Consider the following 144,179-nt stretch of genomic DNA (forward strand, 5'->3'; position numbering starts at 1 on the left):
CCAGGTATGATGTCATGTCTCACGCCGAAGATCCTCCTTTGACCTTTGTCTTAGTGAGAATGAAGTACGCTGCCTGAAGTGGAAACTTTTGATGTCTCTCAAATATTTGTATCTTCCTACATAGTACACTATCAGTAACAGGCTTGCTGACCTTGGTTACTACGGAAACTGTTGATAGTGGAGCTTAACTGTACACTCACAAGGCTAGAAATAAACAATGGGCTATGATTGATTGTGTGTGATTGACCTCAAATTCAGAACTTGAGCAATTTCCTTCAGTCTGCAACTCCACATTTCTTTTTTTTTATTAGGAGACTAATTCAAATCCACAGTGCAACAGTTTCAAAACAGTGTGTTCATATTTTGTACCATAAACAGCATATTAATTGTAGTATGGAGTATACTTTCTTTCTTGCCAATGTGACACAACTGTCTTGGCTTAGAAGTATACAAACAATTCCTACTTTGTGTATTATACATACAGCCAAAGGGTAAATGAGGTACAGATAATTGTAAGTTTTTGCTATTGCTACATAGCTAGAATTAGCATTTACTTGATGTCTCTGGTGGTGGAAACCAACACCTTTTTGCCGTCTTGTGTTCTAGTCAATTTTTTTTTATTGATTCTCATGTTCCATTACCTATTATTTTATTGTTTTGGTTTTTTCTTGACTACTTTCAGTTTCTGACCCTGTGACTGGGCCTCATGAGGGATGCTGTACTAAATAACCTTTAAGCAAGTCTCTGTGCACTGGTTTTAACAAATTACTGATGATTAACCCATTATTATACTTTGGAAATGCCTCCAGGAACAGTCTTCCCACATATTTAATTAAATGATGCAAAACTATCCCCCAATCTCTTTCCTAAAAGAGCCTGCCTTAATTCCACAGCCAGAGGAAATTCTTGTTATGTCCATTTCCTCTCTCTCTCTCCATCTCTTTGGATTTCCCTCTCACTGTAACATGTGGAGTTCTTCCCTGGACCAAACCGGACTGACTTCCATCAAACAGCTATAAATCCCTTGGTGGAAAGGGATGTGTGTTACAGCCCAAATAAACCCATTTAAAGCTTCAACATGTCTATCTATCCCAATCTGTCGCACTTTTATTGCTTCGTGCTCTACCAACTCACACAAACCGATTACACACACTCAGAGAGTAAATGAGAGTTTTGAGTTCTGCTCCACATGCAGTGGTCCTCTGACGGTTTCATGTTTATTCCCAGTCTAACAATTCAAAGTATGGCCAACAAAGATGTCTTCACCATCAAATACTCAAGTATAAAGACACACATACACACAATATTCCATAGGCGCCAATCTCCCATTGAACAAGTGAAGCACCCACTAGGGCAGGGCTTAATTTGACCCGCCGATTCGGAACCAGTAGGCTACCTATTTGATTGTATGTGGGCCCTCCTTTGTCATTCAAAATCTATAAATAAACAAATATGAAGTCACATTTTAATTGTGCTCTATCAGGTGTATTATTCTCATAGATTGCCTGTTTCGGAGGCTTTTTAACCTGAGGAAAAAGAAACGAGGGTGAAAAAAGCGATTGACGGACGTAAATCATCATGTTACGCAATGACGCAACCAGTGAGTTTTGGGCTCATAAGGAGGAAAGCAGGAAAAAAAGGGCACTAGTAAAGTAAGAATATAGGAATAAGGAGGCTGACAAACGTAAGCACACATTTTAAAAAATATATATTTTCAGTTGTGCAGTATTAATCAGGAGCGATGAGAGCCATTGCTGTGTGTAGGCCATAGAAGAGCTCTTATATATCTGTCAGAAAAAATAATGACATTATAAGGAAACTCTATATTCTTAGAATAGAAATCCAGTCTTTAATTTATATCATTAAAGAATTAAATATATGTTATAAAACAACGTACATACAACCTCACTTGAAGGTTAGAAGTAGCAGGGCTTAATGATCATCCAATGCACCCTTAACAGTCAGGGATGCTGAGCTTTTAATGTTTTTTTTTAATGACTCCACACAGCCCCTGCTGTGTTCATACTGTAATTACAGTCATACAGTACGGTCTTGAACATCAACCTGTACTGTACCTCGAAGTGGAAGAGGCAGGAAAAGAACAGGTCATACAAGACGCAGGAGAGGAAGAAGAGGACTGCAGCCATACCCACAAATACATTTTTGGTGTTCCTTTTCAGCTTTTGGGCTTCTTCCGTCTTTGGTGAAATAATGACTGTTATTATTTCTTGTATTTCTCACCAGCATCTGGTGAAATGACACATGACACATGAAATGGCACATCATGAGGCCTGTTGAGAGCTGGCTAGGTTTGTTCACACTTGAATGCAGAGAAAAAAACAGCAGAATTACTCACAAGCCCACAGCTCAAAGAGCAAAAGTTCAAAGATTAAAGTAAGATTATTGTTCTCCTCCAAACTGATGAGAAATGAGAAGCATGGTAAATAAGTTTAGAGTTGGCATTGAGGAAAATGGTGGTGGTTAATTAGGCAAGGCAAGGAAAGGCAATTTTATTTGTATACAGTAGCCCATTTTTACTAACAGTTTGCCTCAAAGGGCTTTATCCTCTGCCCGGAAACCCTTTTAACAGGGACAAATTGGAGAAACCTCAGGGTGAGCAAAAGAGGAGGGATCCCTCACCCAGGACGGGCAGACGTGCGATAGATGTTGTATACAGACAAGAAGACAGTTTTATATGGAATATGCAAAACATGGAAATGTTAAAGAAGAGTTGACGAAGGCAGCTTCTGGTGGGAGGGGAGGCAGGGAGAGCAGGCCAGTTTAATGGGAGGACTGGATGGCAGACCGGTTTAACAGCAGGGGAAAAGGGGGGAAGGGGGCGATGCAGTGCGACAGTTTTGATCATCGCGAGGTCATTGTGCAGCATTTTTTTTTTACTGCTCTTCTTGTTATTGTTGTTTTCTGTCGTCTATTGTTGTTGTTTTTTTCTTTTCTGCCGTCTCGATTGTCCTGTAATCATATTTTTCACACTTTTTTTTTTTTACCACCACTACTGCTATTCTCTTCTGAGTTATTCTCTCTTTTTCCGGCCGTTTTTCCATTCTTAGTAACGTTGGGGTTTAAAAATGCCGCTTATTTCAGGGCTTTCTCTTAGCGTCACATCCTGCTTTGAGTCTGACCAATCAGCACAGAGTAAATCTCAAGCCCCACCGGGACTTTTTCAGGGCCGGTCTGAGTACCTACCCCCAGGCAGGGACTCCGTTCGGCCCTGTAAAAGTTCCTGTAAGCGGCCCTGTGGGGGAGGTTCCTGCAGTGGAGACACGCACCAACAGGGCTGGCCCCGTAAAATTACCCCGAAGTTGAAACGCGCCTTTAAATAAATGTATTATTATTATTATTATTATTATTATTATTAAATGTAGTTAGAGTGTCTGCCTCTCTGACCCATGGAGAGAGCTTGTTCCAAAGTAAAGGAGTCTGGTAACTGAAGGCTCTACCTCCCAGTCTGTTTTTAGAAATACTGGGAGTCACTAACTGGGAGTGGAGTGCTCTGGTAGGACAGTAGGGGATAATGAGGTCTTTCAGATATGATGGAGCTTTATCATTAAGAGCCTTATAGGTTAGCAGAAGGATTTTGAATTCTGTTCTAAATCCTACAGGGAGCCAGTGAAGAGAAGCTAAAGTGGGAGAGATGTGTTATACCCTCTCTGCAGCATTCTGGACCAGCTGGAGACTCTTTAGATAGTTTTTTGGACATCCTGACAAGAGAGAGTTACAGTAGTCCAGCCTAGAAGTAATAAATGCATGGACCAGTTTCTCAGCATCACTCTGAGGGAGGATATTCCTAATCTTGGCTATAGCTACTGCGCAGGTGGAAGAAGGCGTGTTTTATGTGGGAGCTGAAGGAAAGGTCCTAGTCAAAAATGACTCCAAGGTTCCTTGCAGTTGTTTTTTATTAGGCCTTTCTTCATTTTTTCATTTCTTGCTCCTTCCTTCTATATCTCCTGCAGTAGCAGCGTGACCCACAAGGCTCTCACGGAGGAGCTCACTGTAAACTAAGAAAATCCCTGCATGGACAAAAAATGGTGTTTATGTGACAGGTCCAGGCCGGGGCCATTACATTATTATGTTTGCATTTTAAAACACTGTGCAGTATTACTTAAGTTCCAGAAATATGTCAAGCCCTGTGAGCAGGGTTAAACAGGAAACAGATTGTCTGCAGTTGATTCACCAAATGCTACCAAAGAGGAAGAGCAAGGTTGATCATTAAAATTCAAGAGTTCAGTGCACAACAGCTGCTTGCAAAGACAACAAGATCAGCAGCGCTCGTAATTTGCTATTGATGTTGCTCTCACCACTGGTCGTTGTGGCTGATAAGAGCCAATCAGGGAGCGACCACAGGTGTCCATGTCACAGTTTGCATTCATGGTTGTGAATGTAAGTGTTTTCCAGGGTGTTAGAGTGGACAAAGCTTGTTTCTCTAAGTATGTTTTAAAATGAAAATGTATTTATATGGACTTGGTTTTAAAAGTGACTGACGTGCCACAGAATTTAGAGGATTTGATTTAAAAATATATTGCATGAATAGGGGGATAAAGAGCAGAACACAGAGAAGTGGTTTAATGTCCTTCTTTCTTCTTTTTCTTTTTGCATTGCAGTGAAATTACACAGCTCTGCAGAAATAGGCATGCTGCACTAAACCTCATAAAAAAGGCAAATGAAACGAAACGAAAAAAACAAACAAAATTGTCCGCCACCACATTTTTATATGTGTACATAGTTTTATGTCAGTTATGATAACAAGCACTAATGTTTCCTTATACTGCTGACGCTGAACCAGCATATGAAGGCTTCAGAGATGAGACAACACACATACGTATAACAGTGACTAACAGCTAATTCCAACTGTCACAATGAAGTACCCACCATGATACTTCCATCCAGCTCCAAATGAAAACAACACTCCACTGTAAAAACCCATTCACACTAATTATATTGGCCCGGTTGTACTACATATTTTACTGTACAAACAAATCCCATGCGAGTTTACCTGGGCATCCTGCCTAAGAAGCTCTTTTGTTGACATGTTCATTTTGACATGAAAAGGGATTATCCTTTTTATGAACATAATCGGAAAACATTTTTAGCTCATCTATCTGCCAGTGTACTTGCGCAGGATATGCAAAGTGTTCACCGACAGGGTACCACATTTCATTTTATCCGCTCTTGCAATACAATATCCACTCGTTGCATTTAAAGCAGCTGTGTTTATATAAAAGTCATGTCCAGGAACTCACATCACTTGGGATCATGACAAGTTGAAATGTATGCGACTTTGAAAAGATAGGATGTGTTAACTGACCTTGACAGCCCTGACACTGTCTGAATATCGCCTGAGGCCAGAAGACGTATAAATAACAGTCAGGAAACAACAAAGAGGTGTTTTGTCATCTCTGATTATGGTTTTTTTTTATAATTTTATAAAAAAAACATTTTCCGCATTGTTTCCGCATGTTCTCCCTGAGCCTGTGTGGGTTCTCTCTGGGTTCCCTTTCACAGTCCAAAGACATGTGCATAAGGTTAATTGGTGACTCTAAATTGTCCATATAGGCGTGAATGTGAGAGTGTGAGAGGCTGTTCATCTCTACAGTATATGTCATATATGTAATGGACTGGTGACTCGTCCAGAGTGTACCCCGCCTTCGCACTATGCCAGTAACACTCACCAAAAATCATATGCGTAAAATTAACATTTTTAAATATTTCCAAATCAACTTGAACTTAACAATTTCTGAAGGGGACTCGACCGGGATGGTATTGGAGGCATCATTTCATTTTCTTTCATTCGGGGAAAAACCTGTACAAAATCAAAGGCTGTGTGTAGTTTCACCTGAGACAAATAGAATATGAGGCGAGGTGGCTGTTGCAGCTGTTTTCAGTAACTGCCTCTTTAAAAGAAGTTTTCAAATCCTATGAAAGGATGTTGTTGTAGAGGAGTGAGTGAAGAGATGAGAGGCCCTGCAGGAGGTGGGATGACCGCTGCATCACTACAGGAGGGGGAGAAGAGGGGTCTTGATGATTTCACTTAAATCAAACATCGGGGAAACTAACGTTTAGGGCACCCCAATCCCTCCTGGCACACACACACTGTGTATTTACCTGAACGTGAGAGGAGGCTGCACAGCTAATTAACTTTACAAGGATTGTATTAATAATTTATATTACTCTGGGATAGGGATGCAGTCACAAAGTAGTCTGAATATAGGAGGCATGCAACCACAAGACTGTGGTTTTAGGCTACGACTTATTAACAGACTAAATGACCCCTTTTCTGTCCTTTCTTTTTTCTGATGGTTTAGGTAATTCTATTTGATTTTTTTGATTTTCTGTTCCAAGGTCTCATTTATTTTCCTTTCCCTGACCAATATTTTTCAATGTTACATGCTGAGGGGTTAATTATGAATAGTTACTGTTCATTGGGCATTGATCTGAGCTATGCTGTGTGAACGGTCTCCTAATTTGTAAAAAGAAAGAGCCAATTTGTCGTCTTTATTGTGTAGGCCTGGCCCCACTTGGTGAAATGATCAACCATGACACATACTAAATATGCTGGGTGGCACCATCTGTTTCGGTGAACGCAGAACCCTCTAACACAACGGCCTTTAAGACCCGACACCTCATGTGATCATCTGCGTTGTCAAATTGAGCCGTTTTCCGGCAAACTGGGTGACTTTTGCTGAAATTGGACTAGTAGAAAGGATTTGTGCGCATATAATTTGGGCCAATTTTTTGCACCATTACAGTGATTTTCAGCTAAGTTTGACTCCAAAGGATTTCAAAGTATAAGACAGCACAGAGATAAGTGGGGATCAGGAATACTGTCTGTGCTGAAGGGGGCAGGATGTACTCTAAAATCAACCAGCTAAAAGTTTATTATTGTAGTGGCTCACACACCAACATGATAAACAGTTGCACATGGAGATGACACAATCAGTGTTTTTTTTTTTTTGACAGTGCACATTAATGAACATAAAGTTGCCAGTGTTAGCCTCCTGGCAAGGTGTTAAAAGCCATTAAAAAGTGTTGAACATTATTATTTTATTTTTTATTAATTCACGTTTACATACTATATATGTCTATCCTCAGCTCCCATCACTTCACTTCTCTAACTAAACAAAATGCTACTAAACACCAATGTGATTAAGTGTCTATGCCACTGTGCTGGACAAAGTTAGTTAAAATTAGTCCAATGCTTATTCCTTCTTAAGAATAAAAGACAGTGACAGAGGAAGGCCATGGATCAATGGGGAACTATGCTCCTCTACAATATAACTGGAAAGAGATGTGAACCACACCCAAGGTTCCTCATGAGAGCTACAGTAATGTCTAATTGAGTCTTTAAAAGTGAAGTGTTACTTCAGCATCTCAGTCCACTCTCTCTGATAACACTCTGAGCCATCCACATATCCTCCCATATTCATTTGTTATTGTCACCGTGTCCTGTCATTTCTATCTTTACTTTTTACCTATTGGTGCATGGACGAAATCTAGCAAATTTGCCTTGAGGGAAATAAAAGGCTGCACACACACTGATAGTTGATGCCATGCACCAAATCTAACAAAATTTGAAGCATGAAATTGAATGATCATGGTCAGGTTAAGTTCTCGCTCTTGCGTTGCATTAATCAGTGTACCTGCTGTTCAAGTCAGCCTGCACTTCAGCTTTCATGTGAATGCCACAGAAGCTTTTCAGGCTTTCCGACCAAATGTCACAGTGTTGTTTGTATTCCTGTAAGCGGTGGATGCAGCATCAGGTAGGACTCAGGGGGGAGATGACGAATCAAGATCTTTGAAGAGAAACCTGCTCATTAAACAGCCGGTCTTTACCATTACCGACCACCCTGCTGTTCACCTTAGGAATCATTGTAAGCATCAGGACAACATTGATGTACAATCAAAGGCAGAAAATAGATAAACAGACAAAAACAACAAGGTGACCTTTTTGAGGCTGCAGAGAGACTTTAAATTTAACTGTGTGGCTACTCACACTCTTCCTTTAGTTGGTGCCATCGATTGTAGCACTATGACCATTACTGCATTACTTTTACTTCTTCTATTACCTCCACAATTTCCTCTCTTGACCTTTGCCTTGCACAGCCTGTCGACCGCTAATAATCAACTTGCTACCAGTTTGATGTTTGCCTTTTTATTCTAGGGCCAATTCACCCAGGCTGAGAGAGGCAGAACAGGGAATGCTTGAGGTTATTAAAAAATAAAAGTACCACAAAAGGACAAGGTATGAATAAAAAGAAGAGGAGAAATGGGAGTGAATGTCAAGAGATTTGTTGGGGGTTGGAGGGACAGGAGTAAGGGTGGTTGAGCTGCTGAGAGATTGTCCTGGAGAAACTTATCATATCACTTCCAACAATGGACCTGAAGTGTGACAGGGACCATTTCTCTGGACATTTATGGTGAGGAAGGACAGTTTATCACGAAAACTAAAGTGTGTCCTCAGACCTTTGAGTTTTTCCTAGAGAACTGCAATTTGTCAATGGGTACTGTATAGAGGTGACCACAATATCTGTAATTCCTTGAGATGGCAGTGGGAAAATGGAGACAGCAGAAATGTATTATGCCGTGTTGCACATTCAGTGTGTGGATGTGAGGAGGTAGGGGAGTTCAAGGAGTCTAGGTTGACTGATTCACAGTAAACATTCATATCACAGCTCATTATTTTAAAAGTAAAATGAGCAACAATTTTTCAAAAAATGCTTCAAGTAGTGTGAGATCTGATTAATAAACAGCATCAGCTGGATGCAAAGACCAGAGGCAAGGCAACAAGCTTTTGACATCTGCAGAAGATTTGCAAGAGAACAAAGACAACACATGCAAGCTTCAGGAAACAACATAGCACAGCGGTTGTGTTGTTTCCTGAAAGGCCTCCCCCACCTCCCCACCCACCCCCAACTCATGTACTCAGCACATGGAAGACTCAAACTGAAAGTGAAAACTTCAAAGATCAGGAGAACTTCAAAGTAAAAGAGGCGTTCTGTCATGCCGCTCAAGTCCATGCTAAATTGTGCCTCCTCATATCCAATTCCTTTTTAGGGTTTTAAGTATTATAGTTACTGTTGTCTTCTGCTGCATTAGCCAGATCAAACAACGCTGTGTTGTTGTGGTTGTGTACTGACGTCAACATGGCAATTAACAGGCTGCAGCACAGTAAGATGAAGCACAGCGTCCGGAGAGAAACGACAGGGCTTGCGTGAGGTGAAGTTCTGTGGTTCAGGTCTACTGTAAGGGCAGCAGGGAAGAGGTGCTGTCTGAGGAGATGTGAGATCGACACTGGAGGAAGAGGATGACCGAAGGGACTGGACAATGAGGAAGGCATTGTTGAAAGAAACATCAGCATGGTGGACATGTGGAAGATCCCCCCGGACAGAGCAACATGCAACAGCTGTGTTGTACTGTATGAGGATGTTTGGTAGAATATTAGGGCTGGGACGATACGCTTTTCTCCCGATTCGATTTTTCTACGATTTTTTGGATGGCGATTCGATTTAAATTGTGATTCTACGATATTGCCGATTCCCTCGATTTTTTGTCTGCATTTTTAACATTTATCTGCACACAAATACGTACTGTAGGCGCCTATAAATTAACATACTCCATTATAAAGTGAACTTAAACCCTTTTCAAAACATGTACTCTCTGTATGTAAAAAAGGCTAACTATTGCACACATTGCAATTTTTAAAAATTTAAAAAATCTTTTTTTTTTAATTTAAAATTTTCACAAAAAAAAAATCGATTTTTGAAAAAAAAAATCGATTTAAAAATCGTCAAAAAGATATCGCGATATTTATGTGAATCAATTTTTTCTCCCACCCCTATAGAATATGTCTGTGTTATTGTCGATTTGCAAAGGTTCTCCTAAGTTGCGCGATGTTGAGCTCTCAGGGCCACCGTAGGATTATTGTTTGTGCACTAAACTACATCTGTGATTGTCATAGCAACAAAAGAAGTGACAGCAGACCCATTACTAGAAACAGATGTCACGTTAGATAACAGTTGAGAGGAAAAAGCATCTTTAACTTGTTTCTGTCCCTGTGCCTTCAGTGGGGTGATGGGTAAGATACAATTAAGGGCTGCAGAGAGTGATGACCAACTGACCTATATTTGCTCCTGGTTGCCATATCCCCGGTTACTATTTTGAACTTGACAGCAAGAGCAATAGTGGCTATTTTATGATACTTTATGGAAGGTGCTACTTTATCATAAGCTGTCACTGGTGTTTGTGTTGTCACTGTGATATTACCATTCAGTTCAACCCTGAGCATTACAGAGCCACTAGCAAGACTGTAAACTCTACAAAGTCTACAGTAGATGTTTGCTTGGGCAATGGACATATGGTGTGGTGCTTTTCTACATAAAATCAAGATAATGGTGATAGGATGTCTTTACTGAGTATTACATAATAGTTTCAACAATACATTACAGTGTTTTTGTGGTTATTAAAAGATTATACGTACGCTTAAGACAAGTGTTTTATTCTCTTACGGTTTATGAAGCATCTTTAAATGAGGAAAATAATGGCAATTAGTGCAATGATTATTTTTTATCTTATATGTGTTCAAGGGATATTGGTGCTTAACTATTCTAAAATCTAAAACATAATTAAAACAATGCCAAAGTGGAAGAGATATCTCTACTTACAACTGATCTCAACATAGTTTTTAATCCATAAAGGATCTAGTGTTTTGCATCCATTATGTTCCATTGACAAACACTGGGGCTTATTAAGAACAGGGGCTGCAATATTTTTTTGTGGATAACTTTGGATAAAACAAGTGTGCTTATACAGACATCCCAAAAATGTTGCTCCCCCTCCATATCTGTAGAATTAAACCAATAATTGGAAACTGAATACAACAGAACATTTATCATCCAGTTTTTATGCTCATTTTCATTTGTGTTCTCACAGTAGACCTGTTCTGTATGGTGAACTAAGAAATAAACCCTCGGTCTAAAACCAAAGAACAGCTGAGTTCGTAGTTCCTGGAGGGAGCTACATTGCAGATATATATAAAGTTATATAAAATTTCATTCTGTGAGAACTTCTGTTTTGAAAGTTTTTAGTTAACGCAGGCTTTTTCCTTTCACTCTCTGAGAAGCAATATACTGTGCATGTCAGCTGCTGAGCTACAGGCAAATTTGTGCCTCTGAATTTCTTTAAATCAAAAGGTGGCTTGACAGCTGGATAGCACATCCCTTATGGACCATTTCCTTTGTTTTGTACTTTGGAGAGGGAGGATGTAGTGTATCTGGAGGACAACAAATCACAATCCGACACACATGCACAAAGGGAAAGATAAGCGACAAAAACAAAACTGATAAAAAGAGAAAATTGGATATTCGCCACAATCAACCACCATATTTGTATTTTCCACTCATACAGTAAGTAGTCCTTGATAAGGAATACATTGATTTTTAAAGATAAAATAAATATACTGATGTATTATTCCCAGAAGCTTTGATTTGTATAATTACCATTGGCTTTGTTCAGTGTGCTAATGCAAATCATTTCTGATGCAGTGGATAAGAGAATGAATAATGCTGACTGAGCCCAGATCAGTGACTGATCACAGAATGAAGAATTGACAGATTTCCAGTGGGCGTATTGTACTGTGTTCTCTAGAACCATTGTCAACTTCTGTCTGTTTTTAAAAGACAGGAAAGAAAAGAAATATGATAGTGTATGTGAGGTTAGGATAAATATGTACATTTGTGGGGCAGGGCCGGTTCTAGACAGGTATATGTCAGGGGGCAGACAGAAATGTGAAGGGGGCACATGGTGGCGACCCAGGCAGTTAAGGGGGGGGGGGGGGGTATAAAGAAATTATTTAGGCCAAAGTCTGGAAATTTGATGTCTAGGCTACTTTTTTTTTTTTAATTTTCAAATCCCTTGTGAACACACCTTCAGTCACGAGTAGCCTAAGGACTTTTTTGTGCTTGAAATAGGTTTACCAAAGTATAGCTTCACAAAAGCAGTGGAATATATGAATAAAGTAATAGATATGTGTAGAAAACAAGAGTCTAAAATTACATTTTGAAAAATCGTTTTTTGAGCATAGGCTACATGTTGCATTCATTCTATTTTCACCAAATGTCTCAAATGTGAGATAAAAGAGGCTGAATTTAAGATTACATATCAAGCTTTATGAGATGTGTGTAAATGAGAAATGAGCATTTTTTTCTCCAAACAAAATATTTACTAAATACAGGATACACAAAATTTACAATATAATGTTCAATGTGTCTGTGCTGTTTAGTAAAGAAAGTGTGAGGAGCTCAATGGGTCTGTATACAGAGCTGGGGCTGAGCTGAAGTCTGAACTCTCGTCTTTTTTTTTTCATAATCCTCCTCATCAGATGAGATGAGTCAAAACTTTCAGGCTCTGAAGCACCGTCATCACTGCTTCTCTCCCTCTCTCCTAACGATTCTGCGGTTTTCAAGCTTCGCCGTTGTTTTGATTGACAGTTCGGTCTCCTCTCCCGTGTCTCGTTATGCTAAAACTGTGATAGGAAGGACCTTAGTGATCCCTGAGCGCCAATTGGTTGGCAGAAGTTGACTGACAAGTAATGAGACCAATCACGTATGCTCAAGTTGACGGACAGCGGATTCAACCAAATTTCGCACAGTGAGAGGTGATGATGTGTGTGTTATTGGCTCAGCTCGTTGAGGCCGGGTGTATTGAAAGAGAGAGCCGTCTCTCAGTCACAGGAGCAGATGAACCGCGTTTCTAAGGCGTAAAATGACCGAAAGATAAACAAAAACATATGGAGGCCATCGCGTAAACGCGCAAGTATGTGCACCAACCTCAGAGTGTTTAAATGACTTGAATTGAACCCCGGTTGGTACCTTTCTGATCATGTGGCCCCCCCTAACGATTGTGCCCATAAACAACCGCATAGTGCATGTCTGTGCCTGCACTAGACGCGCTGAGGAAAAGGGCAAAGAAGAGATTAAATCTATCATCTCATTTGTGCCTTTTCCAGCGGCTTTTTCAACTACTGTAGTAAATCTTGTCTATATTCAGTTCGTGGGTAAAATATTATTTACTTTCTCAACTTCTAAAAGTTTGATTTAAGGGGGCAGGACGGTTGTTTAAGGGGGCTTTGCCCCCTCTTGCCCCAGCGTAGAGCCGGCCTCGTTGTGGGGTCTGAAATTCCACTATACTTTAGGGGACTGACAGTTTTGTGGGGACCAAAATGTTGGGTTGGAATCAGGTCAAAGTTAGGGTAAGGGATAGAGAAAGGGTAAATTATCATGAAGGTTCTGCATGGAGTTTGATAGGGGTAAGCAGTTAGGGTTAGTGGTGAAGTTCAGGTAAAGGGCTAGATAATCTTTTCCATCTCAGTGCTCAAAAACAGCACTTGAACCAACAATTCATTTTGTACACACGGGGCACATTTGCTAAACCCACGCACATGCAAAACAATTGAGAATATTACAATCAATAATCTCTTACTGAGTAGATAGGCAGGCTGGTCCACAGGTCCCGGGCTTATTTGTCATGAAATGATGCAATGAATACAAATGGAGTCCATAGTTGTAATGCATAGAAGCTATTTGGTATTCAGTAGCTCCAGTGCTGCCTCGCATTTTCATTTTTTTAATATCTATTTTTCATATGAAGGACAAACATCTTTATACTTTAGGGTACATATTATTTGCATACAGTCTACTTCCTGTATATGGAAATGAACGAATTGGTGCACTAGAACCCATGGATGGATGGATGGACGGATGGATGGATGGATGGAAATCATTGCACTGCTACAGTATACTGTGTTGTGTCATACATATATAATTTACATAATTGAAAATCTTGTTTCAGCATCATTTTATTTATTTAATCATACCTTTGAGGTTTATGTAAATACTTTTTAATTCAATTTCAAGAAACAAAGAGATCTAGCACATATTACAAACTTTTGCTGCTTTTTAAAATATGATTACTCTGGACAAAAAAATGAAAAAGACAGACAGACAGACAGACAGACAGATAGACAGATAGATAGATAGATAGATAGATAGATAGATAGATAGATAGATAGATAGATAGATAGATAGATAGATAGATAGATAGATAGACAGATAGATAGATAGATAGATAGATAGATAGATAGATAGATAGATAGATAGATAGATAGATAGATAGATAGCCTTTATGGGGTGCAGAGATTGCAGAGGGGGCGAAGCGCTTACTGAACTGAGTCCTGTATCTGTGTCCTGATGGCAGCAGTGTGAAGTTTGGGTTGATGGGGTTAGCCTGAAGTTATTACAAAAAGTTAAACTTTTATTACTTCCAGCCCTCAAAGTAAGTAAATCACACTTTTCGCAGAAGTGCTTAACAGTAAAATCAGAAAATAGCTGAATACATAGTATGAAACAAAGACACACAGTTAAAACAGGTACATAAGAACATAAAAACATAAAACAGGTTGTCATAAGTGTCTCTCACCAAAGTTGATGACGTATATAGATACAACAACAATAAATTCTAAACAGGTAATAAATACCTAAGTGTCTTACTAACCTAAAGGTCAGCAGTTACCTCAAATAGACACCGTTACAGAACAGTTTACAGTAAGACCTTACAGATTATTTAACTCCAATTTACTTTCTTAAAGCAGAAGTGAGTGATATATTTGTGTTAATATAAGTCTTAAATAGTTATATCTTCCGACAGCAATCACTTACATAGAGTGTTTGGACTGAAACACGGGTCTCTCAGTCCCTCTGCTCTGCTCTGAGCCGAAGAGAAAACATTTATCGTATCCTACAGTTTTTATCCAATGAGGAGAGAGAACGGCATGCAGGGCTGTGTGTGCAGCCAAGGAACGCCGTGAATGTGGTGACGTAGCGACGAGGACTGTTATGGTGCGTTCAAGGAAACTCGTATTTTTCCGACCGTGAAGTGGTACCAGTTCGATCTGGTACGAGTTCACCGGTCGGAAGTTACGAGTGGCCGTTATAGTGACTTTCACCGGTAAAACAGGTCGGAAAAACACGAGTGGGTTGCCTGAAACGCTACAAAGTCGTAAGTTGTGACTTGAAGCTGTAATTTACGATTTCAAAAGCCTGCCTGGAACGCAGCATTAGCGAAAACGACCGGATCACTCACTTCTGCTTTAACTCCCTTAAATGCTATAACATTTCATATGTTTTAAAATTAATAATTGTAACAGGAAGTTTGTTTTAATTTGTTCTTGTACAGCTTAATGTCATTTGGAAATGTCCTGCAAATTGTGTATCTAGATTTACATCACAGAGATCAGAAATTTGTGAACACAAACAATTAATTAGTGACTTTCAGTTGTATTAGAGACAATAAGCCTCCTTGTAGCCTTTGAAGCAGGACTCTCAAGAATGAGGACTTCCGAGGATCACTTTAAGTCACTGTTGGTAAACCCACACATTTCTCAAAAAAAGAAGAAAGTAAAAAATAACTTATTCAGTTTTTTTTCAATGAACACGAGCAGCTAAAGCTTCTTGGAGATTTAGCATGTCTTTTTGGGTTGCCCTGAATCTTTCTGATGGAGGAAAAAAATCTATAATCATCACAAAATTTGAATAATTTAATTTCCGACCACCCCTGCCCTCACTGCTGCCTGTTTATCTTACGCAGCCAAACTATGGTAATGGGCAGGCCTAGGTAATGTTGTCTTTTATACGACCTCAGTCCTCTACAGCCCTCTCATGACTGGGATGATGTTCACTCTAGTGACAGATTGTGAAATCAATCAATACCACTTGCATTTGAGACATTTTAGATATGCATTAGCATATCATTGCTAGGTGTGCTAGTGCAGACTCTATCTCTGTACTGACAAGGCACAGCAGGGCTTATCCATATAGTTAGCAGAGGAAACATCAGAGAGACCCAGCCTTGTGTTTGAGCCTACTGACAAGACTTAGGTTTATTTTGCCCACGGCCTGTCAGTTGACAGGATTGATTCCTTAGGTTATGTGACATCCTGAATCCCAATTCTGTCTTTGGTTCAGTCACAGAGATCCAAGGTGGAAATACTCAATCATGGGATTGAGTTCACATCCTAATCATGTATTATATAAAACTATCATACAGACAAAACAAAGTTAAAAAACTTTACCAAAAAAACTGGATGGGGCTAAAAACAAAAATCATAAAACAGCTTTCCTTGCTGGTTACAAGCTTTCATTCCTTCACCAACACTGGGTCGTTATAGTTATTGATAGCAACTATCAAAGACACACTGTGTAGGGTTGCCAGTAAAATTGTTGCAGTCATCAGGCTGGTGGTGTATGGGAGCTGCAGCAGTTTGTAGATACAATCATCACACAGAGGAGGTTTGCCAGTGTGGCCACAGTGACCTGGATTTGAGAACTACTGGTTTATTGACTAATGTTTACTGAGCAAACCTTAACGACTGAGGTATTCTGCTTTATTTGAATAACGACTTCTCCAGCAACAAGAGCCACCCTCAGTGGTATCAGCAACACCTGTGTTCATAATTATGGTTATCAGTAACACCTGTGCTCTTCCTGTCATTACAAGTTGACGTGTCTGCTGTGAAACGGAATAAAAACATCACATTTTACAGGATGCACAGATGATAGATTTACAAATGTGCAACATTACAGCTGTCTGTTATTGTGAAGAGGATAAATGCCTGAAATCACAACTTATTGTTCACTTCAAGGCACACTTTTCATCAAACTATTTACTGTTTAATGTAGTCACACACACACACCGTACTGGCAAACTAAACCTTGAAGACTCTGAAGTAGTGCACAGACGTGCAGAGGGGTGAGGGAGGGGCAGATGGCAGTTAAGCATCATGATCCAAAGACTTTGTGGCGTTCAAAATGATTGGATGGTGTTTTTACAGGATTGTCGGTTCCACACGGGACTGACATTTTTTTTTTTTGTGAAAGATAATTTGTTGATATCGGGATGTGAAGAGGATTTTACAGCAATACAGTAAAAAAAAAAAACCGCTCCTGAAAAAGATCCCTGTAAACTACTGTCTGACTGTGACATACATAGGGAGTGGTAATCAGTAAATTGGTCAGTTAATTCACACACGGCTTAGGCTTCTTATATGAAAGGCAAGACAGAGAGTGACTGCTGCCTTTTGATTTTTAATTTATATAAAGAAAACCTACCTTGACACATGAATTGTAAGCTTGCAGATGTACTGTAACACAGCTGCCAGTAAAGACAAGAAAAAACATCCTCTCTAAAGGAATTACCGTAAGTTTTGCTACTCCACAGGCTGTATATGAAAGTCCAGAAGTTGGCCAAAAAGTATCCTATCACTGACCCGCTGTGCTGGTTTCATAAATGTAGAGATAGAGTGGAAAAACAGGGTCTGGCTCTGTGGTCTGGTGCTCAGGAGTCAGGTCAGGTGTTGGTTTTTCAAAATCCGACAACAGGAACAAAGCAACATTTTCCTCCTCAGCTGGAAAATGCGCTCCAGGGCCGTCATATTTCACATGTAGTGTGAAGGGCCTGAATTCTAAAGTCTTTCTCTCTCAGTTTTACTGTTTATTTTTTGTCCTTGAACATCTTTTGTTACAGGTTTAAGCTGAAGTGCAGTGTTTAACTCTTGATTGAATATCACCTTTAGAGAGTTTAGACAGATTTGACCTAACAAAGGAAGGCAGAAGTCTGTTAGTTTTGATTTGAATAGCTGTGATTTTCTATTGTATGGATGGGTAAGGGTTACAGTCAGATCGTTGCAGTTAGACTTTAGGGTAATAATCTTAGTAGCCCTCTAAACCAAGGGCTATTTTGTGATTTAGAAATGGGACACCCCTTAAATGCAGATACGTTTGTGTAGCCTATAAATTAGTTGAGTTAGTTATAAATTGATATTCAAACAAATAACCTGTATAAATACCACAACCACGGACATATTCAGCTGTAAGTCACTGCATACCACAGTTTATTGAAAGGTAAACACCAACTGTAACTATCGTGAGATAGCTCTGTGGCTAAGGGGGATGACATTAGCCTGGTCATCTCATAACATTATTGGTGTAAACATTTTACGTAGGCTGTATTTTGATATAACAACTTAACAACAACATTACCACCGAGAAAAATGACCATTTTGTAACTAAACGATAGCAACATGGCTTGTCCGCACCGGCCGGCTATTGATAAAAGATCGTAAAATAAAAAATGTTATGCAACAGTGAGGTAAATAATCCATAAAATTGTTTAAAACTAAGATGATACAATGGTTTTTGTAATATTAAAGCAGAAGTAAGCGGAATATTTGTGTTAATATAAGTCTTAAATAGTTATATCTTCCGACGGCAATCACTTACATAGAGTGTTTGGTCTGAAACACGGGTCTGTCAGTCACTCTGCTCTGCTGTAAGCTGAGGAGAAAACGTCTTGTATACTTCCTTGTATCCTACAAGCTTTATCCAATGAGGAGAGAGAACAGCATGTGTGCAGCCAAGAGATGCGTGTGAATGTGGTGACGTAGGGACGAGGACCAATTAGATCCATGACGAGGGCGGGGGCTGCTAACTCCATCGGCTGACAAAAAGTTAGCCAAAACGACCGGATTGCTTACTTCTGCTTTAACAAAGAAAATACTTACATTTGTAGCTTGCTTTCTTTGCAGCTTTCAGCCCCATCTTTGTTTGGTGAAAATACATAATGCATTCTGGGTAGCCCTTGCTCCCAAGGGTGGTGTCGAAGAATCTCAATATTGAGGGTTACACAGCCCTTGAACTTGTCCCTCAACTTAACATTCTGAGAATCGGGACAGCACTAGCACTTCGTAGGAGTGCACATTTTTGAGATTGAGGGTTAAGAATGAGGGTTAAGATAGGAATTGGAATACACCCTTATTGGTGGGTTTCAATTGTCTGGTCCACAGGCAACAGCTTTTCAAAACAAATAGCCCACTCTAAAACCCTGCTCCACACTTCCATTAACTGATTTTGAAAATGATTTAGATGCACAATCGGTCAAAAGCCCAGGCAAGGCAAACAGCAGCAGATGAGTATACTCTAATTAAGCTAGGTGCGAGGTAGACATGTCTATTTGCACAACACTGAAGCACTCAAAGCCCATCAAAATGATTTTAATGCACATGCATTCTGATCGCAGCCCTTGGCTTTTCAACTCCGAGAACCACCCTTGCTCGTGGTATTTTCCTCAAAAATGTAAATGTTCCCTGGAAAGCTTCACCCTTTCTTGCTTAACAATGAAGAAAACAATCCTTGATGAGCAGCAGGCTATACATTGTGACTTGCATGATACAATTCAGAAACTGTCCTAGCAATAACATACAATGAGAATGCAACAGCAAAAGCATTTTTGCTATTGCCGTTAAAAGAGAAAAACAAGACATTTTCTCTAATGGAATAAATCACCCTCCCTCCCACCCTGAAATCTGTCACATAAAACAAAGCAACACACATTTATATATTTAACTCTCCCTCTAAACTCACCCTGATGGAAATGCCAATGCAATGACAGAGGAATGAAAAAACTAAAACAAAGACCAAAAGAACAAACATTTTCAACATCAATGATTTGTTGTAATTGCTGCTCTGAGATAATTCAAAGAAAGGCAACAGAGATAAAACCTTTTCATCACAACATTTAAATGACCTACAAACGCACAAGGAAGTTAAAAGTTAACAAGGATGAAGTGCTATTAGTGTCATGGTTTTCCCTGAGTGTTTGAGCCTTAAATTAGTACTTTTTTTATTTTCTGTGGTATTTTCTAACCATGTCTCTTGTGTCCTGTGCCCCACCATAATGTGCTTCACCTGTGTCCTGTTCCCTTCTTTGACAAAAAGTACTGAAACAATTTGCAATGAACAAATGGTGGAGCAATGGGACATTCTGGGGGCAGATAATCCATTGATCCATTATCCATCCATCTATACTGCTTATCAGTGTAGATTTATGGAGGGGCTGGGAGAAGGTGGGATGCACCTTAGCCAGGCCACCAATCCATCACAGATGGATAAAGATACAGTCACATTGGAAAGTCTGGCTGATGTTTTTCAAGGTTCTCTTTCAGTACAGAAGCTGCGGACATGCAGGAGTTCAACTTCAGATCCTGCTTAATCCATTTCAACCTGTTAATCTTCTGCTGTCATTTGCTGTGTTGCATCAGTGATCCTATTGTCTCTCTCTGTCCATCACAACTGAATTCCCAGGGATTGCACAATAATTAGCATTATGAGAGCCCTCTGTGCTCCAATAGGTTGGACTCAGATGTAGATGGACTCTCATTATGGCCGTGTTCCACTGTGTCTGTGAAATACAAAGATCTCCGGAGCTAATGAAAGTATAATGAGCATCCTCAAGCATCCTTTCAGTGGTGTGTTGATTGTTTTTATTGATTATTGTCTCATTTGGATTTAAATGAGTCTTTCCTTGTTTCAGGTGTATAAATAAAGCTTTTCATTATTCCAAGCTGTTTTTCCTCAGATATTTTAAATACACAGTGGATAATTAAGTAGAAAACTACTGCTTCTATGAGCCCAGGCTTGTTATTTACCAATGTATGATTAAGTTCTCATTCTAATTGTCAACAGTTTCTGCTTCTCACTTAATTAGGAAGAAATCATTACCCACAAATAAATGCCTACTTTCCACATCCAACCCGTTTGTGGCTTGAATGAGCAGTCTCGAGGTTAACTACTTCACCTTCATAACAATTTATTTCTTCCATCTCTGCGCCCATCAAGGTTTCTGTCCAGCTAATGTCGGCCCCAGAGATACATCACACACAGGTGATAATTTTCTTAGCATGTCTTTGTTTATAATCATCTGCCTACAGTAACAGTACACACACACACAAGCACTTAGAGTTCATGTAATTACATACACATTCAGATGGAAGCTGCCAGTTAGCAGAATTCCTCCCAAGGGCAATGTGTAGTAAATGAGCACCGAGCAAACAATTAAGACCATAACCTCATTAACTCACCGTAGTGGCAAAGAAGCCACGGAGACAGACTGAGTTGCGGTGTAATATTGTGACTCTCGATACCGGAATATAAAACGCTTCAGCTCAAGATTTACTCACAGCCTCTGCTCTCACACACACACACCGGGGGCATAAACTTTAAATCAAGAGTGTTTATGGTTCAGTAGATGTAGACGTATATGTGAATATAATGAGCAATATGACATAGGCCTATACTAGAAAGTGAGTGGCCTGTAACCAACACAGCATTAGCAACATACAGCACAGCCAGCTGTCTTAATGTTCTATAAGGAGGGCAGGAACTTACATTCCCACATTTTAAAACACACAACATATAGGGGGAAAGGCAGTGTTGAATATATGTATGGTATAATATTATAGAAAACTTAGGTCTAGTCTGTTTATTCATCAAAGTATGAGCTTTATTATGATATGCTCGGAGAGAGACTCTCAGCCGTCTCAGCTGAGCGCAGGGAGGATGTTGTAGTAGGGTGGTGATAGCAGCAGTGTCATAGAAGCAGATGAAGACACGATACTGTTGGATAAGAGAAACAAAACATTGGTTCGCTTGGTTCCCAGCATTCTATACATAGAATTGCAATGAGAAGAGATGTCTCTCTGAACTATTTTGCCGGAGCATCAGTTTGCTTTTCTATATATAGAAATTTATCAACAAGGGTCAATAAAATACTTGGAGGAAACACAACAAATGATGCTTAAAATGTACTTAACAAATTTATTCAAACTCTCTCCAATTAATAGATGCATTTAAATTGACATAAAAAACACAATATATAATTAAAGCCGCAAGCGGCGATGGACGGCCCTCGCTCGCCCATGCCACCGCGGGGCCTGAGGCACGCCGGGGCAGTGGCGCGGAGCAGAAATGGAGAAAAAACCCGGAAGGAGGCCAAAAAGCAATGTTTCGTTCATCCACCAGGGGGCAGTCACCGCATGTGGTCTGGTGCGTTCAGGGGCCGCCCCTCATCACTCGTGTGAAGTTTGGAGTGAATCGGACAAAGCATGAGGGAGTTATGAGCTGTTAAAGGTTCGTCCACTAGGGGGCAGTAATGGGATGCGTGCAGGTGTGTTCAGGGTCAGCCCCTCATCACACATGTGAAGTTTGGAGTGAATCGGACAAAGCATGAGGGAGTTATGAGCTGTTAAAGGTTCGTCCACTAGGGGGCAGTAATGGGATGCGTGCAGGTGTGTTCAGGGTCAGCCCCTCATCACACATGTGAAGTTTCGTGGAAATCGGACAATGTTGATGCAAAAAAATGGCACTTCCGGTTTCCACTAGGGGGCCACATGAGCGACACCCCTATCAGATGGAAGAGGTCTCCACCCTGGACCTGTGTATCAATTTTCATGATGATACGAGTTCATTAAAGCCATCAAAAAGCCAAACGTATTTTCATGGCGAGGAATTGATGGTAGCCACGCCCCCACAGGGACGCCATTACTCGTATCTTCACAGTCTTCATAATGTAGCTTCACCAACTGGTTCTGCATGTTTTAGAAGTGGAATGAAGTTGATGGGGTCAACTATGTATTTTTAATGAATTTTTGCGTACTTCCTGTTACCACCGGGGGGCGCTATGAGCCAGGCAGGAAGTCGATACATCAAAACGTTCAGGGCGGAGCCAACGTCATGTCCTTTGAATTTCAAGTGGCTACGACGAAGTATGTGCACGTGAAAGGCAAACGTAATTTAAATTGGGAAGATACACATTCGCCGCGGCAGCACACGGACGCGGTTGCTCGTAGGGTCAAAGCGTTGATGATGTAGCTTCACCATCCGGGTCTGCATGTATTAGAAGTGGAACGAAGTCGATTTGGTCAACTATGTATTTTTAATGAATTTTAGTTCACTTCCTGTTACCACCGGGGGGCGCTATGAGCGACGTAGGCAAATAATATGTCGGATCGTTCAGGGTCTCGCCATAGATTTTTGCACCAAGTTTGAAGCGTCTACGATCAAGTATGTGGGCATGAGAGCCAATCGTATTTACATGGCGAGCACCGAAACAGTCGCCAAACTTGGGGGCACGCCAGAGGCCAACCCCTTTGAGCTACAGACCTGCGGAGCACAAGATAAGCTCAGCTAGGTCTGACGATGTTGTCTATCAAATTTGGAGCGTGTCGGGCGAATCGTTTTGGACGAGTTAATTTGGCGCCAAAAACGACCAATTCAAAATGGCCGACTTCCTGTTGACATTTCACCATGACATTAAGAGGCTTTTTTGTATATCTGGGTATGGTACATATGTGTACCGAATTTCGTCCGTCTACGCCAAAGTGACCCGAATTCCCTATGGGCTTTTTTGAACTTTGTAGGGGGCGCTATTTCGCCATTTCGCGTCGGACATGCGCGAGCAGCACAAAATATCGAATGTCGGATCCGGACGGACGTCCGGCAAAACGTTCACGCATTTTCGAGTTGGGGAAAGGGGCGAAATTGGGGCATGTTGTCGCGGAAGAATAATAATAATAATTAAAGCCGCAAGCGGCGATGGCGGGCCCTCGCTCGCCCATGCCACCGCGGGGCCTGAGGCACGCCGGGGCCGTGGCGCGGAGCAGAAATGGAGAAAAAACCTGGAAGGAGGCCAAAAATGCAATGTTTCGTTCGTCCACCAGGGGGCAGTCACCGCATGCGGTCTGGTGCGTTCAGGGGCCTCCCCTCATCACTCGTGTGAAGTTTGGAGTGAATCGGACAAAGCATGAGGGAGTTATGAGCAGTTAAAGGTTCGTCCACCAGGGGGCAGTAATGGGATGCGTGCAGGTGCGTTCAGGGTCAGTCCCTCATCACACATGCGAAGTTTCGTGGAAATCGGACAAAGCATGAGGGAGTTATGAGCTGTTAAAGGTCCGTCCACTAGGGGGCAGTAATGGTATGCGTGCAGGTGTGTTCAGGGTCAGTCCCTCATCACACATGTGAAGTTTCGTGGAAATCGGACAATGTTGATGCAAAAAATAGCACTTCCGGTTTCCACTAGGGGTGCCACATGAGCGACACCCCTATCAGATGGAAGAGGTCTCCACCCTGGACCTGTGTATAAATTTTCATGATGATACGAGTTCATTAAAGCCATCAAAAAGCCAAACGTATTTTCATGGCGAGGAATTGATGGTAGCCACGCCCCCACAGGGACGCCATTACTCGTAGCTTCACAGTGTTCATAATGTAGCTTCACCAACTGGTTCTGCATGTTTTACAAGTGGAATGGAGTTGATGGGGTGAACTATGTATTTTTAATGAATTTTAGTTCACTTCCTGTTACCACCGGGGGGCGCTATGAGCGACGTAGGCAAATAATATGTCGGATCGTTCAGGGTCTCTCCATAGATTTTTGCACCAAGTTTGAAGCGTCTACGATCAAGTATGTGGGCATGAGAGCCAATCGTATTTACATGGCGAGCACCGAAACAGTCGCCAAACTTGGGGGCACGCCAGAGGCCAACCCCTTTGAGCTACAGACCTGCGGAGCACAAGATAAGCTCAGCTAGGTCTGACGATGTTGCGTACCTAATTTCAACTTGATCGGGCGAATGCTCTGGGAGGAGTTAATTGTAGGCGGGAAAAATCTACACCAAAATGGCCGACTTCCTGTTGGGTTGAGGTCATGAGGTCAAGAGGCTTTTTTGCATATCTGGGTATAATACATATGTGTACCAAATTTTGTATGTGTGGGACAAACTTTGCAAAATTCCCTATGGGCATTTTTGGACTTTGTAGGGGGCGCTATTCCGCCATTATGCGTCGACCATGTGCGACCACCCAAAAATATCGCTATTCGGATGAGGCCGGACGTCCGTGCAAAAGTATACGCATTTTCGCCTCTGGGAAAGGGGTCAAAATGGCGTTCAAAGAGGGTCAGAATAATAATAATAATAATAATAAACAGCGCGATTTCAATAGGGCTTTCGCTGGGCGACTTGCAGTCGCCGCTCGGGCCCTAATTAAAGCCGCAAGCGGCGATGGACGGCCCTCGCTCGCCCATGCCGCCGCGGGGCCTGAGGCACGCCGGGGCTGTGGCGCGGAGCAGAAACGGAGAAAAAACCCGGAAGGAGGCCAAAAACGCAATGTTTCGTTCACCCACCAGGGGGCAGTCACCGCATGTGGTCTGGTGCGTTCAGGGGCGGCCCCTCATCACTCGTGTGAAGTTTGGAGTGAATCGGACAAAGCATGAGGGAGTTATGAGCAGTTAAAGGTTCGTCCACTAGGGGGCAGTAATGGGATGCGTGCAGGTGTGTTCAGGGTCAGCCCCTCATCACACATGTGAAGTTTGGAGTGAATCGGACAAAGCATGAGGGAGTTATGAGCTGTTAAAGGTTCGTCCACTAGGGGGCAGTAATGGGATGCGTGCAGGTGTGTTCAGGGTCAGCCCCTCATCACACATGTGAAGTTTCGTGGAAATCGGACAAAGCATGAGGGAGTTATGAGCAGTTAAAGGTTCGTCCACTAGGGGGCAGTAATGAGATGCGTGCAGGTGTGTTCAGGGTCAGCCCCTCATCACACATGTGAAGTTTCGTGGAAATCGGACAATGTTGATGCAAAAAATGGCACTTCCGGTTTCCACTAGGGGGCCACATGAGCGACACCCCTATCAGATGGAAGAGGTCATGACCCTGGACCTGTGTACCAATTTTCATGATGATACGAGTTCATTAAAGCCATCAAAAAGCCAAACGTATTTTCATGGCGAGGAATTGATGGTAGCCACGCCCCCACAGGGACGCCATTACTCGTAGCTTCACAGTCTTCATAATGTAGCTTCACCAACTGGTTCTGCATGTTTTAGAAGTGGAATGAAGTTGATGGGGTCAACTATGTATTTTTAATGAATTTTTGCGTACTTCCTGTTACCACCGGGGGGCGCCATGAGCCAGGCAGGAAGTCGATACATCAAAACGTTCAGGGCGGAGCCAACGTCATGTCCTTTGAATTTCAAGTGGCTACGACGAAGTATGTGCGCGTAATTGGCAAACGTAATTTAAATTGGGAAGATACACATTCGCCATGGCGGCACATGGACGCCGTTGCTCGTAGGGTCAAAGCGTTCATGATGTAGCTTCACCATCCGGGTCTGCATGTAGTAGAAGTGGAACGAAGTCGATTTGGTCAAGTATGTATTTTTAACGAATTTTTGTACGTTTCCTGTTACCACCGGGGGGCGCTATGAGCGACGTAGGCGAATAATATGTCGGATCGTTCAGGGTCTCGCCATAGATTTTTCCACCAAGTTTGAAGCGTCTACGATCAAGTATGTGGGCATGAGAGCCAATCGTATTTACATGGCGAGCACCGAAACAGTCGCCAAACTTGGGGGCACGCCAGAGGCCAACCCCTTTGAGCTACAGACCTGCGGAGCACAATATAAGCTCAGCTAGGTCTGACGATGTTGTCTGTCAAATTTGGAGCGTGTCGGGCGAATCGTTTTGGACGAGTTAATTTGGCGCCAAAAACGACCAATTCAAAATGGCCGACTTCCTGTTGACATTTCACCATGACATTAAGAGGCTTTTTTGTATATCTGGGTATGGTACATATGTGTACCGAATTTCGTCCGTCTACGCTAAAGTGACCCGAATTCCCTATGGGCTTTTTTGAACTTTGTAGGGGGCGCTATTTCGCCATTTCGCGTCGGACATGCGCGAGCAGCACAAAATATCGAATGTCGGATCCGGACGGACGTCCGGCAAAACGTTCACGCATTTTCGAGTTGGGGAAAGGGGCGAAATTGGGGCATGTTGTCGCGGAAGAATAATAATAATAATAATAATAAACAGCGCGATTTCAATAGTCCCTCCGGCGAGTGCTACTCGCCGCTCGGGCCTAATTAAAGCCGCAAGCGGCGATGGACGGCCCTCGCTCGCCCATGCCACCGCGGGGCCTGAGGCACGCCGGGGCAGTGGCGCGGACCAGAAATGGAGAAAAAACCCGGAAGGAGGCCAAAAACGCAATGTTTCGTTCATCCACCAGGGGGCAGTCACCGCATGTGGTCTGGTGCGTTCAGGGGCCGCCCCTCATCACTCGTGTGAAGTTTGGAGTGAATCGGACAAAGCATGAGGGAGTTATGAGCTGTTAAAGGTTCGTCCACTAGGGGGCAGTAATGGGATGCGTGCAGGTGTGTTCAGGGTCAGCCCCTCATCACACATGTGAAGTTTGGAGTGAATCGGACAAAGCATGAGGGAGTTATGAGCTGTTAAAGGTTCGTCCACTAGGGGGCAGTAATGGGATGCGTGCAGGTGTGTTCAGGGTCAGCCCCTCATCACACATGTGAAGTTTCGTGGAAATCGGACAATGTTGATGCAAAAAAATGGCACTTCCGGTTTCCACTAGGGGGCCACATGAGCGACACCCCTATCAGATGGAAGAGGTCTCCACCCTGGACCTGTGTATCAATTTTCATGATGATACGAGTTCATTAAAGCCATCAAAAAGCCAAACGTATTTTCATGGCGAGGAATTGATGGTAGCCACGCCCCCACAGGGACGCCATTACTCGTATCTTCACAGTCTTCATAATGTAGCTTCACCAACTGGTTCTGCATGTTTTAGAAGTGGAATGAAGTTGATGGGGTCAACTATGTATTTTTAATGAATTTTTGCGTACTTCCTGTTACCACCGGGGGGCGCTATGAGCCAGGCAGGAAGTCGATACATCAAAACGTTCAGGGCGGAGCCAACGTCATGTCCTTTGAATTTCAAGTGGCTACGACGAAGTATGTGCACGTGAAAGGCAAACGTAATTTAAATTGGGAAGATACACATTCGCCGCGGCGGCACACGGACGCGGTTGCTCGTAGGGTCAAAGCGTTGATGATGTAGCTTCACCATCCGGGTCTGCATGTATTAGAAGTGGAACGAAGTCGATTTGGTCAACTATGTATTTTTAATGAATTTTAGTTCACTTCCTGTTACCACCGGGGGGCGCTATGAGCGACGTAGGCAAATAATATGTCGGATCGTTCAGGGTCTCGCCATAGATTTTTGCACCAAGTTTGAAGCGTCTACGATCAAGTATGTGGGCATGAGAGCCAATCGTATTTACATGGCGAGCACCGAAACAGTCGCCAAACTTCGGGGCACGCCAGAGGCCAACCCCTTTGAGCTACAGACCTGCGGAGCACAAGATAAGCTCAGCTAGGTCTGACGATGTTGTCTATCAAATTTGGAGCGTGTCGGGCGAATCGTTTTGGACGAGTTAATTTGGCGCCAAAAACGACCAATTCAAAATGGCCGACTTCCTGTTGACATTTCACCATGACATTAAGAGGCTTTTTTGTATATCTGGGTATGGTACATATGTGTACCGAATTTCGTCCGTCTACGCCAAAGTGACCCGAATTCCCTATGGGCTTTTTTGAACTTTGTAGGGGGCGCTATTTCGCCATTTCGCGTCGGACATGCGCGAGCAGCACAAAATATCGAATGTCGGATCCGGACGGACGTCCGGCAAAACGTTCACGCATTTTCGAGTTGGGGAAAGGGGCGAAATTGGGGCATGTTGTCGCGGAAGAATAATAATAATAATTAAAGCCGCAAGCGGCTGTGACGGGCCCTCGTCCCACGCCACTCGGCGTCTCGCTCCCACGGCCCCCGGTCACCGCTACCCCCGGGGCGCTCTTCGAAACCCACCGGACGTGGACGGCTGCGTCGAGGGCGGTCCCCTCATCGAACACGTGAAGTTTCGAGCAAATCGGACAATGTACGATGGAGTTACGGCAAGTTTACAGTTCGTCCACCAGGGGGCAGTAACGGGATGTGGGTCGTTGCGTTCAGGGTCGTGACCTCATCACACATGTGAAGTTTCGAGCAAATCGGACAATGTTGATGTAAAATATGGCATTTCCTGTGTCCACAAGGGGGCGACTTGAGCGATCTTGCGTACGATCAAATGGAGGTGTAGAGGGCGGGTGTCTGATCACGTACATAAATTTTGAAGCAGTTCGGACGAAGTACATGGGACACAGAGCAGCTCGTGTATGCATGGCGAGGCATCAGAAATGGCGGCGGCCACAGTGGCCACGCCCTTTGACCGACCGACCTGCAGAGCACAAGCTGTAATCAGGGCGGTCTGAGGATGATGTGTAGCGAATATGAAGCCGATCGGGCGAAACCCCTGGGAGGAGTTCGTTTCTGATGGACCGCAATACGTGGCGCCGCCACACGGGGGCAATTAGCCGTAGCCTCAAAGCGTTCGTAATGTAGCTTCACCGATTTGTTTCACATGTATCAGAAGTGGAACGAAGTTGCTGGGGTGAACTATGTACGATTAATTCATGTTAGCGTAATCTGTGTTGACTTCCTGTTACCACCGGGGGGCGCTATGAGTAACGTGGAAAGTTAATATGTCAGATTGTTCAGGAAGGACCCATCATCATGTCCACCAAGTTTGAAGCGGTTACGATCAAGTATGTCGGCGTGAGAGCCGTTCGAAGTGAAACGGCGCCGAACACGAACAGTCGCCAAAATGTCTTGCATCATAGCAGCCACGCCCTTTGACCTACAGACGCGCGGAACACAAGATAAGGTCAGCATGGCGTCTCGATGGTCCATAGCCAATTTGAAGTCAATCGGACGAAATCTCTAGGAGGAGTTCGTCCAAATACGTCAAAATTTCAATCCAAAATGGCCGACTTCCGGTTGGGTTTAGGGCGTGGCTTCAAGAGGATTTTTTGTGTGTCTTGCCAAGTTCTACAACCCTACCAAATTTCATGCATGTAGGTGAAACACAGAAGTGGGGCTCGCCGTTTCCAACTTTCTAGGGGGCGCTATTTAGCCATCTTGCCCCGCCCACATGTAACGTTGCCAAAATATCAAATGTTTCGCCAGACCGGATGTGTGTGCCAAATTTCGTTCGTTTTTGAAGATGTTCAGGCCCCGTAAAACGCGATTCACTTTTGGTAAGAAAAATTATAATAATAAACATTACAATATCTGGGTTTTTTGCTGCCAGGTCTATGCAGTACTTGGTTACTTGCTTGCTTACTTGTTGTTACTCGTCGGCTGGCACGTTGACTAATGTGCATGTCGAATTACAATAGGGTCCTCCCTGGGACGTTGTCACAGGCTCGGGCCCTAATAATAATAAACAGCGCGATTTCAATAGTCCCTCCGGCGAGTGCTACTCGCCGCTCGGGCCTAATTAAAGCCGCAAGCGGCGATGGCGGGCCCTCGCGCGCCCATGCCACCGCGGGGCCTGAGGCATGCCGGGGCCGTGGCGCGGAGCAGAAATGGAGAAAAAACCCCGGAAGGAGGCCAAAAACGCAATGTTTCGTTCGTCCACCAGGGGGCAGTCACTGCATGTGGTGTGGTGCGTTCAGGGCCGGCCCCTCATCACTCGTGTGAAGTTTGGAGTGAATCGGACAAAGCATGAGGGAGTAATAAGCAGTTAAAGGTTCGTCCACTAGGGGGCAGTAATGGGATGCGTGCAGGTGCGTTCAGGGTCAGTCCCTCATCACACATGTGAAGTTTCTTGGAAATCGGACATAGCATGAGGGAGTTATGAGCAGTTAAATGTTCGTCCACTAGGGGGCAGTAATGGGATGCATGCAGGTGTGTTCAGGGTCAGCCCCTGATCACACATGTGAAGTTTCGTGGAAATCGGACAAAGCATGAGGGAGTTATGAGCAGTTAAAGGTTCGTCCACTAGGGGCAGTAATGAGATGCGTGCAGGTGTGTTCAGGGTCAGCCCCTGATCACACATGTGAAGTTTCGTGGAAATCGGACAAAGCATGAGGGAGTTATGAGCAGTTAAAGGTTCGTCCACTAGGGGCAGTAATGAGATGCGTGCAGGTGTGTTCAGGGTCAGCCCCTGATCACACATGTGAAGTTTCGTGGAAATCGGACAAAGCATGAGGGAGTTATGAGCAGTTAAAGGTTCGTCCACTAGGGGCAGTAATGAGATGCGTGCAGGTGTGTTCAGGGTCAGCCCCTGATCACACATGTGAAGTTTCGTGGAAATCGGACAAAGCATGAGGGAGTTATGAGCAGTTAAAGGTTTGTCCACTAGGGGCAGTAATGAGATGCGTGCAGGTGTGTTCAGGGTCAGCCCCTCATCACACATGTGAAGTTTCGTGGAAATCGGACAATGTTGATGTAAAATATGCCACTTCCTGTTTCCACTAGGGGGCAACATGAGTGAGATCACCTATGAGCATATGGAGACGTTGAGGTCGTGACCCTGGACCTGTGTACCAATTTTCATGTTGATACGAGTTCATTAAAGCCATCAAAAGGGCAAACGTATTTTCATGGCGAGGAATGGTCGCCGCGTCGCCACACGGACGCCATTACTCGTAGCTTCACAGCGTTCATAATGTAGCTTCACCACCTTAGTCTGCATGTTGTAGAAGTGGAATGGAGTTGATGGGGTCAACTATGTGGCATCAGTACACGTTAAGGTAAAACCTGGCCACTTCCTGTTACCACCGGGGGGCGCTATGAGTGACGTAGGAAATTAATATATGGGGACGTTCAGGGCGGAGCCAACATCATGTCCAGCAAGTTTGAAGCTGATCGGATAAAGTATGTGGGCGTTAGAGCTGTTGGAAGGTGAAATGGCGAGCAAACGAAAAGTCGCCAAAATCCTCAAGGCCCCAGAAGCCACGCCCTTTGACCTAGAGACCTGCGGAGCACAACTTTTGATCAGAGTGGCATCTCGGTGGTCTCCAGCCAATTTGAAGTCAATCGGACAAAATCCCTAGGAGAAGATAGATCAAACAGGTCAAAAATTCAAATCAAAATGGCCGACTTCCTGTTGTGATTTCACCATGACATAAGAGGCTTTTTTGTGTGTCTTGCCATATTCTATAAGCCCACCAAATTTCATGCATGTAGGTGAAACGCAAAGGAGGGGCTGATGTTTTGAAATTTTGTAGGGGGCGCTATAGAGGCATTTGGCCACGCCCATTTCCAACGACTTTAAAATATCAAATTTTTCGCGAGTCCTGATGTGCATGCCAAAATATACGCGTTTTGGGGCATGTTGAAGCCCCCAAAAATGCGATTTTAGGGAGAATATAATAATAATAATAATAATAATAATAATAAACAAAGCAGAAACAATAGGGCTTTCGCTGGGCGACAGCAGTCGCCGCTCGGGCCCTAATTAAAGCCGCAAGCGGCGATGGCGGGCCCTCGCTCGCCCATGCCACCGCGGGGCCTGGGGCACGCCGGGGCCGTGGCGCGGAGCAGAAATGGAGAAAAAACCCCGGAAGGAGGCCAAAAACGCAATGTTTCGTTCATCCACCAGGGGGCAGTCACCGCATGTGGTGTGGTGCGTTCAGGGGCGGCCCCTCATCACTCGTGTGAAGTTTGGAGTGAATCGGACAAAGCATGAGGGAGTTATGAGCAGTTAAAGGTTCGTCCACTAGGGGGCAGTAATGGGATGCGTGCAGGTGTGTTCAGGGTCAGCCCCTGATCACACATGTGAAGTTTCGTGGAAATCGGACAAAGCATGAGGGAGTTATGAGCAGTTAAAGGTTCGTCCACTAGGGGCAGTAATGAGATGCGTGCAGGTGTGTTCAGGGTCAGCCCCTGATCACACATGTGAAGTTTCGTGGAAATCGGACAAAGCATGAGGGAGTTATGAGCAGTTAAAGGTTCGTCCACTAGGGGCAGTAATGAGATGCGTGCAGGTGTGTTCAGGGTCAGCCCCTCATCACACATGTGAAGTTTCGTGGAAATCGGACAATGTTGATGCAAAAAATGGCACTTCCGGTTTCCACTAGGGGGCCACATGAGCGACACCCCTATCAGATGGAAGAGGTCTCCACCCTGGACCTGTCTATCAATTTTCATGATGATACGAGTTCATTAAAGCCATCAAAAAGCCAAACGTATTTTCATGGCGAGGGATTGATGGTAGCCACGCCCCCACAGGGACGCCATTACTCGTAGCTTCACAGTCTTCATAATGTAGCTTCACCAACTGGTTCTGCATGTTTTACAAGTGGAATGGAGTTGATGGGGTGAACTATGTATTTTTAATGAATTTTAGTTCACTTCCTGTTACCACCGGGGGGCGCTATGAGCGACGTAGGCAAATCATATGTCGGATCGTTCAGGGTCTCGCCATAGATTTTTGCACCAAGTTTGAAGCGTCTACGATCAAGTATGTGGGCGTGAGAGCCAATCGTATTACATGGCGAGCACGCCAAAGTTAATTGAGCGCTGGAAGCCACGCCCTTTGACCTACGGACTCACGGAGCACAAGATAAGCTCAGCTAGGTCTGGAGATGTGGTGTACCTAATTTCAACTTGATCGGGCGAACGCTTTGGGAGGAGTTAATTTTAGGCGGGAAAAATCAAAACCAAAATGGCCGACTTCCTGTTGGGTTGAGGTCAAAAGGTCAAGAGGCTTTTTTGCATATCTGGGTATAATACATATGTATACCGAATTTTGTTTGTCTACGCCAAAATAAGCGAAATTGTCTATGGGACTTTTTAAAATTTGTAGGGGGCGCTATTTCGCCATTTCGCGTCGGACATGCGCGACGACCCAAAAATATCGAATTTCGGATGAGGCCGGAGGGACATGCAAAGTTAGACAACTTTTCCAGTTTGGGAAAGGGGCGAAATTGGGGAAAGAAAAGTCGCGTGAATAATAATAATAATAAGAATAATAAACATTACAATTTCAATATAGCATTTTTCCCCCTGGGTCTTCCATACCACATGATTACTTCACTACTTGATTACTTTGGGGTCACTTGCACATTGGGGTCACGTGCACGTTGGGGCATGAACGAATTACAATAGGGCTTTCGCTCTGCGACTTGCAGTCGCCGCTCGGGCCCTAATTAAAGCCGCAAGCGGCGATGGACGGCCCTCGCTCGCCCATGCCACCGCGGGGCCTGAGGCACGCCGGGGCCGTGGCGCGGAGCAGAAATGGAGGAAAAAACCCGGAAGGAGGCAAAAAACGCAATGTTTCGTTCATCCACCAGGGGGCAGTCACCGCATGTGGTGTGGTGCGTTCAGGGGCCGCCCCTCATCACTCGTGTGAAGTTTGGAGTGAATCGGACAAAGCATGAGGGAGTTATGAGCAGTTAAAGGTTCGTCCACTAGGGGCAGTAATGAGATGCGTGCAGGTGCGTTCAGGGTCAGCCCCTCATCACACATGTGAAGTTTCGTGGAAATCGGACAAAGCATGAGGGAGTTATGAGCAGTTAAAGGTTCGTCCACTAGGGGCAGTAATGAGATGCGTGCAGGTGTGTTCAGGGTCAGCCCCTGATCACACATGTGAAGTTTCGTGGAAATCGGACAAAGCATGAGGGAGTTATGAGCAGTTAAAGGTTCGTCCACTAGGGGCAGTAATGAGATGCGTGCAGGTGTGTTCAGGGTCAGCCCCTCATCACACATGTGAAGTTTCGTGGAAATCGGACAATGTTGATGCAAAAAATGGCACTTCCGGTTTCCACTAGGGGGCCACATGAGCGACACCCCTATCAGATGGAAGAGGTCATGACCCTGGACCTGTGTACCAATTTTCATGATGATACGAGTTCATTAAAGCCATCAAAAAGCCAAACGTATTTTCATGGCGAGGAATTGATGGTAGCCACGCCCCCACAGGGACGCTATTACTCGTAGCTTCACAGTCTTCATAATGTAGCTTCACCAAGTGGTTCTGCATGTTTTAGAAGTGGAATGAAGTTGATGGGGTCAACTATTTATTTTTAATGAATTTTAGTTCACTTCCTGTTACCACCGGGGGGCGCTATGAGCGACGTAGGCAAATAATATGTCGGATCGTTCAGGGTCTCGCCATAGATTTTTGCACCAAGTTTGAAGCGTCTACGATGAAGTAGGTGGGCATGAGAGCCAATCGTATTTACATGGCGAGCACCGAAACAGTCGCCAAACTTCGGGGCACGCCAGAGGCCAACCCCTTTGAGCTACAGACCTGCGGAGCACATGATAAGCTCAGCTAGGTCTGACGATGTTGTCTATCAAATTTGGAGCGTGTCGGGCGAATCGTTTTGGATGAGTTAATTTGGCGCCAAAAACGACCAATTCAAAATGGCCGACTTCCTGTTGACATTTCACCATGACATTAAGAGGCTTTTTTGTATATCTGGGTATGGTACATATGTGTACCGAATTTCGTCCGTCTACGCCAAAGTGACCCGAATTCCCTATGGGCTTTTTTTAACTTTGTAGGGGGCGCTATTTCGCCATTTCGCGTCGGACATGCGCGAGCAGCACAAAATATCGAATTTCGGAAGAAGCCGGACGTCCGGCAAAAAGTTCACGCATTTTCGAGTTGGGGAAAGGGGCCAAATTGGGGTTTGAAGGCGGAGAAGAATAATAATAATAATAATAATAATAAACAGCGCGATTTCAATAGTCCCTCCGGCGAGTGCTACTCGCCGCTCGGGCCTAATAATAATAATAAACAGCGCGATTTCAATAGTCCCTCCGGCGAGTGCTACTCGCCGCTCGGGCCTAATAATATAATATACAGTTATATCATTATTATTATAATGCTTAGAAGAGCAACACCTGTGTTCATCTACATTTATGAAGACTTTACACAGTTCATTAAATCCCTGCAGCCATTCTGTCTACTGTGTTTACTTTCACTACATCGCATGCAGATGAGACCATGGCAGGGACAAACTAACCACACAGGTCTGCACACATCAGCCTGGTCTGTTCTGCCTTTTTCTGAGAGACATCTGATTAGAGCAGCTCATTAATTCTGTGCATCATTGCCTCCTTTCCAACTTCCCTTTGAGCTTAAGTGGTGCTTCATGTTTTATTCTTTAAATGGTCTGTGGCGCAAACACTTTTCTGTCACAGTTACTTACACTGGGAAAAACAGAATATAAACTGGAAGAGCGTGCTGCTATCGCTCTCTTTTTTTTAAAACTCATTTATTCATATCATGATTGTACTAATTACATTTTAAAACCCCACACCATCTGTTGTGGGCTGCAGATTTGTGATCCTCTGTGATCACATCTAGGCACTCTGTACCAACCAGACAATTCGGTTTCCTGGAGGAGCATCTCTTCATTTGTTACGCTATTGTTATGATACTTCAATGTGATTGGTTCTGTTGCTCCAGAGCAATAGGACGTGGATGGCTGAATGATTTTATTTAAATATTACACCCTCTGATGTATATTGATCCCTACTGGACTTGAATTGTACATGAATCAAAACTGCAGGTTCCCTCGGAGATGCACCTGTAGTCTGATCATCGGTCTTACATGGAGATACATGTGACTAACACACTTATTAAGCAGCATACAGTACAGTATTTGAAAGCAGACAGAAATGTATATGTAAATAAAATCAAATACCTGATTGTAAAAGGCGCAAATATGAGGTTAAAATTGGACTGTGTCTTTGATAATCTAATTGGGGACTGAATTCGAGCTTTTGTTAATTATTGTGGCCTCTGGGTATGGCCTGCAGCTGTGATTTAGTACAGAAACACTGCAAATACTCACAACATGAAAAAAAAAAAAAACTTTTTTTTTTCCTATTGGACAAAAAAACGTGTTTGGGAAGCATTTTATTGATTTTATTTCATTTTATTTATTTATTCTTTATTTGAAAAGGGACAGTGTACATTAATAAAACATAGTAAAAATGAATAAATAAATAAACCGAATTTTCATCTGTAGTCCCTCTGCCTGGTGTTAAAGGGCATCCTAAAATAAATAAACTTCTCATTCAGCTCTTTGTAACTTCTGAAGTTAAAAGCATTTGAACAATAAGATTTAGGTTGTTCAGGAAAAAATAAAGAGCTTCAGCTTCTAGATCAGCCCTGAGGTTTTCTCCCTCTCCTGACACTACTTTGCTCTCCTCATAATTTCCTGTACCACCCAGAATATGTCCTGTCAAATTAGCAGCCTGTTTGTTTTTCATCAGAATTAACTTGGATCTACTGCTGAAGGATGTGCTATCCTGCAGAGGGCGCATATTAACAAATGACCCTTGAACCCTAACCTTTCCACATGCACCAGGGCAAACTCTGACATTTCTTTTAAACCCCTTCAGCCACTCTGTTTCATCTAATTTCACATCATACTTGAATCAATAGAGTGCAACTGCAGGGTGTTTCCTTTGCAACATGTATGCGATATGGAACTCCTCATTCAGGACACGAACAACTATACTGTTGGCCAAATCAATAGAGTGAGGCTCTGTGGGGAGGAGAGGAATCTTCTCGTGAGGGGTAAATTGGTGCACTTTCTCAGTTGGGTCTCTCTCAGCAGTACTTGTCACTTCTTCAGAAGAACCTCCCCAACAGAGAGTGCCTGGTTAATCATTCATGTAGCAGTGGAGCTTTTCATAATGCTGAAATGTCAAGTGGATGTTATTCAGGCACTTATTGAAGGAATATCAGCAACAACCCTGCCATTTCACATGAAAACAGACCTTTAGTTACTGATGCACTTGAGCTTAACTTTTCTCACATTCAAGATTCACCTCGCTTTGGAGCACATTTCGAGGCATTTGGCAACACCCACATCGGCGTATCATCCAGTCAACTTTCTGTCTTGTAAACGCAGCTGTCAAGTGACAATCACCACCACCTGGCTCTGAGAGGAGACTCGCTTATAGTCCTGGCTTAACAACAGATGATGTAATGTTTTTGTGTGAAGTGGTAATTTGTTCCGCAGCCCAGTGATATTGTTAACTTGACTGTGACTGTTTGGTACTTTGGTGACTCACCATGTGTCCCCATGGAAAGTAAATCCCAGCTGATCCATATTTCTCGGTCTCGGTCAGCAAGTCCATAGGTGAACTAGGCTGACAGTTTTGCAAGGATGGCAAAAAGCAGGCCTAATGAGAAAAATCTTGGAGCAGCAGGCTCGCTTATTTTGTAAGCACAATGAAAGGCTGATGAATCTGTCAATCACACACACACACTGCACCTGCTGTAGAGTCACCTCCCTCCTGCAGCAGCCTGCAACCCAAAAATGTTAGGCTTGGGAAATTCTACAATATCATGTCTGAATGACTTAAATTATCCGGATGATGTCCTGCTGCAAAACACCAAAACTCAAGGATGTGGGAATGACGTCTGCTGTGATGAAGGCCTACTGCATATGCTTGCTTAAAGCTATGGTCTACCATTTGGAAGATTGGTAATTGTTATTAACACCAAAAAATCCATTCAGTCTATCAGCCATAGGCCTGCATAGAAATTGACCAATACTACATTATCCATTCGTCACAGAAGGCTCCCTTTGGCTCGTACCCTCCATCCAATCCCCTCGTCTCCCCTGCTCCTCATTGTCCCGACTCGACCTGCCTCGTCCCGCCTCGTCCCCACCCCCTCCCGCTTAGAAACTACAAATAGTTGTAACCGCCCTGAGCTGCTCAACCATACACACACATGAACCCATGAATTCAGCGCCTGCTGGCCCCCCACTGGTCGGTCTGCCGCTGAAAGCCCCACTAGGATTCAGAGAAGCACAGTACAGAAGCACAGAATGTGTTGCCGCCGTTATTACCGGTACCGCGTCGAGTCTCCCTGCACTTCTCCCCGACACACAGCTGCTTCCAGCTGCAGCTGCAGACTGAGCAGGGTCGCTCTGCACACTGCACAGCCACACATCACGGCTCCACTGAGCTACAGACCCCGGTCTTCCTGCTCCTCTCCCCGACACACAGCACCCTGTGCTGGGCTGCGCGGTGAGCAGCCTCCCTCCAGCTCTTGAGCTTTCCTCGGCGCCGCTAATGGTGGCGGTGCCCATACCGGCGGTCGCCGCGGTCCTGTTGCCGCCACCAGTTAGGCTACCGGTAATAATTACGGCGACGATGGCAACTGGCACTGCTGTCATTACCGGCAGCTGGTGCAGAGCGGCGGTAACAGGTCTTTCAGAACGTAGACCATAGCTTTAATTTAGTCATTTGTTAACAATGTTGATAATGTGTGTATGGTCACCAGAGTTGTTATATGCAGGCCTTCTAGTTGTGTATTCATAAAACCACATACTTAAATATTTTTGACACTATGAACACACTAGAGTGGCAGACATGCATATACATGCATCCCCCCCCTTTTTTTTCTTGACACAATGCCATCTGACTTTAGAAAAAATAGCAAATAATAAATTGCTCACATAACCTATAACCCATCTCAAATCTTCCTTTTAGCCAAGATTGTTGAGAAAGTGTTTTTTTAATCAACTCAGCAACTTCTTGAACTCCAGTGGACTTTTTGACAAATTTCAATCAGGCTTCCGACCTCAACACAGTACAGAAACAGCTCTTATTAGAATGCTAAAAATTATGCTGTTTTATGCTGTTCTTTTAAAATGTTTTGTCTTTATGTAAAGCAATTGAGTTGCTTTGGTATGAAATGCACTATATAAATAAAGATGCCTTGCCTTGCCTTGCCTTACTATCCCATGTTTTTCCTGACTTTCTTATTACTTTCTTATTTCACATTTTTCAGTCAGGTCACATGATCACACAGCAAACCTTTGTCTAGCATTAACATCAATGACATAATTTTTTCATAATAATTACAAATTCTCATCAGGGGCTGATCCACAACAGTTTGTAGGTAGTGTGTTCTGAAGGCCTTTCCTTCTCTTTTTGCAGCCATCTGAAGGCAGGGCTCATGTTGCACACTAATGATTACATTCCACAGATTGGCTCATTAAATGTTGTGCCACAAGCACCAGTACTGTTGCAAAAATAACCGCAAAAAAACTCAGCCTTTAGGAGCCTATCAAGCTTGTTGTTTCAATTAATTATTCAAGTTTCTACTACAAAACAATTCACAGCCTCATGAGAAATCAAAGATCTGTCTCTCTCAGGGTCTGATCCCTCCTCCTGCTCTGGTGTTTTGGATGGAGACCCCAGGACAACAGCTGCATCTCCTTTTGAACAAGTTTGGCCAAAGAAACATCTGGACATCTGGAGCAGGGGATTTTAGTTATAACATAAAGAGACTGGGTTACAATTTATGATGCTATGATGATCTATGATTTAAAGGGACAACGAGGAGTTTCTATTCGGTTATAAAAAAGTCTCACGTTAATGTGGATGAATCTCCGCTACTCACACTTGTTAATGGCTCCATTTTCGCTAAATATATCGATCTGTCTCTATCGTTATTTTGTTATTATTAGTGGTGGCGGAAATGCTGGTCGAGCCGACCAGCGTTTCCTTCATGGCGAGTTATGAGAATAACGCCGCAGAATCGCCGTTTATGGTCGGAACTACGATGGTATGTGAACCTCTTTGAACCTCTGACTTTAATTTTTGATGAATGAAAACATGAGTCTGTCTTGCGCCGGGTCAAAGAAATGTACGGTGCGCGCGGAGGCTCATAAATGTAGTGTGAAAACGCTTCGCTTTTCCAAAACTCCTCGTTGTCCCTTTAAAAAAAAACAATAATTGTGAATCACACCTGAATCATGTGTGTCACCAAATGAGGATGAAGCAGGAAAATATTTTTTCTTCAGTGTAAAACAGTCTCAATTAAATGTTCATTTCAGGAATAAAAATAAACAAACCATCCAAAAATCTAGGGTGTGTTTTTAGCTCTGCGGTGGTATTAACAGCAGATGGTTGTTGGTGTAAGTCTTTAAAGCGCACAATAAGACCCAAAGTGAATTTGGTTTTTAAAAAAAGTAATCTGCACTAGTGTGTTAGACCTGCTGTATTCATATTTAGGAACTCTTGGAATCCTGTAGAGAGTTCACCTGAGAGGAAACTTATTGTTGTCTGCAATGCACAAACTGTCAGTGCATCATAACAAGGATTGCCAAACCTCAGACATTGCAATCTGTAATGTATGATATGGATAAATTAATTCTGACTGAATACACCCCATCTTCTAAAGTGTGCCTCAGCTACATGAACACAAAAATGTCAAACTGAATCAAGCAACAACTTCCTGAGCTGAAAATTGAGGCCAACATGGAGGTGACAAAAACTCCTGTTCCTTTAATGGCCACTTGAGAGTGGCTCCAAAAGTTGATCCCCATAGACCTCCATGTTGAAATATCCAAATTTACAGCAGAGATACAAATTTCAGGTTGAGTTGAATTTTTATATAACTCACCAGTTTCAATTTTATTAAGGCTTAAAGTTATGTGGGTAACACTTTATGTGGAGCCTATCTCTATAACGCATTATAACCATTGTTATAATACTATATAACTTGGCATATAAACATGTATAACTATCATTATAAACACTCGTAAATTATCATAAGGCTTTATAACAATAAGCATAACACATTATAGAGCATTATAACTCTATTGTTATACTTGACATTATAAGCCATTATAAAATACTCTATGATGTGTTATGCTTATTGTTATAAAGTCTTAATACGATAATTTACGAGTGTTTATAATGATAGATATACTGTACATGTTTATAAGCCAATTATAACACATTATAACTATATTTTATAATGCATTATTGATGTGGGCATTGTCAGTGAGTTACTAACAATTATGACGTATTATATACCTGACCTTATATGTCATGATAAAATGCTTTATAGTGTGTTACTATTATTGTTATAAAGCATTATGATCATTTGTTTATTTGTTCATGATCAGTGTTTATAACTATAGTTATACAGTACTATAACTGCATTATAACTCATAAGTATGGTTATAATGCGTTATAGAGATAGACGTCAAATAAAGTTTTACCGTTATGTGTAATTGAGGGTGTGTGAGTGATGAAATGTGTCATTAACAGAAATTGGCATCAACAAAGTCTCAGCTCCACACATGCCCTTTTCGACCTTCTATATCTGAATCAAATAAAACCCATACAGACACAAGTATCCACTTGAAGCTCAAGCTACATAGTTCTATAGTGTCCACTTTTCCACATTTTCCATTTCAGATAAACATTAACTTTTCTTTTTGATCACTCTCTTGTGAGGGGCATGCACTTTGCACTTAATGCTGCACATTTGGTTGATGGAGAAATTCAGCACACAACAAAATAATGGAGCACCCAAGATGAAAATGGAAAAACTGTCACTTTTGATTATTTCATCAGTCACTTTTCATTTTCCATTTACCATTGTAAAATGAATAATGTTATCAATAGATGATATAAGGGCCCCATGATGTGATTCTTATGTTTTTGTCCCTCAACATCCACCCTCACTTGGTGACAGATAAGACGCTGGCAGGGGTTATTATTGCACTCAAAATCCTGGCATTTATACGAGATCTGGAGGTCACTCGCCTCAGACAGAGGGTTCAGCATTTCAACTTTTACCACTTTCTCTCACCTGCTTCTGTGCAACTGTTTCATACATAATGAATAACCACAGTGAGATATCATCTCCAGTCATTACAATAGCTCAACCTTATCCATGCAGAGGGTTGCAAGTGCAAATTGAAGGATCAAGCTTCAATGATCTTTGCATAGGGCAGTACTCTGGACTCTCTGTGCATCAGGCATTGGTCTTGATTAAGGGGATTTTAACATCTTGGAGAAATATGAACATAATTTATTTGCAAAAACGTTACACTTTGTTGAGCAGCATCTATGAGCTTGTGCAAGTGCAGGCTCCCTCTTTTGCAGATGCAATTAGAGAGTTTTTGACGTCAGATAAATGTAATGGGATTTTTCTGCAGGCACACGTTGATTGTAGGTAAGGATGTTGTTCCTGCACAAAACATGAATATGTGCAATTTAAAGAAAGGCCATCTGTATCTTTTTTTTTTTTTTTAAATCATCAGCAAACATATTGTTGTATACACAATAAATTGTACACACTCAACTGGGGGAATCTTTGCTGCGTAGATAATTATGGGTCACATATTGATGATTGTGGCTTTATACACTTTTGCTCTGCTTTATTTTAAGTGTTGAATAAGAGGATACTGTATATTTACAGTTCTAATTACCAAAAGCTCTTCTTCTGGAGCTCTAGCAAGAACTGGTCAGTGAGCTCCTCTCTTCTGATTCGCCAGCTGTTTTCTGTGATCAAATGACATAATATCAGATTTAAGACAAACTTAGAGAGGCCATATCCTGCAAGCTTAGATGGAGGGTCCAGGAGGGCTGTTCTTGATGCATAGCTAAAGAGCGGTGACTGCTTTGTTGTGACATCACAAAGTTACAAAGGTCCTGACTGTCCTGTTTTAAAGCTCAGTCTCTGAAGTTTGTGTGCATTTCTCTGTGGACTGACTACTTTGATATCATACACTATCAATATAAAACTTATGCTCTATAATAAAATTTCAAAAAGCTCACTTCATACAATGCTTTTTAAGAAAGAGGACATCTATGAATAACAGGTAGAGTGGAAGTAAAGAAAAAATAAATCCCAATTAAAACCAAACATTTTGAACCGACTGAAACAGACTAATGGCTTTGAATGAAAGATGCATTATGTTGTTATCCAGAAAATATCCATCTATAACAGGTGTGCACAGTGTCTTTGATCGCATGTGGCTAAAAAATAATCTCTCTAATACACCCCATGGGAGGATACCAGCTGTAGGAGAAACGCCACAGACGAACTGTTATAAAGTCACTGTGGAGAAAATGCATTCAGCAAGCTCTTTATTGGGAACACCTGCCTATCATCAGCCAATCATGTGACAGCAGTGTAATGCATTAAAACCCTGTCACACAGGTCAGGAGCTCCATGTTAATGATGTTCCCTTCAAAAAAAGGTCAGAAAATATGATCTCAGTTTCTTTGACCGTGACATGATTGTTGGTGCCAGATGGGCTGGTTTGAGTATTTTTAAAACTACTGATACTCTGGGATTTTCACACACACTGTCTCTCAGAGTTTTTGTATTCGGCATGAAGCCAAAAGCTGATAAATGATGAGAAATTAAGTGATACATGGAGCAGAATCTCAAAGGGAAGTTTACAATATTCTGTTGAATTTAAGCCACAATGAACTTAGTCTGCTCTGAGAGCCAAGTGTGGAGTTCAGATGAGTGATGGTGTAACAATGTAATGATAAAGGTCTGATTCAGTTTAGAAGAAAAAAAAAAGATAATGATGATAAAATAATAATATTGGCTTGGATTTATGTACCACTTGTCATGGCATCAAAAGGGCTTTACAGAAACCATTTTTCATTCATACCACATTCACACCAGTGGTGGTAAGCCCAAGGGGGAAGTTGTGGGTTCTACAAGTGAATACCACTTCTGCGTTCAAAAAGCTGCAGTTCTCCGGCGGCCACTGGGGGCTGGGACCAGAAGTGAGCAATTATCCATTGACCCCCATGTTAAAATAGCCGACTTTACATCTTAAAAAAACAAATTTACAGCCTGGTACATTTTTAGTATTTGGTCTCTGATAGTTTCCACCTCCGTGAACACTGTGTTGTCCAGGATTTAAATATTAAAGTATAATTTGGTATTAGGTAAAACACTCAAGGCATAAATTACTTTTGGCTGCCACAGTATCAAGATGCCATTGTTGTTCATTGTTACACCCTTATGATTGACTGGGACACTTGAATAGATTAGAGCTGTAGTTCATTTCATGGGTGAGTCAGTGGCACCTGTGTTTTCCGCAGTTAGACAAAAGCTATGAAAGCTGTGAAAAGAAAGCTCTCACCCTGTCACAATCATTATATATTATTATCGCCTATCTTTCCTTGTGTGAAGATTGAAGTGCACACTAAACAGGAAATCAACCACTTGCAGCTCCATTTTCTTCAAAATGCCACCAGTGAGCTTTATTAGGTTGTATTATTACATTTAAAGACACATCTTGTCTGGCTTTTTTTTTTTTAACGGTATAGTCTGTATTTTTTTGTCTGAGCTTCTCAGATGATTATTGTAGATTTAAACTTCCTGTTGAGATTAGGCTGGAAAAACAGTAATAGAAGTAATTGCCATAATCTATTATCCAGAGCTACATACAAATTTCAGTACTGTATACGTATATTCTCTTGTTGTCACCTGTTTTTATTTTGATGTAATCTTTGTGAAGATTGTTGAAGAATTGTGCTTCATAAATAGATTTCTTAAGAGTTGTTGAAATTTCCCTCTGGGTGTCAGTCAAACCATGTAAAAGTAACATGGTTTTTCCACATGAAACATACTGTAAAATCAAAACTGCAGTTGTAAGAACATCTACACATTGGGAAATTCTGGGCCAGGCCTTGTGCCTTGCCTACCAATGCTGTTGGCACTAGGTTGACAGATAAAAGGGTATCAAGATGGTATAAAAACCTCATATGGACAGCAAGGTTAAAACCTTGATTTTCCTTGGAGAACTGACTCTTTTGACTCTTAAACTGTGTACCTTAAAGCAGAAGTAAGCGGAATGTTTGTGTTAATATAAGTCTTATATCTTCCGACAGCAATCACTTATATAGAGTGTTTGGTCCGAAGCACGGGTCTGTCAGTCACTCTGCTCTGCTGTAAGCCGAGGAGAAAACTTTCCTTGTATCCTACAACCTTTATCCAATGAGGAGAGAGAACGGCATAAAGGGGCAGTCCTCTCTGTGTGTGCAGCCTAGGGATGCGCGTGAATGTGGTAACGTAGGGACGAGGACCAATAGATCCATGACGAGGGCGGAGACTGCTAACTCCATCGGCTGACAAGAAGTTAGCCAAAACGACCGGATCGCTTACTTCTGCTTTAAAATAGCATCCACATTTTGGAAGTGAGTAAACTTTTAATTTACCTCTAGTTTAGATTAGAAGTTATTTCCCTTCTAGCCGGACTGAGAATTGTGCAACTGTAACACACAGGAGACGATGAGTTTCCTCCTTGACCTGTCTTTTTAACTATCAGAGCACAATGAAGTACAGTAAATAGTGGATAGAAAACTTCTGGGTGGTAAACAAACCTATGTTATCCAACATACATTTTACAGCTGAGGAAGAAGCACCCTGAAAAGCAAGATGAAAAGGGTACATTTGTAACAGCCCAGTGGCAGTGATGGCTAACCTGCAGGTCATATGGGGGGTTCAATAAGAGTGCAGGAAGGGTGGTATACAAAGAAAAATGTGTTTTCCACCACAGTAGCCTAATTGAAAGAAAAGTCTCAGGTCACTCAACATCTCAACACAATGTCACTTGGTTTCTAGCCCCAAAGTGGGTGCGGCCTAGTAGTAAACTAAACACAAAGCTGAAACTGATGGAAATGCCATTAATGTGATATTTTATCATAAACCAAGGTAGGAGAACCTGTTAAAGCGATAGTTCACCCAAGATTTAAATTTCACTCATTATCTACTCACCCTCATGTCGACTAAGGGCTGGGAGAAGTTTCAGAGTCATCCGTGGCTTCTCTGAGTTACAGGGGGTCTCGACGTAGCAGTGCATGTCAATATAACGGTTGCAAATGGATACCAACTGTCTTCGTAACAAAAAGACACACCAAAAAACATCCAAATACCTCCATGCTGCTCGTATGTAATGTCCGTCTTGTATTGAACCCCGAAATGTGAAATTGTCCGGAAAAAAATTAAATAAGTAAATTTTTCAAGCTTGTTTTGTAGCTGAAGCTTCTCAAAGCTCCTCTTCCCAGATATGACGAACTGGGAAGAGGACAGACCCTGGTTCGTCCAAATATGACGAACCGGGAAGAGGAGCTTCCGCTACAAACAAGCTTGAAAAATAGACTTGTTTAATTTTTTTGGGGACAATTTCGCATTTCGGGGCTTCAATACAAGACAGACATTACATACAAGCAGCATGGAGGTATTTGGATGTTTTTTGGTGTGTCTTTTTGTTACGAAGACAGTTGGTATCCATTTGCAACCGTTATATGGACGTGCACTGCTACGCCGAGACCCCCTGTAACTCAGAGAAGCCACGGAGGACTCTGAAACTTCTCCCAGCCCTATTCGACATGAGGGTGAGTAGATAATGAGTGCAATTTCAATTTTGGGTGAACTATCCCTTTAATCCTGGGGGAGTTTGTGTGTATCCCTGGATAAGTGAACATTTGAGCTGCACGTAGAGCAACAGGGAAACTCTGGGATCACCAAACTGGGAATCATGCATCCACAGTTTTACTGTAATGTGTCATTGTCGTGTGAACTGACCAACAGACCAACACTGCCATCTGCAGAGCTCTGCTGCTAGCATGGCTAACGATCCTGCTAGCCTGTTGAAGCTAAAATGGCTAAAAAGACAACTTAGAAATAAAACTGTCTCTGGATGAAAAGTAGGCAAAAATTTTACTTTTAGACCGAACAATCTAAAAAAATATATTACACATTAGCATTTAAAGGGATAGTTCACCCAAAATTCAAATTTCACTCCTTGGGCCCTAGTTTCGTCGACCAGGTGAAGTCTAACGTCAGCGCAGCTTCGCCACGCCAACGGGGTGTGGGCCAGGTCCATTTCGCAAGTTTGGTGGGCCGCGCAGTCAGACTTACGCCAGCGCAATCCCTCCCGTCGTCCCTCCCACCGGCGCAAACGGCAAAGAGGGAGGAGAGAGGGCGGAAGGGAGACAGGAGGAGGAGAGAAAGGCGTGGAGTGGGTTTGACACAGCCGAGTCAGATCTTCACCAATCAAAGGAGCTCCTCTCCTCACCTTTAACTGCGCGGCGGGTGATGCGCGCTGCAAGTTTGTCATTTTATACTTTGACATGGACGGAGGAAACAGCGACGCCAGAGGCCGAACCTCTCCCCGGAGGAAACAGCTGTTTCCCCGGAGGTCCGAGCTCAGAGTGACCAACAATGAGTTTACTAATAATAATACAAATATCCTTAATCAGGTTTGATCTGATACACTGAGAACCCCTGCCCAATAGTATAAGAAACAACAACTAATAAACTAATAAAGAAACTCACATTTATTCAAACCCTGTGCAAGATGATGAGACAAAGATAAACAAACACCATGCGTAACGGATGAAATCCGCGTAAAGGACGCTCTCTCTCTCCCTCTCTCTCTCTCTGTCCGTCTCTTTTTTTCTGTGATAGAGATAGTATACTGTAGTAGGCTATATACTGACTATCTGATACCGAGGCAGTGGTGGTGGACTAAGAGAGATGAAGATTTGTGTTTTGTTTTTCATTACGGCTGCCTGATGCGGTCGCTGGCGTTAATAAATTAATAAGTAAATAAATAAATAAATAAAGCGATCATCACAAGGGCAGAGTGGTATCTCAACACGGCAGCGACATGCAGTCATTCACCCTCAGTCCTGCTTTTGGGACATCCACAGCTGCTTTTCAGTGCCAGTTCGTCCCTGCTGTGTTAATTCAGGTGGAGTTTCCATTACGCGTGCCACAGCCTTTGATCTCTGCTTTGATCTGACGTCAGATGTGACGGGACAATCTATATAGATATAAATTCACGTGTTGATTCCATTAGTTGCATTAAATAGTGGTTATTGTGGATATTTATTGCATTGAAATGTGTCTGGAACTGTGGAGATCTGCCTGTGAGGTCTTGGTGACGTGTGTGCACTGCAGGTCAGTCAGCCAAACTTGCACTGCACCTGCTGCGCTCCGCCCTGCGCTGAGACTAGACCTGGTTGGAGGTGGCGAGCTTTCAGCGCAACTTCGGCGGGACATTTTCGGACGAAACTTCCACTGCACCAAGCTGAATCTGTGACGCCTCCCCCTGCTGCGCGGCCACGCCTATCTCAGCGCAGCGCGATCTGCCAATCTTCCAATCTGACTTTGCGCTAGGCTGCGCTGGTCGAAACTTGCATTAGACCGGCTGCGCTACCTTGCGCCACCTGCGCTGCGCCAGCAAACTAGGGCCCCTTATCTACTCACCCTCATGTCGACTAAGGGATGGGAGAAGTTTCAGAGTCCTCCGTGCCTTCTCTGAGTTACAGCGGGGCTCCGTGCAGCACTGCATGTCCATCTCTTCCTGGTCGAGATTTGGATGGACCAGGAAGAGGAGCTTCCGCTGCAAACAAAAATAAATATATACTTGTTTAATTTTTTTCGGGACAATTTCTCATGTTGGGGCTTCAATACAAGGCGGACATTACAGACGAGCTGTGTGGAGGTATTTTGATGTTTCTTTGGTGTGTCTTTTTGGACAAAGAAAAGTGGTGTCCGTTCGCAACCGCCATATGGACATGCAATGCTGCACGGAGCCCCGCTGTAACTCAGAGAAGGCACGGAGGACTCTGAAACTTCTCCCAGCCCTTAGTCGACATGAGGGTGAGTAAGGAGTGACATTTGAATTTTGGGTGAACTATCCATTTAAGCAAACAACATAATCTGTAGCTACGTCAGACAAAAGAGCAAAATCTGTCTGTTCCAGTGAAAACTACAACACCATGAGGAAAGGGGAAGCTAGCTGTCCCTCACCTTTGCAACTTATGCCAGGAAATTATGCTGCGGCTCTACAAAATGTTATGCAATGATGCACTAACACTGAGCCATAGCTCATTTTACATATCAAGAAACTTAAAGGCATACGTTTAAGAATTATCATGGTTGATCAATTAATCATCATTAGCCTAATTAATCATTTAGGTTGATTATTATAATTACACCCCATAGTCATTTTTTATAAACCTACTTGACACCTATGTGTGCTACATTGCTGCCATTTGTTTTGTTAAGAAAATAGATTTCATTTTGTGTTCCCTGTGGTTGAGGTGGGGTGCAATAAAAGCATTAAATGACAGACAGCATTGCTTTACATTGTGGGAAATGTAGGAGTTTGTTTGCTCAGTACTGATATAATCTCAAAAATATGTTTTGGGACAATCAATTTTTTCTAGTGTGCATTCCTCCTTATAATATCAATCAATAACAATCAGGTTTATGCCACTTATTGTGGTGGTACAGGGAAGAACCAACAGTATGACAAGAGGGTGTTGAATCTATATTTAGTCAATAATTTGGCTTAGTTTCCCATTTCCTTTCAAATGTGTACGTTAACTGTATATGTTCTGGGCCGGGCATGTTTGCTTTGAGCTGCAAAGGAAATGACTGCACAGGAGGAATTCAGATTAGATGGCAGATCTTCAGTCTTTCGACCAAAGGATGATTTATCTTATACATTACTGCTGTCGTTTTCATTGTTAGTCACACGGTCCACTTACATGTGGACTGCAGGCCTGGAGCCATTTGCCCACTTTTTATTTCTATTTTGTCTTTTACCAAAACTACATAAGCAGGAAAATAGTCTATAATATAATGGTCTATAATAGATTAAGTGTTATTTTATGTTCAATGTTGCCTGTATGTTGTAAGTTGCACACTCAGGAAGTGCACACTCATATTAGTGATTGAAGCTTTTGTGCAGCTGCTACTCAAGGGAGAAAGTTGCATCCAATGTCCAAGTTGTGTTAGGAGGTTTCTGTTCCAACCAGCTGTGACAAGTGTGTGACTGGTGTTGTTTTCACTGTGTGTGTGTGGCAGAAGTGAGGATTATTTGTCTGTGGACACGTTTATCACTGTGCTAGCTTCACAACAGTGCAAAATACTGTAGAAGATTTATCAAAATTAATATGTGAGTTAAAAAAAAAAAGTTAAAAGAAGTCAAAAGAAAAGGACACAAGGAGCAAACATATACTTTTGGACATGAATGTAAAGGTTAGTGAGCCAAAAAGGCCAGTGAATAAAAATATGCAAAACACCCCAGAGATATTTAATAGTGTCCCTACAGAATTTAACTTTGATTTACTTCAAAAGAGAAATACAGTAAATAGAGGATATGTTTTTGTTTCTCTAACCTAACCGTCCATCACCCCACTGACCCCTCGGGGAAGTGGATAAGGAAAAACCATCAGTTAAAAAAAGACATCCTGTTCCACTGTAAACGTCATGTTTAAGGCGGTGCAGGGATTAAGTTTGTACTGTACATCCACTTATCCCCATGTGGAAACGACCCAAACTGTGACCAGCAGCTGACAGTTACTATAAGTGAGTATGCTTTATTTCCAATGCCCTTGTCAGCTAAAACGCATTGAACTCTGTAACTGACATTGGCCCCGGGGCCCTCGAAAACAAGAAGAGATTTCCTATTCAAGAGGAAGAGCATTTCCTCACAGTGTGAAGAATGGGAGCAGCAGGTTGCTGATGGCATGCAGAGAGATGATGTTATGTTACAGCACATAAACACTCACACACACTCTAATGTGGCGTATAGTGACTGTAGTCTATGCATGCAACACATGATTAATACTGTAGAGGAGCCTCCCAGGCAGGGCTGAGAGAACTGAGACGATGTGAAAGAACATTAACCTCTCTAGATGAACCACTGGGTGTTAAACTATGTGTAAAAAGATGCTCAGTGTGTGTGTAGGTGTGTGAGTGAGAGAGAGAGAGAGAGAGAGAGAGAGAGAGAGAGAGAGAGAGAGAGAGAGAGAGAGAGAGAGAGGGAGAGAGAGAGAGATGCTTTGCTACATTGCTCCTTGCAGTGGCAGCTGTCTGAAGAAGCCATTAGTGACATCTCCTCTGTGCCTGTCCAGTGATAACTGCACTGTTCCACACTGAGACTATGGATCATCAGCACTGAAGATACAATCTGAACTGAAGCCTTGAGCACCATTTAATATACTGTAGTGGGGTCTCCAGCTGTCGCCCAACATTATTTCTTTGCACTTCTGAGTCTGTGGGATTGAGGAGGAGAGAGGGGAGGCTAGAGAGAGAGAGAGAGAGATCATTGTCAGAGTGAAAAAATCAAGAACTGTCTCTGAAATTGAATTTGTCATTTTGTTGGTTCTTCCGTTATTGTTGGTTTCCGAGGTGAAACATGAATGGACTAAGTGGCGGGCGCTTCACTCACTGAATGGCTGTGCGTCACAGCGGCAGCGCCAATAGCGAGCACGCCTCCTGCGCTGCCAAATATTAAAGCTTCTCTCCTCCGACTTCCACACACTGAACCTGTTTTACTCCGGTTGATCATCAATGTCTGTTCAGTCGATTTTCATGTTTCTTTGCTTTCACGCGTAAAAACAAAGGCGCAATGGATTTAAACTTCACCCTCCTGGGGCGCGATTTGTCCGGCTGGGGCGCACTGGCACAGAGGCTCTTTGGGAACAACACAGTGTCTCCCTTTGATAACAGCACTGCCGCTTCCAACACGGACGAGGAGGAGGACTTGGAAGTCAACACGGACGTTTATTCGAAGGTGATAGTCACTGTCATCTACGTGGCTCTGTTCGCCGTGGGCTCTCTGGGGAACTCCATCACCCTGTACACGCTGCTGACCAAAAAGACCCTGCAGAACCTCCAGAGCACCGTGCACTACCACTTGGCGAGCCTCGCTGTGTCCGACCTGCTGATCCTCGTCCTCTCCATGCCAATCGAGCTCTACAACTTCATCTGGTTCCATCACCCATGGGTGTTCGGGGACGCGGTATGCAGGGGTTACTACTTCCTCCGGGACAGCTGCTCCTACGCCACCGCGCTGAACATCGCCAGCCTGAGCGTGGAACGCTACATGGCCATCTGCCACCCGTTCAAAGCCAAAAGCATCATGTCCCGCAGCCGCACCAAGAAGCTCATCAGCGCCATGTGGATCGCGTCCTTCGCGCTCGCCACGCCGATGCTGTTCATCATGGGCCAGGAGATACGTAAAGGGGTGAAGATATGCACCGCTATCGTCTCCCCGGTCACCATGAAGACTGTTCTTCAGGTGGGTGTACGTGAAGTGTGTGATCGATGGTTTGTTTAGAGGGTTTTACGCACGCGTTTCCATTACGCGCCGGAATGAATTAGAGTAAACATGTTCATTTTGGACGTTTAAGTCCTCAGGCATGGGCAGTAGACTTTATAAAAGCAGGACAATGCACTTTATGTATTTATTCATTCGTGTAAGAACCAATTATTTTGCGCTATCTACATGTGTGCCAAAGGGCTTGACAAAATGCAGCGTTACGCGTTTCCCCAGTGTGTGTGCATGTGGCTTGTGTGTGTGTGTATTTCACTAACAACAAAAATAAGAAATTAAGTAATTGCATATACATTGTTATGGCAATTTATTATGCCATTTCCGATTTAATTCAGTACAATCAAATATCCAGTAGGTTGCAAGACCCATTTCATTATAGGTTAATTTCTTCCAGGAAATTAAGGAGGACACGCACCAACATCAACAACACGACCGTTGTTCTTGTTCTGTTTAAATTAATCAAACGCACAGGAAATTATCAGACTTTCAATTCCAGAAAAAAAAGCATCGTTAGTTGTGTGGGAGAAAAAAATCCAGATTTACAGGCTGCTACAACAGAGCGGACAAGCTGACAGCTGCAGGATGCTCTGCAGGTGTGAGCATAAAGTGTCCTGTTGACTCAGGTCCTTGTGTGCTGGTAAGCTTAAGTGTTTTTTGTTGTTGTTGTTGCTTTTTTTGGGGTAAGATTTATGATTTCAGCTTTTTTAATGTGAGAATATGTTGATAACATATATTTCAGTGCAACAATGTAATGTATATCCCATATTTTACACTTTTCTTGTTTTATTAATGGTATCCTATCCATATTAAAACACTATTAATGGTATCCATATAACCACTTCATCTGTGGTTACAAGAACCAAAAACTCTAGGCGTCTCGCTGGAGGTCAGTCAGCCAATCAGAAGGGAGGTTATGGGAGGCTTCTAATTGACTAATTGGTCTAATAAAAAAATGTGGCACATTTGAGCTAAACATTCAGATAAACCAAATCCTGTAAGGTTGGATGGTGGGTGCAGGTGGGCAGGGCTTGGAGCTTATCTGAGGGCAGTTACTGCTTTATGACATCACAAAGTTAGTCCTCACATCTGGTTTTAAGGCTTATAGTTTCTGAATAACAGGCTGTGTGCATTTCTGTGTGGACTGAGGATTTTGATACTTTTACTGTATTCAAATTGAATCTGTACAAGCTTTACAATCAAATAATTATAGACATCTCACTCAATACACCACAAAGTAATGAAGTTAACAATTAGAATTGCATTTGGGTGATTGATCTAAACATCACAGTTGATAGATTAATATCAGTGTCTAACAAGACTTTTGATCTGAAAGTGCTTTTTTTAGAGACTCCTTTAATGTTTTGTATGAAAACAATGTCTGTTGGACAATTAAATAAATAATGATTCAAAATCAAGGCTTTTATTAGGTGTATATGGGTTGATACTGATGTTACTTTGCAAATGACTTCTGAGTTAAAAAAAAAAAAAAAATAAAACTTCTGTACCACTCTTTCAACTGACTTGTATGATATTCTGTTTTAAAATGTTACATAATATTATTACATTCCCTTTTGTCCCCTCCAAAAGGACCCCTGAGAAAAGAAACATGCTATGTAAAGAAGAACATAGCCTCAGTTATTTCTGTTCTGCTTGTGTTAAACAGTCAGTCATTCAGAAAAGGGTTAAAAAATCAGCAGCAGCAGAGAAGACTGAACAATTTTCATCCAGATTGGTCAAAAAGTCTTAGAGGATTTTGGAAATACCTTTTAGAGCAGAAGTAATTATTGATAAATGGTCTTCTGGGGGTTTCAAAGAAAGTAATTATCTTTTAGAAAATGTGATGTGTTAAACTGAGTAACTTGAATGTGACGATGATACATAATAAGCACTAACCGAAGCCACTTGAGCTCAAGGAAAATTGCAATGGGCAATTTTATTTAACATTTGTTGTGACATTTTACTGGCCAAACGATGGACAAGGCAATGGAGAAAATAATCCATGACGGAAATTAGTCATAGGCTACAGCTCCATGGGATTGTTAAGGAGAAATGTGGCTCAATGTAAGGAGCCCGTGAGTCATGAGCAAGTGTGTGGGTGAGAAACAAAGAGACAGACGGACATAATACCCTAAGCACAGCCCCCACTTTCAGAAAAAAAGGCTATTTCTCAAGGCTGTCCCCACTGCTCTGCAAGACGAATGGTGCTGCTCCGTAGGTCGTGGGTCGTGGGTCGTATAAATGATTAGGTCAATCTCTCCTGCTTTGTTTACAATGCACATAGTTGGCATCGAGTCGGAGGGCCGGCAGGATTCTTGGCCTTGTGATTTGATTCTGTGAAAAATTGGAAATAATTAGCCGAGGTGTTACTGTGGTTGCTCGGTTGAGACAAAACCAGTAGTGGATGTGACAGCAGCTGCCATATACACATTATGAGTGTAGCCATCATCATCATCTTCAGTTTCATCTGCTGCAGAGTTGTGTGCAGAGTGTCTGGCTTCACTCTGTCCTGATTTTTGACATCACTCAGATTTTTTTTCCTGCTTGTCTTTGTGTGTCTCTTCTTTTTTGTGTGTGTTTTTGCCTCCTCTATTCATCACTCTTGCATGACGATAACTAACTGAAGCAGTGCCAAGGTTAACAATTCTTATCGTCTAATGCTGTCTTTGAGGATATTGGCATTCGTGAGCCAGGCAGTCTCCCTCAGTCTGGGAAGATTTTCCCACACTGAGGCTCATTCCCTATAGAAATCCCATAAGCATTTGTGTTATTTTTTCCATTTAATGTAAAGAAAAGAACAACAAATATATTAAGTCTGGAAAGATGATATGACGCATACTGAGAAAGAGTAAGCAATCATATTTCTTCCATAACATCGGCATGTTTGTTTATGAATGTGCTTTACTGTGCATATGCGTATAAAATATGCAGTATGAGTTGGTTCGGGTGGTGACCTGCTGTTATGCAGGGTCCCCAAACACTCTGGTTGTTTAGACAACAGTGAGCGACACTGAGGGGGGAGAGTGTGAGTGTGCATTTGTGTGTGTGTACTTGTACTTGTAAGTGTAACGTAGTGGGGACCAAGTTAATAATATTTCAGTGTGGACATACTGGAAAGTGAGGACATTTGCTAGTTTTCACTTTTTTCACATGGCACTTTGAGGGTTATGATGTGGTTTCACTATCACAATTAGTAAGTTTAGGTGAGGGTGAGAGTTAGGTGTGATGGTTAGGGTTATTGTCAAGAGCTAGATAGAAGTATATTACAAGAATATTAAAGCAGATATCAGCTTCACGGCCGTTTCGGCTAATGCTGCGTTCAAGGCAGGCTTTTGAAACCGTAAGTTACAGCTTCAAGTCACAACTACGACTTGGTAGCGTTCCAGGTAACCCGTAGCTCGTGTTTTTACCATCCTGTTGTCTGTGAAAGTTCCCTATAACGGCCACTCGTAACTTCCGACCCGTGAACTCGTACCAGATCGAACTGGTATGACTTCACAGGAAGGAAAAACACAAAGTACGAGTTTCTTTGAACGCACCATGAGTTAGCAGCCCCCGCCCTTGTCAGGCATCAATTGGTCCTCGTGCTACGTCACCACATTCACGCGCATCCCTTGGCTGCACACACAGCCCTTCATGCCGTTCTCTCTCCTCATTGGATAACACTTGTATCCCACAAGGAAAATTTTCTCCTCGGGTTACAGCAGAGCAGAGTGACGGAGAGACTCGTGTTTAGGCTGAAATACTTCATGTAAGTGATTGCTGACGGAAAATAGGAATATTTAGGACTTATATTAACAAAAACATTCCACTGATATCTGCTTTAAGAAAACAATTCTTAGTTGTTTGTTGCTTTCATATCCAGGGAATAATTGACCTATACTTGTACTGCTACTGTTCTGATTTAGGTCTTAGTCGTTTTCATGTAATGCAGAGCTCCCCTTAACCAGATAGTTTTACCCTATAATTGACTCTGAAAGTCTGTTACTGACAGTCTAATATTGTCTGTTGCCATCTGACTGACTGACTGACTGAGATCATTTCTAATCAATATGAGCCAGTTTCGTGAATATTTTAGAGTCAAGTTTAATTTTTCCTCATTCAAGAACAGTCACCTCTTCTTTCGACTTTCCTGAAGCAACGTCCATTGATCGAAATTGAAATTTTAAACTCAGACGTGAGTACTGAGAAACAGAAGGAGTGCATAAGGGAGGAATGGTGTGTCTGAATGAGAGAGAGGCTGAAGGACTTAATGAGGAAGAGGATTTGGATTTGTGTTTAATTTCTTCACAACCGCAGGATTTGAACAAACTGACAGTGAAGTCAACTCACTGCGGTTGACAGTCAGCACATGATATTTCCAGTACATTTAGATTTGACAGGATGTGGGTGTAGCCCAGCGCCGCTGTGAGCACTCACCTTGGCCTGTGTGCTTGCGAGCTTGTTTGCTGTTGCTGCACTGAGTGGCCCCCCACTGTGCTGGAGTCTCTACTTGGGTTGCACTGAGTCATGTTGTTTGTCCAGCAGGATGAGTGTGAAGTGCAAACAGATGGTTTAACTCACGTGATGTAATTGGGTTGGAGAATTAGAAATTATGCATGTATGTTAATGATTCAGTGTGTAATTGGAAATGTTACAGGAAGCGGTTTAGTTTAGTCAAAGATACAGTAACAGACTGGGTGACCTGATGTCAGTGACTGTACTGCCTTTATTCTCCTCTTTAAATGCAGCTCACTGCGTTGCATCCACACATATACACTACATACTCTTAACTATTTCTGTCAAGCCCTTAGAGCAACAACCATGAAAATGCACACAGGTACCCTTAGTGCATAAGGATGACTGCAGAACGCACACGATCTACTGACAGATGCTTCAAATATTCAAAATTCAGACTGAAGATTGCACCACATGCCTCCAGCAGCTCAGCAGGTGAAATGGCAACTGATGTGTGTGTGCTGTTCAGCCAATATGTGCACAACTTTATGGTATGTTATGCAGGCAAAACCAATGGGGCACCAACCTTCACCCACCACATAACTGGACATGCAGGGTGTGCACAAATGCATTTGCACAAAGGTTAGCACCCAGTGCTTCACCTAGAGGAGAGGCAGTCCAGTCATGTTATAACAGGTATAAGTACTGTAAACAGGATGGCCAAACTCCTATTGATATCATAAGTCACACAAGGCAGCAGCTGCATCGCCTCAACTGATGCTGACACTCGAGGTGGAAAGTGTGGTGGTCTGCACTTGAAGGTGGTTCATGATCCTGCATGAAAGAGCCTTTTGATGCGACTGTCAAATCAATGCAGAAGAGGTGTGAGCAGAAAAAGAGGGAATGAGGTCAATGTTGTGTTTACTGAGATGGACACCGACTGCGAATGACCCTTCAGAGCAAAACAAAACAGAATTATTGCTGCAAAATAGTTTGGTTGTTTGTCTCCCAGAGGGGGAAATGAACCTGCAGAAAAAGCTGGACAGAACTGATCTGTTGTGCGCCCCTGAGACACGCGATGGCACACTAGCCTGTCAGGCCCTGGTCCCTGAGAACACAGAGTGTGCCAGAATGTACAAATTAAGAGAGGCTTAACCAGGGATACACACCTCAGTTCGCTGGTGCCCATCCACACTCCAGGAGTGTGAATCAGTCATCGGCTTGGGGCCACTTTCTTCCTGCAGGAAATTTCCCCTCTGTTAACAAAAAGGATGAATAAGAATAATCCCCCACACAGAGCAGCTTCTGCTCAAGCTGTTTCCTGGTCCTGACCACAGATACCAAACATCCAGTATCTAATCTTCCTTTTTGGTGTCTCATTAAGGGAACATCTATGTATGGGACAGCGGATGGAAATTAGCCTGTGGCTACAATCCGGCTTGTTTACGATTTTGTTTCGTTCATGAACTTGCATTGTCCCACTTTAAATAAATTGAATTGAAATTGAATTGAATTGAAGCCCAAAGCTTTTGCAAAATGCATGAAGGCTACTGTAGGGCTGCTGCCATGTCAGTTCTGAGGAAATATACAGTACTGTAACACACCAAACTCTTGGTGTCATCACTCATAGGTTTCAGAGGAGGTTTTTGAGCTCAGAGTGAGCTTGTTTCGCCATTTAGTGTGTTTAAAACGATTTCGAAACAAACCTTGTTTACATGATGCTGTCACATACCTGAATTTGTTCCACAAAACCTCAGGTCTTCTGTTGTTTACAAAACCTGCCCTGGTGGAGACGAGGTTCCAAAGCAAAAGTGACATGTTTATTTTAGCACAAGCAAATAAGGCAAAAGATCAGTATCAGTGATCAGTAGTGCAGGCGTGTGTGGATGCATGTGTGTGTGAGGGTGCGAAACAAAGGAGAAAACAGAAGAGCACAGCCGCGCCGTGGCGTCCTCTGGGACGGCGTGGAAGGAGTGAGAGAGCGAGTTCAGCCAGCGTCGGGGTCAAATGCGCTCCACTGGGCCCAGGTGTGGCGCATTCCGTGATGACGGTCCCACCTCCGACAAACCTGGAAGACAAAAGCAGACCAACCAGCAGCCCGCCAAAGACCAACCGCCAACCTAGAGGGTGGGGCCGTTACACGGGCGGCAGTGGCTCAGGTGGTAGAGCGGGTCGTCCAATGATCAGAGGGTTGGCGGTTCGAATCCCGCTCTGTCCTGGTTGCTGCCGTAGTGTCCTTGGGCAAGACACCCCACCTTGCTCCTGATGGGTCGTGGTTCGCACCTTGCATGGCAGCGTCCGCCATCAGTGTGTGAATGTGTGTGTGAATGGGTGAATGTGATGTATGTAAAGCGCTTTGGGTATCGTTCAGGTAGAAAAGCGCTATATAAATACAGACCATTTACACACGCAAAAATCAAATATTGCTTTCATAAATATGTATTTACCAAAGTCTAATCACAATCGCACACGAATAAAAGCTGTCTCGTAGCTCAGAATAATTTGTGGCCGGTGTACCCACCAGAGGCTGCCATGTAGCATTGCCATCTTTGAATACAGTACGCAAAAGCGGACAAACTAGACTCAAACGCTCTATTGAGTGTCTGTGACTCGGCTTGTGCCCTGAGGATGATCGACGTAGTTGTTTTTGTTTTTTTCTGCTGTTATAAAACACACACAGTGCTACAGCTGAGCAGCATTAGCAGCTAGATCTTACAATGTTGAAATGTTCTTATACAAAGTGCAGCCAAACCCCAGGCTGAAGAGAGAGGGGCAGCAGAGGCTGCTCTGACAGCTGTGGAGCTGCAGCTGAACCGGCTGGAGAGCGCAGCGACAGATTTCCTTTTTTTTAATTTTTTTTTTTAGCAGTGCCGTTGTTACAGGTGATGCATACAGTATCTATGTCTGAGTATGTTTGTCCTCTGATCTTCCTTCATGGGGTCGCACTGCGTAACTGGCACATCCTGCAAGTCCTGTGTAACTTTTTGCTGTGAAATATGACTGAAGGCACAAGTGTAAGTCTGCACATGTGTTAAAAAACATAATAATAATTTTTAAAAATGATAGTGATCGGTATCAGTTAGCGGTTAGTTTGCGAACGTGTTTGTCCTCGCCGGCCACCATGATTTTGCAGACGGGAGGGGTGAGCGAGTGAGCCCTGCAATCTAGAATCTGAACACTGGATGTCACGGTTTAACCCCAATACTACACACTGAGGTTTTGAGTATGGGAGAGAGTTGTGTTGAAGGAGTTCTGTGACTCTGAATGGTGTGATGACTGTTGGATGTTGCGGCTATTGTTTGTAAAGCTGTGTGAAGTAATGGGGGTGGTCATGAGCCTGTGGCCCTGGAGGAGAGTGGCGCGTCCCATGGTGCCTCTAGAAATGCCTCGGCGCCTCTGTATACTGTAGCAATATACACGGAGCCAAACTCTAACCATGTTTCCAGCCACATGTTTTTATTACCATTCAGCAATATTGAATTAAAAATGCCTCATGGAAACTGTAATATTCGATTGAATGTCCTGAATATTGATAAAAAAGTTAATACAGTCGATATCATTGGATTTTCTCTGGATCGATACAAACTTAATGCGACAAATGCTGATGGAAACACTTCTTTTCTCGATAAATGTGAGTTGCGATCATGTTTTATGTCAGTTCCACTACGTATTCCCGGCAGAAGTAAACAAAGACCGATGCAGGTGTAGGCGGACAGACTGGCTTCATGTGAAGTGTCACCATCTCCCAAAACAGTTTGAAGCGCTGCCGTTCACAAACTACAGGTGACAGGTCTTTCCGGTGTCTGTAGTATTCAACACGTGGTGCATCTGCATCAAAACGGTGTTTACACGCCACTGTCTTCTGACAGGCATGTTGCATGTGCAACAGCCTTTTTACCAACTTAACTTGGCTGGCCTGCGTATGGCTTAGTGGTTTCCAGGCAACGACTCCAGCAGCTCTTCCTTTTCCTGTGTGCAGCCCAACCTCAGACAATCAGTTAAAGATAAAGGATGGATGTCCTTCTATTTTGCGATATAGTACAAAAATGAATGGAAACGCCTTAAATTGAGAGGAAAATTTGATGTACCAATATGATCGCAAAACAGCACATGACGTCATTACGCACAACTTTTTATTCGATTTAAAGGTCTTAGATGGAAACACACTTGAAACGGCATTATTTGCATTAATCTTCAGATAATTCGATCGACAAGTGGATGGTTTCTGTCACCTCTGCCCTGCTCCAGCTTTGTGGCTATGGTACCCCAAGACTCACTCACAGTCTCTATGCTGCTGGAATTACAATGTTGTAGTAATCAAACAAAATTAACCAGATAACGCTATATACATGCACAGGGGGAAAATTTGTGATCCTACCCTGAATTATGTACAAATTTAATTAGCCCTAATAAAAATTTAAATAAACAGATGACATGAAAACAGAAAGTATTTTTATGTTTTATATTTCATAACAATCTCTAAATATGTTTATTTTTCATGAAAAGACATTTTAACATTGGAGTTTATGAGGAATTACTCATTTTTGGAGCCTCAAGCAGCCCTGCTGTTGTTGGCACACCAATTGGGTAGGTTCAGACTCCCACATTCATCGTTCATCACCAGGGAAGAGTGACCTTACAACCTAACTGCTTTCATGACCTGCTGTTACAGCTGAACTGTTAGTTTAAAGGAGAACTATGCAAGTATTTTGCTAACCCTCCTCCCAGCCATGTGCATTTGTTTTCAATGAAACTGGCAAGAGAGCAATCCATAGAGCAGTGGATAACATTACAGTATATATGATAAACGTGTTACCATATTTGTGTAGTCTTTCCTGTCATAAACAAGAGATTACTAAATTACAGAGCTGGGACATTGGGTCGGAGGCACTGATCTTGCATGGTTGGTTTTTGGCCAGGAGATGTTACGTGGAAGGCAGAGAGCCTCCATTCTCACTCGTAACAAGTTACAAGTCATTTATTTAACCATCACAATGATTCCGAAGCTGTGTAATTAAGGTAAAATGTAGCATAGGGAAAAATGTTAGTTCCTCTTTAATGTGCCCTGATCCACATGTGCCCTTTCACGTCTTGTCTTTCTACTCTGATTAGCATTGATGTGTACATGCACTGTGTCTGGTATTGCCCTTATACATTTATGTGCATACAACTAAAAGGTCTAGGAAGAGCAGGTAGATGTTTATCTCTTTCACTTGGTGAAAACACTCGGTGCTTAGCCCTGTAGATAAGAGAAGCCGTAGGACATTTGGTCTTCCATTCATGTCTGAGGAAAATCCATATTTTCTAATGTGAGACATACAATGATTGCTTTGAAAGTAGGGTAATTGTGACTCTCACAAAACCACTCCTCTTCTATATGTAGGGATAAAAAAAGGTGAGTGCTCTGAATGTCAGTCAGCAGACTGTCAGCCCTTTTATGTGAGGAGAAAGCATCACCTTCACCCACATTGCCAGAGTGCAACAACTTATCAGGACATACTGAAGGTGAATATTTCCTAAATAAACAGACATTTTGTCCAATGTTATTGGACTAAATGTCTGTTGGATTATGCATATTGCGATACACCCCCCCACACACACACGCTGACTGAAAATACTCTTTCATTATTGTAATTGGTAATTTTCACAGGGACAATTTGGCTCAATTACCTTGATTATATTTGAATGAACTCTTTATACTTAATTCACAATTGCATTAGCCCCAAAAGTAAATTTTGATACAGAAGTTGATGCTGAATATTTTTCTACATTTTTATTTTATCTTTTTTTGTGCTTTAATTCCAGAAATAATGGAACTTTTCCATAACATAGACTTAGGTCTTAAGGACTAAGTAGCCTCTCAGTCTCAAAGCAGTGGCAGTGTAAGTGCTTCTCACAAACCCTTTTGCCTCCTGCTGTTTCATAGAGCATATCCCTGCCAGTCACTGTACTGGCTGAGGAGAGCATGAGGGAGGTGACTTTTTCTTCCAACAGCCTTCTCATTTGACTCATTTCACCACCTGTCATCGCCAGACATTTTTGAAACTCAGTGTTTAAGGTGGCATGTGGGCCAGAAAACACAGCAGATAATGTTTACAGTAATTACACAGCTACAGTATGCTCTCAAAATGAACACGAGAGTGGTCTATTGAATTTTAAGTGCTTGGTTTATGCCATAAAACCACATGCTCAACTGAGCATCAGGGAAGAGGGTGCTTGATAAAGCCATCCCCTAACTTGTGAGTAAATAAACATCTTCATAACTTTTAGCTGTCTGCTCAAACTCAAACTCTCATGCACAACTCCACAACAGGACAGACAGGCAGGGCTCTTCTTTTAAACATCCTTCTTGGCCACAGTAGATCCGGTCTCCCTCTTGGTTATCCTCTTCAAAGGAAACAAGTCCAGACCTCATTGGATGACAAGCACAACAGAGCCTCTGCTATGTTTATATCCCCAGGGCAGCAGTAGCTAAACTCTGGTGACAAATGGCCTCAAAGACAAACTCTCTACCAACCCGCTGCAAAACAACAGTCATTACAGAAATATGCTGCATTAAAACATCTGCAGTTAATAGATATCTGATGACTGTTTTTTGAGGTAAGGTACTTAATGGCAGCTGTTTTAGCAGCTCTTTAATAAGCATTAAGTTGTCGTAATAACAATAGCAAAATTTGTAATAGTAGTCCGTAAAAGAGTAGGAAAAAAAAGTGTGAAAAACAGTGCAAACTCAGGTTTAGACAGACCTGATAGGTGAAGTCTAATAACACTTACTAACTTCATCAAGCATTATGTTTTCATTAAATATGAACCTGAAGAGTTCATTGGGTTGTGAAACACAGGGCTGCAGGGCACCAACAGACTCAATTAATTATACTGAAAATTAATTAAAAAGTAAACAAATGTAATAAGTTACATAACATTGATAAAGTAATTATCAAGTAATTATTAATTACAAGAACTTGTGGGTGTTAACCTCCACACTGTGAGAGCAGCGCAAGTAATACAACCTTCCCTTGTCTCTTTAGCATTTCTGCCTTAGTTAATGGACAAACATGAGTGGAGAGTGAAAATAAATTATATATTCATTATATTTTTTTTAAATGTCAACATAACTTAGAAAAACAAAAGCAGCAGGGACAAGGCCTAAATGAGGATGTTATGTTATAGTACAGTATACAGTAGCATCCAGGTGGTTTGTTACAATGCTTGTGGAGGTTTTGTGTCAGAAGTGTTTCACTAGCAAAGAGTGATGAGTACAAAATACATTTAACCTCTGTGATTAAATGTTTTTTTTTTGTGTAGATTTTTGTATTTTGAGGAGTATGTTTGAAATCCTTTAACTTACCTCAAACTGAAATAGTCTATTTCTGAGTTCAGCTATTTTACTTACAACAAATGATACAAATAGACATAAAGACAAATCAGCAGCTGCAAGTAAACACATCTGCTATGTTGCAGGGTCATCAGGTGTTTGCTGGGTCTGGCCGACACTAAATCCTAAAATCCACACAGTGGGTCTTTCAGCTGTGACTTCTACATTCATTTCCACGGTCCCTGAGATGTTTGTAACCTCTCTGGTGTTTTTGATCATCCCTGTTGTGACTGCTGAACTCATTCAGCTCAGTATTTGAAAACCTGGAGGAGGCAGCGAGACGGAGAGGCCGAGACCAGTTGTGTTTTTGCTCTGAGAAATAGAGAAGCTGGATTTAGAGTAGATTGCGGAGGACTCCATGGTGCATGAGACACAGAGGGACGTTCAAACAGGGGTATGCAGCACTGTACAGCATTAACAACCACTGCATTGCCCATGAATGCTGCATTTTATCTATCTTTTTCAGCTGCATTCACTGTGGAGTTTATGTTTTTTTTCCCACCTCTCTGCTTTTTATTCCCCTTTAGGAAAGAATATGATGTTTCAACATTTGTCGTATATAAAAAACAAAAATAGTGACGGATCAGACAATTCTTCTTTTTTTTTTTTTTTGCATCTGCTGACACACATGAGGCTGAAATCTCATGTAATTTGTCTTGCAACAATGCGGGATGTTCTCCCCCCCTGTGCATGTCAGAGATGAAACTAGACAAAAGCCAGATGCATTTAGTGACTGTCTCCATAACACCATATGGCACGTGGCGTAGAGCCCGTGCAGAGACTTCGATCCAAACAGTATGAAACAAATATTTGGATTATTATCTGTGAGTGAGATAGATGTTTGCATAGATATGAAGAACCAAGTCATGGCAATTATGCAAGAAGCATGCCGGAGGAGAAGATGGCTCTCTTGTTGTTGTAAACAGCATGCAAACACTTACAGACTGCGGGTAGTTACTTAAGCGTTATCACCATAATACACAATCATGTTGAAAGGCACTAGAATTTCTATTCCCTTTCAGAATGAAAGTGATAAAATTATGCACATACAACTGTTCTTGGCCACTGTCAAGTTTGCAAAATCGCAAAGAAAATCCCTCAATGCAAAGATCAATTTATTTGTGACATTTCAGTGTTCACAAAACATCACAAGTAAATTCATAATTGCAAATTAAACAGCGTGCAGTATTTCATTTTGTCTTTTGGATTCATTCAGCCTGTCTCATGAAACAGAAACAGGAATAATGGAAGCATGAGGCATGGGAAATAGAGGTTCAGGAAATAAAGTGTGGGAAAAATAATAATAATCATAATTGAGTCCTACTCATTGGATACACAAGGTTCATGCCCTGACACAAAATCAGAGTTTTTAGTACATTAACATGTTAAAATGACATCATCTCTGCTCGTTTTTTCATTTACACTAGGGGTGAATATACTGTACATGTATCATATCTATAATTTTTTTTCTCATCTTGAGATGGTAAACCAAAAAATCTATTTTTGCTTTTACATCTCCTCTCTCAGGTTTTGTTATCCAGAGCTAACAACTGGTCAATGAGACAATTGTTATGGAAGAAACACAAAGCAAGGACATTGCATAACCACGAAGGTCTTGTATACAAGTGTTCAGGTTCTATTATGTAAGCAAAGATATAAAACATTTCTCAGGAATGCACAGCATGTCGTTTGGGCTGCATGGCTACCATCACTAAAACTGTATCACTGAGTAATGTCATTGAGTCTAGAAACCATTTGAGAGAACAACACAGTCTGTGGTTACAGACTAAAAGACACTTTATGAGGTCTTGGTAAACAACATCAGTAATTCAAAAGATAGTTAAATTGCATATGACAGTAAAAGTAGAAAAACTTTCTTCCCATGAAATCAGTCTGTGAAATAAGCAAAGTGATAAATTGTGTAACAAAGGCAGGCTGAGCTTGTGATAGAGTCTGCTGTTACGTTGTTTCAGTTATGTAAATAAAGATGAATGGCATTGCACTGCCATCGAATTACTTCTGTGATTATAAAGTAAAAAACACAATGAGGAAGTGCCTCTCACGCACTTGAATGTAATTAGAAAATGGGCATACTTCCCCAGGAGGAAAATCATACTGTCATCTGCACTGTCACTACTGCCGCCATGGTTCTTTAATTGATTTGAAAATGTGTTTTGTTTCCCAGTAGAATCTCAATACAACTCTGCATTGAATAACAACTGGGAATTAGTAGCTTTTTCAATAGTAACATGGGATAAAAATGACTGTGGCTGTGGCTGTATGAATGAGACAAGTAATGGCTCTTGAAATATTTCAGGATGACCACTGTTGCCTCACAGCAAGAACGATCTGGGTTTGTTGTGGGTTTGAACCTGCTACCTGTAGGCTGCATGTTCTTCTCGTGCCTGCTTGGGTTCCCTCCCGGTTCTTCAGCTCCGTCCCACAGTTCAAAGACATGTAGTTTAAGTTAATTGTGAACTCTGATTGTGAGCGTGAGTGGTCTTTTGTCCATACATTAGCTCTGTGATGTGTGAAATGTCAGTGGGATCGGCTCCAGCTGCACTATACACTAGAACAGTAATTGGTCTCTTACACTGGATAATATACACACATAACACACATAATCCTGCACATTTTAGTTTTTATAGTTGTTCCCACACTACGGTGCTGCTGCACATTTTTCAGCCTCTATTTAAGTTTTATTTTCTTACACCATGGTTATATTAACAGTTATTGCATCTATCATTTTGGGTATGAGCTCTGTCACTTGTGCTGGAGAGGCCTGTTGCCCTGACGTCACAACCCACCAAGTATTCACACACTATTCAAGACAAACTGTGGCTGACAGGTAAATATTAACACTGCCTTATTTACAACGACAGCTCCCAGGCATGAAAGCAGCAAGTGTGTTAACAACGACCAAACATCCACCATCTCGCATGAGAGTTGTCAAATCGATCAAAGGTGAAACCTGAGCCGTGCAGGGGAAACATCTAAAGAAGGTGTGAAGCACAGTGATCAAAACACTCCGTATGAGGAGCAGGTGGAGCTTTGGCCTCTTACTGTTGTTGTCAGCATATGGTGCATGGCGCAATCACATCTGGGTTTGTCACGGATGGGAATGCGGCCTCTGAATTTTGGACTTCAGTGTACATCCAGAACAACTAACAAGACTAAAACAGTTCCTGAGAAAAAAAAGTGTATTAATTGGAAAACCTGCAAGGTGTGGAAAGGGAGGAAACATAGTCACAGACATTTAAAAGTTGTTTTGCTGTCAACCCCTGTAATTGTTTGGACCAACGCTGTATCATTAAGTGACATCTCATCAAAGCAGCGACGCTGGCCTGTATGCTCTGCCCCACTGTGCATTGTTCATTATTCAAACTGAATCAAGCATAATCTTAATGCAGCAACTGTATCTAGTCTAGTGGTGGTGATTACTTGAGTTCAGGTTCAGGTCAGACACCTCAATATATCTACTGTTGTGTAGATAACACTTCTCTTTACACTTTATAATTAACTAGACACAACAGTTGACAGTTGTCTCTATTTTGTAGACAGATGTCAGTTGAAAGTCAAAGGTACAAATAATTTTCAGACCAACTTCCCCAATGGGAAAGTCATTAACCACCTATGTTCCCACAGCCCTATGTTCCCACGGCCCTATGTTCCCACAGTTCTAAGGTTTTCCTCAAAATTAGGCTCTATGTTCCCACTGGACTCTCTCTACCTATCTGGACTCTATCTATCTGGCCTGTCTAGCCTCTACCGGGTCTTTTTACTAAACTTAACCAACTCTTTTCTTCATTGCCTAAACCCAACCAATGGTGGGACCAAAGGGCTGTGGGAACATAGGGCTGTGGGAACATAGGAATGACCCCACTGAGGGATAGCTAGGGTTGCGGAGTAACTAGTTCGCTAAACGCATTACAAAATGTAGCCGTAATCTGTTACAGTTGACAAAAATGTAACTGAATTACAGTTTCTACGCAAAATAATAATAATTTCAAATGAGTCATAAAAATTGTTAGTGTTTAGTACAAATTAGCAGCCATTTCTACTGAAATGTAACTCATCCAAATTGCTCTACAGCCAAACTAACGCCGGGTTCACACCGGACGCCGAAGCGCCGCGAATAGCCGCGGAACGGAGACCGCTTCCCTTCGGCACCCAAGTTAACAGGTTGTGTAGTTCAGACCAGACGCGACGCGCCGCGATCGTTTGCGCCATTCAGTTATCGTTTCGACGTCTGTTCTATTTTGTGCGCAGTCCGCGAGCAATCGCGTCAATCTTGGCAGGAAGTCACACATGAAAAAACGAGAGAATTTTCAAAATAAAATACAGTGATTGACAAATGCGATCTTATTTATATTTGTCAGACTCTCAACAGAGAGCGAGAGAGATGAAAACACACACGTACACGAAAGGGAGACACGGAGTGGGCAGGCTGCAGGGGGGAGGGGGGGGGGGGTCAAAACACACAAACAAACAGGGAAAGAGCGAGAGAGAGGAGGCAGAGACGAGTTGTTGTCAAGTGAAGGACGACGTGAAATTAACCTTGGAAGTGGAGGGAGTTGTTTGACCCACAGCACACAGTGTTATAGCCTAATTATATGAGGTTATTTACTTATCCATGACATAAAAAACAGCTCCGAATGTGAGTAAACAACAGCTGAGGAGCAGAGGCGCTTGCGACCGCCGCGGAGAAATCAGCGTCTGGTGTGAACTGGAGGGACGAGGTCCGGTGTGAACCTGGCGTTTTGTTTCTCAGCCCTAGAAAAAACCCAAAAGTCAAGTCAAGTCATGAGACATAAAGCCTTAGAAATAGCTTAAAGAAGTTGTGTCCTTACATTAAAGTTTGAGTTCACACACAATGATCAAAATCAGGCAAAACCCGGCAGTGGCTAACATTAGCATACTAGCAGTGGGATATAAGCTGTGTCCCAGTTACAAAGCTGCATCCAGAGTGTAGGTTGGGCGGCCACTCTGACCCTGAGCACTGGAGCACCACGGGAGTGCATCCTCTATTTCCTCTTCATGTACGACTGTTTATCCATTCATCCCACTAACACCATTGTAAAATTTTCTCACAGCATTATAATACCACTGACAACCAACAAAGAGACAGCCTACGGGGACGAGATCCAACAATTGGCACATGTGGTGTTCCCATAACAAACTGGATCTAAACACAACAAAAACAAATTATAATAGACATCAAAAGATGGAGGGCGGGTGGAGCACTCCAGCCTTTGCGTACACAGCAAGGACATAGAGAGGGTAGATGGCTTAAAACACCTGAGAGTTTACTTTTGGACTGACCTCATCTGGTCCAGAAACATCTCCCATCAAGCGGGAAAGGCCGAGCACTTCCTCAGGAAGGTGAAGCAGGCGCACCTTCCTCAACACCTGCTGATTAATGTCTATCTGGTCACTGCTGAAAGCCTCCTGACCTACTGTTGCACTGTGTGGTTTAGTAGCTGCACAGCAGAGGATAGGAAGGGCTGGCAGCGGGTGGTAAGGATTGCAAAAAGACTGATTGGGACAACATTGCCGCCCACACTCAGTGACGTATGCTGACCGTCTCCAAAGGAAACTCAACTGTATTCTAAAGGGCCCAACCCTGGAAAGGGACAGTTTACCACCCTTCCCTGAGGAAGGAGATACCGGACAAATAAAACACAAACAGACTAGCTTCTATCCACAGGTGGTGAAGGATGTGCGTTGAGCAATGAAAGATCCTCCCACTGGGGCCTTTATTGCTTAGGAAAAGAAGGACATTTGAAGCTGCAGGCTCCAGAGGATGCACCCTTGAATTGTAAGGCAGAGTTGATAATACCATTCTTGAGTTAGTTGGAAACACTTTCATTATTTTGTCTAGGCCAGGGGTTTTCAAAGTGTGAGGCGCGCCTCCCTTGGGGGGCGCCAGAGAGTTTGAGGGGAGGCACGACATGAGAAAAAGAAAAAAAGAAAAACTGAAAACATTCAAACAAAAGATGAGTTACATCATGTCACTTGCACATAGGGCTAAATGATTAATGTTTTTGCACTAGCCTATAGTTTGCAATATATTAGCCTATTATACTGCGATATGATAAAACACGATCTTGTAACACACAGACTGCGATTATGCTCGACTGTCAGGGAGCAGTCTCACCCCCGACGCGTCATAAACTGACGCTTGGTCAGGGCCCTTTCGCGTTGTGCACTGACGCCCAAGGTGCCCCAATGCAATCCCCTCCGCGGCGATATGTGACGCTCAGAGCGAGTGATCAGAGAGACTGTGTTGCAGGGAGAGCGGAGCTCAGCTGGCCTCGGCTGAATGTAGCACCACGTCGGCTGTGGAACTATTCTGGTTAGAAAAAGAAGAGCATCAGGTGCTGCGCAGCGTCAGGTATAACTTCATATGAACGCAGCTCAAAGCGACCTGGTGCCTCTCACAGTGACCAAGCTCAGATAAATACATTGGATCAGCTGTAGCACCGCGTGTCCTCCCGCATAAAGCCGCAATATACCGCTCCTAAAAAAAAAAGATGCACGTCGCGGCGGAGCTGACCAGCTGACCTGTGGTACAGACGTACAGTGGAGACCTGTCACAGTGTCACCTGTGCATTGATATAAACTTCAACCTCAGACTGTCTGCTTCTCTGCTTCCCAGATGATCACACAGGGAGAGCATGAAGCTGCTTGTGTGATGAGTGTGTTACAGAGTTCTGTATCAATGTTTAGGTTTCGTCAGTGCTTTATGTTGTCATGATAATTAATATATGCTGAGAAACAAGTTTGTAAATCAAACAAATCCTACAGGAAAGACCAATTTATTTTTAATGAATCAAATATTGTTTTGGTCATAGTAACTAATTCTCTTCTCTCTATTTTTTTTTTTTTTTTTTTTTTGGGGGGGGGGGGGGGCGCACAGCTGTTTATTTTTCATTAAGGGGGGCTCACTCTCTCACACTTTGAAAACCCCTGGTCTAGGCCTATCTGTTTTATTGGTAAAGGCTTACTCCCACCTCCTACCTCCATACTCCACACCAGCTAATAACATCAGCATAACAGCTGGTTATTACTAGTAGTGTGGAACAGAATTCGGTTGTCACACCATTTAAAACATTGGACAGTTAACAAATTGATTCTTTGTAATACGGGGTGTACTGTAATGGAATTACTGAATCATGAATGGTATCAATTACAAGTTGCTCATCTGAAAAAGGACAATTTCCCAGCTAAATAGCATCTTAGCTAGCTACAGTAGTTTGCCAATTAGCTCTGTGAGTTGTCACTGAGCCACATTTTGCAAAGACATGCAAATCCTTTCCTACTTGCCAGTGGGATTGGGCCTCTACATATCATTAATGTAATTTGACCTTAAGCCAGTACAATAGAGTCATGTTTTATAGCTTACATATTTACACAAAATAATTTGCAAAACAAAATACCAACTAATAATTGTTGAACTAATCATTTATTGTGGCCTTTCTAAAAAGGAAGTCTAAATGCCAGCATGGTCAATGGTTTTATGCAAATTAATGAAGAGTGCAGGTAAACAATAGCAATGACCTTGAAATACCACATAAAACTAAACACACGTGGCTGGGGTTGCCAGGTGACAGATTAATGATGGCAGGCAGAAGCATAACAAAAGAACCTCACAGCTGTAAACGGCATGATGAGCCACAAGTAATTTGACTGCAACTGCTTGAACAGTATGGAGGATGATATATACTAGCACCATGTTTATATGTGACTCGTTGGTCAGGTTGTTTATTACAGTGTGGTGATGGTGAAAGAATGTTTAGAGAGTGTTTGCAAAATACCCATATAATATTGTGCCAAATTGACTCCACATAATAACCCAGGGAACATTTGCGTTGCATTCCGTGGTGTTTTTTCAAGGCAGAGAGGGAAAATCATATAATAATTTAACAATGCCAACAAGCTCTGCTTGCATGTTTTATAGTTAATTGCCACCCATCCAGCCATTGGCTTGTCCGTGCAGGGTCATTTGGGGAGGGCTATAGAGCTAATCCCAGCTGACATAGAGCAGGGTTCATCACACCAACAGACAATTTAGAATTGCTAATCAACCTATACTGTAGGTGCATATATTTACTAGAGGAATATGAAAACCAAGAGAGAACTCACACAGGCAAAGGGAGAACATGCAAACTCCTAACAGTGCTAACCATTGCACCACTATAGCATCCCTTTTACTGCCAAGAATTTTAAAATGTTTCTCTCAAGCCAGTTACATTTGTAACTTCAGACTAAGTTATTGATGAGACTAAACTTAAACTTGTCTAGCATTTGCAGGAATGTCATATGGAAATGTTTTGGTGAATAACTCCATTCACTGCATGTACTGTATACCCGGCTGCATCGGCTGGGACTTGGCTTGCTGACTCAAAAGCAGAGCTCTGTGCACAGATGTCAACAATTTCTCGAGAAGTATTTTTTTAAATTTTAGTTTTAAGTATTTTAACATAAGCATAAGCATAAGTATTTTAGAGACAATACCCAACAAGGAATTTTGTTGCAACAGGAAATTAACTGAAGGACACATTTGCTTTTGATGCAACCCTGGTCACAGACTTGCAGGAAGCTGCAAAAACAACTCAAAAATATTTCAAATAAATTCTGATTCATGAGATGTGACTGACGCATTTTTGTTTGCTTTTGTTTTTTAGTTATTATTTTTGGGGCATTTTGTGACAGGACTGTGAGAGGAGCACACCGGACGCAATTAGTGCTCTTAAAAAACGTGACTGGAAACGCAAAGTTCCATGTACACATAGGGCCCTAGTCTCGTAGACCGCGCGAAGTCTAAGTGCAGCGCAGCTTCGCCACGCCAACGGGGTGTGGTCCAGGTCCATTTCGCAAGATTGGTGGGCCGCGCAGTCAGACTTAGACCAGCGTAAACCCTCCCCTCTTCCCTCCCAGGGCGGGAGGGAGACAGGAGGAGGAGAGAAAGGCATGGAGTGGGTTTGACACAGCCGAGTCAGATCTTCACCAATCAAATGAGCTCCTCTCCTCACCTTTAACTGCGCGGCGGGTGATGCGCGCTGCAAGTTTGTCATTTTATACTTGGACATGGACGGAGGAAACAGCGACGCCAGAGGCCGAACCTCTCCCCGGAGGAAACAGCTGTTTCCCCGGAGGTCCGAGCTCAGAGTGACCAATAATGAGTTTACTAATAATAATACAAATATCCTTAATCAGGTTTGATCTGATACACTGAGAACCCCTGCCCAATGTAAGACACAACAACTAATAAACTAATAAAGAAACTCACATTTATTCAAACCGTGTGTAAGCAAGATGAGAGGTGTAATCACAACATAAACAAACACCATGCGTAACGGATGAAATCAGCGTAAAGGACGCTCTCTCTCTCTCTCTCTCCGTCCTCCTCTCTCTCTCTCTGTCCTCCTCTCTCTCTCTCTCTCTCTGTCCGTCTCTTTTTTTCTCTTTTTTCTCTGTGATAGAGATGCTGAGTATAGGCTATATACTGGACTAAGAGAGATGAAGATTTGTGTTTTGTTTTTCATTACGGCTGCCTGATGCGGTCGCTCGCGCTATGAATTAATAAGTAAATAAATAAATAAAGCGATCATCACAAGGGCAGAGTGGTATCTCAACACGGCAGCGACATGCAGTCATCCACCCTCAGTCCTGCTTTTGGGACATCCACAGCTGCTTTTCAGTGCCAGTTCGTCCCTGCTGTGTTAATTCAGGTGGAGTTTCCATTACGCGTGCCACAGCCTTTGATCTCTGCTTTGATCTGACGTCAGATGTGACGGGACAATCTATATAGATATAAATTCACGTGTTGATTCCATTAGTTGCATTAAATAGTGAATTAGATCTGCCTGTGAGGTCTTGGTGACGTGTGTGCACTGCAGGTCAGTCAGCCAAACTTCCACTGCACCTGCTGCGCTCCGCCCTGCGCTGAGAGTAGACCTGGTTGGAGGTGGCGAGCTTTCAGCGCAACCTCGGCGGGACATTTTCGCACAAAACTTCCACTGCACCAAGCTGAATCTGTGACGCCTCCCCCTGCTGCGCCGCCACGCCTATCTCAGCGCAGCGCGATCTGCCAATCTTCCAATCTGACTTTGCGCTCGGCTGCGCTGGTCGAAACTTGCATTAGACCAGCTGCGCTACCTTGCGCCACCTGCGCTGCGCCACCAAACTAGGGCCCATAAAGTTCAAGTAAAATTTCAAAGTCTGAGCTCCTCTTTTTAAAGTCAAATTAATTCACACCTCTTTTAGTCATATAGATATCTGTATGGAGACAATCAGGACAATCTCTATAAAGTATTTTTCATTGAATTGCAACAATCGTCTTTCTCTTCGTCTTTTTGTCAAAAATCTTTCAGTTCAGACAGTAACACAAAAGTCTTGCCGTCAGCTCTTTCTCTTGTTTGACATTTAGACGAGAATAACTGGATATTTCCCCATGTAGAAATGTCACAGAAGAAATGGAGCTAAGACAGAAGGAGGAAAAAAGGGACGTACTATAACATTTGATTTGAAAGCCAACAAGACACTGGCACAATGGCCGTAGTCACAAATTCATGGCTTTCAGCTTTAGAAACGCTGTTCAAGGTTGAGTTTTAGTTTTTTTATTTGCTGCGAAAATGCATCCCTTATTTTTAAAATCTTATTGACACAAAACTTTTGTTTCTAACAAAATAAAGCTCAAATGTTTCCACCACATTTTTGCTGCATTTTGATGTACTACATCATGTTTTGCTTTGTCCGTATATGTTGCAAGGATATGAAATTAAAATGAGGAAATCAAATGTTAAAATCCTGCATCCTGAATTGATTTGAACATTTCAGATGTTACTGCAATGAAACAGGTGAATCACATCTTGTACTTTATATTTTATGGTAGAGTTTCGTATTATATTACTACCTCCTGGAATATTTTACAGCCGAGTGCTTATCGTTATATTACATAAGGCAACGAGGCATGTCTGGAAAAACATAAGCTGGAAAACATGTGTAGTGTATTTTCTGCCTCATCAAAATATACCACACGTCAACAAATTGTCGGAATGTGCCTGATGTTTTCCGGTTGTCTTTATCAAAGAGCTTGGCAGGATGCCGTTGTGCACATCCACTGTAATGGCCCCAAACACCACAGACTCACAAACATAATGGGGTAATGATGATGGAGACTGTGCAGGAGCCACCAGGATACTTGAGTGTTCAGGCAGCACTCGAGAAGCTCTCTGTTATGCTCTCTGTTTATTACTCACCATGTTTCAGCCTGCAAATGATGATGATGCTTCCCACTGTTATTAAATACTGTAATACCAACATATGAAACAAATACTATATCAGGTATGATAGTTATAATTATTAATCACCCAATCACCCTCACCCATGTTTTTCTCTGACTCTCATCAACGTGGATGAAGTCGTCAGTGACACTGTGATTACTGGTGTGGGTGTTGATGATGAATTATTAATCAGAGTCATCTGTTATACTGTACATGCTGCTAAGGATATTCCTGCACGCCACTCATCAAACCTCTACAGTCTTGTGGGGAAACAATATTTTCATTTCAAATCGAAATAGGGGGTGGGTTACTTTTCAGCTCCTCCTTTCCTGCCCCGGTAACTTCCACCAGTCAGAAGCTTAAGCCAGGAGTGTGCTTGAGTCCCTATGATGTGGAAGTGTTTCTGGGCTAAAGGGCACACTTGAAGGCAGGCTCAAATATGTGTGTGTGTGTGGGGGGGGGGGGCATAGTTACTCAAAAGAGGATAATGGGACCCACTATGGACAGTCTGTTCTCAAAGGCATTCCTGTTGCACTCAGTCGTACCAACAGGTAGATAGCTGCTTTTCTAGCTTCCTCATATCTGACCAATCACTACTCAATTGTTAGTTTTAGATGGGAATAAAATGTTGGGAGGTAGCACCTCACTCCATCCACACTCTGACATCAGAAAGGTGTGGGAGAAGAGGTTTTATTTGCTATATGACCATGATCAGTTGCTGCCTGAATGTAGCTTTAGAGGCTAAGCTCAGAGCAAAATTAAATGAAGTGTTCACAGTGTATTTCCAGCTACTGTAACATAAGGCATAGAGTTATTGACTGAGGAGAGCTTTTCACTTCTCCTCTAATCCCTGAGCTAAAAAGACCCATTCATGGTCTCAGGGTTGGAGCTTCTCTATACATTGAAACAGCATAAAAGTATATTTGAGTGAATCATCTGTACTTTGGAAAAAAAATCTATTTATGAATGAAACATCTAAGGTAAAAACATGTTGACTGACTTGCAGGAAAGACAACATCCAAAACAACAAGAAAGAGTCTAAACCTTTTGTTATGCCTGCCATTAGCTGAGGATAAATCAGTTTGAACGATTCTATGTTTTGTCAACAAATTCAAGGACAAAGTCTCAGTGGTGGCCAAGGTCCATTTATTGGAGTATTTAGACCTTTTTGCCAAATTAAAGACAAAACATGAGATCTGAGAAAAAAAAGTTGTATAATTAAAACTTGTGACCATTACATAATCATCAATTATCCAAGAGAGTCCCATGATTTATTGTAAGTTAAAATATATTATATTGTTAAAACATGACACCTGTAAGCTTTTTCTTCCTGTTGCCATGGAGAAAAAGTCAGTGGCAGAGGCATTAATCGAAGATGTAGTGACTTTACAATGCCTGTAGTAGTTTGCATTGTCAGGCTTTTCAGCAGTGATAGTGTGAAGGTGACAGAATTTGACGTTCAGAATTCAACATTCTGTGATTGTCAGTTTCTCACATCCAATCACAGAATAGTTTCATGCCCATTAGTAGTAGACATGCCATGGTAAAACAAATAATTTCATTGTTTACTTCTGGAATCAGGTGGGTGACCATAGGGTCTTCTTAAATGAGAGTGACATACTACTATTGCTCAAGGGAAATTGAAATTACGCTATAGTCACTGTACAGTAATGTTAAATATGGAATTAAATGAAGAAAACTAGACCTGGAGAGAATATCATAGCCATGGCTAGGAAATAGAAAATCCAAAACTGTCAGTGGGTAGGAAAGAGAAAAGCTGGCTCTGCATTCCCATTAAACTCTGGCACTGGACTGAATAATGATCCAGTATGAATGTCACTCTCAGAGGAATGAGCTGGATCCCTCCAAAAGCTGTCTGTAAATTGTGAAATTCCAAGTTAGCCAAAGCTCAGACTGGAGGCAGAACAGTCCAGCAGTGCTTCCTCTGAACCTGCATTAAAATAAGTATCCGCTGATGTTTCTCAAACTGTGCACTCTCTGACATGGCAGGTAATCTGTTTGCAATGGAGGGCTTCTCCATAAATCAGACACACTTCAGTACAGTGTGTAGCATCACATCCGTTCTGGTTTGTTCACATGATACAAAAACTGTCTCATCTATATCCTCTCTCTCTTTTTTCATTGGCTTATACATTTACGCTCAGCCATCCAAGGTCACAGGGGGTGCACACTGCACAAAATAATACAAAAACGGAAATCTCTCAACAAAAAAATACATAGACCCTACAACCAATCACTTGTCAGTCTCTGTAATCTATGTGCACACCTGAATTTAGGCAGTTTATCCACTTGCATTTTTCCAAAGGCTACAGAAATAATAATTTCATAAAAGATGTTGGGATATGGTAGTGATTTATTTACTTATTACATTTCATGTCTTTTGATCTTCATCTAAAAAGTACAGAGGAGGGCTTTCCTCTGCCTCAATGGACCAACTTCTGGTGTGTTGTAATCGAGTTGGGAGTTATTTTGGCCAGTCTACACATTTAGTGCCCAAATTTTGGTATGTTGTCTGGTTTTGGTGAGTCCTGATGCTGATATTTAATATTGTAGACTTTATTTGTTGGAATGCATTCAGTCTTCTATCAGTTCTGTCCTTGAGCTTGAACTAGATGGAGAAAGATTTAAAAATCTGCACACCCCCTGGCACACATGCTTCTCTGCACAATTCTTTAGAAAATCTTAGTGTGTTCATATAAACACCAATGTTCTCAGCAAGTGCTGAGTTCCTACGCCTCAACGGCTCTGTATCCACAAACATGGCAGATTGGGAATTCTTTTCACTGTCGAACTCAAATGAAAAAAAAACCCAAAACATCCAATTTCAGTTTACATGTATTGCCTTTATTAGTGTGGGAAGTCACCAGAAAATACACTCACTTTAAGACACACTCAACAAAAAAGACAAGAAGTGCTACAAAACAGTTGGTTGTAAATCTCTAGTGACAAGGAGGTAATTTGGAAAAATGACTTCTCAAACACTTGATAAGAGTCACATACTCTGCATAGCTGCAGCTCTGGCAGTGAAGGAAGCCTCCTCTCATCCTGTGGTTGATGAAAGTCTACAGCCTATTCATTTTAAGATTTTATAACCTTACGCCTGTAACCTGATGTCAAAATAGACACTTCAAACTTAATAATAATTTTGACAGATTTTCCCTGTCTCCTATCCATTCATTTTCCATAATATCTCGGTCTCACTGCATTTCACTCCCAGTTACTATTATTTTTCATATTTTTGGCTGCTATTTATTACTAGTATTATTTTCTTTCTGCCCAAGCTGTGGTTTCAGTCATCAATGTCTAGAAGGCAGGGAACCCCTCAGAAGTCAGCCAGCCTGTTCATTAAAGCCATTAACATTTTTCTTCACCCATGAATCATGATCCTTTACAAAAACAACCGCATGCATGTGTGTATGTGTGTAGTTGTAGATGGACAGGGAATGCAGCTGGGGGAAACCAAAAAGCTGTTACAGTTACATCGATTGAGCAAGCATCTACACAAATAAACACGTCACGCATTCATGCACATTTCCTGTCTTCAGTAGCCTCATACAGGCAAGTTACACAACAGCTGGAATAAGAAGTCAGCTGTCATAACTGATGTCTGGCAGCACCTAATCTCTCTTTGTTCTTTTTTTCACTCCTCCACTCCCGCTCCATTGTTCTTTCTCATTAATCTTCACTGCTCACTTTATTTTCCCCCTTTTATGTTCTCTTAGCAGCAATGCATCACAGCATGGAGAAAATGATTTGTACAAAACTTTCCATTATGACTCTGATCAAAGCTGGCATCCATAAAATGTAATTTCATCAAGTGCTTTTTGATCGAACATTTGAATGGCTGGAAAAAAGTGACCAAGAAGTCAATATATTTCATGATTCCTTTGCCAGAGAAAACAAAACTATTACTGTGTGTGTGTGTGTGTGTGTGTGTGTGTGTGTGTGTGTGTGTGTGTGTGTGTGTGTGTGTGTGTGTGTGTGTGTGTGTGTGTGTGTGTGTGTGTGTGTGTGTGTGTGTGTGTGTGTGTGTGTGTGTGTGTGTGTGTGTGTGTGTGTGTGTGTGTGTGCTCAATGAACTTTCAAAGCTCCAAGTATCTTTATTGTCCCTTATAGGGAAATTGATTTGCAGCCAGGAAATAGAAAGACACTCAAATATATACTACATATCCCAAACACTTGACTTAATGACCTACAGAAGACTACATTTTCTCATTAATATATGTTCTTCCATGAAGAAAAGCAACAGTCCTTCGTAATTAGACCTCATTGTGATAGGGGCTGAGGCTCTGCAAAGTAAAAGAAAACACCCTGATTCGAGACGCTGTTGGTGTTCTGAAAATTGGACGTGGAGAAGCTGGAGATCTGGTTGTGATGATAAGGTGAATGGGCATGACGCCGGGAGGTGGTAGGAAGTAGAAGAGGTTGCAGAAGTTATCTAGATATGAAGACTAGAGGTGAGAGAGATGGAAGAGAGTTGCAACAAATGCACTAAAATGACAGCTGGCCATAGGAGGCAGAACATTTTAAGGCTTGACAAAGACAACTTGATTGGATGGTTGAGATTGTGGTGAGATCTTATTGGTTGCCAAACATCTGGAGTCAACTTGTTACAAGGAGTGGTGTGAAATATGGAGGAAACCAGACAGTAGTGACTGGAAGAGAAGAAGAATATAAGTCATTGAACCTATATGCTAAGCTTCATTTTAAATGAGCAAAGCAAACCCAAGACATTTTCATACCTGAAATGTGTTTGCTGATGAGTTTTTAAAGTTGTAGCATATTTTTTCGTCAGGTTTGGTTCTGCTTGCTTCTACAGGGGGGAAAAAACACTTGAGAATATTGGTCAGATTCTCTACCTGGATTCCCTTGCCAGTGGGGTTGCATCAAGTTTAGAACTATTTCTCACCAAGAGTGAACTTCTGCAGAGTTTGTACTGCACATGCTAGCCCAAGGGGGAAAACAAAGCAGGGTTCGATTTAACTGGATAAAAAAAAGCACAGGTGTGAAAACACCCTTAAAGACCCGAGAGTACAGTAACAGTTTAAACCTGGTCTGAGGAGGGTGAGCTTGGCTTTTCCTAATACAGTATCTGCCTGTTATAAAGGTCTGTAACCTGGGATCCTCCATTAGGCAGGACCCCATTGTATGTGGTAGGTTTCAAAAGCACAGAAGTTCATCTTGACTAGTTTTGCTGCTGTTTTAATCTTCTCTAACATGTTTATAATTCATCCTACTGTAACCTGGTTGTCCATCACCTCTCTTTCCACACACATTTTCCTCCAGTGCTCTCTTATGTTGAAATGATCACAGTTCAATGCTATATGTGCAAATGTTTGACTGACTGTGTAACAGAGCTGAGTGAGTGTTGAAGTTACACCATTGCTCAGTCTGTCAAGTATTGGACTTTTCCCTATGGCAATTTCTCCTTGAAAATAATCTGCAATTTTTTTTTAGCCTCTTTCAGTGTTTCCTTCAGATATATAAAATTAGTTTATTTACCATTATTGAGGGAAGGAACACAACAAGGGAACCCAAATGTTAGCTATAGATCTTACATACACTGTCTGTCATCCCTCTCTCTCACTGGCTGTCTGATGTTCTAATACTCTTACATTGTGTTTTCTCTGTGATTCAAAACTTCGAGTGATTATGCACAGTATTTGCATGTAATTACTTTTGTTTTGAGATGAAAATACTCATTCTCTCAGGCTTAAGTGAAAAAAGAGACAGAACAATAACATGAAACAAAGTGTTTAGTTTTATTTACGCAGAACCAAACACAGGATGTCATGGCTAAACAAGCCACTTGGAAACAAAATAGCATTGTCCCTTTTGTTGTGAACTATTAAAGATATGTTTCGGACTTTTCAGCTCTTTCTTAAAATATAAGCTGAGGCTTATCAATATCTTTCAAAGGTACAGTCCATTTAGGATTTCCAGAAATAATTTTCACAAATATAAGTTACCTACTGCAGTCTGGACGAGAGCTGATTGGTTCAATCAAGAGAAACTTTTTAAAGCTGAAGTAATGTAGTTATATGTTTTTTTGGTGTCAATAGGGGAAAATTACATAATCCTCTTTCTGCTTATTTTAATTCAAGTGACTGAGTAGAAACCAGATGCGTGCACCTCCCTTTGACTCTGTTTTTAGGCTTAAGAAAATCTTTTCAGAGAGAAAATCTTTTATTTAAAAATATTTTATTTAAATGTGTTGCAGTGGCTGGCTGACTACTGTACATTTACCATGAAAGCAGGCAACGAGTCGATCATTGGATGTTGGTAATAGTTTATCAGGCTCATTTGCTTGTGTTGAATGATGTGTTTGATTCAAAGCAATTTCGTTAATTGCTTTGTTAATTGCTTTGTGGACTTCATGGTCTTTGTTTATTCCATGGACTCCAACAAATGATAGAGGTTCCTAACATGTTGTGTTGATGTGCACTGTGCTGGCATGAGCAGGATTTTGCAAACTGCAATCACATTGCTGCTGACCGCACTGTGGCCACGGCTTATTAGGCTGAAGGGCTGAGAGTGTTCTCCTTATGCCTGTGAGCGGAGAACTGCAGGAGGGCTGTTGGGCTGAATTTTCAAACTTTTCTTTTTTTTTCCTTTTTGCATTTCTGCCTTCCCCTGCTTTAATCAATTATTCATTGGTCACTTTTTTCTGCAGGATTTGTGTGTTTTACATGCTGAATGTTTGCCACTTTTTTTCTTTGTCATGTCTCTTAACTCATACAAAAGTGTATTAATTAGTATAAATTGGCAGGAGAGTGGAGAAAACAAACAACCACTATACATTAGCCAAGACTGTGGGAAACTGTGATGGATATATTTTTTAAGATTTTTAGATCTAATAATAAAAATAATTGGCACATTAATCCATAATGATAGCAATCATTGCTTGTAACGCTTTTTCATCCCTTGCCACAGGCTGCATATAAACCTGAGAGGAAATGTCATCTTGGGTAGAAAAGTTGTATGTGTTGCCAAAAAATCTAATGAAAGTGCAGGTATTTGATAAGTCACAGCCTGTACTCAACTACAGAGACAACGCATGGTCACAGACATACATGCATAAATACAGCAGAGAAGTTAATACCACAAACTACAGTGCACCCAACATTGTATTTTATTAAAGATGAACAATGAGGCTACTGAATTTCTTTTTGCAGATTGGCCAAAAAAATATGTTGCATTGTATTTCATCTATGGTATGTCATAACCTTTGGATGGCATTGGATATTGCACTTATTCGGCCATACTGCAATTAGCCATTTATACATAGATTTTTTGTTTGTTTGTTTTTTTGTTCAAGAGGTGAAACTAAAAGGTAAAATGCTAAATTTTTTATACCATTTGTCTGTCATTAACACACAAATACGTATGCATCAATTGCATTTTGTGAAGTCCACTATTCTGTATTTATTTGTCAATAATCTTGTGATATGCCAAAGTTATTTGAGGATCTATCACTGTTGAGAACCATCCAGTTAAAAACAATTGTCAGGTTATGGGTCAGTTCTAAAATCTAATCAGTATTTTCCGCCCTTCTGCCTTTTGCCCTAAACAGGTGAACGCGTTTCTGTCCTTCGTGGTTCCCATGGTTGCCATATCTGTGCTCAACGGGATCATAGCCAATCAGCTCTTGCGGATGTTCAGAGAGGCGGAGCAGGACAACAGAGTCTGCATCATTGGGGGAAATCCCACCATGCTGAATGTCACAGTGGAGCCAAACCGGGCTCAGTCGCTTCGCCATGGAGTTCTTGTTCTCCGTAAGTGAGAACTCACACACACACACACACACACACACACACACACACACACACACACACACACACACACACACACACACACACACACACACACACACACACACACACACAAGACACACACACACAAGAAGAGAGCTGATTATTTGAATGTTCTCTTTTGAAAGGCTGTGCTTTGAAATATTTTCCAACGCAGCCCCCAACATATGTGAGTAATATACAGAGAAGGCAGGTTTAATGACTAAGTTATCATACTGTGTGTCGACTTTGTACCTTCGTGTTTCATCCACGGTTCAGTTTTACAACATCCTAATGATCCACATACAACATCCTAATGATCCTCAGAGCATCGTTTCTGACATGCAAACACAGTCTTTGTCAAGAGTGACTGCTCCTACATCAGCAGCAAACAACTTTGATTTTTTTCATGGTCCAGAATATTTTCTTCCACTGTAGCAAACTTGACATGTTGATGGAAATTCAGTCTAAAAAGCTGCCTGGTTGTAGGCACCAGCACTGATGCTGTTTGACCGTCACCACAGCACTTCAAGATAGACTATTATAGATAGGCTACTGCAATGAAAGTGAACTCCCTTAACAGATGAATCATCTTTGGACACAACGTTTGTGCACCAGTCCACTCCAGAGTGCAGTGGTCCAGTGGTTGACAACTGGTAGCTGCTTTAAAATCATTTATCTCTGTCACAGCAGCAACAGTTAGTTCTTGCATATTGAAGGCAATGTTGCTGAAGAGAAATTCATTCTGTTGCCATTTTTACGCTACTGTGAGCTTTTATTCTGAAAAGTTCCATACATTCTATTGCTCGTTTAACAAACCTCTGAAATACCAGACATAAGATATGAAAAAATAACATGAGTGCAGTAAATCAGTATGACGTGTTACCGTGGGCCTCAGTGCCAAACATGAACAGTCAAAGTAAATTTCAGTAAAAAAAATCATGAATCAGTTTCTTGATTATGTTCTGCCCTTCACCCCATCTAATGGATGAGAAAACAATTGGCACAAGTCCAAATCTACTTCTCGACCCCCGCAGTCATCCATCCAGTCTCCTAAAGCTCAAAGTGGCTGAAGTAGTGAAATATTGTGGCCTGCTCAGCTGCTGTGGCTGTGTCTGCATGCACCACTATGGAAACCAAACTATTCATGTTACATGTTTGCATTATCTCAACCTGAAGCCTTCCTGATTTTAAATCCCTGACACCAATGTTTTGTGTGCTCGCCAGTGAGAGTTTGTTTGATTGTGTGCCTGTTTCTGACTGTGAAGCCTTTCACATACCAGACCGTTTCACAGCAGAGTTTATCTGAGCTTTTATGAACATGTAACCTCAGACTGAGACTGCATTAGAGGTAAAATAACATTCACCTTTATTACTTCATTGGCAAGAACCAGGTAACATGTTATCTGGTGTCTCATTTTCTGCCCCACAAAACAGGGTGGATCACCTCCTTATGAGGCCATACAAACCAAGGACAACATTAAGAACGCTGTTTTTAGGTGCGACAAATACTCACAGGCTATTTCATGAACTACTGCAGCGGCAAATTATTTTATTTCACCACACATGTTTGCTTTTTCAAGTCGATATTTGACCTTGAATATATTGAAGAGCCTTTTGTCCAAACCTCTGTGCAGCAGCAGTGTGTGTCAGTAATTTTAACACTTTATGGGAATTAAGCAGCTGATTACTGGTTACATTTTATGTTAAAACCAGTTCTTCAATACTAATGATTTTTTTCTACAACTTGTATGTGAAGAGAAAAATGATGAGTACAAATTAAACTTGTAGTATTTACTCAACTGCTAATTTATAATCTTTGTAGACGTGTCTCATGTGTCTTTTTAAGTGTAACCTCAGAAACATGTGTTTATTTGTTTTTCTGATCACTTTACGTAATCAAGTAATCTCTCACATGTCTGTCCATGGTATTTTTGGCATTTGTGGTAGGAACGGCCCCATCCCTTCACAAAGGTGTGGCTTTTTGCAACTGTTGTGGACCGAAAAGGCCAAGTCAAAATCAGGCAGTCTCTGGTCTATGAAGGAAAGCTGTGCCCACCCTCACAATTGCCTCCTGTTGCCTAGCAACTTTGACAAAGAGTAATTTTTTTCACAAAAACTTGATGTTTTAAGGCCCTTGGTTTTAACAGTTGTACCGCAAGCTGTTATAAAGGTCTTAAACACAATACTTATGTCTAAAAATATCCATGGGCCCCCTGGATCCACTTGTGGGAGCCTTCAAAGCCCAGGAAAACAAGGCCACATTTGAAGGAGCCTTCAAAATAGGACAGACTAGTCATGTCGCTGTGACGCAATTGGCCTTCAAATGCACACTATAATGATTCCGCTGTTGTTGTTCTGACCGACGTCATCGTATTTTAGATTGAATTTAAAGCTTGATTGGATCAAGGTGAAGTTGGTGGCCAGATGGGTCCACTTTGGTCTGTAGGAGTCCCACTTAGAGCAGTCATTGCTGAGATCTGTCCCATGCATGATGAGCGTGTTGCACTTTAGTGACAACACAATTGCTTTGATAATGTCAGGCAGCGTCAAATTATGGAAAGAGCATTTTGAAGTGATTTCTGATCCTCCTCTGACTGTGACTGTCATCTTTGTCACACAGAGGCAGACTAATCTTCACTGTGAGGGGTCTCACATTCTTCATTCATCAATTATGAAAGCCATGTGAGATATTGACCAGAGTGGAGCAGAGATTAATTTCGCCTTTTCCCGTCTCAACTCTGTCTCCCTCTCTCTGTAACTTCATTACACCTGCTCTTTATGCCTGCATGTGTGTCATAATTCCAATTCAATGGCTCCCCATTCAGAACCCAGTTTGTCATGATTATCTTGCCTTTGTCCAGCTGTTTCATCATCTAACGATCCAACATCGACTTTTATTAATCACTCCTGTGCACTATGAAACCATAGATCTAGTCAGCATTAGGTAGCCACAGTGAGCCGTGGTTTCTAGAAATAGCCACAGACTTAAATAAAATAGCCTCCCTACACACCTAGACTGTTTTCTTTTCACAGTAAAGCACTGTGGTCATTTGGTCTCTTTAACACCAGCTGAGCGCTGCAGGGAAGTCTACTTACTGGGGAGCATGTGTTTGATTCTCACACTGTATATAAACACCCAATGACCCCTGCCTGCTGAAGATGTTTTTCTTTTATTCTTGAGTGTTTACCTACAGTATGCCTTTAACAAAGCTCAGAGTTGATTCACATGTAGGGCTGATCCCTACATGCACAAATCAATCAGGGCTGGCAGAGACAGAAACAAGACCTTTGATTCCATGATTGATTACATAATGGTTGTGGCACAAACAATACATCCCACATTCATTACTAGGTTTTCCTTTTTTTATAAGCCAGGCTTTATGGTTAAAGGCACTTGTTCCTGCATCAGTCTGAGTCAGAGGAACAGTACTAAGGTGACACAATTTCAAGGTGTTGTATTTAAAGTTTTAATATCCAAAAGAGGAAATATCAGTGCTTTTAAAAACCAAAAATCTCAATACAGCTGTATGTCACCTCTCTCAGGCTCTCTCTGAAGCTGCTAACAGTAAGCAAATCTTGCGAGGTCCAATAGTGTATCCAAGTGGATTGGGCCTGGGGCATGGTAGGGTTTTGTGACATCACAAAGTTACACAAGTTATAATATGTTAATATAGAACCCGAACCTGCTTTTTAGTTGAAAAAAAAAGGAAAAAGGGACCTACAGTATAAGCTAAAAATCAGTGAACACAGCCACATTTCTTTTGAGACTAGTAGGGTTAATTCTCATGGCCATATCTCAGTCCTACACCTCAATGCTGAATGACTGGAGAAATCAGGTTTCAGTTTATTATGGAATGCCAACTGTCAGATGCATGATACCTTATATCCATAGTACTGTCAAAAGCAGAGGATAGAATAACTATCTCTGATAAATGTGAGTCTGTACAGTGTGTGTGTGTGTGTGTGTGTGTGTGTGTGTGTGTGTGTGTGTGTGTGTGTGTGTGTGTGTGTGTGTGTGTGTGTGTGTGTGTGTGTGTGTGTGTGTGTGTGTGTGTGTGTGTGTGTGTGTGTGTGTGTGTGTGTGCGTGCGTGTGCGCATGCGTTTGCACAGTCTGTGGTGACCAGGAGACTAATTGGGACCGACTGACAGTGACAAATAGCAACAGGCAGAGAGCTGAGGACAGAGCTGCCATGATGGAATAGACTCGAGACAAATGAGAGACCTGTCTGCCTCGATGGACTACAGGGGCGTAGCACAGACACACACTCTCTCTCTCATACACATACCTCAACACATGCACACCCATGCTATATTGTCCTCCATCACTGCTTTAGTCTGTGTATTTACATTAAGCACTCCTGTAGTGTATGTGTATTTGCTGATGTTTGTTGATGGTTCAAGGTAACAGATGGAGAAGCAATTGCCTTTTGAGCGGCATTTCAGCGAACAGTGCACATTAGTATGTCCACCATGGAATAGAAAACAATCTGGTGACAATGTGGGCTGAGAGTGTTTCTTGGCGAGACCCAAAGTGTCTCCTGAAGAATACCTGAGCTGTACTTAACCACCTGGAGTAAATCACTACTGAGCGTCAAGAGACAAGAAATGAAAATGGAAAGGTACGTTAAACCTTGACGTAATCTCTGCTGACAGACAGACCAGCAGGCACTCAGATAAGTGTCCTATCTCAAGTGTAGAGAAACTAATGATACTGCCTTCAGTCAAAGCTGACTTTGCATCTACTAGAACAAAAAATCGTGTGCGGCCGAAAAATGCATTTTAACCTTAGACCACCATTGTAAAAACTGGTTTTGTGGTCACTTATTACTTCAAACCTTAATTACAATCAATTAACATTTTTACTTTGGACCCCACCAGTCTCCCTATCTGAGTACAGTATGCTTCATATTAGGCAAAGTGTTTGTGTTTATTTTATTTGGTGAAATACTTCTGATCTGAAGCCAGAATGAGGACAAACCATGGACTCAACATTCCTTTTAGTTATTTTAGATTCTTTCTCAGGTTGAGATCATTGTCATTGCTCATGTCACTCATATCGCCATTCACTTTGAATGAATCATGTGGCAAGGTTGTATTGGATGTGCTGGGGGAGGTGTTCCAAAATTAAGAATTAATCAGTGAGAGGCTCTTGATGTCTATATCCATACTGATTCATTTTCCCCATGTGTTGTTACAGTATATTAGCCATAATGTGAAATTCACTGATCATCATCTGTGGTAGCAGTGATACTGGAAAGATCACGGGTGTGGAGTTGGTTATCGTGATGAACATATAAAACCTGTAATGAAGCAGAACCTCCACGGGGTTCCTGTTGATGCTGATCAGCTTGTCCCCCATTTGGCTGATGTCACATGTTGAGAAAGTTGTCACAGATAACGGAGGTTTGCCTTCATATGTTTTCACTGTGTTTCACTTTTAAATTCAGGTTGGTATAAGTGACCTAAAAAAGTAAAAAACAAAAAACACATCTAAAACTTTGGTGGTAAGGTTATGAAAAACATGAAAGATGATGATCAAAGCCAGAATCAATCGAGCATTTTATGATGCGTTATTGGGTGTATAACAGTGGACTATAGCTCTAACATGAAAGCTGCAACCCAAACCCTAAAAACATAAATCATGAGACACAAAAATACAACTCAGTCCAAAAGAAGAAAAAAAAACAAACAATAAGTTATTCATTTATTTTAAGTTGGTATATAGAGTGAATGAATAGTGTATGCATTCATTTGTTTAGGCTAAAGGCAAAAGAGAGTCTGAGGACAATCTCGAAAGATGGTGTAAGCCAAAATCAACATGTTTTATTTTACATTTTCCACCATAAATATGTAGATGGTGGATTAAATCCTGACAGGCTTCAATCTCAGGGCATTTCACTTTAGGTGAAGACAGCGTTACACTGAAGGGTTGGTTTGTTATGGTTGAATGCTCGAAGAGCTCAACCATGGAATAAGACCTTGAACTCATGGCTCAGATCCAATCCTCAATACAGTATATAGCTTTTCAATATAAAAAGGTGAAGAACTATTTGTAAAGCTTTAGAAATAACTTTGTGTAGCAAGTTGTATTTATATCTTACATAGAGAATCCATCTCTCATGGAAAAAATGCCCAATTCAAAGCCAAAGTTTTAATTTATTGTACAAAATCTAACATTATTTTAGACAGTAATGGTCCTTCAAAGATGAATGATGACTTGTTTGTTTCATATTAATTTTCTTACAAATATTGCAAATTCATGCTCAAAATGAATCGACCATTTCAACATTTTTTTTAGGTGGTTGCAGTTGCAATTTGTATTTAGTTGTATACATCAATTAAGTATGCTTACCAGACTTTGATGAATATACAGAGAACTACAGTTTACTTGTTCTAATTGCCCAGAGGCATGATGGGAGTAAGACCGTAAGACACAAATGCAGCCAAATGTGATATTTTATGTAGGTCTAAAAGACTGTACCTGAAGATTTTCTTTTTAATTGCTCCTGTTTTGCAGTAGTTCTGTCTGTCCCCGCATCACCACGGCAGCGATGAATGGGAGCGGACTGATCTTACGCTCTTTAGGCTATTTACATCCCACAAAACCACAATTTTTTCCACAGACAACGTCAGATGGCTTCAAACATACACCGAGGGGTTTGTTTACTTCAAGGAAGCTGACATGTTTGTTAACAGAGCTGTAATACAAAGTTTCACGCAATCTTGCGCGGGAGTGAAGTTGACGTGATCAGTATGTTTACAGGCAGAATAAACAATTGCCAGAATTACTCTTACTGCTATGAAAACGTTGTGCCTCCAAGTTGATATTCCTATGTTGATAAAACAAATGGGAGCTTCAGATGAAACATACCAAAATGGTCAACTCGACTCTCGCACTAGAGCTCCCGAGATCGAGAAGTAAACAAACCCCTCGGTGTATGTTTGAAGCCATCTGACGTTGTCTGTGGAAAAACTTGCAGTTTTATGGGATGTAAACAGCCTAAACAGCATAAGATTGGTCCGCTCCCATTATACACTGCTGTGGTGATCAGTACCGGTTCACCCAATACGCACACTACGCACGTTGCGTAGGGCCCCGCAAAATAATAGAGGCCCCGTGAAAAAAAAAAAAAAAACTGACGACGTGACCGTCCGTCGCGCACGTGTTGGCCTACCGGATTCCTAGCAAGACAGCGTTTAGCATGCCACGATGAAGTGGAGTTATCCCTTGGGGAATTAAGGGGGAAGAAACAGCATGACAGTGACCTGCGGGAACAACAGTCAGGTAACTCTCCTCTCCGGGTGGGAGAGTGGGAGGGACTGGTCCGTGTTTGACCTGCAAGGGTGGTGAGCCCTGGGTGAACGCCGGTCTCTGTGTGCGTCTTGCTGGCTTCTATGATTTTAGTTGTAGTGTAGTTACAACTGCACTTATACAAAATGGAAAGTAATGGATAAATATTGACTAAGATTGAATTTGGTTGCTTGGATACAGGCAAATATAGATGCAGATATCTTAGTGAATTAAATAAAACTTGTGAAATATTGTGACAATGGTGGTAAAATAATAATAATATAATAAATAATAATATACATAATTACCTACATTTGAAGTATATGAAAGTAAAACAAGTGCAGCCAATTTGATGGAGCTGAATTAATAGTAGCCTTATCTATATTTTAGTTTTATTTAATGGTGAGTTATTTCAAACATTAACATGCATGCCCTGATGTTTGTTTACACATTTAGTTTGATTTGTTCTGAATTTATTCTTAGTTAGACCAACAGTGCAATATGTTTAAAGGGGGGATGAGTGAAAACACTGGGTGTCAGGTGCGACTGTTGAAAGTTTTTGGGGTTCCGTTAGGAGGGCCCCTTAGCAGAATTTTGCCTATAGGGCCCCATGGAGATCTGAACCGGCTCTGGTGGTGATGCAGGGACAGACAGAACTAGTGAAGAACAGGAGCAATTAAAAAGAAAATCTTTACATTCATTCTTTTAGACCTAAAATTTTAGGAAACTGGAGCCCTAGGTTGAATTGGCCCAGAATTGGTCCTTTAAGGTGAAGGGCTTGGAGTATTTCCTGGACGAACTGTATCGCTTCAGCGGTGCTGCACTGCCTGTAGGGAGGTACGTACACCTCACACATTTGTGAGTAACATGAGCTGTTCCCATCCCAAATTAAATTAGTCTTTATCTGGTCTGCATCCACACTATCTGATTAGATGTATCATACTCTATATATAACACTATTATGTACTTTAACTAAACAACAGTATAGATCAATGGAATTTACTACAGTATATCTGCCAATATTCAATACTGTATATCAGACAAGGAAGAGGTTGTTTTTTTATTGTCTGATATTTAACAGTAATAATATTTGGTATCTTTGATTCAATGTAAATGCACTGCTGTAGGCAGTTGGCTAAGAAAAATGTTGAGAATACATGTGTATGTACAGTAGAGATGGTAGGATTAATCTAAGAATGCAAAACTTCACTAACACTTTCTCCAAGACCCCCCCTGTCTTCTGCAGCTGGGTTCATCAAGATTTGCCTTTAGTTTTAGCCCTTGATTTGAATTTTATATAAGGTACCCCATGGTTTTATTGATGTCATTATGTCTTTTGGATATTTGCTTCTAGGCACTTTCAAGGCCATGGCCAGGAAAGGGCCAATTTATTTTAAACCTCTCTCGTCATTAAATTTGACGTTATGGCAGTGGAGATGAATTGTGAAGTCTGACTGATAGCTGACGCAGCAAGAAGTCTTCCTCTCAAGTCTTATAATGGTTTTTCTGACACAGCAGGTAACCAAGATTTACCTTTGCAGTGACTGCTGTTTGGTTCAAAGGCTGAGAAAGGCACAATCCAAGACAGAGAGTGCACAAGGGATTTGACTCATATATCCATATATTTAGCTACATACTTTGAGAATACATGCTATTTTTAAGTACTCAGCCTTTCACCTTAGGGAAATGCCATTTTGGGCACTTTGCCAAAGAACACTTGCACACACAATGACAGTTCTGCAGATTTTATAGCTGAGATATTCACAGCTGTGACAGGGTGGCTGTAAATTCACACTAGTTTCAAGATGTTTAACGTCCCATATATTGTAAAAATGCCTTCTTCAATCATAAAGCAGATGTAGGTTCTACAAAGGTAATGGGATTTAATGATACATGTACATGAGACATGTCATTTGGTGCAGGTTAAGTGTGGTTCACATTTTTGTCCAAGTGAATGTAATGTAGCTATGCACATTGCATGCTTTCTGTTTTGTGGTCTGCTGGTCAGCTTTCTGACACAATATTATAGAGAATAAGGTTTTACACCCACAGTGAGTCTGCATATCCTCCCTGCTGGGAGAACTGAAAGAGTGATAGTTCATTCTTTGGAGCTGGCTTATAGTCACAAGTAGGCAGACCATTAAAAAGAGTAGATTCTGCTCAAAACACTCCAGGTTAAAAGACCCGACAAGGTGCACCAACAGGAGCTTCAGAGTATAATTTTCTTGTGATATGGGCCGCCAGATAAAAAATGCTTTAGACGCCCACTGCAACAATCCAATATGCATTTAGATGTTTACTTCATGTAGAATATTTCCATTGGTTTATCTTCCTATGAAAAACAGTTATTTCCTTTGGCACTACATTCATTCATTCACTAGTCCATTACATCACACAGAATCCACAGGTCAGCTGAAAGCGGAACCTTTAAAACCAACCAAATAATGCAATATCACAAGTGCGGAATTGAAGAATAGCCACCAGTCTGAAAAACATGGCACTGTTTTGTGCCCATTCTTCCAATTAATCATAGAACATGGAGTAGCTACATTGAACATAGCAACAAGTGCAGTTATGAGGAAATTGTATTGACAGTACTTTATTGAGAGGGAACAAAAGGGACGGAGCTCAGGTTGAAAGGAGCACAAGAGACTCTGCAGGACGTCTATAGATTCAAATACATGATGGATAGATGAAAGAGAAGACGAGGGCGGAGAGGAGAAGACCTGAAGAAATCACACAAAAACACATATGTTTGAATGAACCACTGATTTGATTTATTTTTAGCTCTTTCAAAACATTGGTCACGTCCGTCTAATCCATGTTGTGTACTAGGATTTTGTGTTACGGTAGGTTGTTTTTATTTTTTAAAAGAGTGCTGTCATGCAGGGCAGGCAGCCATTGATGCTAAATTTAAACCGATATTCAGATATGAACAGATTGTATCTCAAGTTCTTTGGATACAATTTGTCATGCCGCTTCCTCCCAGAGTATCAGTCAAACCGCAACACATCAAACACACACTGCTATAACTAGCTGTGTTCACCCTCTGCACCAATAGAAGGAGCACAAATATAGCAAATGTCTCCCCATAATCATCAGTTTCAGGCTTTTCAAAGGTGACCCACGTAGCTATTAGTCGAGACAGCACGATTTAGATTTATTGGGTGCTTAGAGCTGTGAATGGCTTTGAGTTCAATATTCAGATGTTCAGACAGATTTTATTCCCAATAACTCTTCATTATTTCACCACATTTGTTCGTAAGAGATGTGCAACCACATGTGTTGTTTTTTATTTTACCTCATGATTCAATATCGAAGCCTGGCTCCTCTGACAATAGACAGAAATTACAGCTTTTCAGATGTTGCCTTTTTTTCATAGATTTTTTTCTCATCTAAATCTTCTCCAATTATATACACAATCTATTCTTTTTTGTAATACGACTATTAAAGCCCATTTCATTACAGCTCTTAAACTGTGCAATATGGCCTAATGGCCTTATCTGACTTTTATCCTCTTTTGAAATATTCTTTTCCATCTTCACCAGACTGCTAACACTTCCACTGCTTTCATTTAGCGCAACGGCATCTTTACACACATTGGTTATACTGCTTAAGGTGCGTTCACACCAAACCTTTTATTTTTGTCGCTAGTGTCGCTCCAAAAAAATCGCTCTGTCACTCAGCTGCAGTCGCTCGTCAGTTTGGAATGATACAACAGATCGCTCTGATGACGTCATTCAAGCGATTCCAGTGAATTTCACCTCGCTCTGAGTCGCTCTTTTCTTCCCATTTGTATTGGTATTGCCCCTGCTGCCGCTTTTTACCTGTTGTGGAAGTCCCACAAGCGCCGTACAACGTCAAGCTGGCTTTACTCTGCCGGAACGGCGGAGTTGTATTACGTTTCCATGATTTCAGTAGTTGTCATAGTTACGCATAGATTACGCTGAGCGACAAGCGACTGACGGCCAGAGAGTTGGGATTTCTCAACTCGAGCGTCAGAGCGAAAAATCGCTCCGTCGCTCAGAGCCCCAGCGATTTTTCGCCTGAGTGATTAAACGCTCAGTCGCTCGTTTGCATTGACTTAATATGTAAACTCGTCGCCAGCGACAAAAATAAAAGGTCTGGTGTAAACACACCTTTATCTATGTAGTGTTGCTGTGGTGGTGGGCTGAAGCCAATCCCAGCTCACACTGGGCAAGGCAAACAAACAACCTCACACATTCATATTCATACGTGTTCAGAGCTGCCTCTGAATGTGCTTATATGTGTTGTGTTTGGACACTGGGAGTAACTTGGAGAACTCTAAACAGAAAGTTCCCGGACCCAGAATCTGAACCCAGAATGCCTCTTGCTGTGAGGCCACAGTACTAACCACTGTACTCGAGGGTATTGTTATTGTTGGGTATTGTGAAACACAAATTGAGCTTTATTGGTTGATCTTTCACATGACATTGCATCACAGTTTGATGTGTCAAAGCAAAATAATGGACACATTTCATTAATCATAATTCAGTCCCAACCATAAACTGTATGATAAATGTTATCTCTGATGTTCATCATATGTTTCTGAAGATGAGCGTTGACGTGAGCTGCTCCACCATCGTCACACCTAAATCCAAATCAATTCAAAAATGGTCAGAGAGGTGCATGCTGGTCTAATAACAATGACAAGCAAGGACTGCCAAAATTTGAATCCATTCAGTTTTTCATTTGTTTACTTTTGGAAGGCAAACTGTTAGAGCATATTATTTGTCTAATATTGGCATCATACCATGAACACAGCAGAGAGGTCACATTCACTGACTCAGATTGGCTGAGGTGACACAGAGCAGGCAGCTAGCAGACTGTGCCGGCCCCTACCTGTCACTCAAGGCAGCCTTGACCTTAAACGGGCGAGTTACATTGGAATTCACATCCAGGCGGTTCGTAACTTAGCTCGAAGTTGGACATTGGCCATTTGAGGAACTGCAAATTTTGGCAATTTACGTAATGTTTGTTTTGATTTTCGACCTGAGGGATTGCTGTTGTCCCAAAGAGTGTCCCAGTGAGCCATGATAGGGGTCTCATACAGCTGGGACTCTGATTTGCATTTTAATTCAAATTTGATTGCATTGAAATACCAGAAAATCATTTCCCTGTTGATGGGCTGAGATATTTTATTGTGTTGTTGAGCATGATTGGGCAGTGGCACATCACTCACTACTCCTTTCAATTAAACACTTGAAGCTGTTATTCCACTGTCCTACATTTATATTTCCCATATAATGAGGTCCAAAAGTCTGTGTGTGTATTTGCTCTTTATTGTATCTTAGTTTATATTTGGCTTCTCCAGTTACTAATTCTATCTCTCTGTCCCTTGTGTCCAGGAGCTGTGGTGATAGCCTTTGTGGTCTGCTGGCTGCCCTATCACGCTCGCCGCCTCATGTTCTGCTACATCTCTGACTGGTCTGAGTGAGTAATGATTCTTCTCGGCCTCTAATGGGAACCTCTCAGGGGAACCTTCGTCACCGAGATCTGCACACCAACGTTGTATACATATAGCTACATATATAAACAACACACATAGGCCATCAGATGTATGATCATATACACATAAATGCACCAACCCAAGTGCACACAAATATTGGCAATGGCTGCCCTTTACTGGGTCATCAGTTAAGTGTGGCTGACAAAGAGGAGTGGGACAGATACATCTTCCTGATTAGATTGCCTTCATTTAACATTCTCATCTTCTCTCTCCCCCTCTCTATGTTCCCTCTCTCTTTATTAACAATTAGCCCATCTAAACTATATATTATTTCCCTTATTAGATCAAACACAGTTTCAGTAAATGAATTAATTTAAATGCCGGGAAAGCATCTTTCTTGATATGAAAGGAACAGACATTCATACATCCTCAGCAATCACATGGTTACTGTAAACATACTGCCTGTTCAGTGAATCAGAAAGACAAGGACTGGGTTTTGACAGTCTGTTCATTTGTCATCAGCACATCTGTACACACATAAAAAAGAACTAATGCTAACTAGCTCCCCTAACTCCCCTAACTCCCCAAAACTAACAGGATAGTATGGAATCAGTGCTAACATGAGCAACTATTAACTTGCTAAAAACTGCTAAATTCCACTTTCCAAATACAAACATAACACCATCATCATGGCACTCAGAAAATATTAAAGAGAAGGTGTCATCATCTTAAATCATTCACACTTTGTCAGCACATTTTCTAGCAACACAATCTTTAATGCAACAGGCACAGCTGACATCATCAGTGCACTTTCTGCAGGTTTGCCAGCTTATGTGTTCTACAGTAGAGGGTTATAGTGAAGAATATGAATAAGATGTAATTAATGTAAGTACATAACACCACTGATACCTAAAATTTATAAATTCAATAACATAGAAATAGAAAACCATGCAGGATTTGTGCTACGTTTTTACCTTAAAGGGACAACGAGGAGTTTCTCCATCGGCAGAACGAAAAATTCCGCGACAATAAAAAAGTCTCATATTAATGTGGATGAATCTACGTTACCCACACTTCTTAATGGGCCCATTTTCGATAAATATATCATTTTGTCTCTATCGTTATTTTGTTATTATTAGTGGTGGCGGAAATGCTGGGCGAGCCGACGAGCGTTTCTTTACTTTCGGTTTCGTGGCGAGTCATGAGAATAACGCCGCCGAATCGCCGTTTATGGTCGGAACTACGACGGTATCTGATCGTCTTCGAACCTCTGACTTTAATTCTTGATGAATGAAAACATGAGTCTGTTTTGCGCCGGTCAAAGAAATTCACGGTGCGCGCGGAGGCTCATAAATGTAGTGTGAAAACGCTTCGCTTTTCCAAAACTCTTCGTTGTCCCTTTAATTAAACAGCTTTGAAGTAATTGTGATGGTTTAATAAATGGCTTAACTTGTTATGAGGGAGAATGGAGGCTCTCTGCCTTCCAAGTTTGTGTCACTGTGTCTCTTGTCTCTGCACACCATGACACAAACACACCCTGTAATACGTAATCTCTTGTTTATCACCATAAAACTACACAAATATTCACGTTGTAACATTGTATATGCAGTCATCTACAGCTCTATTGATTGCTTTCTCATTGCTTCATTGTAAACAAATGCACATGGCCAGGAGGAGGGTTAGCAAAGCAGCGGAAAAGCAATCGGACTTGCATAGTTCCTCTTTAATTACTGGATAATCAAGAGGGCATACTTTTTCTTAACCATAGTTTTTTTATATATATTTTACAGCTACACAGACCCTGATTTTGTATGTGTGGCATTATCACAATTTCTTTCTGTAGGCCCAGTGGTAACAAGTGGTCAAGGCCAGCAGGAGAAACACTGATTCACACATGCAGGGGTCAGCACAATAAACCAAACAGTCAATATGTAGTTCTTCAGTGACTCCCCAAATGTCAGTCAACTGCTACAAGCCCCCTGGTTTCTGTTACAAATATGAAATCATTCTCTTCTAAAATAAATGTGGAATAGTAACTGTCATTACAGTTTATGTTTAATTGAGGATAATTCAAATATGAGGTCAACTTTAACCTGTGCTTGAGGCAGACAACAAAGCTAATCAGAGAAAAATGAGCAAAATGTAATAAGTAAAATGATGAAAGCTGCTTGTTATTTTGCTCTTTAGACATGCATGAATGAACAGAAGTGACAGAGAGGCTGTAATTATGTTTGTGTCTCGGATATGGTCATGTTTCAAGGGTTTCCTCTGTTCCTCTGCACCACTGCCCGACGAGGCGTTGGAAACACGGTGCTTATCTGCTAAAACTGTAAATTAAAGTTCCACTTAAAGCTGTTTGTGCATTTGCGCTTGCAGTTTTTACATTTTGGCAAGGACAGATTTGTAATTTATTTGTCTTTGAATTTAACCGAGACACTTTTCTTCTCACATATTTTGAGCTAGACAGACTCTGATTAACCTGGGAGGAAAAAGAAACAAAATTACTCAAATTAACTACGATTAAGTGCATTATTCATTCACAAGAATTCTTCGTATCACATCATTAAGCAACTGGTTGCCACCCAACACTGGTTGTGAAAATGTGAAGATAAGTAGATTATGCAAATCCAGCACTGGCATGTTGGTTTGTTTCTTGCATCATAAGAGAAAAGCACAGTTATTATTCTCTCAGTGGGTTTTTTGTTAGAGGCAGCCAAGAAACCACAGGATACAGCAGCAGATAGACAGACAGCATGAGTCAACTCGGCAATAATACGGGACAGTCATCTTCATTTTTTGTAAGAGGTTCTCATGTTGTGTTCTGCATGGTAAAAGACTGCACTAAAGTAAGGTCACTCAGTCAAAGTCAGCTGGAAAAATATCCTGAAAATTAGATTTTTTTTTTTAGCCTTTTGAGATTTCCTTAGCTATCATTTTTGTAAGACATTTATGGAGACAGAAGACAGAGACAGTGAAGGAGCAGTGCACCCTGTTAGCCTGTATCCCTTTTGATGCAAATTTCAAACAATCACAATTACTTTCTGGTACAGAGGCACTGTAGTGTCCAGTCTGCTCAGACGGTTTACTATAACCTTTTGTAATTTAAACACAACAATGGTGAAATACTGGCTAAGGCTGGTAAACTTACAAACAGATCCATCTCTGTTGCCTATTATTAGGTGTTTCAAATAATCAAATGTACCATATAATATTACATAACTTCCATTACTGACATTAGATGTAACTAAACCTACATTAATAGTAATTAGCTATTAATACACACTGGCTTACTTTAAATCACTATTATCATGTTCAAAACTGGTCACACCAGTCTCCAGATATCAAACGTCAACCTTGCTGCTGTTATTTACTGTAAGGTGATAATCATACTTCAGCTGCATGAGCACTGTTGATGCACTGTGGCTACCCTAGCTGCTGAAAACACCTGCCCCGGTGTGACAGATGTGCCAGGGATGGACAAATTGGTGTTGCGCCAAGTTCACCAGCCAAGGGGTTCTTAAAAAGTGCTCCTTCTAGTTTAATTAATACTGATTAGGAAATGCATGACTTTTCTTTTGATGTTGATGGGAAGGACTGATAAAATGTCCCAAAACTCGGCAGGGTAACTGACAGTGCTATAGAAGAGGGGAGCTTGTTTATTCTATGTGTGCAGGCTCTACAGTAACAAGTACGCACACCTTTGAAGTCCATCTCATTAAAGAAAAAGACCCAGCTCCATGTTCAGTACACTTTCTGACAGATTACAGTCTTTGGTTGTAAATTATCTATCTTTTATTGATTGATTTACTCATTGTAATTAATTGAGAATTGATTATTCACTTCAGTCCCTGCTGGACACAAACTGGCGCTGTCATTCACAGTGTGTATTTGACCCCTGACAATAAGTATAAGAGACAATAACAAAAATGGGAGTCTGGTGAAATGTCCAAATCAAAAAAAGAACTAAAAACTTCATAGAAGCCTTAGGATATGTTGCAGAATCAGTCCAACCACTGAAAAACATGTCCTTGTCTTTTCAAGCAGCAGTGGTCTCCAGTAAACTGGGAAGAACTGACTGATTTCCATGAAGCACAGAGTCACCACATTCAAAAATTATACACCTGTAGACCACAGCTTGTCCAACGTGTGTGTAATTATAGTGAAAAACGTTTGCTGCTTGAGGGATTTCAACAAAAGACAAAAATTCTACCTGAGCAAAGACTTGGTTCGTGTGTCATCCTCCATTACGTAAACTCCACCCCACAGAATTACCTGAGTGTATATAATCAAAAGGTCATGTTCAATACTATCCCTGTTGTCCCTTTTAATCCTACCCTCATTCATCTTTGATGGTGTCCCTGCATGCAGGCAGACACACACATTATTGACTTTCCGTACACTTCACTGACGCTTGTCTGTTGGGAAAGGAGAATCGATCAAAACAGCAGATCCAGTCCCTGACAAGATGCTTAGGAGTATCTCCACTATGTGTTAGGACATATTGATGTTATGACTTTTAGTTTTAACCCCTTACTTTACCATTGTTGTGTCTGTTGTGCGCATTTGTAATTGTCTTATCTCCCCTTTTCTCTCTATCTATTCATAACTGCATTCATTGTGCTAAGAAATAAATACTGTTCCCATGAGAGATATCTTGGTGGTTGGATTATCCAAGAGATGGAAATATGACCACTGAGAGCACATAATCTATGTTCCATCGGAATCCGGGAATATATCACTAGTGTAACACTTTCCAGATTATTCTGGATTTTGAAGTCTATTCTAAATCCTACAGGAAACCAATGGAGAGAAGCTGAAGTGGGAGAGATGTGTTCTCTCTTCCTAACGCCTGTCAAAAACCCTCGCTGCAGCGTTCTGGATCAGCTGGAGACTCTTTAGAGAGTTTTTCGGCCATCCTGACAGGAGAGAGTTACAGTAGTCCAGCCTAGACGTGATAAATGCATGCACCAGTTTCTCAGCATCACTCTGGGAAAGGATCTTCCTAATCTTAGCGATACTGCACAGGTGGAAGAAGGCATAGTCACATGTTGGAGCCAAAGGAAAGGTCCTGGTCAAAAATGACTCCAAGGTTCCTCGCAGTTGTACTCGAGGTCAGGGTGATGCCATCTAGAGTAGCGATCTGATTAGAGTCCCTGAGATGTTTAGGTCCAAACACGATGACCTCAGTTTTATCTGAATTCAGTAGCAAGGTAGAAGACATCCAGGATTTAATGTCTTTTAGGCAGTCTTGCAGATTGATGAGGCGGCTTCTGTCATCTGGCTCCATGGGCAAGTAGAGTTGCGTATCATCCGCGTAACAGTGGAAATTGATTGAGTGCTTCCGGATTATGTCACCTAATAGGAGCATGTAAAGAATGAAGAGGATTGGCCCTAAAACTGAACCCTGTGGTACACCATATGTAACTCTGAATGGTCGTTATTAACATTAACAAATTTAAACCTGTCAGATAAGTATGATTTAAACCATTTCTGGGCAGGTCCTTTAATCCCAATTTCATGGTCAATTTCATGGAATATGGCCCATACATAGCATGATGCTAGTTCTGCATCTGGACCAATTCTGGCACAAAAATAAAAATGTAATGGCTACACAGATGGACTGTGCCTAGATGGGTATTTAGACTCCAGGACCAAACCATATGTTGGGTCATAAGTTCCATCTTGCAAGATTGGTCAGCTGAGCTTCTAATTTAATTTTTTTTTTTTCCAATCTCAAGTATCAAACCAGTTTGGTAGGTCCATGAAAGTATCAGGGTTTGATACCTAGTCCTACATTCTAGAGCATGGCACTGAAGTCAATAGCACGACTCCTAACACTTCTCAAATGTCAGTTAACTGTTGCCATGGGATACATCCTCTCACAGGCTTATGATGCTGTCTCCACAATATGATCCCAAAATAGTTCTGTTATGGAGGATTCAAATTTCATTTTGATTATAATCATGCTAGAAGACGTTTCCTACTTCAGCATCTCCATGAAGCTTAGGTTTGTTCTAATATTTTGCTGTTATTTCCCTCCTTTCCTCATCCTTGTCTCCCACTTGTTTCTTTCCTAATTCTCTCAGTACTTTTCAAATCATCTCTCTTGATTCTAGGTAGGCTAATCTTTACATCCGTGATGTCCCTCCCTCCTCCTGCTGTGTAGCTTAATCTCCTTCTTCCATCTATGCGACTGCAGTCAGAAACGTAGACAGATCAGTCAGTTAAAAGCATAGGTTCATACCTCATTCATGTTTTGTAGAGCGTAAACTAATTATTTTATGATTACGTTAAAAATGATATGTAGTAACCTCTGAGACAAAGTATTTCATATTTCCCTAGTTAGATTGCAAATAAATGAATTGTGCTCATTTTACAGAGGCTTGAAGCACAGTTGCAATGGTGCCATTTATGTTTGTCCATGCAAAGAAAAGTCTGTACCATGTGCAGACAGCTGAAGATTAGATCTGCACTACAAAGACTTCAAAAGCTTATCTGGTTCTTCATGTGTCTAAAAATTCCAGCATAGAAAATGTTTTTTTCCCCCTCTATTTCTTCATCCAGTCCTCTTGCTGTAGCTTTAATGGCATTAGTAAAGGCAGAGGCTGGCAGAGACCTACAGTACAAACTTAGAGATACTTCTTTAGTGGTTGATCCCCTGATGGTGTTGGGGGCATCTATGTAGTGGACCAATGAGGCTTCAAATGAGCAGTGACATCTAAAGAGAAGATTATTGGGTTAGTGTAATACATGCTCACTTGCCATTAGTAAGCACCAGGCATCACTCAGTCTGGTTGGCTGAATAAATCTTCTTATCCTGTCAATTCTCAGCAAACACAAAAACTAATGTATCAGCCCAGTGGAATAAACCAAGAAACGGTTTCCTCTCTCTATTTAAGGTTCATTCTTTGTAGTTAAACAAGGAGAAAACTACCCTTAGCCTTTCTGTGACTCTTAGTGTGATTTTTAATTCCTTACTACTTACTACTTACTTCATCTGTAGCCCAGATTGCATCAGCTGTAGTTGTGAGTGTTTTAATCACTGCCCGAGTATGACCTACTGACAAGTCTTTAAAATACTTAGTTGTAGAATAAGTTGTAGAACTACAGTAACATGATATGAATCTGAAGGCCCAAAATCAAAAAACCCTGAATAATCCAATTATATCATATTCAATAAAACCTGGATAGTCACAGGATCAGAAATCTATTTCACACAGAATTGACTTGTTTCCTGTGAAAATTGAAACCACACTTTTCTGCTGTTATGTTGAGTGGTAAATACATCTGAGTATCTTTGCAAAACATACATGGAAGCTAAGAAGTGTAGTGACAAATCAAAACACTCAAAACACATCAAAGCTAGTTAGCATACCATTGTAGCTGAGACGGTGAATTGCTACCGAGCTGGGAACATAAGTGTTAAAAGCTGACTCCAGCTACTCCAGTAAATTTACTACGCTGGATCCGATAATTTGGTTTTCTAATTCCTTTTTTCATGATTTATGATTGACAAATATTTAATACTGTACATTGTTGCATTTATATAGGCGTCAGGACAAATAAGTCCTTTGGCCTTATACAAGAATATGATTTATATTTAACACATATGTACATTTCCACACATAATAAATCCCTCTGTCTTCTGTATTCTTACAGTGACTTGTATGACTTCTACCACTATTTCTACATGCTGACCAACATCCTGTTCTACGTCAGCTCGGCCATCAATCCAATCCTCTACAATCTGGTGTCAGCCACCTACCGCCAGATCTTCTTCTCCACACTGCGCTACTTCTGCATGCCGTGCCGACGTACGCCCCGGAGGCACCCCCACCCCCTCACTCGTCACTCCATAAGTATCTCCAGCAACCACACCCTGTCCACCAACATCATCAAAGAGACGGCTTACTGATTGGACTGCAGTACACCTTCTCATACTAAAAACCCATCCATGGATACTGGTCTGACTTCATATGGGAAATTCTGGTACTGGGTTGGAGAGGCTAATGATCCACCACTTGGACACAGCATCATTGTCATGTACAGTCAGGTTGGCTGTCCCAACGAATATATATCCCAATTTTTCACACATGGTTTTCTGGTTTTCGATACAATTCCAAATTTGGTGATATAGATGTTGCATCAATCAATGTGTTGTTGTCAAGAGGCTTATGCTCCTCCATTCATATGGTACCTGGCAACATTCATTACATCCCTGGTGTTGAAAGGTGCATTTGGTAGATGTGCTAAGTGTCTGAATATTTTTTCCCCATCCTGATAGGGTGTGCAGAAGTGTATACGTGTCAGTGCAGCACACGTATTCAGTCCCAGTTTAGGGGTTTGAAATATCACCCTTGTCAGGTGTCCAGTCGGAGACCACTGTGATTTGATTTCAGATGCAGATTTTATGGAGTTATTGTGTCTGTTATTGTTACAGTTATTGTACAGAATCTTTATTTAGCATAACATAAGACTGTGAAATGAAAATGGAAGAAAAACAAAAATAAAACGACAAAAAGGAAGAAAAAAATAAATGAACATGTAAATGTTTTATACAGTATATTTCTATGTACATGTTTGTATTGGACGAATCACCTACACATGCTCGGTGCTATACAGTAAATGACTCTGCTGTTTCAGTGTTTTGAAGCATTAATTTCTGAAGAAAAAAAAAGCTTGGCCTCTGGCAATACTTTCACCTCTACAAATTCTCATCTAAGCGTCCTTTGTGCTATTTTGGATGAGCATCTGTGGATAATCCTTCCCTTGATGTTAGAAAAAAAGGATCCAAAGAATGGGTATTTCTCTTTCTTGGATCTCAGTTGCACTGAGTTGCGCTGTGTAGGAAGAATATCTTGCATCATTGCCACTTGCCTCTCTTGCTTTTTTTCACAGCTGCTTTTTGACAAAACATTAGTGGGTGTGTCCAAATAATGTAGTATATGAATGTATGAGGACATCCTTTTTTGCAAAGTGAGGTGGTCATTGTCAAACTGTTTGGTGCAGGATGGCATTATGTTTACCTCTGTAACAGTCTGCATTCATAAACGCCTTAAAAAAAAGTAGCTATTATTGATTATTTGCGGTGTTTGTACATAATCGCTGTGGCCAAGCGGAGCAAATAACAAATTGTAGAAATGCATTAATGTACTTACGCAAGTATGCTTACATGGAACATAATGTTTAGCCTGTGGGGGCAGAGGAAGGAGCACTTAAACAGATGCAGCTCCCCCGCTCTAATGCTTTCCCACCAGCAGCAGCTTGAGAAATCAGAGATCTGCGGTCTCCAACTTTTCCATTAGGAGGAGGACAAGGATGCGAAACAAATCTTCCCCTAGCTAAAGCACACAAAGATTGCTGTGGAGGATTAGAGAAATGCAATTTCTATCATACGGTGCATCCATGTGCCAACTATCGCATTTGAAAGGCCATTTTCACCTGGTGCATTTCCTATTACCCTTTGGTAACTTAGTATTAGCCTGGTAACCCTCAGAATTAAAGTACATCAAATTCATGCATCATGATTTATGTCCAGTGCCAGTGTTCATTGTCACTGCATTAAGTCTTTTGCCCTTGATTTAACAAGGTAGGAAGTGAATGTGGGGAGATCAAGGTGGCCACAGACTTGCAGTTAGTGGTTTGCCATTTTTATTAACTCCAATCACGTTGCGCTCAAGGTTCAAGGTTTGCCAGTAGCCATGGTCTTTCCCCGTCCTCAACCTTGCAATGTGATTCATTCAGCCAAGTCCATTTGAAGGCAGTAGCTTTAAAAGCAGCTTCAAACAATCTGATAAGGATGGCTGTGTGCACCACAGGTTGAACAGTGAAATTCTCAGTTTAAGAAAAAATGTCAGAGGTGGGGGTTTCAGACATTTTTCAACAATCGCCTCAGTTGAAGCATACTATTGCCTTAACCATAACCATACCTCAACCAGAGTTTATTTGCCATATTCATGATCTTACCATCACCTTAACCATACCGTATTGCTGCAAACACACATTGCATAATGTGTACAGTACACAGGGTGGTGGGACTATACACACAAAATTGTGACCATACGCACAAAATGTTGACTTATCATTGCATCGGTGGGGTGGGACTTTTGGTCCCCATTGGCCTGAATCAAATGTGATCCAGGTCAATGGGGGACAAATAGTTTTGGATGTGCGGGGAGTCTGAGGGCAATGATATCTCTACATATGCACATGTATATATATTTATGTTACTTGTTGTACAAGTCACTCATGTTTCTTGCTTTAAAGGGATCACTGAATCAACAGCATTGACCATTTTATTCACAGTCATTTTCAGCTGCTGGTGAGAGAACTCAAACTGTCACTCTCACAGATTTCAATTTGCTGCAAATGTAAATCAATAGATTTCATTACAAAAAGCTGTTGTTTTGATAGGGTGGCAGAGTCACAGTAGCTGAACGGTTCAATGTTTGCACTGCTTGTGTGATTTAAGTCTTACATTGCAAATTGCTCTTATGTCTGCCAGGTTGATAAGGTTGTGTAATTTACTATAAGTGCACATACTGTAGAGTAAAGTTAGTTTAAGAGGGCTGATTATGACAGCGAATCCTCCAGTTTGAGAAAGACTCTGTGGGAGTTTGTGACACATTTAGAAACAACTATGATTGAGTTTAAGTTCAGTGTTATGATTGACTTGCCAACGTGCTCACAATGACAATGCTAACATACTGACAAAATATAATGTACACCACAGGCTGATAGGAATGACATCAGCCAGGTCCTTAACCAAAGTAATGAGGATTTGGGATTATTACAGTTCAGCCACAGGGGAACATGAATGTCTCAATTCTTTATGGCAATCCATACACAGGTAGTTGTTATGTTGATATTTCAGTCTGGACCAAAGCGGTGATGGACTGACCGACTGACAGTGCTGTCCACAGAGCCATGCTACTGGCATGAACAATGGTGAAACAAGATAAAACACTTAGGTTAGAATAATACAGTTGTACAAAAAAAGATTACATGTCTATGTTTTCAGCATTCCACATCTTAAAGTAATGCAATGAGGGAGGGTGAGGAAAGGTGATGCAATATTTGCAGAATTACAAACTCTGTGTTTGCAATTAACTGTCAAAATTCCAAGTTACAAGAATGTGTTTGTTGGTCATTTTTGGCATTTTTCTAATAGAAGTTCAGAAATATTGCAAATAGTCATAGAATAAGGAGGAGCAGCCACAGTGAGTTGTTCGATGAAGAGCTACAGGCAACAGGCTGCACACCTCCAACAACCTCAGCGAGGCAACCAACTCCTCTCACTCTGCCCTGCTGTTAGTGAAGTCATGTCATGTGCAGCATAAAATCAGATCACTCACAGACTGATGAAATAGGGCAGTTATTTCCAAGTGTCTTAATGGTTCATTTTGCAGCTGCAACAATTCTGTGACCTGAGTTATTGAACCACATTGGCAGTTGCCCCTAGAATCCACAGGTGTCACAAACTCAGCCAGGGGTAAATTTAATCCATTAGAATAATATTTACCCATAAAACATGTTCCAGAGAACTATTTTCTACCCAAGTAAATATTTGACACTCCCACCAGCTTCTCGATTTCACAGCAGTAAAATGCCACAAAAAAAGACAGAAAGAAAAAAGAATCAAAACCTGTGTGTAGTCTTTTTAATATGCCTTGACTGGTCGTTTTTAATAAAGTGTACATATTTAATATTGGTGACAGTAACTTGCTGTGCTTTGTTTCGGTCTTGTTGTTCAATCTGTATATACTTACTGTATGCTATTATCAAATCTTCATTCAGGCCAAACATCAGATTCCCTCTCCCACAGGTTCACCAGACAGCCATACTGAATGGAATACATGAAAAAAAAAAAAAAATACTGTTCATCCCTTTAAATGTGTGAACTATTCAGACTGCTCCTGCAGTTGTGGTTTCCATATTCTGGACTTTGCAGTACATATCTGCACATGGATATATATAACTTGAATGTGTCTAAGGCTACATCCACACTACTTTATTTTAGCTTTAAAGGACAACGTGTAAGTTCCTCCTATTTGCTTCACATCAATTGATGGCAGAATTTCCCCTTACTTGTCCATATTGGTTTCCCAATGTTATAATGTTATAATATATTATTTCCATGTGCATTTATTGGTAATATTGTTTTCATCTATAAATATTTAAAGGCAATGAGACAGTGTATGAGACATTGGTGGCTTGAGCAGCATGAGCAAGGGATGCTGACATCATCACAGTGGCAGAATCAGAAAATTATAGGTTAATTGCCAGGTTGTGTTTTTCACAGAGAAAGTATTTGGCTTAGTGTTTGGTGCTGTACAGATGGTAAAGATATAAATATACATACTAGATACAAACAATAAAAAATAAAAAATGTTACTACAAAAAAAAATACTATAACTATGTACAAAAGGGTTTTAGAATGACAAAACTCCTGCTGGGCAGGATGTGGAAAAAGTATTGATAAGTTTACATACATCTAATAAGGGCAGTAATAATATCCCAAGGTTCTACTGTAGTGTGGTTGATATGATGAAGGAAAGTGTCACTTTGCTGGTTAGCATGCTAATTTTATGTCTCCGAAATGCAGTCATGACATCATCACCATGCCTTCTTGGCACACTGTTGACAGTGTTGGTTAAGGTCTTTTTCAATATTTTAAACTAAAACTGTCCACATTTTACACATTGTACATCTAAAAATGTATGCATGTATTTTTGCTACGTTTGTATTTAGGGTGTTTTCATTTGAAAAAAAAAATCAGGGTTGTAGTCTGGAATGGCAGAAACACACTTTTGGTAAACGTAGTGATGTAAACACCAACTGTCACACCCTGAGGCTTGTCAGCCAATGGTAAATACAACATGAATAACAAATTGCAAGTGAAACTGTATGTAGCTTTGTGAGCAGTTACAACTGCAGAGTAGACAATCTACTACCTATTTACATGTGCATGTACAGTGTACATGAAAGGTCATGTGATTTAATTATGAGTTAGCTTAAACAGTCTAGACAGTTTCCGTTTGAAGAAACCGTTTTTAAATGAAATCATGGTGGCGTGGACGTAGCCTTAACTCAGCATTCATTGTATTTAAATCAAAAGAATATTTAGCTTTTTTTAATTGATGATTCAGATCAGCCATGTTTACCTGTATATCTCATGTTTCTTTAAGAGAATGTTATTTCATTTCATTATAAAAAGAAATAAAAAGATGAAGATATAACTCAATGATCAACTTGTCTTTTCTCATCCTTCTTGTCTCAGTCATGCCACACGGCCTCTCTCACAGGTAAGTGAGGAGGATATACTATGAGAAGCACACATACACACAAATGCACACACAGACACATGCATGCACATGCACACACACACACACATTGCTTAACAGAACAGTGTCTGACCTTTTCTAAAGTACACTCATGACAATAAATAGCTGACTTGAAAAATATTGCTTACAAAACACATGCACACGTCCACAGAGAGTTGTTGACTTATCAAACAAGCCCTATGTCTTACTAAGGATGATAACTGAGGAATAACATGGGACATCATCACCATCTTTCTTTCCCTGTGAAGTAGGACTTCAAACCCCAGAGCAAAGCATCCAGAAAACACTGGCGGCTGTCTGAGGGGGTTAAGATTATGGCGTCGGCTGAATGTAAAATTACTTTCCTCTGTTGTCGTGAAAGCAGCGGCAGGCCAGGCCTACAAAACAACCAAATAAATAAAATTGATGTTGAGCCTATTACTTCTTGTTCTGACCAGACACAGATGTTTGTTCTCACAGTCAGCTTTGAAAAATATTTATAAAGCCGGACGCTTGGATCAGTTAAGTTTTAGATGTTATTTCTGTATTTGATTGCCTAAACGTAGCTACTGCTGACAGTTATGAATTTCCCACAGCGTGCGAGTGATTGACAACTGAGTATATGTTCCCTAGCAACAGCAAAATGTCTGCCTCTCCAAAAGAAAAGAAAAAAGTATCAGAGTGATTGAGCCTCAAGCTCCAGGGGGGAAGAGCAAAGCCAACACTTCAGGTGTCCACTGTCACCCTACGGCCCAGGAGCATTCATCCTCTGCTGCCGCAAAAGTCCTGATTTCTCCTGAATACACTGACTCCAGTGCTATATACAGCCTCACTAATATGTTTAGCTTGTATTCAGTCCTCAGTATAAGCATACTCCCTTCCTGGAGGAGTGTGGGTGGGTGGGATATACTTTGCATAATTTCCCAAATTTTGTGGAATTACTGTTTAAATAAATCTGGCACTGTCACACATTTGTTTATTGACATTTCCAAACAACGTAGTGTTCAGAAAAGTCAATTCTACTCTTTACTCATCTATCAGATGGTTTCTTTGATATTTACTACATTTGTAATTTTAGATCAACCTTCAAGGAGGTGAACACAGGGCAAGGGAAATGTACTACTGCACGGTTCATTCAAGCATTAGAGGAAGAACTAAAAGCAATCTTCTTCTAAAGAATGAATGAAAGAAACTGTGCAAATTTAGAGGTGATTCTGATCCAAAATGAAAATGAGGACATGGAAAAATAAATAAATCAAAGAAGTCAATATAACACTAGAAACATGCCCAGAATAATCTGTTTTTTTTGGCAACATGTGTGGAAACAAATCTTCTAAAGCTAAACGCATTAAAAGTTACTTCCACAGTCTGTTCTTTTCGATCTTTTCCAGTAAATGCTAAATACTGGAAGTCTTTAAGGTTGAAGTCCCTTTGTCTGTTATTTTATTTAATAATTCATTTCATTATACATACCTATAAATCTGTTTCGTTTCCTCTCTTTCATACTCTCCCCTTCCCCATTTCCTCTCTCACTTTCTCTTTCAACCCAACCCGTCCAGTCAGTCAGCCTCCAACCTGCTGCTGCTCAAACTTTCTCCCTATTAATTTTTTTTCCTTCCTTTGCCACCGTCTGGGCCGCATGCTCATGGAGTAATATTGAATCTCTGTAATATGATGAAGAGTCTCTTTCAAAGTATATGAAAATTGCCCTGAGATCACTTGTGTTATGATTGGTGCGCTATAAATAAAACTGAATTTATGTGTGAAACGCTCCTCCTCGCTCAGTCAGTTTCTATCTGATGTAATGCAATGTGACACAGAGATAACGGACTTTGTAATATCCATTTGTCCAAATATCCCAGGTAACTGCTCCACTGCTGTCAGTCACTTTTTGAATGGTGCTGAATGATGGGGGTAAAAGGTCGTCTTGTAAGCATTCACAATAGTAAAAGGCTATTATCCTCGGTTTTGTTTCTGATCCTCATGGTTGTTTCCCACTATTTTTATTCACACACAATGCTATACTGTATGTACTTTTGCAGATGACCCACTGCAGATGACTGTGCTCAGTATTTTTCTTACTTTATTACTAATTCAAACCTTGACAGGCCTGCTGTGCCTGGTTATAATTGCAATGGCTATTATTGGACAATTGCTGGTGAGTAGCAACGAACAGATGAGTCCCAGACTTCATTTTTTTTGTGGAGAAGCAGAGGAAAGTTTTCCTACACTTTAAAAGAACAAAGTAGTCCTGATGTAGATAAAATCTCTTTTACACTTTGCACAGACATTCAGATGTGCCAATGTATTAATTGGACATTGACATTTGAAAGGTCTATATATAGATTGTACCAATCTCACTTCTCACTCTCAATCATTAATTTTGGAGCCTCTCACCATCTGGTTTAATAAGAAGAATCCTCCCTCTCCATCCTCTTTTTTTTTTTTTTTCCAGCCACCAGGATGTCAAATTGCAATTCTCTTCCTGGTCCCTCTCTGTCCACTCTATTCCATTCCGCCAAATGGAAATTTAAGCACATGGCAGACCACAGTCTAATACATCACTTGTGATTGGGAGAATGCTTTCTTTAATGAGCAGCCGTGGAAATCAAGTGGTAGCATTTGAATTGGTTTATCACGGCAAATTGACATACACACATGCACACACTTTGGGGGAAATGAGAAAGGAGCTTTCCATTACATTCCTTGAAACAGGGATATTAATCAAACCATTTGGTCCAGAGGAAAAACAGCTTCTCATTCTTTATGTTGTTGTCTTCTGATTCTGTTCCTTCATCTCTCTTTACTTTCTTCCCATGGTCACCCTCTCCCGCCTCATCCTTACCTTAATTTGAGACAATTAAATGTCCCCTGCAGAGTTTTCATTGGAAACAAATAAGGTTTGGTTTATATTCAGTGTGCATCTGCAGTGCTCAGAAATATCCATCATGTCACCCAGTGTGTATGTGCATCCTTGAGCGCATGCTGTTTCAAGTTGCTTCAAAAACACATAAAAAGCCAGACTTGATTTTTTTTCATATTTTGTTTGCTTGTTGCGCATGAGGAAACTTCAGCATAACTCCCACCTGGATCTTTGGAAATCATCAGGACTGCAGGTGACTAGACGTTTCCACAAACACAAAGTAGATAAAAGCTTTGGCTCATTGGGAGGAGTCTATTTCTCTGCTAGAAGAAACCACAATCCCATCCTTAGTCTTAGTCACTCACATAACTACTCAGCCTCCTCCAGGGGAAAGCCTGAGCACAGTTTTGCAGGGGAAAGCTTCAGTACAGTAGAGACTTGTGTCGGGCCTGCTGGACAGAATGAATGGTGTGACAGTTTACAAAGCAGCCTTCAAGGCAGCAAGCAGCGATGCAGAGCCATTTGTAGCCAGGCCGTCACTGAGGCACAACGTTCATGATGATGTATTGCAGCCCACAAGGCAGAGGGTCTTATCGCTCAGTGACACTAATCCATCCAGTGCCACAGCATTCACATACAATAAAAGAAAACTGAGTCATTTAATTTACTAGTCTCTCATTTAATTAATCTCCGTCAGTGGAACATTTTTTTTTTCATAGTCAGCATTTTCAAAATACATATAATCTACTTTAATGTAGTTGAATGTAAAGACTCCTTATTCTGAAAAAAATAATAAAAAACTGCAGTTTCAGATCAAACTTCTAATTGTCATGTACAATGTTACATAGAAATTGCTGTTTAAAGGAATGGCTAGTTCACCAAAAAATGAAATTTTGGACTCACCCTCATGCTGATGAATACTCCAGAGGAGTTTTTTATTCCTCAAAGTGCATCTGGAGACCTGGGAGGGTGGTTCGTAGTCCAACGAAAACTTTACATAAGAGTAATAGGGCCCGACACAAAAACGTCCATAAAACTACACAAAAACCATTTCATATCCTCCACACTGCTCACTTATTATATATTACTTATATTTGCCTGGTTTTGAGTAAACTCTGGACTACAGTACATCCGTTCTGGACACTTGGAGCGGACGAGCAGTGTGGAGGAATATTTCATGGTTTTTGTGTAGTTTTATGGACTTTTTGTGTCTGGCCCTATTACTCTCATGTAAAGTTTTCGTTGGACTACAAACCCCCCTCCCGGGTCACCAGATGCACTTTGAGGAATAAAAAACTCCTCCGAAGTATTCATCAGCATGACAGTGAGTCAATAATGACTGAATTTCATTTTTGGTGAACTATTCCTTTAAGCTGAAGCACATAAAGGACACTTAAGGGGGGGTTGAGGGGCGGGTGTGGATGAGGATGCTGTCGGTTGCTTGGGTCCCCTATATGCATTCTTGCTTCTTTGGGGTTCCCCTTCATGTGCATCTGTTTGTAAACTGTTCATGTGTATCATATTGTTCTTCTCTATGTACATAAATAAAAAAACATCTGAATCATCTGAATCTGACTCAAAGCTAATAGCAGCAAGCAAGGAGACTGGTGTGATGGATAAATGTGTTGAACAGGTGGAGTTTTGTGTGATTTCATCAGCTATGCACGTGTCTATAATCTTTAGATCAGAGGTTTTCCAAACCGGCCTCGGTGGAGAGATCAAAGGGAGATCATCCAATGTGATCTGGTAAATTTGGAGAATCTTACTGTTTTCCCATTTTCCCAGAAGCTGAAACAAACAACAGTCCTAAAACAGATCTTTATTGGTTTTGTCTCAAGCTGTCAAATAGCAGTTTTTTTTTTTGCAAGGGTATTTGCTTTAAAGAATGTGGGCACAGGACGGCGGGAAAGTGTCGACTGCAGTTGCTGTTTAATGAATTAAAGCCACTGTGTCAGTTAAAGAGTAAACTGATGGAAGTTATGAGAGAAAAGTCTGAATAAATCAACTGTTTCCATCAAAATATTTGGTTCAGATTGCACACAGTACGTGGCCCATCCAACACCGCCCTCCTCCCTCTTAAACACTTCAGTCCAGTCAGCAACAGTTGATTTAAAAATCCAAACCAATCCTCCCACGTTTCTTATTTTAATTGCACTGCATTGTTTTTCGAAGAGAGGTTAATTAATAAAGTTCAGATTTTTAAATCAGTAGCTGTGTCCTTCACAGGTTCGATTCTCCTCTCTTCTCCTTTTTAAAAGCTTATCGCCTCATTAAATAAAAACATGCAGTAACTCTACAGTCTTTACTCGTGGTTTCCAGAATAAAACACTTTGTCATTTCAGAAGCAGTGTAGACGGTTTGGGGATTTGATTTAGATGCAACGACAATACACCATTGAGTAAATGGATGAGCCTGTTGTGCAGGATACTTAAAACATCATAAATACAAATCTGAATCAAACCGTGGCTGCATTTTGCCAAATTGCATTGAGGGTAATGGCAGTCAGTCGCAAGCCATATGTCTTTATTTTTTTGTTTTTATTTGCCTCAGTAGCTGAGTGAACGAGCTGTGACTCTCCTCCTCCGCCTCATCCACCTTTCTTCACAGCGAAGACGGCGACATGGAACTGCAGAAAGCCACAGAGAAATTAATGCAGAAAACAGCGAAAAGTGTTTGACCAAGGAGTCAGTGGAATATAAAGAGGTAAGAGGAGGCATGTAGAGAGAGAGTGTGAAAACGGAAAGACAGACGGATAACCTGAGAGGAAGAGATCCAGACAGACAGACAGAGAGAGAGAGAGAGATCTGGTCAAGCGTATGAACAGCGTGTTACTGCCCAGTCACTGGAGGTAGGTAAATCAACACAGGAGGTATCCAAATCCAATCTCTGGGAATTTGCACTGCAAATTGTTTTTAGAGCCAACACAGGAGCTTAAGAGATGGCTTTCCCACAGGCTTCCATGAGGGAGCCGTCGCTCTCATTAGCTGCAGTCGGACGGAGGAGGGAAAGCAGTCAAACAGAATGGCCGGGTCATGGGCCACAGACTTACTAACATTCCTCCTCTCTCCTTTCCCTCACCTCAGTGTCTGTCAGCTTACAGGTTTCCTACAAATTGCCATAAATGAACATCTGCTCCAGAATTTGACTGTAAAAGGCAGCAAATATGTGAATGCAAATTTGAGTAAGGACACAGCAGCATAGGAAGGAAGCATTTGCCCCAACCCCTCAGCTGTCACAGCTTTATCAAACTTCATATTGAACTGTATGTTATTGTTATATTTATATTCAATAGTTTCATCCTCTATGCTGTGTCAATGCAATGGTTGGTGTGTGTGTGTGTGTGTGTGCGTGCGTGCGTGCGTGCGTGCGTGTGTGTGTGTGTGTGTGTGTGTGTTATTGGAAATGTAAAGGAACAGTATAGAATATAGATGTGACAGACACATTTCTCTTTTTCCCCCATGTACCAAAGTGAATCCATCCTGTCTTCTGTAAGTTGTCGTATTTTTCTGTTATATTTGAAGGTTTGTGTACTGTGATCAATGAAACCTACTGTACCCTTTCAATGTGAAGAAGCAGCAGCAACAATCATTCTTACAACTCTGACACTCAACTCTCAGTTGTCAGTAAATCAGTTCAACTCATGGTTTCCCAGCAGCGATGTCATGTACATGTGCAAATATGCAAAATAAGTATTCCAACACAGAAAAGAATGAATGAATAGGATAACATAAATAAACAAATAATTAAAACAACAAAGCACAAACCTACTCATTAAAATTAGCATTAAACAGCCTAATAACTAAAGGAATAAAATAATTTGAGTAGCGATTTGTCTTACTCAAGGGGGCATACAGTAGTAGCGCCGCCCTGAGGGCATTAGACTGAATTCACTGGACATGACATGGTCTCCCTGCTTCAGGATGCATTCTGGTAGCTGGACTCCAATAATCTTAGAGCAGACTCTATCTGATTCAGACTGTTCTTGTTCTTACCTGACAGACCATTGAACCAATAAATAAAAGAGGACGCTAAAAGACTCTCAATAAAAGAATGATAAAAGGAACATAAGAGTTGAGCTTTCTATGTTGTCCCCATTTGAAAAGTGACTCTGTGTTTTTGTCGAATTTTAGATGGGAGTCAAATAGGGTTCCTAAGTATTTATAGGTTTCCACAATTTGGACAATTTGCCTGTTTTTTTTTGGCTCTGTGCTGTTATCTCTAAAATCAATGGCCAACTTCTTTGTCACACCATTTGATAAAAGATTTAGAGCCAAGCCATGATCCGACTGTGGATCCTGAAGAAGAGACAGCAGAGCGGTGTCATCAAAGAATTTGACCAAGTGACTGCCCGCTTGTGAAGCTCTACAGCTGTCTGTATCAGGAACTTAGTACAACTCAGATCAGCAGAATCCTGAAATGTGTGACGTGCAGGCTGTGTGCGGCGCTCGTAAAGGTTCTCCGGCTCCTAAAGCCCGTCCGGACCGATTTAGATGTAACACCGGTCAAAGTTCAACTGGAAATATTGTGGATTCACCCATAAAACAGCAAAGGTAAGAGGAAATTTACAACCATGTTTTGGCCAAGCAGTGTCTGCTCGACTTTGCTCGTTGTTGTCTTCTCTCTGCAGTGCTTCTGTGTAGCCGCGGGTGCTATCGTTCCAATCTTTTTCTCTTTCAGATGAGCGGTAGCTGATGTGTTTTGCATAATGTACAGTAGTATATGAGCCAGAAATGTGGCGACTGGGTCCACACAGAGGTGCTTCATGAAGTTTGATGTTTAGTTGTTTGTTTGAGTAGTGTTTGGGCTGTGTTTGGGTCATAGAAACATGGGTTTTACAGGCTGTGGGCCAGCTTCTGCTGTTTAATTTGACATAATACTGTAATATGAAAACATTTTTGTTTAGTTGTTTTTACTGGGCTAAGTACCGGTTTGTTTTGTATCTATTTAACTGGGTAATCCACATGCATTATCTACACCCTCTCTATACAACCACTATGTACACATACATTTATCTGCTTAATTTGCTGTTTATTTTAGGATAAAGTGTGTCTTTTTGTGCATTTCTCATATGAAGCAAATATATTCAGCTGCTTTCTGAATGAAATGTGCTCTATAAATAAATTGCCAGCAAGTAATCAATACATTAATTAAAGTTTTTTTTTTTTTTTTTTACTAACACCTTATTACAATCATGGAAGTCAAGCATCATAATAATACGAAGATTTGATGTGATTAACCACAGCTGAGCTTGATGTTTCAGCTTCACTTGTGAAGAACACATACATAAGCTCATGTTGCATAGATTCATTAACGTGCGTATGAGTCTGTATTTTGGTCTGTTCACAGACGCTTTTATTTGTAACAGTTCCTATAATCTCATGCTTCAGTGACGTTGTTAATGTGGCACCTTCTCTGATGAGTTACGTGCAGGCTCAATAACTCAGAGAAGCATGAGAGCTGTGTTGTGACTTATATAACTTACAGCTCTGAGGTACAGTAATTGATATTGACTGCTGGGTGAATAGCATTTTAAATTCAGCTGGTCAGTCATTATTGTTCTCTCAATACAATAACAGGGGCACAGACATTTATGTTGGTGGGGAGTCGTGACTTTTACAGGAAGGCAAGTACAGCTGACAGTAAATATATGTGTAGAAGAAAGCTTCTAAAAGTCACCTTATTGGTCATCTTCAAAATATTTACACAGACCGGAGGCGAGGCACAAGGACATTAACCTTTTCTGCATCATCTGGATTGTTTTTGGGAAGTGCAGGAGAGCAGAGTTTCCTCCTCCTATTCTGAGGAGCGGGTTCATCGGGGCGTTGAAGCAAACAGCTGTTTGTCAGGTGGTGAGGGTGAACTAAACTTGTAGAGCTGCGAGAAGGAATTAAAGTGACACCATGGAGCTGAGAGATGCAAAAAAGACAGAGGCCTGCCAATGCTGTATCTGCCCTGTTCTTCCCTGAGCCTATATTCCAGGCCTCTGCTCAAAAATTGCATATCAATAATAAAATGAGTATCTCTGCAACCACAAGGTCTATTTGAATAATTTTGGTGTCATTGAATAGGGGGGGTCATCCCTATGTTCCCACAGCCCTATATATATTTCGCACATTCTGTGACAAACTGTAAACTGTTTTCTTGTCTGTAACAACATCTATTGCACGTCTGTCCGTCCTGGGTGAGGGATCCCTCCTCTGTTGCTCACCCTGAGGTTTCTCTGATTTTTCCCTGTTAAAAGGGTTTCCATGGAGTTTTTCCTCAGTCGATGTGAGGGTCTAAGGACAGAGGATGTTGTTACGATGCCATGTAAAGCCCTTTGAGACAAACTGTTTGTAAAAACGGGCTATACAAATAAAATTGCCTTGCCTTGCCTTGCCTATGTTCCCTCAGCCCTATGTTCCCTCATTTCTAACTTTTGTCGTCACTGAAAATTAGGCCCTATGTTCCCTCAGCCCTATGTTCCCTCATTTCTAACTTTTGTTGTCACTGAAAATTAGGCCCTATTCCCACAGCCCTTTGGTCCCACCATTGGTTGGGTTTAGGCAATGAAGAAAGGAGTTGGTTAAGTTTAGTAAAAAGACCTGGTAGAGGCTAGACAGGCCAGATAGACAGAGTCCAGATAGGTAGAGAGAGTCCAGAGGGAACATAGGGCTGAGGGAACATAGGGCTGAGGGAACATAGGCACGCTCTCGAATAGGGGACACTTTGAGGATTGTTGAGATGTGTAATTATCAGTATATCTGTTACTGGTGAAGAGTAAATGAAGATGGCACACAGCAAAAATTAAATAAATTCAATGCTCGCCTAAAAAAAAAAATCATATTTTTGATGAGTGTCCTTTAGAATAATGCTAACATAGCTCAAACTCTCTATAAAATCATTGTACAACATATGAACATTGTCTCTGCAGTGGTTGATTCTGATTAATTGAAGCAGAATAAAATTATTGAGATTTTACTACAAAATATTCAGGCGAGCTTTCCAAAATGTCAATTTTTGGCACAGCTTGGAACCACCTGCCCCTATAAACCATTGTTTAATCTTTATTTTCACACAATTTTCATAAACTAACTGAAAAAGAATCCACTGTTTTTTTTTTTAATCCGCGTATTTCTCCTTTGAACTATGGTCCTGCGTCTAGATGCAGGGAGAGCCTGTCTGGCTGTCTCATGACGCAGCAGCTGTAGCTCTGCAGCGGATCGACCAATCCAGGTCATTCACCTATCGTTGTAACCGTTAGAGCCAGTAGAATCAAGCTAGCCCCCATTTGGTTTGATTGCAGCACTGGCAGCCAATGGGAACCAGTATAAGCCAGGCTGTTGTTGTTGCGCGTCAGAGCCCACAGCCTGTGGCTGCTGTGCACCCGGAGGCGATACTTTTTTTCCTACTATGGCCACGCCAAGACCTGCCTTACTCCGCCTCTGATTGGCTGCCTCTGCAAGGCTAAGCCTGTAGGTGCGTTCGAGATGAGCCAGGCCTGCGCAGAATCGATGGCCGGTGACCAGCGCACAATGCATGCCGGTTAGATTTGTGTCCGACTTGATCCCGACTTGCTCTGACGTCATGCACGCGCCTGCAACGATAACCTCACGAGATCAAGGCGGCCGCAGTTTTTAGAGCCAGGCGCCACAGTTGCTCTCCACCGACTGCAACCGACTGCAAGCCTCAGGGCATGATGGGAAACGCGCCGGATCATGAGCTGATTGGCTCTTAGTTAGGACTGCAAACACTACGTGTTGTTGTATAATGCTAGATTATGAATCTCATGTTGTAAGCCTACTGCTTAAAAAAAATATTCACACTGAGTCAAACTTATGTCCTGAGAAATATATTGGTTATTTATTGGACAATTGCAGTACAGCATAAGAAATATATATTTCGGTGACTTCCTATTTGTATTGACGGCGGCTGGAAACTGTCCGACTTGACTGCAGCTTTCTGTCACCGCCCGCCGCTGCTGCCGCCTGCTCTCGCCGACCTTCCAGACGAGGCGCAGTTAATCTCGAACGCACCTTATACCTGCATCTTACCCTAACCTTAACCACTCCCTTCACATGCCTAAACCAACCGTCTTTGCCTAAACCCAACCGGCAGAGTAGAGGGCATCGTGATAAGCCAATCAGAGGCCTAGTAAGGCGGGTCTTGGCGTGGCCATGGTAGGAAAAAAAATGTCGCCACCCGGAGCCGGAAATACGCCACACAGACACGGGAGGAAGAACAGATGCATGGTGGGAGTTGTAGTCCTTCAAACTAAACGCGTTTATAGTGGAGAATCACTTTTCGCTCCGAGTTTTTCCAAGGTAAGACTGCTTTTCTGGTTTTGTTTACCAAATGCGCTTGTTGTTGTTTGTCGTATTGGGCTGCTGGATCAGTGAAACTTGGTCGTAGAGGGATAAAACTGGTATTTTTGGAATCTGTGGAGTGTCTGCTATCGTGTGGCTACAATTAGCTCATGGTCAGATCAAAGAAGCCTGTTTACTGGCTCGGTTTCTCTGTCTAGCTCGTTTTTCGGTGTTTGTTCGTGATTTCGCGACAAATTGTTTGATCGCTCGGTGTGGTAACTGTGTTTGTTGGTCCTACGAATGGTTACGGGTACGAATGGGTACGAACAACATATGAGCGTTTAGCGGAGATTCTAAGCTTTCTGTTGATATGCAGCGTGTCTGTGTGTGTGCTACGGGCTTGTTGCTTGTGCGGACGTTGTTGTTGTGTTGTCGGACGTTGTCGGATTGCCCCCGGATACGGGGGCTTCAGGGAAGAGGACTCTTAAATTGCTTTGGAACAGTTTTGAGTCATTAAAACTAAGTAACTTGCTGCCTCTGTCTTTTTCCTGCCATTGTGATTGTCTGGCCCAACCAAATAGGGCTACACTAAGTCACATGATTAATGAATTTGAACCGAACATTGTGCGTGAAAAAAAAAAATAAAAATACAGTGTTTCCGCCAGGATTTTTTTTAAGAGTGGGGGCGAGGGTGGTCTGATCAAGGGGTTGGGGGGTGCACACGCGCGGGACCAGATTGTCCGACGGGGGGGGCGGGGTTGGGGGGCGAGATGCGGGGGAATTTTCATTTCGGCGTCCAATCCTCCGCGGCCGCCTCGCGCCCTGCAGCGATCATTTCGGCGTTTGGTCTATTTTGTGCACGAGCCGCGAGCCATCGTGTCAATCTTGGCAGGAAGTCAAACAAAGAAGCACGAGAGAATCCGGTCAATTTTCAAAATAAAACACCGCGAATGACAAACACGTGAGGCCAATGTGTTTGTAGCCTATTTAATAATCGAAACAGAGCGCGACAGATGAACACACACAGAGCTGAGGGGCGAAGCGCTTGTCCCCTGGCCGCCACAGAGTCATTAATTAATGGTATAACGCTGGATGCGCTGGTTGATATAAGTTTCGTTTTTAATGAGGAGGAAATAAAGAACTTAGCTGTGATTGAAAAGCATGAGTCGAAAGTTGTAACTGTGTAGTGGAAAGGGGTGCAAAGTAGCTACCTAATGGTAACTGGTTGTGGAAACCCTGCTTAACATTGTTTTAACATTAAAAAAAATCATCATTCTGAAGGTGTGGCGGCTTTTATTTTGCCGTGGTGGTGCGCCACGATCAATTACATGTAGCGGAAACCCTGAAATATAAAAAAATAATTTTCTGAATACTCAGCTGCAGCAGCAGCATGATTCTCTGCAGCAGCTCAGCGACTTCTGCCACCACGTTCGTGTGTTTCAGCCCTTACACCTATGTCTTGTTACCAGTGTCCCCTTGAGTGTATTTAAGTTGTTTGCTGTGTCTCTTTCAGTTCATCCGTTTTGTTTCTGCTCAGTTTCCTCAGCGTCTCTCTTGGTTATTCTTCCAGGGTCTGTTTTCTGTTGATTTGCCTTTTATCTTGGAGCTATAGCTCTGCCTTTGTGTCTGTGGTCTGGGTCCAGTTTTTCTACAAACGGGGACAAGTGGTGTTTTTAAAGCATACTGTACGTCCTGACCACAGGCGCATTATCAAACTCATAAAAAGTCAAATCAACAGGCGCTAACAGAAAATGACCGACGTTATCTCTTGAAGATTAAATACTTTTCTTCCCACCCTGATATGAAGCTCCAAACTATCAGTACCATATTAAATGTCTTGAACACACTTACTGGCTTTAAAGCGATGCAGCAGCTATAATATATCATGTTCTGACAGATAAGGGGGGTTTATCAGTGGAGTCAGAGCTGGGAGTGTAGCAGAGTGAGCAGAAGTGACACATCCTCCAAGGAATTTTGTGTTTTTTAAACATCTTACCTGAGGGTGAGACATTCACTTGTTCACGGTTACTTGTTTTTTGGTCTGCAGCTAAAATAGAACAATATCAGAAATCCAAAGTCAGTATGAGTTATGAATCTATTGAAAGTTATTTTCCTCTGTTATCTTTTCACTGTGCTTTCCTGTTATCTTCCCTCTCTCCTGCTTCTCTTGTGTAGATGTAACCTGTATTAAATGTCACTCAAAGAGGCCAAGCCTCAGCAAGATGCCATGTTGCTTGTCGTTTCACCCGAAGCTTTCAGGAAGCAGAGGAGTGTTTGCAGCAATACAAGACACAGAAAGATAAAGCACTGATTTGTCTCTTAGCTCAGTAACATGATGGAGGTCACTGTGCTGATGCAACAGCTCTCACAGACACATAGTTAAAACCCACACAGACACCTAAGTTATTCATCTCAACATAGGAGCACCAGCTGTAACTGGAAAATGCATTTCAGATAAGACTCATTCGTGTTAACAAACAAGTGCAAATGAGAACAAAAGTGAAAATCTTTGGTGATTCAACCTCACTATGACGTTGTCAAGTGTGAAAAGGGGTTCAGGCTGTGCACAGTATGGGAAACCACCGGGGCAGGCACTGGCGCTGATCGGATTTTGATGATGAGCTTGGCCTGACTCGATATGAAGACTGGAGGTGCATGAAAAAGACAAGGTCTTTTGATCTACCTCGAAATGAAGACACAGCGGTAGAGAGGATAGATTTTAAAGTATGTCAAGGACAACTTGATTGGCTGGTTCAGATCATGGCGGGATCTGATTGCTGGCTGGACACCTGGAGTCAGCTGATTAGGAGGAGTGGGGTACGATAGAGAGAAAACCAGAGAATGGTGAACAGAAGTAGTCGTCTTTATGTCTGAATTCCCACTAAGCTTCTATGGCAATGTAAACAGACCAAATCTGATCTCCAGCTCAGCTCAGATCATCCAAATCACTTCTTCTTGTGGAGTTTCAATAAATCGCACTCCATTGGCAAGCATCATGCTGTATGTCATCACTACTCAGGCAACAAGAAGTATTTCATCAATGTTCTTGCGAAGAAGTTGTGCTGCCGCCCACATCATTATATTCACACTGCGTGTTTTGGGGAGAAGATTGGTGGTTTCTTCAACTAGAAATTTTGTACAACCTAAAGACTCCCTTCAGTCAAACAGCAGCTGAACCCAGACATGAGTGTGTGAGCAAGAATACAAAATGAGAGAGAGCAACAAGTCCTCCAAATTAAACGTGAAAATACTTGGGTTATAAACTACCCCCTTATACAAGTGTTTTCAGATGCAGCACCACCAGCTGCAGGATGACATCCTGTTCAGAAAATTAAGAGTCAGAGACTCTCGTCGTCATGGTTATAATACTGAGTTAAGTCTGGGAAATGATCATATCCGTGGCTAAAGAAAAAAACTGTGACGTGAATGAGAAATGTCCAACTGTGAGTGTTAAAGGGATAGTTCAACACTTTGGCAAATTGGTCCATTACCATATCCCTATAGTCTTAGCAGTGGGTTCGTTACTTTTAAGTGTCGGTGCAAGCTATTTTTAGAATGGTGGAGCAGAACCGCGAGCTGCTCGCTATGGAGGCTAATGGGATTTCTTGGTTCAGCTGTTTGGCATGAATTTACCTCGAAAACAACTCTGTCTCGTAACATTCCGTTATTATCTCACATCATCATCACAACTTGTCCACGAGAGCGTTTTGGAATTGTTGGATTGTGTATTTGATGAGTTTGATGAGGGAAACCAAGAAATCCCATTAGCCTCTGTAGCCTAGCTCTGAGCAGCTCACAGCTTTGCTCCGCCGTTCTAAAAATAGCTTGCACCGACAATTTAAGGTAATGAACCTGCTAGAACTATAGGGATTATTGCAATGGGCCAATTTGCCAAAATGTTGAACTATCCCTTTAAGGAAACATCGTTTTGAACTGTCATTAGAATGACAAAGAACAGGCTCTGCATTTTAGAGCCAAGCGTGAGTCATCTGTAAAGACAAAGGGTCAAGAAGTCATAAGAATCTTCAAGTGTTCTCCACTTGGAAATGCTCTAATCACAGTCTCCTCTCTTTGCTTCTGAATGGCAAGAGTCATGTTTATGGTCACTGAAGGACTTTGTCATTTGAATGTAAACATAGGTTCTTACAGGCTATTGCTAAAATGACTCATGTTGTGCACTTTTCTCCTAAAGTGTTATGCACAACAAAACCGCCCAACTGTAATGAGACATTGACTAGACCAGAAAGATCAGCTGATTAGTGGTGCGACCAAAAAAGTGGTTATCTAAACTGTTCAGCCCACTCCATTTTCAAGCACAATGAGGAATAATAGCATGCGAGACAACTAATCAGTCAGTAAGTCTCTTCAAATATAGACAGACATGAAATCAATGGACATGATTTGTGGTGTTGACATGGCAGCGACGAGAGCTGTCAACACAGGGCTCTGTAATCTGACACCCAGCCAACAGCCACCTGCCAGTCTGACTGTCTGTCTATCTATGTATTCTCAGACACTTATGGAGATTGTGTTTTCTCACTATGCGTGAGAAAAATAAAGACATGAACAACAGAGTAGAGATGATGCAAAGATAACCTTGTTCCTATAATCAGTGTGGACAAGTTAAAAGAAAGCGGTCAGTTAAAAAGGTATGTCTGTGTGCCTTTCCTACTTTCTCTTAAGATCTTTTCTGTTTGGATAAATGTGTTAATGAGGTGATCTATCCATTCAGTATTTCACCTCTTCTACTTGCCTCTAAAGAAATATAATTCCTACAGTCACTCTCTATTACTCTGACGAACCATCTTTAGCTGTGATGGGACTCAGCACTTGTGTTACCACCACTTTATTGTATTTTTCTAGCTTTTATGACCACTCAAAGAACTTCACACTATTAATAACCTTCACTCACCCAACACACACATTCATACAGCACTTTTCTCTACATATATACACACACAGTCAAACCAATAACACACCAGGGGCTATCATGCCCGCGGCCACTTTGACATACGGACTGGACGAGCTGGGGATCAAACCACCGACCTTCAGCTCTGTTAATTATATATATTTTGGGTGTTTTTCGCCTTTTTTTTATAGGACGAGTCGAACCAGTGATCAACGCATCAGGCGTCAACACGGGACGTGCCGTCTAACCACTCCACCACCAAGCAGCCCTTCATGTTCACTTCCATTTATATTTATCCACATTATTTAATTGAATAAAAAAGATTTTGACTAAATGTAATCATCACTAGCACAATATACTTATGAAGTTCTTTACAAAATAAGATTAAATATACAAGATTGAAAATAAAAGTGTATTACCTGGCTGGGCCTGGATAATCACATGCACATTTTCCCAGGTTTTCCAGTTTCTTGAAAAGGCCTCACTGACCCTCAAACTCAGCAGGGGCAAGTAGTCATCAGCACTTCAAGTCTTGAACTCTCACTGGCTTTACACACTCACTGTCATAAGCTGGTAGGAATTTGAAATTGTTACTGGCCAGGCAGGTGTCGAAATGGAGAGCTGGTTAGTAACAGGAATAATGAAGAGTCAAGAGACAGATGATGAATCAACAAGTGAAAATTGAGACTCTTTTTCCCTCAATTTCATTTCAGTCCTATAAAGAAAACATCACTCCGCTTCTGTATTGTTTCAGGTTCAGATTCAGGGTCAGCAACATTGCTGAGATTGTAAAGTGGGCCGTGAGCTGGAAATGGTTGCGAGCCACTGGTCTGTTCTCGTAGCCTTCCCTGCCATACACAAAAAGCTAATTGAAACAACAGTTATTGCGGAGTGAGGACATAGGTTGTTGATCTGATTACATTTGATAAAATCAGGATGAGATCTAATGGTAAGTGTGTTTTGTGTGCCCTCCTATACCGTCCATGCTTCCTGCTACTGATGTCTGCTCCCATCCACTCTACAGGTGTGGTGCGATTCATGTCAAGCCCCTCATTGGCAGGCAGCTCTGCTCTCAGCTACTGAGCATACAAGGCTGTTTGTTTGTCTGTCTCTGCCTCCACCCTGAAGCTGCAGCAGCATCTCCATGTTTAAACACTTTTGTTGATAGTTAATATTATCAGAGACCAAATCTGGTAGATCTGGTATTGCCAAAATCCCAATAGTAGGAGTAGGATCATTACCTTTAATTGTCCGTGCAAGCTGTTTTGAGATCGGCGGAGCAGAGACGGTGGCTCACAGTATTTCCATGTTTCCCTCATCAAACTAACATACACAATCCAACAACTCCAAAACACTCATGTGGACAAGTTTTGACCTGCACATTCACCACGCTATAAAATAATAATGTACAATTATGTAACATTACGACACATGAAGCAAATTACTTGCTTTTGAAATCACTCTGCCCAGCAACCGTGTCTGAAATGTAGTTTAGGTTACGCATTTGCCTCTAAATCAACTCTGTCTCGTAATGTTACATGATTATCTCATAGCGTGGTGAATGTGCAGGTCACAACTTGTCCACAAGAGCATTTTAGAGTTGTCGGATTGTGTATTTAGTTTGATTAGGGAAATGTGGAAATACCATGTGCTTATGTCTCAGCCCTGCCGATCTCAAAACAGCTTGCACTGGCAATTAAGGGTAATTAACCTACTCCTAAAACTATAGGGATTATGGCAATAGGCGAATTTCCCTTTAAACGTATAAATAAATATTAAGACAGATTATGCTATCCCTATATCTCCAACTGGAATTGCCCTCTAGCTTTTTCTATAGTGCAGCTGGATGTCACATGTCACATGTGCCTTATTGTGACTCTGTTAATTCAGTATTGATTTGACTTTTACACACCATTTAATTTGAAATTGTTCAGGACACTTCTTGTTGTGCACCTCTCCCCCTGAGGTGACCCTATGTCCATGGCATTTTAAATATATATATATATATATACTGAAACTGCCTGTCTCTCTCTCTGACACATAGCATTTGACGTGATGCACAAACACATTAATGCAAATCATAACTCACCCAGAATATATCCATTTGCCTCAGGTAACCTTTAGGCTATTAAATCCCTGGAGTCAGAGTCAGAGCCAGTTTGGTAACTTTTATCCAAAGTTGTGATGACAGGTGGTATGAGGCATTAGTATGGTGGGGGTTTCCAGATTTGGCTTTGTTCCTGACATTTCCTGGAAGTTTTTCAAGCCTCACCAGACTGTTAGGCAGACGGGAACCTGACAAGTCAAGAAGTCAAAAACACTCACTGATACTTTCAACTCTTGTTTTTATACGGATATTTTCTGGGAATGTTTTTTTTTTCTGTAATTCCGTCCAGGTGGCTTTCACGCACTAATTCCCCTCCTTTTTTTTTTTTTTAATTTGTCTTCAAGCAATGATTTCTTGGTTTTTCCTCAATGAACCCTTCACACTACACTGTTGGCTGGAGGTATGGAAGCTTTCCTGCCAGTTTAACACATACTCTATGTTATCAAACAGTTGCAGCCGGCTGGAGTCAGTTTGTGTGTCTGTAGTGTGTAGTGTAGTGTGCATTATGCATTTGAGGGAGGAAAGTGCAAATAATAGGAGGAGACATGTCAACAGAGGGTGACTGCATTTTCCACTGGATCAGAGATCACTCTATTTGTGAGTGTCAATTTTGCAGGGAAAATTCTCCACCTTTATAAAATAAAAACCTACAAGTCAGGTTTTAGTGGCATAATTAAACCAGTGCTCACACACTCACATTCACACCTATGGGCACTTGAAAGTTGCCAGTTAACCGAATGGGAGGTTGTTCCACAGTGTCGGTGCCCAGAAAAGTCCCACTCACTAACCATCTTCTTTTTGACCTTTGGGATGCACAGACAACCACTCTCCTTTGGGAATAGAGGGCACATACAGTAGACATTAAGTCGTTCAGGTACAAAGGTGCCAAGCGGTTTAAGATTTTGAAGGTCAGTAGAAGCACCTTAAAATCTGCTCTAACCTGAATGGGGATCCAATGTTCATATCTAGACAACGTTTACACATGTCCGGCTATTTTCATAAAAGGGCATTTCACCCTCTCCGTTTACAAAAATAACTGTGTTGCGTGCACACACCAGTCCCTTTTCAGAAAAGTTTTACACTAACCCGTATATGCCGAAGAGCATATACCCGCAGGTTTTCAGAGGTTTACCACCAGCTAGTTCAATTATTCTTAGGAGATACATGTTGGTCTCATTGATGAAATCTAACAATTGTGGCAGAAGCATTAGTTTGTTTGATTGAAAAGTGAAGCTTCATGTGTGTATTGGACAGAAGAGCAGCGCTGCCTCGGGGCTCTGTAGCCTACGTACAGAAATCACCACATTTACATCAATAAATAAATGTTTTACAATGAACCGATCAGTCTGCATTAAATGTTATATTATTTTATTAAGTTACCGGTATATAAAATGGTTACGGTACACGGCAAAGATACTTCAATACTCTAAACCGTATCTGGTCACGGTTAGACATCACGGTCTGACGTCGGCTACCCAAAGCTCAGTTTTTCTCTGTTTACATGCAAATGTGCAAATTGAGTTTTCCAAAATCTCCACTCTGGCCAGAGTTTTTAGAAAGAATCATTTTCAGGGGAGAATTCTCCGTTAACATCTAAACGTACGTATAAACAGGGCCTTAGATGAGCCTGAACCATCTGTAGTCCACACGGACGTAATTTTAGGGGGGGACGCAGGGGACATGTCCCCCCCACTTTTTCAAAACGCCGTTTTTGTCCCCCGCTGTTTTTACCGTCCACAAACAATGTTACACTGTATTAACACTAGCACCGCCATTGCACACTATATACCTATAACCGCCATGAGTCGTTCATTGGACGAACTGTAATAAAGCGTTAATTAGAGCTGTATAGGTGTTACATTTGTCGTAGTCTTTTAACAGCTACTCTGGGCCATGAAGTAGGCTGCACCCCGCAGCCTCCGCGAGGCAGGGGGGGCATACCGTAGGAACCCCGCCCCCCCCTGTAAAGCCAGGTTTCCACCGTATAAACGACCTTTTTTTTCTCTCTCTCTCTTTTACGGCAACATCCATAGTCCTTAGTGATCTTTGTTTGATATGTCAGGTGGAGCTGCCCATCATACCGACGCAGGATTGCCCCCCCCGCGTGCGCTCACGTCGGCGCTTTACATGAAGAGCACAGCACTAGTTTGCTCCTAAATACTGGCTTTATAAAACGAATTTCGTTTTCTTTTGATATCATATTGATATTTCCCCCCTGAATGTGGCTACACCTCTTCTACAACTAGTCTGTCCAGTCTGGAAAATAATTTCTGCACCGTGCGTGTGTGAAGTGTGGACGTGAGTGTGCATGCGCAGCCTGCGCACGTGTACACACAGAGATACACATTAACACGCACGCACGCACGCACACACACACACACACACACACACACACACACACACACACACACACACACAGAGAGAGAGAGAGGGGGAGAGAGAGCGCATAAGCCCAATAATGCCGGCGCAAATCGGTGAAAACTGTAAGAAACTGAAAGAGTTTGGGTTTTATTAAAATATGTCCCCCCCACTTCTAAAATCAAAATTTCGTCCATGGTAGTCCATTAAAGCTCTTCTTGGGCAGCCTTGATAAAAGGACATTCAACACAGTTCCTTCCTCTGACCACTTTTGATAGATCCTGACCACTGCAGACCGGGAACACTCCACAAGAGCTGCAGTTTTTGACCCAGTTGTGTAGACATCACAATTTGGCCCTTGTCAAACTCTCTCAAATCCTTACACTTGTCCATTTGTCCTGCTTCTAACACATCAACTTTGAGCACAACCGTGTGTTCCCATTGTTTGTATATTTTGTATGCAATTGTTTTTTGTGCTCTTAAAACTGTTTTGTACATGTAATTATTACATGGCCGTTCTCACTGCAAATGTGCTTTAACAGATCAGACCAAGGTTTAAAGGTCCCACTTATCAGTCACATCCAGCCAATCAGAAGAATGTAAACCCTCGAGGGAACTCATATTATCTCACAACGCACAGTGAAAAGTCTTCTGCAAGAAAGAAACACATCACAGAGAGAGTCACATGTTTTCATTTTGTTGATGAGCTCATTGTGCAATCCTTCATTCCCTAAATAGTGCGTAGGGAGGAGTGAATGAGTGAGCGGTTACGGACACCTTGTCTGTTCACCGTTTTACCCTCCGTCTTTGTTTTGTTTCCCTCAACTGTGATTGTCAGCCACCCTAATGTGTTGCACCTGTGTTCAATTACCCCTGCCTCCCTTGTGTTAAGTCTTTGTCAGATCGTCTCATTGTTCCCCTGCAGGCCCCTCGTGTGTTTTGCCGGTATCTTGATACTCTGAGTTTTGCTTTTTGGACAGTTCTTCAGCACTCATTTATTTGTTAATACATTTGTTAATAATTTACCCGAACAAGCCTTTGTTGTTGTCAACGTTTAGTCCTTGAGGAGATGCCATGTTGTTTTGGATTAGTGCCCCTTATGGTTTTGTAACCACAGATCAAGGGTAATCTGTTGCAGGAAGCAAGAGGAAAGATTCCCATATATGGACCAACAGACGGAAAGGCAGTGACATAAATCACAAACGGGTGCAGTCAAACTGAGAAACAAGAGGCATTGTAACCATACAGAGATTAGAACAATGCAAAGGTTGGATGAGCAGAGAGGCAGATGGAAGACGACTGACGAAACAATGACACATCAATCAATTATAGAAGCCTATTCTTGCCATGACTTGTCTCACCATTGAATATGAAATGCCTGGTTGACCTTCACTATAGCGGTCTGTCTCCCATTCATATGGCACTAATGAGACAGCGACTGGTTGTGATGGATTGTGTGCCATGGTGTAGTGTTCACAAATCAGGTTACATGATTGGCAAATAAAAAATAAAAACACATGAGGTAAAAACAACTAAAGTTGATTTACAAATGAGTGAATGGAGATAAAGAGGGGGTTTGCCTGGCACGAGTCAAAACCCTGAATGAAAAATTCATGTTTTCATGAGTTGGGCGATAGCGGCATACACAGGCTGCAGTGGGGAGTCAATAATACGAGCGGTGTTGAATTCCTGAGGGTGCAGTGTCACATTTTCTTTCACAGCTCATCAGGTCAAACAGTAGATAAACAATCAGTGGTACAAAGTGAATCTGTTGCTGAGCTGAGAGGCCTCCGGTAACACTGGGGAAAATAATTGTTTATCAGTCAGTCATAAAATGTTTCACAGATGCTGTGGAAGGCCTTCTGGTTAAAAGATTTATTTGGCTTTAATGAAAGTAGAAATCATTACCATAAGAATTTAAGAATTCTCCACCAGTTATTGAAGCTTAGCTCTTATCCCTAATGCAAGGAGGCATCTGCGAGCAGAGCTGTGTGATATTCTATAAATCTTTCATTTACATAGACATAGACTTGGAATAGTAAGTGGAAGACTTTTCATTTGGCCTGACTTATGATTAGCTCCAGTTTGGGTAGTAGCATGCTCATGAATAGGACTGCAAAATTTTAGAGTAATTAAGCAAATTTCTCTCCTCCAAAAAGAAGCTGCAAAGTGCTTAACAAGGAGAAGAGAAAAGGGAGATAAGAGACAGTATATAAAATATTTTAAAAAGAAAACGAGAAATAACTGTACAATGAAGTAGAGGTCATAAAATCAGGACGAAGGGAACGAAACAAATTGTTTTTAATATCGTCATGGGTTCTCTAAGAGTTAGAGGAAGATGGTTGCAGATATTAACACTCGATCACTTCTCCTGACATAATTTTTCCCCCCTTTTTTTTGTGCAATCCCACACACTAAGTGACAGGGACAAAGTGTGGACCTGCCTAAACTGTAAACTGTATTGTGTGATCTGTGTTTAAAGGCTTTCTGCAGAGTTCTGGACAAGCTAGAGTTGAGATAGTAAGACAGTGTCTGACACTGACGAACAAGGCAATGATACTCGAGGGAACTCACATGAAAAATGCATGACTTTTTCCAAATGCTTAGGCTGAAGAGGACTCTGTTTCTTTTCTAGCATTTCATCGTTGAGGAGCAGCAATGAACTAGAAATGTCAAAGGGAGCTGAAAGTTAAGGCTGGAATAAAAAAATAAATTACATTTTGGGCCAATATGACAAGTGAATTTGAGCAATTATACATGAGAAGAATTTCTGTTCTTTCACACTTTTGTTGTAAAAAAAATGTTGAGACAAGAACTTCTCGCAGGGCAAGCTTACTGTTAACTCTTTAGCTGGTCCAGTGGGGCCCAATAGCCTCCAGAGCTTCTCTCTGTTTCTCTGACAATTGTCTCTCTGAAATTGTTAACACCACTGAGAACCATATTGTTTTTTTCATTTTTTGGTGAAAAATAACGCTGTCCAGTCAAAAAGCTCTTTTAATGGTCAGTTAGCTCATTCGCTCATCAGCTTAGCTTGGTTGCATGTCAAGTTTCAGTTGGTAGAGCAGGCGCCCCATATGCAGAGGCTATAGTCCTCGCTGCAGCCGGCCCCGTATCGAATCCCCACTCTGGGAAAAAGACATTTAAAAGAGAAAATCATGCAGATTAGGTCTGTTTGCATAAGGATCACTTGGCCATGTACAGTATTAAAGGAATAAAAGACAATTTGTTTGTTGACATATGGGATCATCCCTATGTTCCCCGGGTCCTATGAGGGAACATAGAATCCTTTTTTAGAAAAAGGGTCCTATGTTCCTCGCTTTTTCCCAAAAGGACCTGGGGAACATGCAATTTTTGGTCCCATACCTGGAAGTTGTGACTTTGCAGATTTTTGCCTATTTTTGAGTGAGAAGTTGAGTTGTGACTTTGAGCGAGAAGTGGAATTGTCCCATTGGTTGGGTTTAGGCAATGAAGAAAGGAGTTGGTTAAGTTTAGTAAAAAAAAGACCAGGTAGAGGCTAAACACGTCAGATAGAGAGAGTCCAGATAAGTAGAGAGAGCCCATCGACCAGGACCAGGGTCCTATGTCCCCCAGTATGTATTGCGACCGGGGAACATAGGACCCTTTTTGGGAAAAACGGGAAACAAAGGACCCTTTTTCAAAAAGAGGGTCCTATGTTCCCGGTACTCTCCCTTGACATATTTTAATAGCATAGACAATTTGTTCAGAAAAAAGCCATTGAATTCTATTTTATCTACGATTATTCAAAAAACAGTCATGACTTGTTTTTTCTCATTTACCAACACAATATCGAATCATAGTGAGTCAAAGGTGCATTTGAAGTGGCAAAACAGACAAATGTTTGGGACACACCAGGGAAAAGGGCACCTTCATGGACGACTGATCATATTGGCAATTATAAACCCCCTTTAACCACCTATAAAGAAACTAAATGGTCCACTGCTGTCGCCCCAAACACCCCCTAAGCAGGGCTCTTGATGTGGTGTGCTGTAGCTAGTCTACCAACTGCCTGCAAGGGAGGCATTCAGGACACATCTGAAAAATGGAGGGTCCACCAATAGTGTGTATGTGCGGCCTTCAGGGGACATCTATCTATTATAGTGTTTACCAATGGTCTGCATCTCTGTGGGGGGTTCTGGGGTCTTTGTCAGTCCCGAAAGTCTAGGATTTCAGATGAGTAGTGATGTTAATAACTTGCAGGTCACGCGTTATAAAAGCAACAGTTTCAGTTCTCTAAGACTCCTTGTCTAATTCACTTACGTCATTTTCTCCACCTTATGTAACAGAGCAAGTAGTCGCGAACATGAATAGAAGGAAATGAGCAAACAGGAAAGACAAATAGAGTACATCCAGGGAGTATGGAGGTAATCCCTACAGCTATTAGATGTCTGGAGTCTTTAGGTCACTTTGGTGGAGGACAGGAAAGTACAGCTTTCACTGAACCAGCTAAGTGAACCCCCCACACCCACCCTTTCTTGGCTCTTAGCCCAGACAAATCTATAAATCCCCACACCTCCAAAGAGGCACTGTTGATTCTACACCAAGAAGGGGTCTCATACATTTTCTACATCTGTTCTAACTTTATAAGCCCTGCATACAGTAATTAATAGACAACGTGTTTTAGCAAAAATGTCAGATAACAATATCATTGACTTTAAAACTGCACAGCTGTTTACCCACAACATAAAAGCAATACAAAATGCAGGCCTATAAGTTTCCACATGCACACACACACACGCGCACATAGAGGCTATTATGCTCTATCTAAGTCATCTCCCATGGAGCGTCAATCATGCAGACAGCTTAATTATCTTTATCAGCGAGCCCTGTTGCTTCAGTTGCTTTCACAGTCTCGGCTGGGATGTCAGGATTTCTTCCTTATTAATGATAAGAATATTTAAAGATTTATTATTTAACTATTTTCTTTTCACATGCACTTGAGCAGTGAGCACTTTGACCTGGTGAACAAAAAAGTCATGTACACTAGGGAGGTTTATAACGGCTACGCATTTGTCTCGAAAACAACTCTGTCTCGTTGCGTTCCATTATTATCTCATAGAGTGGTGAATGTGCAGGTCACATCTTGTCCACGAGAGCGTTTTGGAGTTGTTGGATTGTGTATTTGATGAGTTTGATGGGGGAAAACTTGGAAATACCATATGCCTCCATGGCGTTAGCTGAGCAGCTTGTATCACTGCCCCGCTGATCGAAAAACATCTTGCACCGATAATTAAAGGTAGCGAACCTACCTCTAAAACTACAGGGATTATGGCAATGGGCGAGTTTGCCAAAATGTTGAAATATCCCTTTAAGCACAGACAGAATGTACTCTGTGTGAATGTGGAAGTTATTCAGTCTCGAAACACTGATGCATAAAATAACATAATTGTACTGTTTTTGTCCGACCTCCACAGTCTAGATGTGATAATCATGAATCCATAAACACTTGCAGAAGTGTAATTTGTGCCAGGATTAGACTGCCTCCAAGAGAAATATTTATGGAGTTGTCATAGGAAGAGACTTGTGCATTTTGTTAGCTTTTTTTTTTGTTACAAAGACACAAAGTTCACTAATGGAATAGCTGACAGCACACAGCACCCATGGATTTGATTAATTCCATGTGACAACCAGCTCAAGTTATCTGTTGTTTAGATTACAGTGTTTAGTGGCACCTATGACGACTGTATTTTTTAACACTGAATGTGAATGAACTGAGGTACCCGACTGCCTTCTCAGAGTCATCACACACAGACACATGTTTTCAACTCATCACTGAAATCAATCATCAATAAATGTGCATAGGTCTGCTCATGAATACATACATATACATTCATATACATGTGAAACCATTATTCTCCTATGAACTTCAGAACTCACTAAAAACAGGAACTCTGTGATTACCAGACACTTGTTGATTCTAATTGGTGAGTCTTAGAGACTGTAAAAGAAAGTGAGCTCAGACGTGCTGGTGTGCAGGTTATAATGACCTGTTGTGTTTTGTTGTTAGGTTACATCTGTGATTATGCCAGTAGCAAAGAGAGAAGTGCAGTGATAATAGTATAAAAGGACAGAGTCAGAATGTCAGACAAAAGTTGAGAAGGGCATGCCGTTGGATAAAATGCAAGATTTTGATAGAGGAGAGTGATGTTTGATTCTCATGTGAAACTAGCAGTTCACATGTTACGTAAGATCCTTAAATGTTGAGGAAGTACTTATTCTAATCATGACAAGTAGGTTTTGTGCCTAAACAAGAGAATTCATGACGATCAGCTCTATGTGTGATTAAAAAAAAAAAAAAAAAAAAAGACCCGAAGAGCAAAACTGCCTCTTGATCAGAGCAGAGAAATGTGCTTCTGATGTAAGCAACCAGGATACTGCTGCTGCCACACAGTCAGACTGGCACTGAAATAAACTGCACTCCCCAGCATAGTGGACAGCTTGCACATTGTTTTTTATTCAGAAATAGCTACATGTCGACAGGTTGTCTGACTATTATCATTAACTATGAGACGCTCTCAGATCATGCTGATGTGTCAAGATGTGTTAACTGTTTATTATAGTATAAATGACTCAAAATTCCTAATGTTGGTCATTGGTCAAGCACAGTGGTGTGCACAGACTTTTTGAAGGGCAGGAGCGAAAAGAAAAATAAGGGCACATACTGTGCATCCTCGCCACTGAAGAGGACACTTTAGCACGCATGTTTTTCAACAATTGGGCCACAAGGGGGGGAAACACCCCCACCCCTTTCATGCACACCACTGGTCAAGCAGTTAGTTATGGAAAACTTTCCAACAACAACAACATAGAATTCAAACGAAACAGTACGGACTCAAGGTTTCCATCCTGACTGATTGGGGGAATCACTTCTCACTGTAAAAAATAAAATCTAAAGAACAAACTAAGGGAAAATAATACATAGATTTTTAGATCCATGTCAATACTTCTTTAAATAAATGAGAAAAAAATAAACAGATAAAACCTGGACTAATGCAATTGACTATACTGCCGTACACTAGTGGAGCAAAATCAATAATCTCCTAATTTTACAAAGGAATTACAAAGGGCGGATTAACTGAAACAAATTATGTCAAGGAGAGGTGGGAGAAAGAAAGATCCCCCCCACACACACACACAAGTATGTGAGAGTACGGTATGTGTTTTTATTTGCTCTGCTTCCTGTCATGAATTCTGTTCTGAAAAATCTTTTTCCCACTCTTGAGATGAATATAAAACATGAAATGTTGCAAAGCCATGTTTACTGGAGGAGCTGTCAGTGTGACCACTACCAATTTTGGGGGGGACTGTTGAAAAATTCTAATATTTGGGGGGAATATCTGGAAAATTGAACAGCAAATTCTGGGGCCACAGATTCTGTTGACATATGCATCACTTTACTTTGGTCATCTGTCGGGGGAAATACCAGAAAATACTTCACTGCTGAAAAAAATATTTAACTTCACTACTGCCAATCTGTGAATTGCTTTTCTGCTAAGATTGATGAATGATTTCTGTAGAGCTAAAAGTTTGCTCTCGCAAACTTGCAGGAGCAGCAGGGTGAGTAGACCAAAAAGATGCCATCTTTATTAGAATTACCGTACTTGTAGTGTATCACTGAAAATATAAGAAAGGGAATTGTTCTGCTGAAAAGATTCAGAATGTATTACATAAATAGGAATGGTCACAGATTCTCTGATATTCTGCACATGCAGCTACACAAACATACTGCTGAACATCCACTATGAATGGTATGCATATCTTTAATTTATCACCATTCCTGCAGATGCTCACACACCCTGTACACACACATGCATAGACTTGCATTCATTTTCGAGAGACGAAGCCTACAGTACAAACACAATCCAATTGCATGGCTGATCCAAACGGTGCAGCAAGGAAACAAAGTCACATGGAGCACTGCTGTCAACTTCACATGAAAATGCTGACCACAAGCTCTCTGTCACTTTTTGTTTATTGCTGTTACTGTAGATCAAGTTTAAGCATATTTTGCCAATATGTTGATATACAGTAGCATGTCAAAATGAAAATGTTTAGTCATAAGTGATAATGTGGGTGTAAATAATTCACTAAACATTGGCATAGTAAACATTTTAGATATGGAATAATGAGGGGGAAATCAATGATCAACCCTTAGACCACTAAGAGTTAAAGCAGAAGTAAGCGATCCGGTCGTTTTGGCTAATGCTGCGTTCCAGGCAGGCTTTTGAAACCGTAAATTACAGCTTCAAGTCACGACTTATGACTTTGTAGCGTTCCAGGCAGCCCACTTTTGTTTTTCCGACCTGTTTTACCTGTGAAAGTCACTATAACGGCCACTCGTAACTTCCGACCCGTGAACTCGTACCAGATCGAACTGGTACGACTTCACAGGTCGGAAAAACACGAGTTACAGGTTGCCTTGAACGCACCATAACTTCTTGTCAGCCGATGGAGTTAGCAGCCCCGCCCTCGTCATGGATCTATTGGTCCTCGTCCCTACGTCACCACATTCACGCGCATCCCTTGGCTGCACACACAGAGAGGACCGCCCCTTTATGCCGTTCTCTCTCCTCATTGGATAAAACTTGTAGGATATGAGAAAAGTTTTCTCCTCGGCTCAGAGCAGAGCAGAGTGACTGAGAGACCCGTGATTCGGTCCAAACACTCTATGTAAGTGATTGCTGTCGGAAGATATAACTATTTAAAGCTACAGTTGGTAAGTTGACGAAAGTGAAAGTAAACTCCGCAAATTAGCCATAAACGCACCCACAGAAGACTTACCGTATCCATAGCAACCGGAGACTCCATAACGATCTCGCCTCTCTCTCACCCAACACAGGGGGAGGGGGGTTGACAGAAGTGAAAAGAGGGAGCTGAAGGTGTATCGTCTTGAAATTTCTGACCAAATCGCGGACTTTACTTTCACTTTCGTCAGCTTACTACGACGTGTACGAGCTGCGATTGGCCGCTCCTCCTGCTCCCTCTACCTGATTGGAGGAGAATCGTCGGTCGCGGTGGATTCTGGCAAATACGATTACAGGCTGTAGGTGGAGCCAGAGGAGTTGGATTTTGCCCTAAATTACCCATTTAATGTCCAACTATCAGAATATAGTGACAGTTCCAGCAAATATGACTGAATAATTGTTACCAACTGAAGCTTTAAGACTTATATTAACACAAAAATATCGCTTACTTCTGCTTTAATTCACTTGGGTTATTTAGGCTTGTATGAGGTACTTTTATTCCCTGACCATAGTTGGTGTATCTTCTGCAGCGGATCAGCATGTGTACACCTTCACTGACGTTAGCTTTTTCTCTGGACATTTTTTTAAAGTGGTTATGACACGTTCTTGCGGATAACACCATCCACAACAGCACATCATCCAACTTCTTCTCTAAACTGATCGCAATCTCCTGCAGGTAAGACACTGCTGAGTTAACCCTGAACTATCACTTGAACCTACCCTTAAACACTGACCCAAAATGCTTCTCACATTTGGGGACACAGCTCTAGTCTCCAATTGGCACAGAACAACTGGGCTTTGTTTTTTTCAGTTCTCTCCCCAAAATCTCTCTCCAGCAGATGACATCATAAGTGGTTGTTATGGGTATTTGTAAGCATGTGGGCACTTGATTGAAATTATCTGCCATTATCGTTCATTGTTAATTAGAATTATGCAGCACTGAGATTTCACTTGAGTGAACATGAAGGAAAACGGAGCTGGAAAGAAGAAATGAATGAGGAGTGGGCGGAGAAGGAGGGGGTCCGCAAAGATGAGATGCAGCACCGATCTCACACAGATCTGAGCAACAATACGGGCTCTGAATTGGTTCCCTTGAGGGCATATTGAGAAGTAGAACATGGAGGATGTGCTTTGATGTGTTGTTATTATGCCAGCTCATTGAGAAGTTCCAGGTGGCAGCAAAGGTCTTAAACAACAATGGCCACGATTAGCGCCTTTGCACTTGGGTAGGTTTTCTTCTCCTCCTCCCCTGAGAGTTTAGATTTACATACGTGAGAATTCATTTAGTGGAGCATATTGAAGAGGAAGTGAGAAAAACCTGCCTCAAGTTTCTCAATAGATAAATCTGCTTTTCTAATTTTAGCCACAGAACAGATACATGTATGCTTTGCGGTGACTGTTGCTTGTTTGTTTGGCATCCCAAATGAATACCTCAGCTGAGATCAAAGAGCCTGGTGAGCAGCAGACAGAGGCTTGTACTGTGACACATGCTCAGCTTTCATTTCTGACTCCATCATTTTCCCTCCCATTTAATTTGTTTGTGGACTTGGGGGTCTTTGTTGTTGTCGACAGTGTAGAGAAGGAGATGGAACGATTTCAAATCGCAAGAGACCAGAAGACTTTTGTACTGTTTGTTAAAGGACTGCTTCACTTTTTTTCCTCAGTACAATACTCCCACACACCTGCCTGCGCATAGAGGCAGGTTTTTTTTCTGCCATTGTAATTGTTCCACCTGTTCACACTCGCTGTGTTATTGTCTTGGACTGACTCACTGATCACTCTCACCGTCTCACTCTGCAGCTTGTGGTCATCTCCCGGCTGCGCTGAGGATAGAGATGTATGAGTCTGTCAACTGTTTTTTTCTGACTGTGGTGCTACACTGTGGAGTAACTTGTGTTACTATGACAACCGGCAACCGTGACCTGTCTTATCCAGTCTTAGCTTTTTCATAACTGCATATTCAATGTGGTGATTTAGAGCTTAATATGCCGCTTTAATATGTATGTAGCCTAACACCTTTTTTTGACACTGTCACTCAGAGCAGAAAGGAAGAGAAATCTTGCAGCACTCTTGACCTGATTTTTAAGGTCCTATAGTCCTAATATACCTTCAGCCAGGGAGGTGAAAGGTGAATGTGTACAGTCAGATAGAAATGTTGGGGAGATTTTCATCAATATGGTTTGATTGATTTCTCAGTGAAGAAGTTGTCTGGAGCCGAGGTTGTCTTCTACTAATGGCGTTTATTGAAACTCAACCGACTAAGGAGAAAACATCTCGTCAGTTCTGTCTGTCTGTTCACTGAAAGCAGTAAATATACAGTATATAAGTCTGTATTTATTTCCACAACAATGTTTCAACTAGAAGCCTTTGTCACATCTTCCTTTGTCAAAGGCTTCTAACCTTGTATGGCGTTTGTGTATGGTGTTTTTTTTTTTCTTTTTTCTGATTGCCTGCTCCATCACCAGCCCCTCCGTAAGTTAACCTACAGCGTGCGTAACTCTTTTCCTTTTACTTAGAGGGGTGTTTTTAAATTCTATTGGTTCACTGCACACAGAAAAGGAAATTATGATTTATCCTCACAAAAGGCGCCAGTCTCGAGAGTGCCTATGTCTTACCTATCTCCCAAGGTCATTCACCATCCTCAAAGGCCTCAGTTATCTACATGGGAGTATCTCACCGTCAGAGCATCTGAGCAGGGTATAACGATTTAAGACATCTGAGCTAAAGTCTTATGTTGAACCTGATCTGACGGGGGGGGGGGTTCGACAAGAGTTCATGCTTGGTTATGTAGCAGCGTAATATAAGGACTGACGTGTTAATTTGCTTACAACTAGCAGGGATATAGAAGAATGTAAAATCCTCTAAGTAGCTAGGTGCAGGGGTGGGGAGACACAGGGCAGACAGGGCATGTGTAAAAATCATTATGTGCCACTGGTGCAGACTAGCAGCTGCTGTCTGGCTCAATGTGACACTGACCACACTGCTTTATGCAAGATTTGATTGGTTGTATCCAAATAAGGTCTCCATTGAAGCAGATGGGGTCGACCTTGAAATCATGAAACCAAATACATAAAATGATCATTTGTCCCACTTTGGTGTCAGAGCAGATAGCAGACAAAAAAAACTGTTCAATTTCAGTTGGACATTCAGAGATTGGGAATCAGACGTGTCTTCATTCTGCATATAGATGATTTGAAGCTAAAATTAGGTTTCAGCAGTCTAAGGGTATCATTTTTCTCTTTTTCTCTTGATCCATACAATGAAATTTCACTGTACAGTACCCTAAATTGCATGTCATAGCATAATGTCCATCTGCTTATCTATGTAGGGTCGCAGAGGGGCTGGAACCGGCTGAAATGGATTTCCTCCATAGGGTGACTGGGCTCAGCCTTAGAGATAGGGTGAGGAGCTCAGACATCCTGAGGGAGCTCAGAGTAGAACCACTGTTCCTTCAAGTCGAAAGGAGTGAGTTGAGGTGGTTCATTCATCTGATAAGGAGGCCTACTAGGTGCCTTCGTTTGGAGATCTTCCATGCATTTACAACTAGGAGGAGAGCCCAGGGCAGAACCAGAACTCGCTGGAGGGATTATACTTCCCTTCTGGCCTGAGAGCTGGAAAGTGCTGCCAAAGAAAGGGATGCCTTGATGGATGGATGGATGGATGGATGGATGGATGGATGGATGGATGGATGGATGGATGGATGGATGGATGGATGACCTTAACATTAACAACTGTTTACTCACCAACTCTGCACACTCTGAGCAGTGCTACTCCTTCAGGTAAGCCTGGAGGCTCCAGGGACTTAGTATTTTAAGGCGATGACATGGGGATGCTTTCCTCCTCTGCAGATATCTTTTATGTAAATAATGCAGATTAGCTGTGTGTGTGTGCATGTGTTGTTGTTGTTGTTTTTTGGTGGTGGGGGGGGGGGGGGGGGGTATTTTCATTACATTTTCAGAAAATGCAAAACACAGAGAACTGCTCAGACATGACAGAAAAGGAATAAAACAGCAGAATAGGGCATTTGGGTACAGTAATAACTATGAAAATGAAAATAAAGACAGTGGGCACATTTTCCATCGAGCCTCCTCCCTTTCAATATCCCGCAGCAAGACAAGGCAGTATCTAGATGAGAATCAATACAGAGCATAGAAACATAGCAAGGCTACAAGGTGCTTGTTAGATAGTGAGCGGTTAAAACAAATTCACAAAGACACGCTACGCTGATCTGGGAAATCCATGAAGCAAGGAGGATGACAGTGTGGGCCCAACATGCTGCAAGTAAGGGTCCCAGACCTTATAGAAAGCATCTATTTTTGAGTGAAGCATGCACGTGAAGTATCCACTAGGAATGCAGTCCATAAAAATGTTCTGCCATGATTTTTTTGTTGGAGCAATATTCTTGATCCAGAAGAGTAAAATGTTCTTTCTAGCAGCAAAAGTCAGTATTGAAAAGTCTCCTGTGTTTACCGTCAGTGATCTGATCATCCGGGAGACCAAGTATCAGGCACATAGGGTCCATCTGTATTGAGACACCAAAGATTGAAACTGAAATAAGACTGAAACAAGGAGGCAGCATCATGGTTCATTTATTTAGCACAAAAAAAAACGTATAACGCTGCGCAAGAGACAAGCAGACATGAGCTAAACAAAAACAAAAGACAAAAGTTCAGTAGCAGCAGGAATTAAGGTAGGCTAGGACTTGAAGCAAATAACAGCAAAAAAAATGTGACAAAAGCAGAACAATGACAGAGACAATATATTTAAGAGAAAGATAATTAGGTTCCTGTGGAGAGTAAAAATTCCTTCAGATTCTTTTTAAAAATGCAATGGGAGGAGATGGACCTCAGTGATAAGTTTAATTCAGTCCAAAGCTTGGGGCCTCTATATGTAATGTTGAATTGATGACTTGATGTTCGGGAAGACGGTAAAAATAAGATGTTATGACTAAGCCTTGTTTGATAGGAATGAACATCTGTAGTCGGAATAAAGAAAGATAGCCATCAGTTCATTCACAATACTACAGTAGACCAATACTTTTGTAACTTCACACACATGACCAGAGGCAGTGGACATAATTAACAGTCTCAGAATTGCATTTCCAGCAAAGCGGGGGAATATTAGTGTCCATTTTGTTCTTGACAACAGGTGTTATATGTGCGATGTACAATTCTGAACTGTATGGATTTGGTGCGGTTACATACAGAAATGTTCATGGCCTGAGACCAGACTTCCTGCCAGTCAGCATCAATCTGGATTCAGGAATCTGAATGTGCCGAGGGCAAACTGACCGAGCAACACTGCAACTGCTGTAGACAAGAAATTGGTAGTTGGACTATATGTGCAAACTCTGAAAGTCCAATTAT

At 41.6% G+C, this 144,179-nt stretch overlaps 1 protein-coding gene across 1 annotated transcript; it reads left to right on the top strand.

Annotated features, from left to right (window-relative positions):
* The first annotated feature begins 51,785 nt into the window (after positions 1-51,785).
* ntsr1 (neurotensin receptor 1 (high affinity)) lies at positions 51,786-104,137 on the top strand. The gene is made up of 4 exons (XM_083974598.1): positions 51,786-52,498; positions 83,226-83,427; positions 96,107-96,191; positions 103,867-104,137. Exons 1-4 carry the CDS (start codon positions 51,827-51,829, stop codon positions 104,120-104,122), a joined length of 1,215 nt encoding a protein of 404 aa, XP_083830724.1. The 5' UTR covers positions 51,786-51,826; the 3' UTR covers positions 104,123-104,137.
* Positions 104,138-144,179: the final 40,042 nt, after the last annotated feature.

The sequence above is a fragment of the Trachurus trachurus genome (genome assembly GCF_905171665.1).
Source record: "Trachurus trachurus genome assembly, chromosome: 7".
Classification (NCBI taxonomy): Eukaryota; Metazoa; Chordata; class Actinopteri; order Carangiformes; family Carangidae; genus Trachurus; species Trachurus trachurus.

Coding starts and splice junctions, on each gene's coding strand:
- ntsr1 (XM_083974598.1), top strand. CDS start 51,827: ATGGATTTAAACTTCACCCTCCTGGGGCGCGATTTGTCCGGCTGGGGC. Junction 83,428..96,106: donor CCATGGAGTTCTTGTTCTCC/GTAAGTGAGAAC, acceptor CCTTGTGTCCAG/GAGCTGTGGTGATAGCCTTT. Junction 96,192..103,866: donor TACATCTCTGACTGGTCTGA/GTGAGTAATGAT, acceptor GTATTCTTACAG/TGACTTGTATGACTTCTACC.